Source organism: Crotalus tigris, unplaced genomic scaffold, assembly GCF_016545835.1.
Source record: "Crotalus tigris isolate CLP2741 ecotype Arizona unplaced genomic scaffold, ASM1654583v1 scf7180000018585.330925593:3314079, whole genome shotgun sequence".
In the NCBI taxonomy this organism is placed as follows: Eukaryota; Metazoa; Chordata; class Lepidosauria; order Squamata; family Viperidae; genus Crotalus; species Crotalus tigris.
The window spans coordinates 2,679,798-2,819,466 of record NW_024097088.1 but is presented as its reverse complement, the minus strand read 5'-3'; the positions used below and the strand labels follow the sequence as shown (position 1 = coordinate 2,819,466).

Here is a 139,669-nt window from a genome sequence, read left to right as displayed (position 1 = left end):
GCAACTGTTATACACACCCAGAGGACTAGAATGGCTTGGGAACATGGAGCACACTCAACCTTTTTCACTCAAGAGCGCCCAGGTTCATCCCATTCATTATGCAAATGTGCCAAGTGCGTGAAGAAAGCAGGGGACTGCCCCTGAGGTGGAAACCAAATCCACACACACACACTGGTATTGGCACGAAATCAAGTTTCAGCTGTTCTGCAGGATGAATAGAGTCGCGCTTGGGATGCAGTCACCCCTCTTCTCTAAACCAGTAGGCAGCTGCAAGACAAATGCTGGTTCCCCCAAATGCTTGGCTGTTTGAGGATCTCTGCCCATCACAATTAGTAACTGCTCTTTCCTTGCACAGACTGGTGCCTTGGACAGAAGTATTGGCTTGTGATTGTGGCACATGCCCACGCTGGATTTGAGAAAAGTAGCGGGCTGAATTCTCACCCGATGCTGCTCTCTTGCAGGAGCCTTCCTGATCCCCTACACCATCATGCTGGCCCTGGCCGGCCTTCCTCTCTTCTTCATGGAGTGCTCCCTGGGACAGTTTGCCAGCTTGGGACCCGTGTCAGTTTGGAGAATTCTCCCTCTACTTCAAGGTCAGTTCTATTCTTTATCCTGGTATTTTTCTGGACAGACTCCTGGGAAAGTCTCTTTCTGTAGCACTTAAGTTTGAATCTCAACTGTGGGGTCCTCGGTGCTCTCTGAGCTTGGTGGGTTTTTTTGTTTTTTTTTTGCAGACGTTTCATTATCCAAACTAGGTAACATCATCAGTGCTGGAAGGGAGGGGGGGGTTGCTCTCAGCTGAAGTTCTAGTGGCTGGCCCTGCCGAGGTGTTCAAGGGTTGGGCTGTTTACTGTTTGGCATTCCTTGATTCCTTTTCAAAAGTGGGGAGACGTCTCAGACAGGCCAAGAGAGGAACGGTTTGGGTCCCTCTGAAGACAAAGGTTCCTCCCACCAAGCCAGGCCAACGTGCTGTGGGGGGGGGGCAGGTGCATGTTTCCCGAGGCGTGGGGGCAGGGCTGGGCAGTTCTGCTCCAACCAGGGGTTTTGTGCAGATTCTCTTGAACCGATCTTTATCTTTGTTCCTTTTTTTGCCCACTTCTTCTTTGAAGAATTGCACCGCATCTCCCACGCTGCTTTCTGGGCTTTGCTATGGATCTCAGGTGAAACAAGGAAACAGCCTGCAGATCTCCTAAGCATACAGTACCTGCAATCTGAACCCTATTGTGTTTTCCTCCTTGAAGATAACGCACAGGATTCTCGTATCAGTTTGATGTTCTGTATGAAAAAGTAATGCTGAGAAACATCTCATACGGACATTCAGGACAATACATTTGTTTTGGCTACAACACAGGCTGCCCGCAATCGTGTTATCCTCAGGGGAAAACAAACAAAGCGGACCCCACCTTTGTGCATTCATCAAAGCTTGCAGGTCTTTGAGCTAACCAGGTGGCTTGCCTCAGTCTTTACAATGCTTTCCTTCCATAGCAGCAGGTTGGCTCCTAGGAGCTCAGAAACACAACACGTCTCCTGATGGTCTGGCCTTTTTTCTCTTTCTGACCAGGCGTGGGAATCACCATGGTGATTATCTCCACCTTTGTGACCATCTATTACAACGTCATCATTGCCTACAGCCTCTACTACTTGTTTGCCTCCTTCCAAAGGGTCCTGCCGTGGGCCGAATGCAACCCGGAGTGGGCAGACCAGAAATGCAGCAAGACAATCCGTAAGTCTCAGGGAAAGCCAAGAATTCCTCGGCCCGGCCAAACCCATTGGTTTCAATCCTTCCATGTGCAAAGCCAGGTTTAGCTGCAGGTGCCCCATGCAGAGCAGAGATTAGAGCTGCTTTCCTTTCCTTTCATAATAAAGCCACATGGCTGATTTCTAATCTGAGCTGGAGGCAGCACCCGGGGTGGTGATATGCAAATGAGGAGGTGGGGTTATGCAAATGAGCACAGATTTAATCATCACCAACTATGGATCCTCAAAGAGCTAGACAGAAATGCATATTTTGCACCTGTTTTAGTTCCTCGTATTATTTCCCATCTTTTCTTACTATCCTGTGTTATTGCCCATCTTCAAATGAAAGCGGTTTTCATTCCTTTCATTTGCAGTTTGACTAACAAGCCCGTGTCAAGGGGTAAAATCCTATTCAAAGGGAATTGTAAGAATTGGTCCCATCAGGCCAAAGGGGGTCTTCAGACTTCTTTGCTTTGCCGAAATTGGGAGGGGGTGGTCACATGTTTCAACAGTTCATAACAGTAACATGGAGAATTAAAAAGCAGAAAAAGTAAAACCTGAAGCAAAAGCCTTGTGCTACAGACTTATAAACCTGGAACTTTACTAGCAAATAAATTAAAGCAAAACTGCCAGAAATTATAAACCCCCACTGGGAAGCCATTTCTCTACACCTTGTGACTGCCTCTTCTTCCTCTCCTTTCAGTGTTACTGTGCAACGTCACGATGGGGAACACAAGCATCCAGATGAATTACACAGAAGTGCAGAGGCAGAACCTTACCTGCATCAACAACACTCTGGTGCATGCAGATACACAGGTTCCCAGCGAGCAGTATTGGAAGTAAGTGTTCATTGGGGGCAACCTGCCAGGCAACTTGCATTGACCTTCCCTGCCCAACTTTGCTTGCTAGAAATCCTGACATCTCCAGGAAAGGCTGTGAAAGACACTCCCTCAAACCTTGTTTCGGATTGTTGTGCGGTGCCCAGAGTCGCCTTCGCCTCGGGTTAGTTGGGGGGCCGTATAAATGTGATAAACAAGCAAACCTTGGGAGCCTCTCTACCCACTGCTCTACATCAGGGCTGTCCACACTTGGCAAATTTAAGTCTTGTGGACTTCAGCTCCCAGAATTTCCCAGCCAGCCATGGTCCACGAGTCTTAAAGTTGCCAAGTTTGGAGAGTTCTGCTCTAGAGTAGCCTTTTCCAGCCCTGGCAATTTCCAGATGTGTGGACTTCTGGGCAAGTTGGGGAATGGTGGGAATTTAATCAACCTTTCTCAAGGTTGTCTAATTATGGACACTCTACAGTAGATAGAACTGAACAATCAGGCAGGCTGGGTCCTTCATGAGAACATGATGGTTGCAGTCAGATTCAAATAGGAGCTGGAGGGGAAGAGAGAAACAGGCCTATCACTAATTATCTGCCTCAAATAGTGGGGATGGTGGAGGGGGAGCCTTTCCTGAGTGAGCGAGGACCATGGGATTCAGCTCGGGGCACATTCTGGCTTCTCTGGAGATATTCTAGCCCAGGAGTGCGCATCTACACCAGCTTCCCCAGAGCGAGTCTTTCCTGCGTGAACACCGGAAACACGATGCTTTTTGCAGAGGTGTTAGTTGAACCATGACTGGTGTGGCCCGTCATATATTTCTCTGATGATGTCTGAACGATACAGAGCCATGAAAGCAGAGGGACAGTATGAGACACTGCAAAGGTCTGTGTGGGCAGATGTGCAAGTTGGAGAGAGGCTTCTCTGCCTCCAGAAACATGCCCTGCCTTGCAGCCACTTAAAGGCAGGAGAAGGGAGGCTGTAATCAATTCTACAAAACCCAGAAGGCCATGTGGGGAAGACCGAGACAAGCTGAGGAGGACTGCAACCCAAAGTGAAACTAGGATTTGTGCTAAGATCAAGTGTCTTAGGTCAGCATGGGAAACCACAGTTCCCAGGAGTCCCAACCAACACAGCCAGAGCTGAGGAATGCTGGGGATTGTGGTTGGGCAGTATCTGGAATGCCACCCTCCTCCAGCTTTTCTCCCCAACTCAACCACACCCCAAGCTGATTCTGGCTCAACCACAGAACAAGCCGAGTTTCACTCATCCTAGTTAAGGCTGCACCCCCTTGCTCATCCGTCTCTCCTTTTCTTCCGGCAGCAACAAAGTCCTCCAGCGGTCGGAGAGCTTAAGCGACACTGGGGTGATCGTGTGGTACCTGGCCCTTTGCCTCCTCCTTTCCTGGCTGATCGTGGCTGTTAGCTTGTTCAAAGGGATCAAGTCCTCTGGGAAGGTAATTTCAGGGCAGCCACATGGCCCTTGGATGGTCGACTGCTGCCTGTGCCGTGGGATTCTCATTTCACCAGCAGCAGCCTTGGAATATGGGGCTATTTCAGGCCCCTTTCCTCAACCTCAACCTTGGGGTGAAGAGGATCCTCGGAGAGCATGTGCCAGAGTAGCTGAGGTGCCCATGAGCTAAAGTGGAGGGTGGCGGAAGGCCCAGGCGCTTGGCACGTGGCTGCAGTAGAGCAGCTGAGGCTCTGGTTTCAGAGCAAAGAACTGGTTTCATGGCATTCCAAGGGCATGAAGGATTTTCCAAAGTGCCAGGAGAGATGCCAACTCCCTTCCTGTTCTGGCCACCTTGGAGGCGCTGTTGGGCGGGCCCACTAAGGAAAGAGCCTGGAAGTAGTCAAGTCTAGGGCAATTTGATGTGACTTTCGGGTCCTCCCTGCAAAGAATTTGGCAGGTAATTCTGTGGGTGCAGGTGAACAATTTGATGATCGCTTGATCTACAGGCTTTTCCTGGAAGAGATTCCAAGCTCACTAAAAGGACTTAGTTTTCTGTAGAATATTACCTCTAGGAGTGTCTGCAGAATAAGAAGGGAGAAATGGATGGCACATGCTGGGGTTGTCACAGTCACAACACAAAACAGAAATTCATGCTTGAGACATCTGCATTGCAGCTACAGCTCAGAGGCAGGTCATCTGTCTTGCTTGGAGATATCTCAGGTGGCATCCCTTGAATCCTTAGTAAGAAAGGATCAAACAGCAGGCAGGATGTCTCCTGAGAGGAAGCTTCAATTTGCAAGACGGCAAGACCTTCATTGCAATTAAAGCCCCACTCAGCATCTTGCCGATTTTGATCCACGCTCTGCAGGTACCCCATCAGGAGGGCATGAGTGGAAAGGCCAGGGATGCCACAGCATCCAGTGACGATCAGATTCCCTACCATTGCCTGTATCTGAAGTTGGGAATTCATGTTGTTGTTGCTTTAAAAAAAAAATAAAAAAATATTCCCTTGGTCTTCCCAAACTTCTGTCTGACCTCTTTCTGAATCAGTGTTGTTTCGCCTTGCAGGTTGTCTACTTCACAGCCATCTTCCCTTACGTTGTCCTGATTATACTCCTGGTGCGAGGTGCCACCTTGGAAGGTGCCCGCGAGGGGATTGAATACTACATCGGGACCCAGTCTAATATTACCAAACTTGGCGAGGCAGAGGTTGGTACCCCCCCACCCCATGGAGGGCAGCTGGAATGGAACATGTGTGTGTGTGTGTGTGTGTTAGTCCTATAAAAGACAGACAAACAAAATTCTTTAACCTTCATCTTAGGTTCTAATTTTACACAAACAGAGTTACCTTGCCAGGAGGCATCATTTAGTTAATCTCAGACAAGCTAAGCAGGTTTGGGCTGGAGTAATACTTGAATGGGAGACAAAAGAAAAGCTCAGTTGGGAAACTGAGAAACAAAACAAAAGAAAATAATGGAAGAAAACTTTCATGCTTTGGCCAAGAAACCCCCATGGATATCTGCTTGCCATCACCAATAATCTACCAGCTGAGCACCTTATTGTAAGAATTAACACCTTAATGGGGTAGGTTGAGTTTTATGGCCAAATAGGAAAAGAACTCCATCAAAATAAACTAATATTCATATTCTTAATAGCAATAGCACTTAGACTTATATACCGCTTCACAGTGCTTTACAGCCCTCTCTAAGCGGTTTATAAAGTCAGCATATATGGCCCCCAACAATCTGGGACCTCGGAAGGACAGAAGACTGAGTCAACCTTGAGCTGGTGAGAATTGAATTGCTGGCAGTGGGCACAATTAGCCTGCAATACTGCATTCTAACCAGTGTGCTGCCACAGCTAATAATAATTGTAATATTTATAATGGCTTATGTAGCACGCACCATCCATGGTTAAATAGGTGGGATTGCTAGAGTGACTCCCTACGTTTCTTCCTCTTCTTTCTTCAAGGTGTGGAAAGATGCAGCCACGCAGATCTTCTTCTCGCTCTCTGTCGCCTGGGGTGGGTTGGTCGCCCTCTCCTCCTACAACAAATTCCACAACAATTGCTACGCAGATGCCATTTTCGTCTGTGTGACCAATTGCTGCACCAGCGTCTTTGCCGGCTTCGCGATCTTCTCCATCTTGGGGCACATGGCCTTCAGGGCCAACAAGCACGTCTCCAATGTTGTCAGTTCAGGTGAGCTCAGCCCGTTGGGCCTCTGCGTCTGAGGTGAGCTTCTGGCCTCTTTCAGAACTTCAGATGGGTTTTTTAAAAAAGTGCTTTGTTTTGGATTCTGTGTGCAAACAATAGAAAGACACTTTTCAAATCTCCAAATGGAGTCCAGACTTTTCCAAAGAATGTCTGGACTGCATTTGAAATTGAAAATCTGGAAGCTTCTGGTTAGTTTTGACCCCTCAGGCTGTAGCTGAAATTATACTCAGAAATCCGTATCTTGTCCAGACAATCAGACTGAATATTTGTACTGGAGTCAATAGCCAGCATGGGATTTGCTGTCAGACTCTGGATTTCTGGTCACGTGGGAAACCAGAGCTGGATTCAGATGTGATCCGGAATGACTCTTTTTACCCTTCAGATTTGATGTAACACTTAGATCATTTCACTAAATGTGATCTTCTCCACCCAGCTGTCTCCCATTTCTGCCAGACTGCTGGAGGGTGAGAGCTGAACCCAAACACACCTGGTGGACACCTCCATCATCGCAGAAAGCTGCCCTAATTGGCCTCGGTTGACTGCTGGCTGTTCACACAGATCTCTGTTTCCACGAGAAAGAACGTTTTCTGATTTTGCTTCCTGGCAGGATTTGACCTAGCCTTCGTGGCCTACCCCGAAGCCCTGTCCCAGCTCCCGGTGGCCCCTCTCTGGTCCTTCTTGTTCTTCTTCATGCTTCTCCTTCTGGGTCTCGATTCCCAGTTTGCCACCATAGGTGAGTATCAATTAAGGCTCCACCTCACGATGTGATGATGCTTTGTCTTGGTCAAAAGGACCCTCACGACAGAGCGTCACATACCCTGCCGGCCTGCTTCAGTAGGGCTTGCAATACTTAATAAGTTGAGCTCTTGCATTTATGCTTTTCATAACATTTACATGAACAGAAGGAAGCCAGTGGTTCGGAGCCAGTACTATCTCCTTCCGCAAGATTCATGAAGTATTAGTACCGCTTTATAAAACCTTAGTAAGGCCACACCTGGAATACTGAATCCAGTTTTGGTCACCACATTTCAAAAAAGATGTTGAGACTTTAGAAAAAGTGCAGAGAAAAGCAACTAAGGGCCTAGGGACTAAAAGGTATGAAGAATGGTTGCAAGAACTGGGTACGGCTAGTCTAGAGAAAAGAAGGGGACATGATAGCAACATTCCAGTATTTGAGGGGCTGCCACAAAGAAGAGGAGGCATCAAATTATTCTGCAAAGAAACAATGGATGGAAACTAATCAAGGAGAAGCAACCTGGAATTAAGGAGAAACTTCCCAAGAGTGAGAACAATTAGCCAGTGGAACAGTTGTAGGTGCTTCATCACTGGGGTTTTTTAAGAAGAGACTGGACAGCCACCTGTCTGGAATGGTATAGGTTCTCCTGCTTGAGCAGGGGGCTGGACTAGAAGACCTCCAAGGTCCCTTCCCGCTCTATTCTGATTGAATTTGGTCTGGATGGCATGCTAGGGAATGGAAAGCTGAAAAAGCAAGCTGAAAAACCAGTGAAAAGGCATTCTGAAGTAACAATCGTCTAGACGCGGTTCAGGGAGGCGAAGCTGGCTGGAGCTGGCCTAAGAGCAGCAATGGCAGGACAGCCCTCTTCCTTTCTCCTCTCCCACTGCGGACACTAATTGTGCTCGCTCTTCGTTCTGCAGAAACCATCACCACCACCATCCAAGACATCTACCCCGCAGTGATGAAGAAAATGAGAGTGGTGGTGACGATGGGGTTGTGTCTGCTGCTCTTTCTGCTTGGGCTCGTCTGTGTGACCCAGGTAGGACTCAAGGAGGGCTTTCCGCTGTGGCTGGTCCCCATCCTCCCTTACGCTGAGATGCCAGAAGCTCCGTGGGGGAAGTTGGAGAGCCTCTTCCTGGGGAGAAAGGCAACCTCTCTCCTCTTCCTCCTCTCTCCCGCAGGCAGGAATCTACTGGGTCAACCTGGTGGACCATTTCTGTGCGGGCTGGGGGATCCTCTTTGCAGCTATCCTGGAACTGCTGGGAATTTGCTGGATTTATGGTAAATATTTGCTGGGATCTCCTCCAACAGTTCTCCCCAAACTCCAAAAGCCACCAGCGAATTGGACTCTCAGCAGCCTTTCAGCCCCATCCAAGCTCTCCTTGATGAGCAGGACAAAGGTCGGCCTCAAGTGCAAAGCCTTGGAGATGCTTCCATCCAGGGCCAGCCGTCCTTGTAGGAGGCATTTGGTAAAGCAGCTGCTTGGGGGAACCTCCAAAGTTTACATGAGGCAGCAAGTGAAATGGAAGGTCCTTTTCCTTTCTGAGACTCAATTCCAAGCTTTTCCATTGGGGGGGTCCTGCAGATTTGGAGACTGACCCTTAGCACAATTGGAGATGTCCAATGTGGGAAAGATTATCTGAAGGAAATGGGTTTTGCCAAGTCCGCATAGGGTATATTTGAGCCCAGATCCCACTGTTAAAAGAGACACAACTCATTTTTGGCCAGGTGTCAGACAAAATGAGCTAATCCGTGCAGGGTATAACTCTGGGGAGTCGCCCCGTTGCCAAAACTCAGCACTAACTCCCCCACCCATGTGGCTGTTCTGTCCAGGGGGGAACCGGTTCATTGAAGACATCGAGATGATGATTGGGAAGAAAAGCTTCCTCTTCTGGCTGTGGTGGAGAGCCTGCTGGTTTTTCATCACCCCTTGCCTCTTGCTGGTAAGTAGCCCAGAGACTTCAAGGGCTTGGAGGGAGAAAGCCTTGGGGAGCCCAAAGAACACCCCATGGAGACGCGTCTTGGTTGGGAGGCCCATTATTTGCCTAAAATTACACGCCTTCCAAAAACAGCAGCTCCTGTTCCTCCTAAGTACATCATTCTATGAATGCCAATCATTTTCTAAGCAAAACAAAACCAGCCACGACCAGCAAGCTTGGAAGAAAACCAAAGTTTGCAAGATGGAAGGAACAGAGGCTGGGAGCAAACCGTCTCTGCCCATTGTTATCAATCCTTCTGTGAAGTTCCTTCCCCTAAAAGGGTGGAGCTGTCTTGGAACCTGGCTTGATCTCACACACACACACACACACACACACACACACAATGTTTTGTCTTTGACACTCGGCAAACTTTGGTCGAGAACAAAAAGTCAATGGGCCAAATTCTGCATGCCACAGGTAGGCTGCCTCTTTGCTGGGGGTGTTTGCTCTTTGAACAGCAGAATCCTGGACTTGGTGAGGTTCAGCAAATACACCAATAATTGCTGGCCAAGTTTGGAGAAAAATAAGCTACCCACTGAAGAAGGGAGGGAGGGAGGGAGGAAGGAAGGTGTTAAAATCTGAATTTTGGCAGGATTTGTGTTAAGGCTCTGATAAACTGGATTGTCATCTGCTCCTTCCACATCCCGGTGGCCCAGAAATTAATTGTGGTTCCTTTAGGCTCAGTTTTTGACCATCAGAATCTGAATATCTTGTGTAAGAGATGCTGGCTGTGCATGATGGTGATTGAAGTCCAGTACATCTGGAAGAGAGGCTTGCTTTGCTTGAAGTTGCATGTTCAACCTCTCATCTCTCTCTCTCTCTCTCTCTCTCTCCTCTCAGAGCATCCTGATTTGGTCCCTGATCACTTTTTCGCCCCCCAAGTATGGCCAGAAGGAGTACCCAGAGTGGGGATCTGCCGTCGGCTGGTGCATGATCGTTTTCTGCCTCATCTGGATCCCGATAGTGGCCATTTACAAGATCTCCAGATCCAAAGGCAACCTGTGGCAGGTGAGTGCTGCTGGGGGGTGAGAAGGCGAGGCTGGTGGTGGGTGGCAGAAGGACCCCAGAGCCCCCAGGAGACAAGCAAAGCCCCTGAATTCCACCTCCTCCTCCCAGCGCATCGTCTCCTGCTGCAAGCCCAAACCTACCTGGGGGCCGTCCCTGGAGTGTCACCGGGGAGAGCGGTACAAAGACATGGCGGATCCAGTCAAGAAAGAGGACGTCGAGATCCCCACCGTGGACAGCTACATCCACAAGCTGGAGTAAAGGGGGGCTGCTGCAGGCTGAGGGTCCCCACTGAACCCCCAGCAAAATCCATGCAGCCGAAGGGACTCCGTGCAATGGACACCAAAGACCTGGACCATCTGCCAGGGAGCCACACCTGAGAGGCTCTGTGGATAAGGCAGGCCAGGCCGTGGTGGGGGGCAGCCTTCTAGCTGAGGACCACCCTCTAGAGGTGGGGGTTGGGCCCCCCACCCCACCAGGCCCCATCACCCCCAAAACACAAAACCTCAAACTCTCCTCTGGCAAGGCAGAGTGCCCTCCCTCGCAGGGGTGTGGTGATGAAGAACACACTTCAGCGATCCTGTAAGCGTCTTCGGAGCCATCAAAGTGTCTGGGACTGGGATCCTTTGCACACTTCGTTGGATGTGAAGCCTATCCTAATTCAGGGAGACTTTCTGTGTGTCAATGGGGCAAGCACTGCCACACAACACTCTGGATGTGTATGCACACGTATCTCTGTGTGTGAGAGACAGATGCTGCACCTGGCATTTTATTTGCATAATTTATTCCTGGGATTTTATTTGGGATGTAATTTATTATTTTTTTGCTACCTTGGAGGGAAATTTCTGAAAATCTCCCTCCCCACACAGAGCTGGCCACCCTAAGGAGCCATCCGGAATTAGAGCAGACATTTCTCATTCGTTTTCAAGTGTATTTCCACAGCCACAAGGACTAGAAACTTGATTTAGAAGCGGAACTCGCATCTGGCATGCCACACTGGGCCGGTAGCCCTGCTTGTACTGGGTGCAGAGAGCTGGCTGGCCAGCTAATAAACAAATCTGTTCAGATTTTGGTTTCCATTTCAGCCGTTTCATTTTTTCTTCATCTTCTCAAGTGGGATCTTTTCTGTCTGTCCCCATCGCCCGTCTCCTTCTCCCGGGGTGCCCAATACCTTCGTCTCTTTTCCATGAGAATGAGCAAAAAAGCTGAAACACCTGGGGGCTTTCTCCCCCCCCCCCCAGTCTTTAAAAAATCACCCTGAGAGGCCAGCCCCTCGGCCTCCCTCAAGGCAGATCCCGGGAGACCTTTGACCTCGCCTGCCTCTCAGCCTTTCTTGGAGCAGATGGGGATTCCTAAATTTCTCCAGCAGATCCCAAAGTTGGGATGGAAGGAAGGGAGGATGACTAAAGGCCCAGGAGGCCTCTGCCGTGGTGGCCCATCCTGTGGCCGTGGGGGTGCTTTTTGTCCAGGGGGGGGGAGCTTTTTATACTGCAAGTTTTTTTCTTCTTGTTTTTTGACATTGATATGTTGCTGCCATAAATCAATAAAATGCAAGTTTGTATTTATTCAGTTGAGCCTCTTTCATGGGATCCTTTTCCATCTAGCAAGATGGAATTTCCAAGGCTTCTTTTATGGGAGGGGGCAGCAATTAGGCTCCAGAGCTGTGGCTAATACCAGCAGGGAGGAAGAGCAAATACCTTTGTAGGGAAGCATTCACAAGCTTTTAATTTTCAAGGAAGTGATTAAAATGCTAACGTTCGCATTTAACACCGGGAGGCAGCGAGCATTTAAGTGAAAGCTAGACAGCCACCTGCACTGGCAGGGTCTATACCCCCCCTCCAAATATGCCATTTCACTAATATTCTACTCCCTTGGAATAAAAACCCAGCTTTCAGGAAGCATTTAGCTCAGTAAAAGCTCAGGCCGCCTCATTTAATGCCATTCCAGCCCTCAAAATCTCCAGCCAAGCTCACCTAACAGGTTCAGAGCAGGCTTTGGCTGAGGCCGCTTGGGTGGCTGAGAACATGCAAGAATTCAGGACAGGGAGAGGCTGGGACTTGTTCCCAATGACAGAGAGTTTGGACAGCTCTTGGTGGGCTGTTTTGGTCCCTAGAGGGCACCCTCAACCTGTAGCATTCTCATGGGAGCTTCTCTTGGGGTCAGGCCAGGTCAATGAAACTTCCTGCATTTCCCCCCAAAGCCTTTTGCATTCAGTGGGATGGAGCGCCCTTGGTTTGAGACCTTCAAAAAGAATCTTGGAGACATTTGCACAGAGGGAAGGCAGCTTCTTTGCACTTCCTTAGTCAGGAGCTGGTACAAGGGTGGGTTCTGCACCTCTCACCCCTCCGTCAGCCCCGGAGGAAGACCCCAAGAGGCTTGTCAGCTGTGTTGTGCTTGTCACTACTAAGGGAGAAGCGGCCTTTGTGAGCAACAGAAATGACGCAAGACGTCATGAATGGAAATCAAGACATGGTGTGGTTAGAAGGTCCCCATCAGCCCACCTAGGGGCCTGGCCTACGATGCTGTGTCCTTCAGGAGACAGAACAAAACCAGAGGAAACCCTGGAGGAAAGGCTGGGAGCCCCGCAAGGGCCAGGGACTCAGGGGCGCCTTCTTCAAGGCAAAACCTGGGGTGCTGCTGCCCTCTGTCGGCTGGTTCTTGGGAGTGAGCCATCCCCAAATTACACCACGGCTGGTCCTCAACCTACAAAGATGCTTTCCGGTATTCATTTCTTTCTCTTCCTGTCACTCTGTTGCCTTCCCACAGCGCACTGCATTTACACCATCCGTTTAAGGGAGCTTTAGACACGCAACAGCTTCACAATTTTCTCTACTGATGTGTTAGTTCTTACCTATTTGGCTTCTTGCCCCAAGATACTTCAGAAGTTTTAAAAGTTTGTGGACTCTCCCGAAGTAGAACATGGTATTGTGAAATGAGCACTTCACTGAGCGACTGTAGCCCACCCTGAGGATTTCTCAGGAGTTTTGCTTCTCTGCGGCTGGAATCTGAGATACGGAGCAGAGCTGACCTGAGACCCCAACCCCCTTTGAGTCAGGCCAGCCTGGACTCGGATTAAAATGCAGACTAGCAGGTGTCTAAAAAGCTAACCTTTCCCTTCCGAGTGTTCAGTTAGTTTGATTCCAAACTAGTAAGCAGTTTGCATTAATTAGAAATGGAATTTCGTTAAGCTAGAAAGCCAAGGCAACTATTGTTAGCCTCTTCCAAAGAGGGCAGGCGTGTGTGAGGTGTGTGTGTGTGCGAGCAGCTCCTTTGTTGAGCAAGGCTGTTCTCAGCTCTTGTGGGGTGCTTAGTTAGAGGTCCCTCTGGACCAATTAAAGGATTGTGAAAGATTAGATCAATTTCTACCCATTAAAAGCAGCAAATGAATTTTATGAACTCATTTCTTAAGACTTAACCTACTTACAGGCAGAAGGAGAACCAACTAATCTTTCATAGATCACCTTTGTAAAAAGGGAGGGGCAAATCTCTCTAGGCTTCCTTTTGCAGACTCTGCCAAAAAAAAAAAAAAAAAAAAAACCCCACACAGAAAAAGTTGCCCCCTTCCAAATGTGGGGAGTTTTGCATGCCTGCCTCATACCAAACGTTTCTCTAACATTATAAACCTTATTAGGTGTTCTGCATGATGTTTTTTAACCTTAGTGAAGAATTAGGAAATATATACAGTTTACCATGCATGTTTCTAAAAATGAGAGTAAGTTCCTAAAAATTCAGACTGGGGGAGGGGCATATTATACATGCCAGTGGCCCAAGTGCCTGAATTTTGTTCACGTGACCCCTAGTCGTAAGTGCAAGGACCAGTCATAAGTCACTTTTATCAGCACTTCAACAGTCATTAACTGAGGATTACTTGCATTGCATTTTATCAAAATTTGCCAAGGGGGCAACAGTCTGTCTGCTTCAGCACACACCTGGCTCGCCCCAAAGGATATTCCAAGAATACTGAAGGTGGATGGCCTCTGACCACTAGGCCCTCCTACCATTCCTGCCACTTCCGTTTTCATTGATTAACCCTTTCCATTTTCACCAGTTTTGTTCCTACAAAGATTACCTAGTTTTGGGTCTTTTTTGGGGGGGGGCATTTTACTGACCAAGGGATCTTAGACTAGTTGGGAAGTATTTTGATTCTGGCAGGTGGACTTTATATTCCTAAAAATGAAGGGCTTTTAAATGCCGCCTTCTTCCCTCTTCCCAACCGGTTTGGATAGAGCTGAAATTCCCTCTAACAATATTCTGATTCTGCCCTCCTTTATTTGGTGGTCTTTTCCTCCTCAATCGAGGGACATCCATGTTTTCCCTCCCCACTCCTGCCTCTTTGACAATCTTGCCCTTGAACTGAACTGGTGAATAGCTCTTGGCAATGCCAACGAATTCCAAGTACTGTCCTGAAATCCTTGGGCCTTCTCCAGTTATTGCCACCCCGGCTTTTCTCAAGCCAACAGCTTCAATCGTTCAAAGAAAATGGTCTCATTTTCTCCGCTTCCGGAAGATCCCTCTTCCCTGTCCAATTTACAGTCTGCTTCTGCTGTTTTTAAGGACTCAGTGCAGGCAGACTGGTGATAAAACCTACAGAATTTTGAGGGGGGGGGGAAATCTCAATTCTTCCCAGCTGCTTCTGATGCTCTCCAAAGCAGGAAGCAACACTCCTTCTTTGTGGTGCAGGGTTCCCTTGGGTGTTGATGGAGGAGACTTGTGTGACTTGTTAATGGATTGCTTTACACCTCTTGGAATTCTCTTTGCAGCTTTCCAAGCTGATTAAATATTTGTGGTTAAACATAGAAGCGATCAGACCCACAGGACTGGTAGATAAATGCTAAAATATTTGCTCTGAGCTACATTTTTTCTGATGTCTATTCAAAAATCAATGAAAACAAGGATTTCCAAATACTACTTTCTTATCATCAATTGCAAGAGATTTCACAGAAAAAGGTCTCTGGGGGGTAAATTGCAACTCAGAATCTTTTTCCCCCTCTCCCCGGCATAGTTTTAATACAAGATGATGGGAAATTACACAAAGACTTTTGCAAACAGCAGGACCCTCGCTCAAATGGAGGGGGCTCCTAGAAGAAGCCCACAGTGGACTTATTTGCCCAGCAAATAAGATACAAGCCACCCAGCAGCTTTTTATTTGTTTCCTTCATGTCTGCTTGCTGGTCTCAAAGTAAAGCTCTTGATATCTTCCGGAGTAAATATCTAGTCTGATGCAGGAATCCAGAAATCCCAGCCTAACCGAGTAGCAAGGCCAGAGTTGCAGTTGGCCCAGCTACCCCCCCCCCCTTGAGTAGAGGGCCTTTGTCCCTTGGCTGAGATGCAGCCCCCTCCCCCATATTTTCTTCCAAAGAAGATGAAGGCAATCTCACTCAAAAAAGCTTCCAAGGGTGGGCACCCAGATGCTTTAAATCCAGGAGCTTATGAAGTGGAGAACCAATTGTAGCTTTGCGCTGAAGGCCCCTCCCTCGGTGGAAACTCACCAGTTCCAAGAGAGTTCTCAGAAGAAGAACTCTTGGGTATAAATTGCAAATCTGAGTGTTTTTTTCCCCTCCCCAGCATAGTTTTAATATAAGATGATGGGAAATTAAAGAGGACTTTTGTGACGTAGAAGCAGCACCTCTAGAATACTGGAACAGTTGGTGCTCAATTGCGTCAGCTGCTCCAGCATTTTACTTATTTTTATTTTATTTATTGTGAAATTTATTTGCTATCCATCTTATGTCCAATACTTTGGGTGGCTTACAACATACTTTTATTTTTTTGGGGGGGGGGGATGATGGCACAATACCCTGGGAAGCCTATCAGCAGAGAAGTAGAGCAATTGCTCTTGCTGGTCCATGGAGTCCAGCATCTTCTCTGCAGCAGCTCAGCAATGGCAGGTCGAAGATGGCTCGGCTCCTTCTGATCCTGAGCATCCTGCCTTGGGATTGGAATCCAAAAAGCTGTTCTGAGAAATAGGAGGAGGACTCGGGCTGGTGGGACGATATTTAAAGGGGCATTGCAGATCCTTTAAAAAGGGAGTAAGTTTAATCTGAAGAAGATGAGGCACAGGGGCCTTCACAGCCAAGAAGACACCGCAGAAGAGTAAGAGCTGAGAAGGCACTGCCACATTTATCACCAGGTGCCTCTTGCCAGACACACCCCTCTGCAAAGGGGGGCATCTGTGGGGAAACAGAGATGATCTGCCTAGCGACACTGAGTGAATTTCACCCTGTTTCCTCAACTGAGGCCAAGCGTTGTGGAAAGACGAGGAGGTTATGACAGGAGTAAAGTGGGCGTGACATTCCGTTTTCCGTCTTTGGTTCGCAAAGTTGTGTGTCTAAGTGAGAATATTATGCAGGGGTGATAATCGGTGTTCACTCATTAGCCAGGCTATTTAATTTAATGTTGCTCTATAAATGAATTGTTTATTTGCATGCATATTTTGGTGGGAGGGAGATTAACCACACAGACTCCCTCTCTCTCAGACACACAAACTAGAATTCCTAGCAACAACATAATGATGTTGTGATGACACTAAGTGAGAGCCAAAATTGCAGCTGTCATTCAACACTTAATTGCTTGTTCATTAAAAAAAAATAATGGTTCATAACCAGTAAAGATTTTTAAAATGTACAGAATATCTTTTGCTATCATTGTTGAACTCAAACAAGAAAGCAGGAAGAACAAACCCTCCCAATTAAACTGGGGTAGGGGTGTACTTGTGCAGGAGTCACTAGCACAAAGATTACCTGTGCGCAGTTTACTCCTTTGTCTTTATTCTTATATCCTTTTATTGTTACCTTGTTCTGCGTTTTTCGCTTTGCAAACCAACTATCTGCCAGGCTTGCTGTCAGTCAGGCAATGTACAGTTTATTATGGTTCATCAGATAGTTAGGTATTCAGATTAGATTTGGCATTTTTGTCCAAATGAGAAGTGAAATGTCTTCAAGGAAAAAAAAACCAAGAAAGTCCAGTTGCCTTTTGAAAAAGCACCTTTGGGACAGCTGGGACCCAGATGGCCGAGAATCTCCACAGATAATTTTGCCCACCCATCGGCTTCTTCCCAAGGACTTGGGATAGGCAGGTGCTTCTGTTCGATGGTGTATATCGTCAGAGGACATCAGCTGTTCCAAGTAAAGGTGCCTTTTGCAATTGACTGGTGGTGATTTTGTCAATGCCCATGATATTCAAGTGGTGCTCCAGATGTTTTGGGAGTGCACCCAAGGCGCCTATTGCTGTTGCTGCTACCTTTGCTTTCTTTTGCCACAGTTGTTCTACTTCTATTTGCAGGTCTTTGTATTTTGTGATCTTTTCTAGTTCTTTCTCTTCTTTTCTGCTGTCTCCAGGTCCTGCCACTATATTAGAAGAGGCCTAGGGAGCAAGGTGTGTTGTGCAGAGACCCACTGCTTACAAAGAGAGGCTGCCGTTGCAGCAGAGATCTTTTGCAGATCCAATTTAGCAGAAGAAGCCTCTGCTAATCCCTCCCCCTCCAGCGGTCCTGCTGCAGCATCTTGCTCCGTCTGTGGGCAGAAAGTGGTGCCACCAATTTCAACACTGACAGTTCTGGTTGCAGATGAGTTGCTTTAAAGGGGCCTCTGAGAAACCGCACTGGGCTTGGGAGAAATGGCTGCTTTTCAGAATGAGGAAAAAACTTTAATGGGAGGCAGCGAACTGCAGAGGCACAAGCCGAGCATCAAGAAGTAGCTGCTAAAAAATGAAGATGAAGGAAAAGTGGATTGGAGAGGAGGAGGGGAAACTGGCTTTAAGTAGCCAGCTCTACTTGAGTGTCTCTGTCCCCTTGGAAGAATAAAAGGTGTGGAAATCGGTGCACGTCGTGAGCTACTAACAAGAAGAAGGGATCCACCTCTTCTCCAAAGCACCTGAAGGCAGGAGAAGAAGCTACGGATGGAAACTCATCAAGGAGAGAAGCAACCTGGAATTAAGGAGAAACTTCCTAATGGTAAGAGCAATCAACCAATGGAACAGCTTGCCTTCAGAAGTTGTGGGTGTTCCATTACTGGAGGCTTTCAAAGAGAGACTGGACAACCATTTGACTGAACTGGTAGAGGGGTTCCTGCTTGAGCAGGAGGTTGGGCTAGAAGACCTCTAAGGTCGTATCCAACTCTGTTATTCTGTTACATGGCATTGCAGATCCAGCCAATGGCGGGTCTTCCATCCAGCCACCTGTCCGTCCAGTTAAAAGCAAAGTATCTCAAAGGGTCACTGTGGGACATTCTTGAGATGGAGAAAGTGGGAGCCTGGGAATTCTGGAAGTTGAAGTCTACAGGTCTTAAAGTAGGCAAGGTTGGACACCCTTGCCCCAGAGTAATATTTCTCAAGCTCACTCACCTTAAGGCGAGTGAACTTCAACTCCCAGAATTCCCAAGCAGCTTGCCTGGGATTCTGGGACTTGTAGTCTCAATGCCAGTTGAAGACAGCAGGTGTCAGGTGAGAAAATACAGACCAAAATGGACCAGAAGATGAGCAGAAAATGTTGAAGATAGTAGATCTTCCCGCCTCTTCCCCAATTAATCATTACTGGCGAATCTCTAAAAATTTAATGGGGTTCTCCATGTAAATGGTGCTCCTGGCAATGGAAATTGACTTGCATTAAAACTTCAGCTTGATTGTTTTAACAGTCCTGTGATCGTTTCAATTAGCAGCTTTCTGCCACTCTTAAGTACTTCCCCACACCAGCATCTGACTTTTCCCCCTGGCAAGACTCAGGCAGTGGAGAATGGAACGAAAGGGAGGAGGAGGAGGAATCAGACCCCTTTGCTAATTGGGGTGGAGGGGCCAAGCACCCCTTCGGAGGGAGCCACCTTTCCTAAGCTTTATGCAGACAGCATCTCCTGATCAGCATTCAAAACAAACTGCCTGTCCATGCCCAGGTTGCCTTTTGAAGGTGCCCGTGGATGTCCTAGGAGAAAGATGGGAACAAGGATGCTGTGCTCTCTTGTCTAGAATGGGAATCCAGCTTGTTTCATTGGCACAAGAAGCAGGGGCTATTTATGCATCCTCCCTCCTTGTGTGCAGATATGTGTTTCTGGGCATCTTTCCCCTTCCCGTCCCTTCCTTTTTTTCTTTCTTTCTTTTTTCTAATTAATGCCCTGTCTTTCATTCAGAACCCACATTTGTATGCAAGTATTGTTGTTTTTTACACTGGCATATACTCAAAAGAATTTCCAGGAACAAAACATTTTTTAAAAAATGAAACAGAAATAGGATTGTTAGTAGAGCCATCATGAGCAAGAAGCTTTTGCAGCCAAATCCTCTCTGTGCAAGCCGGGCCATGAATTCTTTGCATTTTTCGTTCTCCTCAGAAAAAAGAGCCTGGGATAAAACCTTCACAAGGCAACCTGAGCAACTTAAGACTTATATACCGCTTCACCGTGCTTTACAACCCTCTCTAAGCGGTTTGCAGAGTCAGCCTGTGGCCCTCAACAATCTGGATCCTCATTTTACCAACCTCAGAAGGACAGAAGGCTGAGTCAAACTTGAGCCGGTCAGGATCGAACTGCTGGCAGCCATCAGTCAGCAGAAGTAGCCTGCAATATTGCGTTCTAACCACTATGCCATCACGGCTCAATATCTAGGGATTTCTTCAGCGCTCTACCCCCTAATCTCCTCTTGATAAGACAGTGAATTAGCAGCCCTTAGCTTCAATTACCAGATCTGGTATAATGTCAGAAAGCATTAAATGGGAGAGCGATAAATTCATAATGGGATGCAACGGATAGAACTGTGTCTTGGTTTTCAGCACAGTGGAACCAGGCCGCTTCAGAACCAGTTTCTCTATTGAATTTGGGGCAGGAAGACTGGAGACTTGCCACCCCAAATAACATTTTTCTCTGTACATTTGTTCCCCATCAAATATACATCCCGGTTCCCCCAAGGTTTGTGTTCTGGAAAAATAATCAGGAAAAAACAGCAGACTTCAAGAAACAAAACATCCCATCTTCGTTGCTGCTAGCCAAATTCTCTTGGGACTAGAAAAAAATTGGCCACTGCTGTTCTGAGAAATTGGAGGTGACAAAGAGGGGTGTAATTTTAGCTGGCTGGCTGCCTGCCTGTCCCCTTGCAATTTAAATTAGAGCTTTCTTACTGCTAAGGCTGATCAGGTCACTGGCTTCCAGCTTTTCTCCTTCTTCATGGTAGGAGAAGGGAGTTGCAGATCAAAAGTGTCTCCACACCAGGGAGGATTTTCCCTGTATCCCCCTGGCCAAGAGTTGGGGATAAAGCTGAGTCGACTCTGATGTTGAAAAGGACATAATGTTCCATCATCCCCAGCAAGCATGGGTAAAGCCAGTTTCTCCTGTGCTACCTCTGAACTCACTCAGCCTCGGGAAGGAGAACCCAAAGGTTGATCTGTAATGAAAAAAGGGCCAGGCCGCAGCTTAAGCAGGTACAGTGACAAAGTAATCTCCTTAAGCTGCTTCCTGATGAGAAAGGCAGCCAAGCACAGCTAACTGAACTGCTCCTCCAAGTTGTACAGCATTACCCCTGGTGCTATCCTGTCCTAATTCTATCAGTCATTTCACCCTTTCCGCATTGCCAAGACCACTTAGAATCGCACACATATAATGCATAGGCTTAGAAGTGCGACCATCGGCAGATGGAAGCCCTGAATTGACCAGCTGGACCCGGCCATGCAAGCAAGGCTTAATTCAGTGGGACTAAGGGAGAAGAAGGTTTGGGGGGGCTTAAAGAGAGAAGACACATTGCGGGAAACATCCGTGGTTAATTATGCTAACCTAGCAGAATGGCTAAGTTGGAAATGGGGGACCAGCTATTCTCCAGATGTGATGGGACTCCCTCTGCCATTGGAAAGGGTAGAAAGGGAAGAGCTGACCTTGACACAGGGAGGAGAAATCCATTAACAGAACAACAAGATGCTAAATGGGTCTAAAACAAGAAAGAATGCATAGACTTCTCAGATAGAAGCCCCTAATTTGCAGGAGTATATGAAAGCGGGGACAGGCAAAGCATAATCAAACTTGCAATACTCCAGCTTAATAAATGTAGTTGTAGACTAGTGTGTTTCTTGTTCTGGTTTACACTGTTGTAAACAGAATGGTTAGTAGGGAGCTGACAGAATGGTTAGTAAGGAGCTGTAAGGATGAAAAGCCCACACTGGGCTAAATCTGAAGATCCACAAACTCGCCATTGTCTGGATAGAGAGAAGATAGAGAAATTTGGCGACGATGAATACCAAGTTCAAGTAACAAATGTCTTGGTAGACCTCATGAGAGCTTCTGCCTGGGCATTAGCAGGAACTCGAGACAGGATAAGATGGTGCCTCAGATCAATATGAAGTGACAGAGCATCATGGAAAGGCATTCAGTTGATTTGAAATAGCAGAACGAAGAATTATGCTGCTGCATTACTAGGACTGGGGGATTTAGAAAGGGCCCAGGACTGAGCCCCTCCTCAGCTCCCTGTATTGATTTCTCCTCTTGCTTTCATAGGTCGCATCAAAACCCTCCACAGAAGAGATGTCTCAATTCAAACATCCAGAGCAGTTGACATCTCAAGGTCCTTTTTCTATTCTAGCCACAATTTTTCAATGAGTTGAGCTTGGCTCAGTCCAAAACCCACTTGATGTGCAGCCATTTCATTCTGTTCCCATCACATCAACCACCCCGCTGATTCCTCGGGCATTATCCTTTGCTCTCTGATGTCAGTCTTGCAACAGAGTCTCCCTGGAATTGTCTCCAAGAGAAATCTCTTTTTCAGCATCTCCAAGAGTCCAAGGAGTCCAGCTCTCCATTTAGAATCCAGCAAGTCATCAGCTTTCTAGCCAGAAATGCCATCCAACTTTTAATGTGAGCAGAAGAACAATCTCACCCAGGGTTTGTATTCAGCGATGGGGTGAGATGCGAAGGAGTGTTGTTCTTCTCCTAGGAGAGCAACTTAGGTCTTCATGCTGGAAAGAGGTGACTGGTCAGCTGAATGTTGCACAACAGGGCAGAGGAATTCCACTTGGCTTCTAGAGATGGTCAAGAAACCTGCAACGTTGTAATCCTAGAAATGAGAGACAAAAGCACAATTTTGGCAGCCTTCCCTGCCCACCATCATGGAGGAATGGATGGTGAAGATGATGGAATTTGCTGAGATGACCAAATTGACATCTTTGATCTAAGTCATTATCTGAGTTTATTGCTGCCTGGGAAACTCTTATGGACTCTTTGAGTAAAACATAAAAAATGAACTTGTATGGTTTTGGTGATTAGAAAAAAATAGATTATTAAAAAATGAAAGTTATGCTGTAACCTTAGAGTAAGAGGTAAATTTATAACTGCTGTAAAGAAAATTGGAAGCTATTTCTTTGTATTTTCTTTTTTTTAATGTGCTTTTGCCTTTACCTTTTTTTTCTTTATTCTCAGTATTATTTTATGTTAGTTTTTATCTTTCTTGATTAAAATCTTAATAAAGTTATATGGAAAAAAGGAACTTAATGACATAGATGAGTTTATATACCCGTCTCCCTATTTCTGTGCTCTTGGTGGAAACCAGTTTGTATCCTAAGTAACCAATTAGAGGACTGCAAAGAGAAGCAGGCTTCTGCTTCTAATTTCCCCTGTTTAGTTGGATTTAAATTTTTAATCTCTATGCTTTCAATGGAATTAATTATTAAAGCCCATTTCCTTGCACACTGTTGCGGGCTTACAACTCCTGGGTCCTTCAAAAGATGAAACGTCCCCGTTGGACTCTGTTCCGTTCCTCTGTGAGCTTCATTCTTTCTCGGTGGCTCTGAGCTGGGAAGGAGGGAAAAACAATGCAAAAATAACAGAAACGCCACCCAATGCTGAGAAAAGGCTGGATTCATCGCACCTCACGGATGTAAAACCCGAAATACGATTTTCCGGAGGGCTTCACTTGCAGTGATGCTACCGGTCTCTTGCTGGAGCAGGAGGTCAGACTAGAGGAGCTCCAAGGCCCCTTCCATCTCAGTTATTCTGTTATTCTGGCTTTGCCCATGTGCATAGCTAATCTGTCCACTACACCACCCCTACCTGGCCTTCAGGAGTTCTGGCCCTTCCTCAAAAGGTCAGGGTGACAGCAATTACAACATCTCCCAACTTCCTTTTCCTGGTGCTTTATTTATAAGCCGGAAGATCAAAGTATAATTAATTGCTGCTCAGTACCAGGTTTCTGAAAAGGTTTGCAATTCCCCGTGTGCATTGATGGACTCCATATGATGCCCCTTTCTCCAGGTCCCAAATTTCTCCTGAAGTTCAGGCTCTGCTCCATATTAGAATGGGGGGGGGGGCAGAGAAAGCAGTGCAGCCCTTTGGCCCTTTGTGGCTGAGTTTCCAGCTGTGGGAGTTTATTAGTGTTACCATCCGTTGTAATGAGTTCATTTCCATTCCCATCTCTAAAGTAATTTCAGGGTCTAAGAAAATGCATTTTTTTTTCAGCTGAATTTGGAGCCAATTGACTGGACTTATTTGTTTCTCCATCTCTCGCTCCCTTGTGGGCTCCAGTCAAGGGATTTGGGGGCTCTCCCCAGTCAGACCCAGCCAGCACCACCACAGCATCAGATGCCCAGCTGGGGGTGGAGATCTACAACTTCGCATCATTGCATCCTGACAGTGCTGCTGTACCCCTGGTCCTTGGACGACCTTCCCCACAGTTGAGAAGCTCTCCAGCCTAATCCAAATCAGCTCAGCCATGACTTGACTTTTTTTTTTTTCAGAATTGAGACAATTACAATTTTTTTTCCCCTTGACTTGCTAGGCTTCTAACCAGGAGGACATGTTTTGATGAAAAGAGCCTTCAATCCTGCACAGCCCAAGTTTTTCTGGCTTAGAGGTGACTTCCATTTGGGAAATGCAGTGAGGGCACAATGAAGAATTTCCAAGGAGAAAGTCTCCATAGTAGAGAGGGGAAGAGTCTTGTTTTTGATGGTAGCATGGACAGGCTGGTTGCCCTGTCCAGCAAGGAGAGAGTTGGGGAAGGAGTAGTAGAGCAACATCAGTGGAGATATATTTAAGATGGACAGTATTTAATATTTATTTGCTACGTACATGTAGGGATATGGGCCTATACATATGTTGTTCACAGTATGTTTAAGTGTGCGTCATGTGTGTGTTTCACTTTGAGAGCGGGCAAGTAAATTTCATTTTTGATGTGTGCCGTTGTGCCCACAGTACAAAAATGACAATAAAGATTATCTTATCTTATCTTATTATGGTTGTCCCAAAGGTGCTTTTTTTCCAAAAGGCAACTGCACTTTCTTATTTCTTTTTCTTTTTTTAATGTCACTTCTCATTCAAGAATTCAGTTCTTCAGAACTGAAGAAGCTTCTTGGATGAGAAACAAAGGATTTTCAAAGAGAAAACCCCAAGAAAGTCCAGTTGCCTTTTGGAAAAACCACCTTTGGTAGAAAAAGAACTTGGAGAGTCTGAGCTCCTAGTTGCCACTCCAGTCTGTGCTGAACACCCCCTCCTCACTTCCCGTGGCTCAGCCTTCCCTGCTGGAAAGGGCCATTGGCTTCGAGGTAATTGGTAGTACGTTAATGCGCAGCCCATCCCAAGTGAAAGAAAATGGATTTATTTGCATGCAGCACGGCCTGGTTGGAGAGGCCTCTCTCCTGCGTTGTTGGGGTTCATTTCCAGTTCAGTCCCCTCTTGGCTCTGCTTCCTCACCCCTGAAGCTCCTTCAAATGGGGATTAACTGGTAAAAGGGACCCCCTGCGAGATCTCTGGGCAGCCGCCAGCAATGGGGGCAGCACAGCGGCATTAAGGGGTGATGTCTGCCACAATGTCTTGTGATCTTCTGCATCAAAGCAAGGGAGAGGAGAAGAAGAGGGACGGCATCCATGAAAGAGCAGCAGATATTAAATGGCTTGTTGTGTTTTCAAGCTTGCATTTTGAAAGAGTCAGGGTTTTTTTAACCATTCCTGCTATGCGCTAGCACCCTGCTTTGCTCAGGAGAATTTCTTCGAAACTCTGTTCTTTGAATGCATTTCAGAAGTAGGAGGAAAGGGAAGGGGAAGGGGAAGGGGAAGAGGAAGGGGAAAGGAAAGGTTCAGTTTTCAACTTCTCTGAAATATTTCTTGCTTATGTTTCCTTTCTCTACTCCATTCTGATCTATCTTCATTTTCCAAAGCCCGCTATTTAACAGCATATCGGATCATCTATAAATTGTTCACCAAAGTGTAAAAATACAAACTCCCACATCCTTTAAAATAAAAGAAAACAAAAGCAGGAGCATTTGTCAAGGCTCAGATTTCAACGTCTTGGCAAAGCATTAAGGCAACACGCACCACTTACTCTATTAACTAGGGCACCGACACCCAAAGCCGCGGGCCAGCCTTCACCTGACCCACGGAGGGACTCTCGCATCCAGTGACCAGCAGAGAAAATGCTTCATCTCTATCCAGAGGCGTTCCAGACCTTTGCAGCCTAAATTTGAAACCTTGTGAATGGTTTTAATCAGAAAACATTTTTTAAAAAAAGATTCCCCTCACATTTTGGGGACTTTTCTTCATGGCTAAGTTTTCCCCTGTCGCCCTTTAGGACAGGATAGAAGCATTTTATATAACTGTCAGTCGATAAGCATCAACACCCGTTCGCTTTTCTCTTCCTTTCATTCCACATTTTGCACTCTTGGCCTCAAATCAAAAGCTGAAGTCACAGATTTTGATAAAGGATAAGGTTGCCATGACAATAGAGTATCCACAATGAACCCAAAATGGGCCTTTGTCCTTTTAAGGCTGTTTTGGGATGGGATGCAAGATGGCTCAACCTGTATCGATCACTCTGGCTTTCCCTGCTGATAATTAAGGAGTCTTGTGTGTGTGTGTGTGTGTGTGTGTGTGTGTGTGTGTGTGTGTGTGTGAATTTCTCTTGTGATCCCAAGCAAGACCACGGAGGACGTTTGCAGAAGACAGTCTTTCTCACACACGGGGGCAGACATGTTGTTGTTGGGCTCTCTTTCATTCTTTGCTTTTTCTTTCACAAAAGGAGCATGATTTCATCTAGCAGGCTTAAGACTGCAGGGGCAAAACCATGGTAACCAGTCCTGCTTTCCTTCCTTTTAATGCCTTGTCACCCAAATAAGTTCTTGCTTGCTGTCAGCTCCTGGGGAGAAGGAAATGCATTTTTCATAAGCATCTGACAGAAATTAGCATCATGAGAATTAGCGTTCTTAATTACTGGCAGAGAACAGTGGGAACTGCACTGGGAATATGAAGCCAGCCATATTTACAAGGCTTCTCCATTATGGAACAAGGATGATCTCACTGGAGAGGTCCAACAAAGGGGGGGGGGAGGACCCCAAAACTCAAGGTGTGGTTGCGACTTCACCATCACAGTGGCCCTGCTCACTTTTTTTGGCGTGTGTCAAAGAATACAGAGAAGAGCAACCAAGATGATCAAGGGTCTGGAGGCTAAACCATATGATGAACGGTTAAGGGAACTAGGTATGTCCAGTCTGTCAAAGAGAAGGATTAGGGGAGAGCTGATAACTGTCTTCCAGTACTTGATGAGCTGTCACAGAAAAGAGGGTTGACTTATTCTCCATAGCACCTGAGGACAGGACAAGAAGCAATGGGTGGAAGTTCATTAAAGAGGGATCCAACTTGGAACTAAGGAGGAATTTCCTGACAATGAGAACAATTCATCAGTAGAATAGTTTGCCTCCTGAAGGTTGTGGGTGCTCCATCACTGGAGGTTTTCAAGAAGAGATTGGGCAGCCATTTATCTGGGATGGCACAAGGACTCCTCCATGGTCCCTTCCAGCCCCAGGATTCTCTGCTCCTGAGTCTTGACATTTGACATCTGAGCTAGGTGGACATTTTCTTTAGCTACAAAGCATTTTACCAGCTCCGTGGAAAATTTCCCTTGGATAACTTCTCTCTGTTGGAAGAAGGGATGAATTAAAAGTCAGTACCAATTGTATTCCTTCTTATTAAACTGCACATAACAGTCAGCTATAAAACAACTGTTTTCCTAATTTAGAGAGGCTCCCTCAGGATCGCTGCTGATGCTGCGATGCCGTTCTTCCCAGCAAAGTCTCAGGACTCCAAAATGGTTCGGTTGTTAGAGGCCTGTGGCTTTAATGGAAGAAGAACACACAGAACCAGCAGGCTGGCCGGCTGCGCTGTGCAGATGACAACTGACAACAGTGGATAACTAAATGGGTAATTGGGACTGTGCTAATTGATATCCGGGATGTATCATCGCCCCATTAGGGCTGTTAACAGAGAATGTGACACAGCATGACCTCGCCATGCCCTCGGTCTTTGCAAGGTTTGGCAGGGACCAGTCGCAGCCCAATTAATTATTAGTGTTATAAGTAAATGAGTTATTAACATTCATGAATTCCAGAGCATGCAACTGGGCACCGAGTTTGGAGAATCTGTTTTTACGGTTTCTTAGACTGTAACCATAGGAACTAAATGGTTGGCAACCTAAACCTTTGTAATTAACCAAGGCGAGTTCTCACCCTCTCAAATGTCAGGAAAGACACCAAAAGCATCTTTTGGGGTGGGGAGACCCAGGAGAGGAGAGGAAGAGACAGCCCCAGGGTGGTGGTGATGGTGGCTGCCACTGTAGCTAAGTTCTCCACTGTATGGGACCAGGAACAGACCAACATCTCAACCCCAGCCGACCTTCTGCTTCCTTTCTTCCCAGTTTCCATCCTGCAGACCCACAAAGGAGCACCACAGCCCCAGGCTCACCACTTATGGAAGGGGAGCCAGGGAGGGAACCCCAATTGGTTCTTGGAGGAGGCGAGAGCTTTGGTTTTGGGCTGAAAGGGGTGCACCAAAAGGGGCTGTGCACCTGCTCTATTCTGCTGGATAATCTGGTTGGTGTTTAATCCGGTTCTTAATTTTAATGTTATAAGAACTCCAAAGTTTAGAATTTAATCATAGGGTAAGCCACCCAGAATTGCTTTGGGTTCATGTCAGTGACTTAACCAGGTACGTAAAATTTCTGATATGGAACTCACCGGATATGCGAAAGCCGGCCATTTTTCACCTGGGTTGTGCATCTTGTTGCTTTAGCACCCGAGATCTGAGCCCACCTGAACTGTTCATACTTTCAGCATTGGGGAAATGCAGGAAACGGGTTCATTCAGTAACCCGGTTAGATGAATTTTGTAAAGCCAACCATTGTTTCAGTATCCCAGTGAGAGTGCAGCTTGGCAGCGGGTTTGCTTAAGATCCTCACAGCTCTTCCAGCCTCCTTGCTGGCACACTCTTTATTTTGCATTGATCAAGTAAAAGTAGCAGAGCTTGGAGAGGGAGACGGGGTCCCTTTATTGATTGATTTGTTCATTTGTTTATTTATCATTCCTCTTCCGTGATCTAAAAATATTCCTCTTTGTTCTAGGGAGCAAAAGCAGCTCCGATTTGGAACACCTGCAATGAAGATCAGCTGCCTGTCCAAAGCTCCACTCTGATCCTCCTCATTGCTAGTCAGATCTCCTAATGAGGTCCTTGGATACTTGGCTGTTGCTGCCTTCAAATGCCCTTAACTTTTCAAAATGCCAGGCATGGTGCACAACTATGCCCAGGGCACGTTCTCCATGTAAAACATGTTGCAGGACATAGCCTAAACCAGCACAAAGTTTTCCAGTGAGCACAGATGAACCGTGCAAAAGGAAGGCTTTCTCGCTCTGCTTGCACACCGTTTTAGACATGGGGTGTTTTGTCCTTTGAAAGCTTCCCAAGTGACTGCACTGAGCAGCAGTTGATTTGTTCCTCCAGAGTTACAATTTAGCTTTTATCCCCAGCTCCTCTCGCTTCACAGGATATGGTCCCAAATTTGAGCCAATGCAATGTGCAATGCCCTCCCTGTGTGGCCCGTCTGCTATTGATGCCACCCATCCCACGATCCAGAATCAGCTGAGCTACAAAAGGAGCCATTGGGTCTTTCAGTGCACGTACCACTCCATAATCACACCGCTGGGAGGCTGGGTGATTTCCAAGTGCAAAGAAACCTGAGGGAGAATATAGGGAGCTTGCTGAAACAGCTCAGGATGAGAGCAATGATGTTTTGCTGAACAAAAAAGACAGAAAAGCTACAGCTTTGTCTTAAAAGTCGATAAGCAAAAGTCAGAACATTTTTGCAAAAGGAGAATCAGATTGTTCCCTGCCAGATCATTCCGTTGTGGTTCTATGGTGGGAGAATTCTTTATTTAAAACATTCCAAATTAACTTTATCCATTTGTACTGATCTCATGAATCAAACGCCTAATGGCCAAACAAATACAATAATACCCTAACTCCTGTCCTCCCAAAAATGTTGTTGGCATTTCATTCAGATTGGTCCTAAGATGATTAAAATAAAACATGTGGAGTGAGTGATGCATTGTTCAGAGCAGTCTTAAAGGTGAAAGCTTTGCAAATGTTAGGGGGAAAAGAAATCAATAAAACTGCTCTCCTTCAAATCACCTTGAAGGCAAGAACAAAAGAGTGATTTATTTATGTGACAACAGAAGCTGGCAACCGCTTATTAAAAGCATTAAGTGGTCTCTGTGCCCAGCCCCAACTTTTGCCTTTTAAAAAGAAGTTGGCTTTCACGAAGGAACAGAAATACAACTGCAGGGTAGACGTAGAGAAATCAGGCTAGCAAGGAGAAGGTTTGGCTTCCTAAAATCCAGCTCTTCCTAGTGAAGGGGTGGTTAAGGACAATACTTGATCAAACCAATAACTGCTCTCTTGTAATATATTCCAACTGACAAGCGATCAAGAAGCTTCAGGCCACATCAGAACCTCAAAATAATGGCCTGCTTTAGCAACGTTTGCAGAAATAACAGTGCTTTGCTTCAACGTGTTTACATTGCAACCTTGTTATTTACATCGCAAGCTCAGCCAAATGTTGACTTATCTTTTTCAAGTCCAAAGAATTTGCACTGCTTGCGTGCAGAATGGACCACAAAGAAAATACAATGGTATTTTCTAGTACACCGTAGAATACCAGCAAAGCCCTTCGCTCTTTCGGTAATTGCATTTTGATTCTGGTTTTGTTTGGTTTGGTTTGAATCCAGTCTTGTTCTGTTCAGATCTCTGACTGGACAATAGTTCTTACCCCACAACAGGAACTGGGTCAGCACACCTGGAAAATCAACACACACCTAACGCTGCAGCATCCGAAAATGCAAAAGGTCAAAAATATCTCAACAGTTCAATCAATGATGTCTGAGATCAGTGGATCTCAACCTGTGGGTCGGGACCCCATTTGGGGTCAAACGACCATTTCACGGGGGTCGCCAAACAAGGCTGTCCACCATTTTTCCCTTTTCTTTGACCACGCCTCTGGCACCCAGTGATGTATAAGTGGTTGGGGGTCACCACAACATGGGGAACTGTATTATGGGGTCGCGGCATTAGAAAGGTTGAGAACCACTGTCTTAGATCAAAATGTGACAAGCTGAAAAATTCAAACTGCTTGCAAATCCACAAAGGCACTGAAGGAAGATACCAAAAGGAAATCATTTGTGGCACTCTGAGACATCACCAGTGGGGACCTTGGACTAAGTCAGAATTTGTTCAGCCCCTGTGCTCTCTTTTGAAGTTGGATTTCACCTCCTGTTTTTCCTTCTTTCAGCTGCGCATCAAGACTGACTATCCTTGCCCTGGACAGTTGCTCCTTGCTCTGATTCTGGAAAACAGGCCATTCACACATGACAGGTAACAAACCCAGATTTGTAGAGATGTGTGTCAGAATAGAGCTGGAAGGGACCTTGGAGGAATTCTAGTCCAACCCTCTGCTCAAGCAGGAGACCCTCTTCTTTATGGCAGCCCCATTCCTGCCTGGTTTCCTACCTAGACTGTAAAGGTGAGCCAGGGAGAGATGTACTTTCAGACTTGCAAGATTCAGTTCATAAACTTTACAACAGTGTTAGTACTTTGGGGTGTGTTTCTTATCTGGACTACCTCATTGTGTGGCTTCAGTTAGTTTGTCTATTTAGCTATTGTTTTCATGATTGCAAGATGGGTGGCTGTACAAATCAATTAAATGAATAACTAAATCAATATATTTTATTTTACCGAGTTTATCTTGGCCCCAAAATAGGTATGATATTTGGATGGCCTTGGTGACTTCCACATAGGGAAGGGGAGGGAGAGAGAGAGAGATTGAGGGGGGGGGGAGGTCACAGCGGTTACAATGGGGTGGGGTGGAGATAAATGATTGGTGCCTTGGAGAGAAAAACTGTAGGAAAGGCTCATGCAAATGACCCTTTAAAGACCAATCAAGGGGACCATCATTCACAGCATAGGGCAGTGGGTCACTGCACCAGCTGTTTTCCACACCCTGCCCCCTTCCAAGCCAACAAGTTTCATGTCTTTCAGTCATTTTTGGCACAATGGACTCCAAAAAATGAAGGCATTGATACTACGAACAGTCAGGATTATTTTCCTCATCAATACATCTTCCTTGATAGAGTAGTTAGAGCAAGGATCTCCAAACTTAGCAACTTGAAGACTTATGGACTTCAACTCCCAGAATTCCCCAGCCACCTGGCTGGAGAATTCTGGGAGTTGAAGTTTACAAGTCTTAAAGTTGCTAAGTTTGGAGAATCCTGATTTACAGCATAAAATAGAAACTAAAGCATCAAGTGAGCAGGCTCAGGGAGTTTGGAATGCTGGCTGGGGAATTCTGGGAATTGAAGTCCTCCCTTCTTAAATTTGCTGAGGTTGAGAAAACCTGGTTTAGAGGCTTTCACTTATCTTCATCTTTCCCATTTTTATAAAACCACACAGCTTGTTCAAGTCCCAATTGGTTGGCTCTCACCCTTCTTAAAATATAAACACTGCTCTATTCCTAACAATAGAAAATAAATCATTTAATAATGCCGGGTTTGCAAACATCCACTTTACCACAGCCTGTATATTAGTGTGTGCTTCCATTCCCCATAATCTGATGAACACAGCCTGACAAATTCAATTTGCACTGCTGGCCTTGGTGGGAAAGGGCTACTGCAATCTGTGTGGAAGGCAAATGGAACAAAAATGCAGAAATGGTCACCGGTTGATAGGACACACACACACACACACACACACACACACACACACACACCATGTAGCTTTATGCTTTTAATGCCTGCGCCAAAGTGAATCAGAGCCTTTCCTAAGTGAGAAAATGACGGCGACTTCAATGTCCCACAAAGAAGTTAGGGCCAACCCAGCAAATTAAATTTTAGCTGCCAGCCCACTGAGTTGAAATTAAAGTTGAGATTGCAAAGGAGATAAGAAAGATGCTCAGGACAGATACAACATATTTGTGTTCTAATACCGTGGGATAAAGTTGTTTGTCTTTCCTGGCTTCTTAATGGGCAAAGTTATGAACATTAAGTAACTTTCTTTTACCAAAAACTACCATCATCCTCAATTAGATTGGCTTTTTCCCTTAATTGAGACAGGGTACCCACTTCTCCATAACTGCAGTCCATGCCTTTCCTCCCGGGCAGATCCTTGCAGACATATCAGGGCAGAGCTGGGGGGTCAGAGAAGTAAAGCTGGTGGTTGTGACCATGTAATCAACACTCTGTGCCTTTTCATGTGTGTTGCAAACCAACTTGATTTTTGTGAGACTCTCCTGTCTCTCCAAATCCCCCACCTTTAATTGCAGAATATCTTTCCTAGCGACCTTTGAACATTGAGCGGACAGAATCTGGTGGGCTTCTGTGCCAACTGCCCTTCTGTCCATTTCTCCCATGTAGCATCTGGGTATCACAGGTGCCTCTACTGCAGGAGACACCTGGGGATGTGGCCACGCAAAACTCGGGCAATTAGCAAGCTCATTTTGTTCATTACCAGGTTTCTGATTTGTGCTGGGTTCGTCCTTATGATGCATGAAATGTCTCTGTTAACCAATTTGGGCACAGATCAAAAACTGTACAGCCCAAGGGAAGAATGAAAGATGAGCTCCTTTGAACGTATGACAGAAAACGTCTTTCTGGCTTTCAGTCTGCCACAGTTCAGTGGAGACGTTGATCTTTTGTACATGTTGGGAATCTGTACGGCTTGAAGAAAAACACAAGGTTGTCCGCCTGAATCCCAAGCCTTGGGACAAAACTGGAGACCCCCTTTTGGCTCTCAAGCAAGGGGAGCCCACCGGCCCACCAGCAAACAAACAGGGGTGAAGAGTCCAGAAGAACCTGGTCCAGCTCCGCAGCCAGTCACAAAACTCATGTGGAATGTTTTGGTGCATACCTGGCCAACATTTTCAACAGGTGAGTTAGCTTAGGCAAAGCCCCTGAACTCTTCTTAGCTAAAGGTAATCTCCTCCTGGAGACATTTAGTCCTCTGATCCAACCAAAGGTGGCAGGTGAACAGGGCCCCTCTCTTCATCTAACCGGCCTCATGGAGCTAGAGTGAGGTTGAAATTAGAGCTCAGACGTAAGATCCTTCCAAGAAGGAGAGATAGCATTAAAATCATGTCAGAATAACAGGAACTGGATTGGAAGTTGTAGAGAGGGTGCATCTGCTCCGTGTATCTTTTAAACATTGGTTTGGGTACCATTTCCCTGTCCCTTTCAACACACAAGGGTGCAGGCCTGCCTGGTGTCCTGTCAGCAAACCAAAGAGCCAGGTACCCAGGCCAATCTCGGCGGGTGAATCTGAACAGGGTTGAACATGTCACCAATTAATTCAGCAGTAAGGACTGGCCAATTCCTGAGCAGCCGTGCAGCCTCTGGCTTGCCCCTCCTCTCTCAGGAACTCTCCTGAGCATTGCAACCTTGACAATTGCCCACCCTCCCCAGTGCAGAAGCAGAGAGAGGGTGCGGCTCTGCTGGGACAGAGACAAAACATCTTAAGACGATTCGCAGGAGTGGAGAATGAGAACTTGACCCTTGTCCGAAAAATCTCATCTTCCTTAGTGCAGATTGTAATTAAAAATACCCTTCTCCCTGTCTTTCCAGTCCCCAGAAGATTTTGCCCACCACACACAGCAAGTGCATAATTAAACTTAATAGAAGCCACCCACATTCTTCAGCTGCTGTGGAAAAGTACTTCTAGTTAATAGCTGTCCTGGTCACTGCAGAGGGCTTATAGTTTTTGTTCTCCCTATGCCTCTATTTATCTCTCACTTCCTTGCAGCTTCTCATCTCTTGACTTGAGAAAAACAAGGCAGGGACGACACAGAGGAGGGCATGCTTTGTGGGATGCTTTGAGCATTCTGGGCAGTTTTGGGCAGACAAAGCACCAAGAGCCTCAGTTTTCTGTCTAGGGAATTAGGTGGATCATTGCACTCTAGTCTGCCTACAGGGACCTTCCTTCCTTCCTTCCTTCCTTCCTTCCTTCCTTCCTTCCTTCCTTCCTTCCTTCCTTCCTTCCTTCCATCTCCAGTCTCCTCTCAGCGTCTTTCCTTTCAGGAAGACTTTCTTTGCCTTAGCTTAGTGGATGAAGGAAACAGAAGCAAATCCAACCTCTGTAGGTCAGTAACATCTTCAGTGGGAATAAAGAAGCAGCAGGCAGGCTCCCAACTCTTTACCAGGAGAAGTGTGATAAAACAGGAGAGCAAAAGAGAAGCAAGAAAGTCTTAAAAAATGGCCAGGCTAGTGTGCAGTTCAAAGTCAGCCTCAAGAGGGAGATGGGAGATCAAATGTGGTTGCAAATCTCACAGGTACACCATCACCCTAATTTTTGGACGGTTTTTATTATCAACTGATTCATCCAGAAGACTCATCTTCTCTGTTTAACAGGAGCCTCCAGGACTGGTAGGTTCATCCCTTGTCTCAACTGTCAAGTGACACTTCAGTTTTTGGCACAACACCTTGAGTTTCATCTGTGGCATTTGTAGAACTTAGAAGAGGCCACTATGGCTTGGGTAATGTCTGTGGCTTACTCTAATTTTCATTGGCGCCCGAAGATGATCAAAATCTGAGATTCATCCTTGGCTCATTTCCATTTTCCTCCAAGGCTCCTCTGCTTCTACTTCTCCACACCAGAAATGATGCCTCCTCTGAGAGTAGAGCCAGAGTGTGTCCCGATTGCATAGTTCCTCTTTTCCCGCTGACGAGAACCAGCGTCTCATTGTTTCTCTCAGGCATTTCATAATAAGGCAGGCACAGTGTTCCAGCAGCAAAAAGAAAGAATTAAGAATCCATTCACTCAACATTTGCTCCCATCAGGGGGTCTCCAGTGGGCGGATTTGCCCCCAGGGCAGAGCTCACCCTTTCCCACTGAGCATCTTTCCTCCCCCATCCATGAGCTTTGTGCTCCTGCCACAATGAAGCTAATCCTAGATGGGTTTATGCCAAGCCAGGAGATAGATGTGCAAATTCATCATTGCCCATGCATAATTTAGGCCTTATTTGCATAAAGTAAACAGGCCATCATTCCCATGAAATGTCAGGCAGGTGGTGTCGCTAATGAAAGAAAGGAAGAGGCAGGGATGGAGGTACATCTTGAAATCTTGTGTGCTTTGTTGGTCTTTAATAAGCAAGAAGCTCCATAGAGGAAAGGCAAACTCTTGTTCCCTTCACGTGAAATGAGACCCCCAAAGAGCAAGAGCTCCTGAAAAGTAGTTGGAATTCACATCTTGGGATGGTGGGGCCACACTGATGGTCCTGTAGGTCAGGAACATCCTGGGATGGTGGGACTATGGATGACCCAGTTGGGCCATCAGGTTGCAGAGAAGCTGAACTCACCTGCATGCCCCATCGGAAGGTGCAACACATTAAGGGCTTCTCAAGTTCAGCCCTACACGATAAGCAGGCAATGGTGGCCTAAACCTCGAGAAAGTCTCCTTTGATCCAAGCTGCCAAAAGCCCTTTTAAGTCCAAGTGTCGGCTTGAGATTCTGTGCCTTATCTCCACAATTAACCTTGAGGAAAGTTTCACGCCCAAAAGTGTTTTCACACTGCAGTTATATAACAGAGTTTGTCACAATCCTGTTTTTCCCAAGGCTGCCAGCCGCTCTTGGTTCTGACTGAGTAACTCTCGCCGTCTTCACAGAACTGCTGGCTTGGAAAAGTCGGTGAGTTTGCTCCGAGTTGCTTCCAAAAGTGGCCTTTGGCTGACCCTGCATAGACTAAAGGGTGATGAAGACATCATGAAATACATGTTGAATTTTATCCCATCCTGCTGATGTAAGTCTCTAATCATATGATAAATGCCAATGCCGAAGTAAATGTCAGATCTTGCTAGCTCAAGTACCGTTCAAAAGGAAAATTGAGCTGAAAATCGGAACATCTTAAATATCAAGCAGCTGCCCAGACAACACAACAGGCAAAGGGAGACATGAAACCTCTTTCCCACCCTCTTCCAGCCCTACAGCACACACCTCAAAACATACAGCCGACATTTATATAAAAGCGTGCCCAGATCCTGTTCCTTTAATATGACGCATCCTTCAGTACATCCTCACCTTTGACCAAACTGGGACAGCATTGCACAGGAGGAGGAGGCAGCAAGGGGACATTTGCCTCCTTCCAATGTGCAAACACTGCCCGAAGCCAGGCCAGTCGCCACACCACAAGCCGGCTGCCTGGTTAGCAAACCATCTGCCAAGACCGCCTTCATCTCACGGAGATGCTGGAGTAACGTGGGGGGCTAATTTTCATGTCGCCGTCACATGAAATCTATGTCAATAGTGCACGGAGGGCGTGCGTGAGGGAGCAAGCATGATTTTCAATAGTTAACTGGCACGCACACTGAACAATGGTGCGTTTGCTTTTCGTGCCACAATGTTTTGATGCAACGGGCAGCAGCTTCACACTTTTAATGAGACAATGTGGCCTCCGGTTCCAGGCACCCTTCCAGAGCGAGAACACGGAGGAGGCGGAGGAGGCAGAGGGAGAGAGAGGCAGAGAGAGAGCGCTACACACTCATACCCACAAGCACACAGCCTCTCCCCTCTGCCCAACAAAGCCCTGGGTGTCTTCTGATCTCCCAATGGGTTTTTCATTCATGATGCAAACCCACGTCAGCAAAGGCCAGCCAAGCCATTCATGGAAAGGTTGCCCCTTTTCCACTCCTTGCCGGAGGGCCAGGAGTCACCCCCAAACTCCCCTTCCCTTTCTCCTTCCTCTCTGTTGGCCTCTGCTGACAAGCAGCCCCTGAGCCACAAAAGCTGACATTTGAAACTGGTGGAGAATGACGTCAGGATCAGTGATCCTATTAACCTGTGACCCAGAAGGGCTGGTGAGCTGGATCTGCCGGAAAGACAGTGGGTGCTGCTTTTTTTCCACTGAATCTCAGAGCAGGGGGGGAGGGGAGGAAGGGGGGAATAGATGGAGCAGAGCCAAGCTGAGCCGAGGCAAAGACAAAATCTTCTGTTTCATTGTGGTGGTCAACTTGCAGGCTCTGCATTGTGGACTCGCCTCGGACTCCAGCACTTAATTTTGGCAATAGGCTTTGCCATTTTTGCCTCTGCCTTCTTCCAGCAGGGACTTCTGTCTTCTCCAGCTCTCCTAAAATCCTGGGGTTTCCTAGTGGTGTCCCTTCCGCTTGTTAACCAGATCTGGCACTGCTTAGCTCTGGGCTCAATCAAGTCAGCTAAATGCTGCCACCTACTACAGCGTCTGGCATAAGACAAGCTGGTAAGGCCTCTCTCCACCTCTCCCTGCAATCTACAGTAGGTAGGAGAGTTACAAAAAACAGAGAAACTCATCTCCGGTTGCCTTTTCAAAGACAGCCCCCAGCCCCATCTAGCCCAAAATACCCTAATGGGCCCTGAAGGCTTTTGATACAAGCTGGAAGTGGTGGAGGTCCAGGAAAGGCACAGGACAGGGCACCAAAACTATCCATGCCCATAGGTTCCCCCCCCCCTTTATTGTTGTTAGGCCATTTAGTGTACAATTTTTATTTATCCCACGGAATAGAGATGGAAAGAAATTGAATTGCAACTGATGCTTCTTTCCAGCAATGGAAGCCCAACTGTCCCTTGTCATCCCTTTCCACGCCCCCCCCCTTACCTGGGCTAATCCACACGGAGCTCAGCTCGGCTTCCCCAAATATTCTGCAAGAATTTAATCTCTGAAGTCGTTTGCGGGCGGAGCTCACAGCATCTAAGCAGCCCCTTCCCGAAATCTTGTTTTAGTTTGCATTTTTTGGTGGCAATGAAGCCCCATTAAGTGTATTAAATCATCCCAGCATCAGGGCCAACTTCAATCTCGAGCTGCTCCAGCCTTTTAATAATAAACTGGCATTAAGGACTATGCAAATACCTGCAGAGCATCGTTTGGAATACATTTTAACAGAGTGTTGTCGCCTTCTAGACCTCTGGGGTATAAATAAAGGCTACAGGAAATAAAGATGATTAATTGAATGGCTGGTTTTTCTTCGGAAGCCCAAGCTCAGATGTTGGCATTAGCCCCAAGCAGGAAGAACTGACGAGGAACGAAGGCTTGTTCGGGAATCAGCCACATGAATCAGCTCTGACTCCTAATGGCCTTTTTGGGCAGTCGAGTTAGCCAGTCACAGCCAAAAAATATAGGAAGGCAGGCCGTGCTGTGCTGGCTTGGGCCCCAGTTCCTCTAGCCCAGCAGTTGGTCTCCCAGTGGCCACCAGCTGCATGAGGAGGAAGCCCACCAGTCTCCCAGCAGATGGTCCCTTGAGGCTATAGAGTCCTGGACCTTCATCCCCATAGAAGACAGGCTCTTCTGGAACACAATGATCAGCTTACGTTGGAACATCACTGATCTTCCCTTTGAAGGTCATCCAGCCCTTCCAGGAGTCCAACTAATCCTATACGATGGATCCCAATTCCTGGAAATGCAGATGCTCCCACAAAGAATGTGGTCCTTCTTCAAATGCTTTAGGAATTCTTAGATGCTTTAGGACTGGATCAGAGGAGAAAGAAGAACAACTGAGGAGGAGGACTGGAAGGGCTATTAGCACAGAGAAGAGAGAGAAGCCCAGGAAGATCTAACAAGGGTTGGAACGGTGAAGGCAAACTCATCATAAGGGGGTTCAGCGGTGGAAGGCAGAGCCCCCTTGGGGGCCCTTCCAAGACCTGTAACCTGAAATAAAACTTGATACAGTCTGTTCAGGATGAAAAATTGTCTTGCGCAAAAACATCTCGGCAGCTGGATGAGAAGCTAGGCAGGGTTGGAGGAAAATACCAGCCATTTCCACGAATCGCTATGCAGCTTATTTGACTCAGCAAAGTGATGGCTGGAGATTCGTGGGTTGGACTCAGCCCAGCTCCTGTGGGTCTCACTTGGATTTATTGTTCTGCTGTGTCCCATTTTCTGTCCATCTTTTGAGAGAGAATTTAAAAGTCCTGCCTAGGTTACCGAATGCAACTTTCTCTCATAAATCTAGTTTTAACTCCTAAACTTGGTGGCCGTTGAATGCCAGTTCTTTCTCTTTCTGAAATACCGACTGGCCAACTAGGGAATCGGTTCCCCTTTTTGCTGTATTAAGTGTTTGAAATGACCCGTCACTTTCTTGTGGCTGCAAAGTTCCCAGACGATGCCCTCTGGAGGATGCCCGCTGCCCCTGCTCTGGAGCTGGGCAGCCTTGTCTTCCCAGCAAAACTCAACAGTCCAAATTATGGGGAGACAACCCCCCCCAAACCATTTGCTGCTTTTCCTGTGAGGGGAGGAGTGGTGTGGTTGGTAGAAAGCGTTTTTTCATGAGCTGACTCCTTGCTTCCACAAAGCAGAAAATTCGACTGACATTTAAAAGAAATGAGTGCTTGTTCCCAGATCCTTTCTCCTCTTCCACCAGCGTTGTTTCCTCCACACACACACACCCTACAGACTTGTGTTCAGATTAGATCCCAACTCTCTCTGCCTTGATGACTTTGTGCAACATTTCTGGCTCCTGTCACAGAGGGATTGCAGAATTCCCTCTTGGCATCCGGCTGTTTTTGGCTCCCGACTGACAGAACCGAGAATCGGAGGAGGGAGTGGGGAGATGGTGGGCACCAGAGTCAACACCAGGCCAGGAAACCAAGTTGCTCAAAGCTCAGGAGCATCAAGCAAAGGGTTCAGGGGGGATTTTTTGGGAGAACAAAACTCTGGTAAGCCCAATTTGCGAAGTCAATAAAACCTTGGCCCAGGAACGCTTGAATGTACCGAATCAGACCAAACCCCAAGGGAGGCTCAGAAATCCTCCCTGCCAGTTCCTGCAGAGCTCCAAGAGATCAGGTGTCGACAGCTGGACCAGCAGCTTCCTGCAGCTGCGCTTAGTCCCCCCCCCCCCCAGTGAAACAGCCACCCCTGGGAGGGCTTAAATATATAAGGAGTGCAGAAGCCGCTTCCCCAACACGAGATCCTCCCAGAGCAGCTGAGTATGCCAGGAATGAATGGAGGAGAAAGAGAAGGCAGAGCAACTTTGAAAGAGAAAGGAAGATTACCCCAAGCAGGCACTGGGTCTAAGCCAGGGATGTGCAGCCATGGCAGCCTGGTCTTAAAGTTGCCAGGGTTGGACCTTCCTGGTCTACACATCTGCAAAGATGACCAGACAAATGGCTGTCATTAATTCCACAGGTCAGAAATGATTCCTAATGTTGACAAGTTACAATTAGAGGCATCCTTCACGAATGGCCAGGCTGGTCAGAGCTGCTGAGGATCGTATTTTACCTCTAGAGAACCAGCGTTCTCCTGGCTTTGGCCATCATTGTTCTAGACAGCAAGTGCAAAATTGCACACCTGACTCTGCTTTTGAACTGGATGACCAGGCTCAGCACCCAAGAGCTGACTCAGCAGTTAAATCTGCCAGGCTAGACCCCTTTGGACCAGAAAGACGGCCGACACAGTTCTGCATTGCACAAAGCAAAACCTGAATAAAGCCAGCCTTAAAAAAAGCTTCCGTGTTTTCCGTGTTTAGAGAAGGAAGGCTGGGTCTGAAAGGAACTAGCAAGAGTGGGATAACGGTAATGTTTATTTATTTACTGATTAAATGGGTTTGTCGCCCATCACACCATGAGTAGAGCTTTCGACAGAGTGTTCTGGGTGATCCTGGGGCACCAGTCCTCTGAAAGAACCCCCCCTTCTTTCCCCACACAGCCCTGCAATACAGGCCAGCCACAGACGGCCAGCAAAGCCCCCCTGTGGGCGGTGCCTGTCCCACGCAAAGACTGGATCCCCCACAGGTTCTGCTCGGGTGTGCCAGGAGTTTGGGGAAAAGTAGGCCGAGCCTCCCCTTCGGAAGCTCCTGCAGAGCCAGAGCCCAGCCGGCTGTGCTTCCCACACAGCACACAACATACACATAAGTGTTACCTGGCAACGGGAGGCGAGAGTGCCAGAAGAAGAGAAAGGAGTCCTTTCTTTCAAGAACAAACTCCCAAGTAATTGCAGTTAAAGATTTTATTGAACAAAAGAAACAGGGTAGCCTGAATTCTCTGAGCAAAAGCAGCTCTGTCCAAGCTGTGTTTGTGCTAAACTGTCTGAACTGAGATTTTATACGGAGGGCTCAGAGGCAGAGGGACCGGGGGGGGGAAGGGGGGGGCAAGATGGACAGATGCATTTTCATCCGGAGGGAACTGCCTGGTCAAAAGTGGAGCAGCTTCGCCAGTGAGAGTTCTAGCCCTTGTCTCTTTTGAAATCCAGTGCAGAGATCTAACTGGGTCCCCAAATCACTGAAGGAGAGGGAGAGGGGGAGGGAAGGCAGAGAGAAAAAGAACAAAAACCCTCAGTTAATGCTTCATGTTTTTAATGTGGGGAGGGCAGGAGAGGGTAAGCCCCCCCCCAGATGTACAGACCCAAGCTCTCTGCAGGTGCCCTCCTTCACTGCTTCCAAACTCCCGCAAGGCCATTTCGTGCTGAGCCACGGTCCAGAAGTCTAAAACGCTCCATTCAGAAGGGGGGCAGCTGGGGCCCTTCTCCCCACCCATGACCCTCCAGGCTTAGCCAAGGGGCCCTGCACTTGCCATTTGCTCCATCTTCTTCTTCCCCTCTCCTGCAAGTTACGCTGCCCCAAGAGTGATGCGCAAGGTGCCTGAAGCGTTTTGAAAACCGAAGAGTTTTTTCCTCATTCGTTAAGCATTTGGCTCCCGGAGACACGGAGTTCAGCTCTTTCCAGGCCTACTGCGAGAAACACCTTGGACCAAACAACAGGGGAAGCTTCACGGCTCTCCTTGGAGCCCCCCAACCCACCCCACCCATTATTTGCCAACAGCTTCAGGGTGAGCCACACAGAAACTGCCGAAGAAGACGAGGAGAGGACCCATGGTGCAGCGGGAGCAGAGGGAGAGGAAGGGCCCAGCAAGCCCCCGGACCGCTCTCAAGGCGCCGAAAGAGGCGACTCCCGCGAAGGCGAAGCTAGATTGTCCTCAGGGGGGAAAACTGTCAGCGTGCAGGCCCGGATGCCCCCCAGGGACTCTGGGAGGTCAAAGACCTTGTGCCACTCGTCCTTCTCCGGGTCGTACTTCTGAACGATTTCCACCATGCAGCGGTTGTTCCATGAATAGCCTCCGACCACGTAGATCTTGTTCTCAAAAACGGCCACCCCAACGTCACTCTGGCCCCGGAGCATGGCCGCAATCGGAGTCCACTGGTCCAGCGTCGGGGAGTAATATTCGCAGCTGAGCACATCATCGTAGTCACTGGTGCCCCGGAAGTGGTTGCCCCCGATGACATAGAGCTTGTCGCCCACCGTGCACATGCAGTGGAGGCCCCGCACGGTAGTCATGGGGGCCTTCTGAGTCCATTTGTCCGTGTCGGGATCGAAGCACATGAGCTCCTTCTGGAAAGTGTCGTGGGTGATGCCACCTGGGGGGAGGGGAAAGCCAGACACTCCGTGAGCAGTGAAGGGGGAGGCCCCAGGAACAGGAGCCCAAAGGCCGACAAGAGCCTTTCTTAGTAGCTGAGTTGATTTATTTATTAAGTGTACACATAGTTCTCGACTTACAACAATTGAACCCAGCATTTCTATTGTTAAATGAGACATTTGTTAAGTGACTTTGCTCCATTTTACAACCTTTCTTGCCACAGTTGTGGCAAGTTGTGGCTTCTCCAAATAGGGACATTTATAAGATTAGTCCCCCGAGCTGGTTGACCTACAAGCTCCCTTCCAACTCTTTTATTCTAAGCCTAAATCTAATCAGGAACGTGCATCCTAAACAAACAACTGGACTTCCCTCCTAACGGACCCCCTTTAAAAGGTGCTTATCCCAGAAGGCAGCCTGCTGGCTGAAATAGCCTGGGGAGGAATCGAGAGGAGTGACAGAGAATTCCGGCCTATTTGAGGATGGGAGAACTCCTGGCCCGGGGGGTTTGCAGGGGCAGTTTGGGAGGCATTGGCAGACTGGCTCACCTGAAATGTACATCAGCCCCCCGTACACCGTCCCTGCGTGTCCATAATGGGGCTCATTCATCTTCGCCACGTAGCTCCACTCGTTCATTCTGGGATTGTAACACTCCACCGTAGCTGTTCAAAAAAACCAGCAAGAAGCAATGTGAGACAACCCATTGTACAGGCGGTCCTCGACTTACAATGGTTCATTTAGTGACCGTTCAAAGTTACAATGGCACCGAAAAAAGGGATTTCGGACCATTTTTCACAGTTACGAAAAATCGCCAGGGTCATGTGATCAAAATTGAGATGCCTGGTAACTGGTTCGTACTTACGACCACTGCCGTGTCCTGAGGTCAGGCGATCCCCTTTAGCGACCTTCTGGCAAGCAAAGTCAGTGGGGAGGCCAGGTTCACTTAACAAGCGGGTGACTAACTTATCATCTGCAGTGATTCACTTAACAACTGTGAAAGCTCTCTCACCGGCCATCGCTTCAGAAAGGGCAGTGAACGTGATTCTCCGCTGTCATAGATTTATTTCCTCAACCTAATGAACAAAACTGTTTTGCAGATGATTTGGCCATCAGCATCGGAACAGACTCTCTCTCTGCTGGTTTCATGTTTCTGACCGGGTGCCCATTCTATTTTCAGCCTGCTGATGCAAAGAGAGACCCGGAGCCTCTTTTTAAAGAAAGCCCCTGTGTGCGGACCGGCCATAGGATCAGGGCACCTGTGGGGTGGCTGTAGAGGTCAAAAAAGTCATCACGGCAGCTGTGACCGAGTGGTCAAACCTCCACCCCTTTTTAAACGTAAGCTTTTTGTTTGTTTGTTTTATTTTGTTTTTTACACACACACATCTCTGCAAATGATCTTCCTTGCTTGTTTTCTGAGAAACACCCATTCGATAGCCAGCAAGAATTAAGCTTTCCAAGAACGGGCAGCGGTATTAACCTTTGCACACCCCACAGATGAAGCAAGGATTTTCAAGTGCCGAGCAGAAAAACACCAAGTCTCTAACACACAAAACATTCACTGGCATTAAAATAAATCCTACGTGTAAAAAAAAAAAAGGACTTTAAAAAGATTCCAAATGAGCCCTTAGCCTGCAGCTGTTCTAACACAAAGCTTTTCTGGGAGAGGAAGGAGGAATTCAAGAATCCCTTCCATTTGCTGCTCGGAGTGACCTGGCCACTAGAGGTGGAGCAGGTCACGATCTGAATGTACAAGCAGGCTCTCTACTCCCTGAAGCAGAGGCAGCTTCTCCATCCCAAAGTATTCCCCAAACTACTCAGGGCAGCCATGATGGTTGGAAACCCTCCTTTGCCCCCCCCCCTTTCAATCCGTTCCTGCTCCAGCACAGCACCCCACTAGAACCAGAGCTGGCCCGAGGCCTCTGCTGCAGTCAGACGCCCGTGACTTCACACCTTCCAAGCGTCTAAAAATAAACGTATGAACTTATACACACACAACACTCAAAGATCTCCATCGAGCTTGGAAACAGAAAAGAGCCTCCACTGTAAATGTTCTGACTGGACTGAGGAGACAAAGGAAGGCCTCAGTTTCCCCATTCAGGCTCTGATACAGGTCATACTCCAAGGCTACCAAAAGGCACCTCCGTCTGATATCCTATCCAAAACTCTGACTGAGAGAGGTCCACATAATCAGGACATCAAACTGGGTCTGGGGATGTAAGGCTCTCTGTTTCTGACCATCCTTCTCAGCAGAGGCAAAACTGGCCAGCTGGATGGATTTCTCCATGGCCGGAACAAAGTTCTTTTCACTGCTCCAGACTAAGACTTTGGTGAGAGCATCAGAGCTGACACCAGCCAGAGCTTAGAGACCACAGGAAAGCTTAAAGGAGGAGTGCAAGATCGGAAGATGTGGAGAGACTCGGCCCGTAGAAGCACCAAGAGTCGGACATGCCTGAATGGATGACATCACCATCATCATCACCAAGACTTCTGACCCATTCTGAAATCTCCCCCTTTGCCCCTTAGTTGACCACTCCCTCACTTTATTGCTGTCAGGTCCCTAGTAAGCCAAGAGATCCCTACTTCATTTAGGAACGATCACATTAATTAGGGCTTAAGCATTTGAGAAGATCTCGGCCATCATCAACTGCAATCCTTAGCACAACAAACTTTAGAAAGAATGTCTCTATATTCCATAGGTCGGGCAGTCTTTAGAGTTACAAGGCTGGTTATTATAGTATTTTTTATACCATTTTTTTATGGGGCTGTGATTTTTCCTTGTTAAAACAAGATCCACTGGGCAACAGCAGATTTTTTGGGGGGACAATAGCAAACTTCTACATTTCATTTCTGCTTCTTCTCTTCCTACGCTGAGTTTTTAGTAGCCTTAATCATTCTCGCCTTTGGGGATTATTTCCAAGCATCAACTTTTGTAGAATTGTCTGTTGGATTTTGAGCTGCCACATCCGTGTTTCTTATTATTTCAATTTTAAGCAAATAATACTTGCATGTCAGCTGTGGTAAACGTCGTGCTTGCCCACAGCCACCGAAAATGCTGCTCGCCAAATGCTCAGTGTGGCAGTCTGGCAGGGCCAGAGAGCCACATGAGTGTTTGTTTGGTATGTTTTTGCATCAAGAGCGCTACATCCAATTTCCTGCAATCTAAACATTATTAATTATGAATAAACATTATTTATCTTTCTTTCTTGCTAGCCTTTCACAATGAAGAGAATAAGGAAAAGTTACAAGGATTCTTCTCCTTTTTGCTGCAAAGAAAAAAAGCCTCGAAAGCTGCAAAGGGTAAAAATGACTCGCAATGCAGCTAATGAAAAGGGAGAGAGAAGACTCAGAATCAACAGGACCGCCAGCCAGGCACGGGCTTTCACATAAATGGATCAAGCTCATTATGGAAATCAATGCAACTGTTTAACAGCCCACAGATGGTTCAAGGTAAGACACTGAAGACGACAAGTACTAAGAAGCGACAGATCATATCAAGCGGGGAGAAATTACAGGAGAATTGTCAGGTAGCAACGGAGGTGCTCACCTACAGAGTTTCAACGCAAATATGGCTGCCTGCATTTGGTATTTATTATAGAGGAAGGTGTTAAATTATCAGAAGGAGGACTCTTAAAAGCTGCCCTGAAGATGGTCCTATCCCTCCGTGAGCTGAGTGGAAAATGCACAGGGGATGTTATTCACACTCACGTTGTTCACTGTCTGATTCACAAGGGGGGCCAGGAGGTGAGCCCGTGTGCTCAGACCAGACTAAGAGAACTGGCCACCAGCCCTTAATTCTTCAGACGTCAGACAAAAGAAGTTTAAAATAAATTCAGATCAGTGCTACCTGCATAAAATCAATGCAGAATTCATTTGTTCAGAAGAAAACAGCACCATTCATTAGTCCTCTTGACATGTGGGAAGATAGACAATTAAACTCTGCATTACCATAATAATGTACAGCGGCACCATTATTATTTCAAAACACTCCTTTTAAAAATATGATATAGGTTAGGATACAATGCCCTTGTTACTAAATCCCTGCAGAGCAAGGGATAGCCCGACTAAGCTTCGCTCCTTTTCTGAAGAGGTCCAGCGCCTTCGTAGATTGGGGAAACGTTCTGGCATAATATATCTTGATGCCAGAAAACCGTTCCACAATGAATCAAGATGTTCTGATTAGCCGGCTATTAAGCTTCCCTGCTGCGTGAGATGGAACTTACCTAATTCCCCAGCTGCATTTCGACCACCAACTGCATACAAATGTCCTTTGAGGGCACTTAGGTGGAAGAAGGTCCGCTTTTCATTTAAAGAAGCCACTTGCATCCACTTATTGTAGCGAGGATCAAACCTGAAAACCGTGTCGACAGCCGTCTTCCCTTTTGTGTCATAATTGCTCTGCCCACCAACCACATAGAGGAAGTTCCCAATCACAGCGATGCCGTGCTGGTACCGGGGGGCGTCCATGGGGGCCAGGGACTTCCACTCGTGTGCTTTCTCATCGTACATCCGCAGTTCCTTACTCACAACCAGTTGCTGCCGGAGGACCCCTCCCAAGGTCACCAGGTGGGTGCTGTCCGACCGGATGGCCGTCCTCTCCGACTGCATCACCGGCTGCATGTAGGGCATCATTTGATAGTTACTGGCTTCCAAGAGCAAATTGACACAAGTATTATCAGTCCTCATGAAATCCACCGTCTGGACATAGTTGATTAGATCCTGGGGCGTCATCAGAGGGAAACGGATGTTTTTCATGAGCTTTGCAGCGCATTCCATGCGTGGCTCCTCATACCGCAGCCACCGGCAGGCGGCTTTGAAAAGTTCCAGCTCGGTACAGTGCTTAAGGCTATTACTTGAGAGGACAAAGGCAAGGCGCTCAAAAGGGAGTTTCACAAACTCTCCCGTACTTAGCAGGGCTGGAAAGTTTTTGAGGATGAAATTGTTCACATATTTATCCACTTCAGTGAGGTTGTATGTGTTGGCAATTCGCCCCACCTCAACGCAGTTCTCTAAGGACACCTGTGAAGGTAAGAGAGGACATATTATCAAGGAGGAGCTTAACTGCAGGGTCATTTAACACTCCCACCCCCAACAAGTCTTTAGTCCAATGAACGCAAGAGCAAAACGCAACGAACTAGGGCTTACATGATAGCAGTGTTCCAATATCTAAAGGGATGCCACAAAGAAGAGGGAGTCAACCTATTCTCCAAGGCACTGAAGGCAGGAGAAGCAGTAACGGATGGAAAGTATCCAAGAAGAGAAGCAATCTAGAACTAAGCAGGAATTTTCTGACAATGAGAACAATTTATCGGTGGAACAGAAGTAGCCATCAGTGGAGGTTTTTAAGAAGAGATTGGACAGCCATTTGTCTGAAATGGTATAGGGTTTCTTGCCTGAGGAGGGGGTTGGACTAAAAGACCTCCAAGGTCCCTTCCAACTCTGTTATTCTGTATTCTATTCTGTAAATTTTTAGGACAGGCTTCTAAGTGAGGCTTCCTTGGAGAGGAAACAATACGCCAGCTGGTGCACTTCAGATGCCCTTGTTTTTGGCTTCCCTCTTCTTCTCTTCTCCTAAGGCAGAGCCCTGAAGCTGGGCTTGATTTTCAGTCCTTCCACTGCCCTGTAGCTTTTGTGGCCTTGCACAGATCAGAAAGGACTAATCACCACTGGCTCATCACTTCTCTGCTACTAGAATTCCCCTTCCTCAGCCAGCTTTCTCAAGCTCTTGGGACCGCAGCTCCAGGGAGCCAGGAGAAGCTCAAATGATGGTCCCGGAGCAGGTCAGGGACCTTCACCTAATCCTTGCCTGATAATGAAAAAGGAATCCTTCTCAAAACCTTGCAATTTGTCTCAGTGTCCTCTGAGTGATTCAACTCCAGTCTCAGAAGCCTTCTAAGTGATTTATCTCAAAAACATGAATTTGTTCCTTACGCTCCATTTTGTTGGATAGACCAACTGAAGGGAGCCCTGCAGAGCATGCAATAGCATGGAGAATTATTTTAGGCCGTGCTGCTGCGTTAGAGCACAACATCAGCCTTCTTGTTCCAATCGTGGCACTCGGAAAAGAAACAGCAAAGCAGACAAAATGTCACCGAATGTTTGGCCCTGCTAGAGGAGCAATCCAAGGCAGGTCCAGAGCATCTATTTGGGGCGTCTGGTTGAAACATTGCCTATGTTATAAACAGGCTGGTTGCATGGCTTTAGGATCTGATATGCTGTCAAACTGGGACATATCTTGCTCATTATGACATGTGGGAGTGGCTATAAAGCCTGTGGAGACAGGGAACACCGTAAAGGAAGAGCGGGAAGAAGAAGGGGACAACAGGGATGGGGATGACCAGCAATGAGTGCTACACGCAGCACCTCAGCGGGAGGCAGGAGGGCGTTGGCTGGAGAGAAAGACAGGAAGATGGTTGAGGAAGATGAATTGAGCCTACTTTTTCTATAGGACAGTCTTCTGAATCACTGCTCAGTTACAGCTGTAGCACTTCTCCATCTCTGTGTCACAGAATTTATGGGATTATTTAATTATCAGATTACATTTAATAACAAGGTATAATCTTGATAGGCGGATTGTGGTCTTCCAAAAGCAACCAAAAACATTAACGGTATTTTTTTTTTAAAAAAAAAAATACCAAGAAACACGCTTTCACTGCAGAAAAGTCAATAAAATCCTTTGCAAAAAAATAACTGCATTTATAACCATTGCCGTGTCCCAAGGTCATGTGATCATCTTTGGCAACCTTTGGACAAGCAAAGTCAGTGGGGAAGCCTGAGTCACTTAACAATTGTGTTACTAACTTATCAACTGCAGTGATTCACTTAACAACTGTGGCAAGAAAAGTCGTAAAACTGAGCAAAACTCAAAAAATGTCTCACTTAACAATGGAAATTTTGGGCTACTCTGCGGAGCCACACATTTGGGATGGATTAGACCAAGATAGCAGACTCTTTTAAGATTGTCACTTTTAATACTGAAATTGCAGGAGGAAAATAAAAGATAAGAAAAATCTAAATAGGGTTTCCTTGAAAGGAGGTTGAAACTTCTCAGTGGCAAAATTTAGAAAAGCGGTGAAGGGGCGGCAGGAAGCGTCAGATGCAGCTAAAATTGAAAAGCAAGAGGTGGAAGCAACTGAAGATGACATCAACTGCAAATACCACAGCCGAAGACAGGAAACTAAAACAGCAGCAGCAGAAATGAGAAAGGAGATGATTTACAAGGCACCAGCAGTTAATAGGTTTGCCAGCAGGACCGCTGATCCTGCAAGCCCTGTTGCTAAATCCAGGGACAAAAGATACGGATCCTCCTCTGCTTTAGTCTTCACCGGACATCCACGTCCAGATGCCCATAATTTAGACATCCTAGATTACTTTGGGGATCTGAATTTTCTTACTCTATACCAGGGATTCTCAACCTTGGCAGCTTTAAGATGTGTGGACTTCAACTCCCAGACTCCTCCAGTCAGCATGCTAGATGTTTTAAAGCTGTTAAGGTTGAGAAAGACAACTCTGTATAATCACAACTAGTATTTCACCAGAACTTAACAGAAATTCTAGGATAGCATATCTGAGAAAGGAAATGGACGTGTTTATTAGAAGAGGTATGGGGAACGTCTTCTCCTCTAAGTTAATGGCTTGGTCCCATCTTCCCCAGCTCTTGGCCACAGTAGCTAAAACCGTTGGATCTTGAAAATCCAACACTCTCCTTTTCCCCTCTCCCGTTGGTAAAAATGGTTGGTATTTTCATTATTTGTAACTTGGATGGAACCATGTTTTAAAACCCACCAGTTTCTGAAAAGCTGCACATTAGATGTCCCGTTATTTTTTAAAAATCTATTTACATGCAGGTTGCCAAATACCTCAGCCATTTCTGTCTTTTCAATCACCACTTTAATCCTTGAGCATCCATCAAAATACACACCCCTATTTCCATCTTACAGTCACCCAAACCACACTGCAAATGAGGCCTGCACAGCACCTTCTCCAGAAGAACCCAGCTGTTATACACAAAACTGAACATAGCTCTCCTTTGCAGTCAAAAGCAATTTACAATGTGCACCTTCTGCTCTCTCACAGCTGAGTACCTCCCACTTGGCAGAGCAGATTTATTTATTTTAATAAATTGTTTTGCCTCCGGGAGTCCCATTTGCAGAACTATTCCAAAACAGTTTATAGACTGCATTCACCATTTTTCCTATTCAACACATTGACATAAAGGTTAACTTAATTGTGTGATATGGCACACAGACAGATCGAGGACTAGTTTTGTGGGGAGCTGCCTTGCAGAACTACTCCTGTTCTAATTAAAGCAACGTGGACCAGCTCTTTTGGTCAATCCCTTGCAGGTTAGCTGAGGAGATGAGTCTCTAAGCTACAACCTACGTTTCTCTTACCCCAGATATAAGAAACACTTTACAGAAGTCCAGCACAGGCAAGATCTGCAAAAAGCTGGCCGCTTCTAGAGTATCCTGCAGGTTGTCCATGTTGAGGGAAAGTTTCGCCGTATAAATAAAATCAATGATCTTCTTTAAACCTATTTTGTTCACGCCGTGGAGCTTAATGCACATTAAGTCTTGTTCTTTCATCCCACCTGGAACAAAATTTAGAGACAATGTGGTTACAACTAGTCACAGCCTCCTTAGAAAGCTTCCTCCAAACCAGAGAGAATGGCACGTCATCCCTAACGTTAACTGAACCCCTGAAAGAAAACCCGAGAGGGGTGTCTACTGGCCTCTGCATGGCGGGTGATCCACCACCCTACCTGTGAACATGGCCTTGAAGTAATCACTAGCGGACGCCATCATCGCCCTGTGCACAGGGAACACTTCATCTCCATCGCCTGGCACTAACGTCACATCACAAAGCAAGCCTTCCAGGCGGAGCTGGTCAAAACCCTGCAAGAGAGAACCAGCGACGTCAGCTTCGCTTTCCCCCGGAAGGAGGAGGTGCTGCCCCACGGGAAGCCCCACACAATCGGAGCTCCTGTTCCTGGGACCGCAACAGCAGTCCAGGCTCAGTGTAGCTACTCCAATGCTGGGAAACCTGGGGGTGGGGGGGAGGTGGAGCTGCTCTGCTCCAACAAGCCAGAGGAGGAGGAGGAGGAGGATTAGGTTACTCCACTGAACAAAAGGCTTCTGATGTTCCCAGAATACAGGCACGGTCCTGGGGCAGCAGCTCTGCCTGGCCATCCACTTTGCAAAGCTTTCGGGCTGGTTTTTACACCGGCTGCAGTTCTTCCCCAGGCCTGCCCACCCGGCATTTTCCCACTCTTTAAAAACATTCCGGGAAGACAGCCTTGTTAGCCTAGTTTGCCACCTCCTCGGTGGCAGCAAACAATGCCAGGCACAGGGTTTGGCCTCCTTTCACAGCCACTGCAAACACAAAGCATCAGCAAGAGGGGCAAGGAAGGTGCTTTCTAGAGCCAAAGTCAGAGAAGGGGCCTGGAGTTCTGCACAGCATGCTGCTAGATGATGAAACCGAATTTCCACGCTCCGGGCCAATGGAAGCAAAAAAGATAAGAAGAGCATCCACACGGAAAGGCAGTTTCACCTAACAAAGGCTTTCAGACATAATTCGCAGGCCAACACTCCCCCCCCCTGGTTTGGGCAATGTCAAGCTTGGATTCCCTTCAATCACAGGGAAAAGCAGCCCCACTCTTTCTCTTTGGCAGTGTGGCCACAATGTCTACTTGGCAAGGGAGAGGAAGTCCTCAGAAGCCAAGAAGGGGACCCCGTTCTGCGCTTCCTTTCCACTAGCTTGGTGAGGTGGGCTGCAACGATACCGCCAAACAAACCCGTCTTTGGAGGAAACTCTCCCCCGTGAAACGAAGAAGGGGTGTCCAAAGAAGATTTGGCGGGTGGCTCTGTCCAGGGGCTTCACTCACCTGAAGGACCACAGAACTGTGAGTGTTGCTGGTAAAGAATCTGGTGGTTCCTGCCTTCGATGCCTGCAGGTGAGCAGACAAGCCCATATCGCTGCTCCCCAGAGTCACTTTCATTTGAGGGTCTTCCTCTTCAACCAAAGATCTAGGAAAAAGAAAGGAAGAGAAGAGATGACTTTGGCCTTCAGTCAGAGCTTGGTTCTACTACCTGAGTCGCCACCACCAATGCAGGAACATGCAGGAATCTGTAAGGCAATCTCAAAGGAAACCTAATCCAATTTTTATTGCTATTATGTTATTAAATGTTAAAAAGTGACGGGGCAATTTCTCGTTCTGAATTCAGGCTTTGTTGCAACAACTTTCTTCCATTTTTTCTCATAACTGAGACGATTTGCAATTTTTGATCCCGTTTTCAAGATTTGGGGGTTCAAAAGCCTTCCACCTTTTAGAAATTTAAAAACCTTCATTGCGGCTCAGAGGAAACTGAGGGGGGGGGGGAGTTTACAAGCAGTTCTGTCTGTCCAGATCTCAAGTGCTCTATGCATGACCTGTGCCCATAAAAAGCTCAGGGATATCGCATTACACACAGTAGTTTGTGAGCCTTCCGTGCAGGTGCTGACATTAAGGTATCCGCTCCTCTTCGTAATGTTTAAATATAACTTCCAGCCTCTTTCTAAAAGATCTAATCTCTGAGCATGCAGGGAAAACATTGGCCTCAAAAGGAGTTTCAGAAATTACTTCAGCAGGATAACTAGTCCCCCAAATATGAGCAAACCAATTGTTTTGTGCCTACATTTTTTAAAAAATCCCAATTAAAAACAGAGTTGGCTTGGCTTAAAATAATTCTATCAGGTTATGCTTGCAGCTGCTATTTATTTGCACTGAGTAGGAAAACTAGGGTTATTTAAAGGAATTTCTGAAACTTGAACATTTGGGGGTGGTAGTGGTGTGGTAGCTGAAAGCACAAATTGTTTGGAGATCAGCCATAAAAATTGCTAAAAAAAATACCGTGGACTACAGAGAAACGGTGCTTTGATACACGGGTGTGAAATACATGGAACATGCAGGGTGGAAATGCAAACACATTTAGTAAGGTTCTATTTCAAATGTGACCAGGTGGTTTCTCACAAGGATTTGTAAAGATTAAAGCTTCTTTCTGAATATGCTGCTGTGCACTACAATTAGTAACCCATAAATAACCTGTAATATCTCATGTCACATACTGATTAATTACACAGCCTTAAACCTCAAATCTGTTTCTTTTGGTGCATTCAGGCCACTGGAGGTTGGAAAAAAATTAAACAAATCACAGATGGCAGATGTTGGTACAACAACTGAAGCTGAGGTTGTCCAGGATGGATGCCTGTTATTTTATTGCAGTGCTCAGACTTGCCTTTGATACCAGCAGCAACAACAAAGAATTTCCGATAGATTAAATCACATTTTGGTTAGAAATTGTACAAAACACTGTGGGATGTGTAGCGTAAAATCAGATTGCGTTCTTGTGCTTCAGGTTGGACAGAATCACCCGTGTTCTCATCTACAGGTTGAACCTGAGCTCCCCCGAAGGTTCAGTCCCATCGTCTTCGCACAATTACGGCAAAGACAAAATACGGAGAGAGGACCACAACATGATGTCTCTGAGTGCACTGCAAGGAAATGAGCTCCACACAAAATAAGTGTTTCCTCCAGAATCACTGCAAGATGTTACTACTGAAGACCAGTTTCATTAGGTCATAAAGATATATATTATTGGTCCACGGAATAGAATATTGGACTAGATCAGATCTGATAAACCAGGGCTGTCCAATCTCGGCAACTTTTGCAGGAGTCGAAGTCCACAAGTCTTAATGTTGCCAAGGTTGGACACACGTGCGATAAACAGTTTCAGACCACAAGGAGGGCTTGAAACTTTGAAGGCTTCTTTATCCAGTACAAAAAAAGTTAGCATTTCTGGAAAAGAAAATATCTAGCCTAGTCAACTTATCTAGTTTTTTCCCACCTTCTTCCATGTTGCTTTTCAATACCAGCAACTCACCCCTGATGAGCTGTGGAACCCAAAGACCCAAACTTCACAACAGGACATCTCCTCCAGTACCTGAGCCATCTCCTTACATCAACTATGCATCCAAAAAACCCCCAAAGTTTTAATGAAGGGATATTCAGTTTAGACGTATTTACCAAGGGTGTTTTATACACACTCATTAAAGCTAACACACCAACCCTTATAAATAATTAGTTAATAAGGAGAGTAAATATATTGATTAGGCTTTTCTGGTGATAATGCTGAATTGCTATTGCCTCCAAGAATTCCTCATAAAGTTAATTAAACTTTTAATTATTCCCCTAGCTATGACCAATAGAAGGCATTATATTAAAAAAGAAGAATAGTTGGACTTTTAAGCCACCAGGACTATCCTTTACAAAGAATCGGGGTGGGGGTGGGGGTGGGGTGGGGGAGAAAACAAACCAGCAAAGAAATGAGGATCCAGATAACTGCTTGGGCAGAGAGAGGGTGGAGAATCAGCATGCAGGCGTTTTCTTTTTTAAGATAACTCAGTGTCTCACTCACAAATATTTTGGGAATTCTCAAAAAAGCAATTCATCACAAATATTCAACTCCAAAGCTGCATAAAAGCTTGAGTATACATTTCTGACTCCTTGAAACTTTTTTTAGCAACTGCATGTCTCTTTATCTCGCCGATTCAATTTTTTATATATAAATAAAACCAGCGTTCAGTTTAGTGAACCTATATTTCACTGCTCTGTTTTTTCCCCTTTGTTTGAAATATGAAACGCTCGGGTTATTTTTGTACATCCCAATTTCAGGTGGATAATAAAAGATACCCGAGTCCTTTTTAGAAGCACTCTGTGTCAGCCAGCTCAAGCTACATGCTTAATCCGAAGCTAGCTTTTCACTATCAATGCAATTAAGAAGGTAGCTTCATTTGTTCCAATTGCAAAACCCCAGATAGGCATTTTAGTCATATCTTGAATTGACATCTATGTTTCTGTTGTTTTGCCTGGCTGAAAAAATGTTAACAGGCCACCTTGTAGCATCACCAGGTAATCCAAGTCCCACACATGACCCCCCCCCCGATAATTCATAAAGCTTTCAAGCGCCCGTAAAAGATTCAGGCCCCCACCCCAGCTAGCCCCCCCCCACTACTGTATGGGGGCAACCTAAGCTCCTCCTCCTCCTTCCTGAGCCTGCTGGATGGACCGGTTGGCTGCTATTTAGTCTGCCCATTTCATACTCAAAGTGCCACAAGCCTCTGTCGGCTTTATTTTCCAAAGCTACATAGCAGATGTTTGAATAATGACAAAACTATCTTCTTCTGATGGTTCAGGTACCCTCCAGGCTCTTCAGAAAGATGAGGCGGGTGAGGAGACCCTTGGCACTAACTATGAAAGAGGTCCGAGTTGCCCTTTGGGATGCTCTAGGAAGGCGGAGGAACAGATCCGGGCATCGTTCAGAGAGCCGGCCTCCAGGTGCTTATGGACCCATCAAAGGCGCTCTGGGTTTTCAGGGAGCAGTTGCCCCCCTCTCCAAAATAGTTGTCTGCTATGTTTTCAATTTCATTAATATTCAGAGTAGCTTTGACTACCATCTCTTTCTAAGAGTAGCCTCCAGATCTAGTAGCAATCTCCAAAACTGAGAGGCCGATGGAAACCAGGAAGAATTAGAATCAAGAGATGCACGAAAATGCCTTAACCCAGGAGGACAAAAGATGGCAGAAGAAGAACTACCACACCTGAAGAAAAAAGCCGTCTAGGATGGCATAAGGGGTCACTTCCTTGGGAACTCCACCGGGCTTCCCCCTATGTTCCCATCAACTGCCTCAGCCAAAGAAAGGAGTTAAGAGCAATCTTCCTTTTAATAATTTATTGTTTCTAGCCTATTTTTCAATCTGTAGATGCAACAAGCCACTTACAAATGAAAACATTATCCTTCCAAACAGTGAACAAAAAACATAAAACCATTTTAAGATCACAGATAGAAAAGCAACCTCTGCTTAACCTCTTTGGCACAGCTCAGGAAAGAGATGGTCTTTAGATAACCTGACATCCTAGAAAGAACCGAAGCTTCCTCTGATAGCCCCAAAACTTTGCTGCTCCTGAGCCTCTGAATTTCGATTGTAGGGCAGAGTCTACTTCGTTTTTCAACAAAAACAAACAAAAGTGAATGTGCAACTACATCCATCAAACTGCAGGGTGAGGATACAACTCAGTGTAGTCCCATGGCCTGGAACCCAATTCCAAAGGTTTGCAAAATCCAAGAGGTTCAGCTGGTATTTAGTGTCCAAAGGTAAACTAGTTGTAAAGGAAAAAAAGAAAAAAAAAAGAAAGCTTGTCAAGAATAAAAAAATATCTGCTAAACTGGAGTGAGAAAGAAAGTGGCACCTTTTTAGTTGAGGTTCTGCTATGGTCCTAAGCATGCTGACAAGCAGCCTTAGTCTTTAGGGACTCTGCTGTGCAATAAAAATCTAAAAAAAATAAAATAAATAAGAGCACATTATGCAAAACTCAGTTCCAAGATTTACCAAATCTTTTTGCTTACCTTAGCTTGAAGAGAAGAAATGATTACTTTGATAATGTGATTGGAACTATCTTTGACACGCTGCAACAAGAGTGCACTTGGAGGAGGAGAAGCAATGTTGACCCCCAAGAAACAGGCTGGACTGTGGAAAAGACCCCCCCTGCCTTGGTGGAACCCCAAAATAGCAGGGCTGCTCCTGCTGCCTTACTCCTACTGGGAGCACACCCAATTGACTCCTTGACTTGGTGCAAGACAAGAGAATCAAGCCTGGTGGATAGCATGGTTCTGGCCAAAATAGGAGTTATCTAAAAAAGTCTTGACCTTGTAGCAGATGCCCAGAAAGGGAACAGTCGTCTCTGTAGATAGAAAGTAGACAGGAGCCAGGCACTCTTCAGAGGAGGGAAGAGGTTTGCCTCCATGTGCACCTCACAGCTCTAGAATAAAACCTTAGAAGCAAATTCCCTTCACAGACTAGGCAGTCTGGTCACCCGCTCTGGCTCAAACTGCAGTGGACTCTTATGCTCGCTGTGGCCTAAATTACAGGTGAATTGCCCCAGATGACAATATTGTTGGGTGGAATATTGTTTTCCACTGCCATTAAGGCAGCCCTGATCTTTGCACACAGCAAAGGCCTGAATGCACAGTCTTCAACCCCACAGCTGAAGCCCGGACGCAATGACAGACAGGCAGTCCTCGACTTACAACAGTTCATTTAGCGACCGTTCAAAGTTACAACGGCACCGAAAAATGTGACTTATGAGTGTCACATCATCACATCACATACATCACGTGTCCCGGGGTCACGTGATCCCGTTGCAACCTTCCAACAAGCAAAGTCAATGGGGAAGCCAGATTCACTTAACAACCAGTGACTAATTTAACAACTGCAGTGATTCACTTAATAACTGTGGCAAGAACAATCCTAAAATGGGGCAAAATTGGGCTTAATTTTGGTCATAAGTCAAGGACCACCTGTAGTGACCGAGCTCCTTCGTTATGATGCTAGGTGCAAGGAGAAGACCTGAACCTTTTACCCCCCTTCCTCCAATCAACAACGCTTTCACATAGGAAATAACATCCAATCTGCATCTAATCACATCATACAAGCATGCAGATGTCTTGAATTACAGCTGGACCCTGCCTCTTCTCTATGCTACACTTTAATTCAGGGGGATCTCAAATCCCCTCCCCAATTTCCTACAAAATACATAATTTGCTGTGTGCAGAACAAGAATTTTATTCTGGATTTTAGTGAAATATGGGGCTTACTAAGAGCAATTCTCAATATTGGATATATTGAGGGCGGTCCATCTTTCAATTCGAGCCCTAGCCCCTATGCACACAAATCAATCATCAATGCTGGCCTTCCACCTATATGTGGGCACCGTACAACTGATCAACAAAACAGATGTGGGAAACTTTTTATTCTTAGTCAGAAAAATTACACATCTTGCAGGGATATTTACTCAAAATATATAACGTGAAAACAAGACTTCAGCTGGCTTATTTCTTGACTTCTAGATTTCAAGACACACAGAAGCATGTCTGGGAGAGGAATTCATCTGCTTGAGGCAAAGTGGGCAAAACGTGTGTGTGTGTGTGTGTGTGTGTGTGTGTGTATAGAGAAGGAGCAATAGAAAATAGGACCTGTAGCGCCTGGACAATGGCTCATAAAGCACCAGAATTTCATATTCATAAAGGCCAAAAATATTTCTGAGTCTTCTTAAGGATAAACCTATCATTATCAATATAGTTCTCTTCCTTAAGATTTTAAAGCCTTTCTGGTTTAAACATCAAGTACAACATATATTTTACTAAAGAAAACAAATGAACTTGATGAGTATGTTTTAGCTCTGCAATTACATAAATCACGATGAAATATATGTCCTGAACTGCACATGAAAGGGCTTTTTTAAAAATCAATTCACTCGTTTAGCTAAGATATTTTAAGACACTATTTCTGTACTACCTTGTTTCTAACACTCCTTCTAGTTCCTGGTCTAACACATCTTGAGTTAAATAAAATGTTCCATTCCTAACTCAGATGAATTGGACAATGCTTCTGTCCTTCCTGTTTCCACACGCTAGTGTAAAATGTCCTTTCAGATCTAGGAAAAATGTTCTTAACTGTTAAATGCTGAAAGTTTATGAGATGCTTTAAAAAAAATAAAAGCCATTCGCATCAAATAGATATTGTTGTCTCACAATATAAAATGTGAAATAAAAACAGAAAGAAACAGAGAGGTAGATGTCTCTACCAAAATCTTAGAGGAAGGGATGACTTGCCTATGAGCAAGCTAATATAAAATTCAAAACATTGAGATACCCCATTTCAAGGCTGTGAAATTATATTTTTCAGACATAAAAGCTATAAAAGGCATTCAGTTCTGTATTCGTGGAAATAATGAGCATCACCAAAATCAAGTTTACTTTCTTTCTTTTTTTCACTTTACTATACCATGTGGCTTGCTCAGCCTTAGCCAGAAACACATCCCTGGTCTAGGAAAAATGGACCCTGTTCTTTACAAATCTAAAATCTTGAGCTGCAGCTGGTAGCTCTCACAAAGCCAATGTTTAAATTTTGACTCTGAGAGACGAAAAGGAATCTAACCAGAGGAAAAATTACTTGGATTAAAAAAAAAATGAATTTTTGACAGTCAGTATTTCACCACGGAAAACACACCCATCCGGTACCAAAAAAGACACCTTGGTGGGTGTTTGGAGTGTATCTCATGATGAAAAGCAACTAGAAAAAGGAAGAGCCCAGAACTCTGTGGAGTTACTCCTCTAAGATCTGCATTGTAGACCAACGACCCACACAAACTTCAAACAGGGGTACATAAAAGGAACGGTGCAAATCTGCACCCTTCTCCCCTGCTTTGCCCAACAAAAGAACGACTGAAACACAACACCTATCACCAGGGTGGTGGAGGAGGAGAAACAGAACTGACAAGAGGGGGTAAAGCCAACGTTCCAGGGTAGGAGAGAGATGCAATGTTAACAATGTTAATTTTGAGACCAATGTCACATTAAGGAATACAACATCACAAATAAAGGACGGGTGGGGGGAAGAGAAGTGTTAAAACTGCACAGAGCCAAACCCTGCCAGGGGCCGGGAGGGGATCTTGCAAAGGCATGCCCACCTCAAGATGCCCTCCGTTCTCTCACTTACATGTACGCTGGAGAAAGTGGCGATGACCGGGAGGTTTTAAGCACAGGCACGGGGAACTTCCAGCTAGCAGGCGAGCTCGTTTTCCATTTCAATGGCATGTTGGTCACCGCAATACTACAATAACAGCAAACAGTGTTTCCATAACAGACGGCCGACTCGGGCTTCCATTCCAGACGCACGCACGCACTCTCCCAGGCAGGATGGTGGCTGCTGGTGCTGGTGCTGCTGCTCCGGCTGGGAAGCAGCCAAGCCAGCTTGCCAAGGATCTTAAACCGGTGTTTCCAAGCTGCCTAGGGGGCTGCCAGGCTTCTCCTCCTGACCCTGCCGTCCCTTAAAGCAGGCAGGCGGGCGATCCTCGGGCTGGCAGATCGTGCCACTGTCTCATTAGAGAAGGGCTGACTGCAGCGTACATTAAAAAAAGCGCGAGGGTGAGGGAGGAAGGGGGAGAGGCTGCACACCGCCAGGCACCACAATGCAGCCTGCCTTGGTCTATAAAAAGACCGCCTCGGTCTTCCCCACCCCGAGACCGAGCTGGCACTACTATTGTTCCACCTTCCCAGTCACACTGCAGCACCGAGCTACATTCAATACCTATTAACCTGATTTCTGGCCAATAGTAGCAGGACAAAAAACCCGAAACAATCGAGGAAAGAAAGGGGTGTGTGGAGGGGGCCGACGAGATGGATGCCACAAAGAAAACAAAGCCACGTACCGACTCAGAATACATTTGTCATCCTCGGAATATTCTTCGCCACTGGAGCTGCAACAGTACAAGCGGGCGAGAAACCTCAGCATAGCCTCAGGCCAGACGGCTTAGAAGGAGGGAGAGATCAGTGACCGAATGCAGCAGCAGCAGGAGCCTCTTCTCCTTCCGTGCAAATCAAACAAGGCAAGAAGGCCATTATGGCAAAAAGGCTACTTGCAAGCAAAAAAAGAAAAAAGGTTTTGAAAGAGAGAGGGGAATCCATAATCAGAGGGACCCAAGGAACACGGGAGGGCAGATTCCTGCGGATTCCTGCCTGTTTTTCCAGGCTGCTTGGGATTCAAGGCGCTCTCGGTTTTCCCTACCCTCAGCTTCCAGGACGTGGCGAGAAAAAAAGCCTCATGCATTTTACAACACGTTCTGCTAACACCAATATCACCAATATCGTCCTTCGCCTTCGGTTTGCAGCTGGGAATTGGAGAGCAACGTGCCGCTAATATCTGTCCTTGCCCAGGGATGCAATCAACACTCAGACAGAGCAGCCTCCCCCTCCCCAGCTCGTAAATTGCCTGAAATCTTGAGGAAGCAGCCGGCTTGCAGGTGTCACACAATTCTCTGGCCTATCTGGGGGTGACCAGAGGGGCAGGCGGCTCCGGAGATGTGCATGGGCACCCCTTTTGCAAAGCGCCCTTGAAGCAGCACGCGGCGGGCCAATTTATGGAAATGTTGTTCCGACAATTTAATCCCAAGCCAGGAGGCGCCTCGATCCGTGTGAAGGAGCACCAAGGCACAGCTGCCATGTGGCAGAACAAAGCTTCTCCTGCTGGAAAGGGAGGGAGGGAGGGAGGGAGGGAGGGTCATTGGAGGGTTTCCAGGGACTTCAACACAGCCCCTCCTTCCCTGTGGCTCTGGGCCCCCAGAATGACCACTTTTTATTGGAGCACTTTTTATTGAATTTTTACAGTTTCTTCTTCATTTGTAATTCAGGCAAGGAGGAACACCAGGAGAAACAGCAGCTTCTAAATTTTCTGCTTTCAAGTTCCCAGTTGTGCTGAAAAGTCTGTCTTAGAATAGGAAAATATTCAACCCTGAATATGAATATGCCTGGCCATTCACCTAATTATTGCCCAAAGTCCCTCCAGACTGAGGAGATAAGTCACACAAACAAAACCATCCTAACTTGGGGAGCACAGAGGGCTTTCTGCTCAGCATCCAAGAAGCTCCCTTCTGGCCACTGAGGGTGGGAGAACAATGGGTCGATGCCACAGGCAAGTTGACCCAGACTTAGCCATATATTCCATGCTAAGGGCTTGGCGGGGGGGGGGGGATAGGAAAACGAGAGCAGAAGCACCCAATATGGATGGCCCCAAATCACTTGTTTCTGGCCTTTAAGCGTGAAGAAGTAGACAAACCCGGGTGAAGACTGTAAGCTGGCTTCCTTGCCAAGGCCAGTTCTGCTTGACACCCCCAAGAAAGAGTCTTTGCGGAGAACTGGATTCCTCTCGCCCATTCACATGTGGGGCCAAGCCTACTTTGAAAGAGCTGGGCTGCTGACAAAGGATGGAGGCTGCCGCCTTCCAGGAGCCCCCTCAGGTCCTGGGGAAACGTGGGCTCAGCAACACCCCCCCATCCTGCTTTAGCCCCAGAACAATCAAAGCAAATGGGCGTCATTAATAGTCAATGGGTGCCTCTTCTCCCATAGCGCACACCACAGAGGCTGAAGGACAATGGGGTCATCAGCTGTTCAAGCTTAATGCACTGCCTGCCACTCACAGCAGACCCTGGACAGCCTGCTTAGGGGCAAAGAGAGCAAGCTAGTTCTAGCAAGGATCAGCTTGCAGGGAGAGGGAACAGAGGGTGCAAGGAGCAGCATTCAAGCCTCCACCCATGTTGGAGCCAACTTAGGTCAGTCAAAGCTCCCAACCGACTCTTTGCTACTAGAAACGGCTAGGAAAACCCAGATATTGGAGAGCATTGCCCAACCAAGCAGAGGGGGCTGTTGTTTATCAATTCTGAATCCTTGAAAGCATGGCTGAGTGTAGAGCCCTCAAAGCTGAGTTTCTTCTGGTCTCAAAAGCTCCTAAGCCCAACATCCAACCCCTTTTCTACATCTTGCCACAAACTGGCTTCGATGTGTCCATGTAGCCCACCAGGACCAAGGCATCGGGAGGCTGAAGACAATTTCTTGTGTTTGGACTATCAGAGATAATTTGGTAGGACACCTGGCTCGGTCCTCTGAGCCATTCAAATTATTTTGCCAGACAATTAGCCAAACGTTGTAACCAAAGAAACTCCGTAGATATTTGTCCCAGCTATCTAAAATGATTTATTAAAGTACCTTGGGCTTTCTTGTTTCGAGGAAGAGCCAACGCAAGCACATTACGGCGTGAGGTAGCGTGTTCTACCCCTGAAAAACAGCCATTCACAGGGTATGAAGGAAACATCACTGGGCCCTGTCTTCTGGAGGGGGGCAGTCTAGACAGCCTCCCCTTTCCTCTCCCTTTTCGACCCGCCTCAGTTCAGACAGCTGCTGCCTCATCTTTCTTTGGGAAGTGACTGCAACAGACAGACGGTGGGCTGCATTTCCTACATGGCACCACGTCCTCTTCTGACTGCTGGAGCGAAAGGAAGGAGGAGGACAAGCAGCAAGGAGGACGGACAGTTGCTTGGGGGCGATGAGTGCACCCTTGGGGGACCTGAAGGACCAGGTTAAGGCCAGATCATCCCAGACTCTCTCTAGGTGGTTGCTAAGAGTTGACAACAATTTGATAGTCCATTATCCATCTTTACTAACCCCAGAACTCCAGCTTTCCAAAAGAAAGGGGTGCCTTTTAGCCCAGCCCTCACTGAGCTAGCTACAACTTTTGCATTTTAAAAAACTAGGAAACGTTCCTGATGAGATCATAGGATTTAGTATACCAAATATAGAATAATAGAGGTGGAAGGGCCTTGGTCGGGTCTTCTAGTCCAACCCCTTGCTTGAGCAGGAAACCCTGGCCTATACCATTTCAGATAGATGGCTGCCCAGTCTCTTTTTGAAAGCCTCCAGTGAGGCAAACCGTTCCATTAGTAGATTGTTTTCAATCTTATGAAATTTCTCCTTAGTTCTAGGTTGCTTCTCTCCTTGATTAGTTTAGACACCCAATTCCTGGAACTGCTCTTCATATGTTTTAGCATCCAGCTCCCTAATCATTCTTTTTACTGTCTTCTTTCCAGTGTCTCAACAACTTTTTTATATTGTGATGACCAGAACTGGATGCAGTATTCCAAGTGTGGTCTTACAAAGGCTTTGTAAAGCGTACTAAAATTTCACTGTTTCTTGATTCTATCCCTCTATTAATGCAGCCTAGGATAGCACTGGCTTTTTTGGCTGCTGCTACTGCACACTGCTGGCTCATATTTAAGTGATTGTCCACAAGGACTCCAAGATCCCTCTCACAGTTACTGGCATTAAGTCAAGTTTCACCTAGCCCGTACTTATACAGTTGGTTTTTCCTGCCTAAGTGTAAAACCTTGCTTTTCTCCACATTAATTTTCATTTTGTTGGATAGGGCCCGTTGTTCAAGTCTGTCAAAATCCTTCTGGATCCTGAGCTTGTCTTCTGGGGTGTTGGCTATTCCTGCCAGCTTAGTATTGTCTGCAAATTTGATGAGCTCCCTCTCTATTCCCTCTAGATTTATGAAGATATTGAAGAGTACTGGGCCCAAGACAGAACCTTGGGGTACCCCACTGCTTACTTCCCCCCTGTAGATGTACTTCTGTTGAAGACTACACGTTGAGTACTAATTAATAACACTGCAACTTGAATTAAAACTCATCAATCTGGCTGCTCTCTGTATGTCAGCCAGGAACCCTGTAACACCCACGGGGGCAACGTTTATTACACAATGGAGTTTTTGAAAGACTTAAAAGTGAGGTAATGCTTATTCAGAATCAGTCATGCCACCTTCTGGCGATGATGTGAAGAGATTAACTGGAGGAACTTAAAACGGATGTTTCCCGGGCTCCCTTTTCACAGGCAGGCTGCAAGAGGCAGAGGCCTGGTACAGCAGGAGGGTAAAAGGAGCAAGACGTTCATCAGAAACAGGGGTGGGCACAGCTACCTCCTCTTCCCAATTATCTGAGGAAGCCTTCAGAACCTGTTTTCCTGGGCTTGGGGGCAGCAAAGCTGTTCAGCCAGCCCCCATGGAAGGGAGCAGCAGGTACTTTCAGTATTTTACTTAATTTAACAGAACCTTCTAAGCTGCTAACCATAAACTTAATTTCGACAGACTGGCATTTCCATATATTAAACACTAATGCAATAATCAAATGAGCTGGAAGTTATTACCCCACTAGATAATGCAAAGCAGTGAAAAACAAAGAAGGGGCAAGTCAAAAATGAAATATTTATCTGTGCTGTTCCCAGGGAAGTTTATATATATATATATATATATATATTATATATATATATATATATATATATATATATATATATATATATATATATATATAAAACATATATATCTACATACAATAAAACAGTGGAGAACACAGAAGAACTAACTTTGTAACTAAGCTCAAAGTACCCTTTTTATTATTATGAAAACAACTCAACATACTTCATTTGATACCTTTTATCAATGTAACACTGAGCATCAATTGCACAATACTAGTCACTAGTATGTCAGAAGTGTTCTGAAGAGTTCACACCTTGCCTTTAAAATCTTTAGGCTAAAACCAGCCAACCACCAATGAGCTTAAATCCCCCTGTTCAACAAAGCCCTCCTAGAAAGTTTCCAACATCCAGCGAGAGCCCCTTTCCAAGAGAGAACAACAATTCTCCCAAAGTAGTTCAATACTACTTCTTAAACTATGGTAAATAAAAATGTCAACAACTTTAAAATAAACCAACCACAGATGGCAGCAACGCCAGGAAGCAGCCTCACTCCGAGACAGAGATGGGTGGTACCCAAACTTGATAAATAAATAAGAAAGAAGAAAGGAAAAATTACATCTGGAAGCCTCCAGGGCAGCTACATTTATATGCACCCCCCTTTTCAGAGAGGGGGGAAGAGCACATGTTGTGAACTAGTTGTGACTAGTTCAACAAACCAGGGCAACGCAAACTCGAATTTAGCAAAATATCAACCCAGCCAGAGACCTTTCGACTACCAATCTAGACAAGATGGTCCGATCTTCTCCCCCCAGAGAGCCCGGGGAGGGGAGGGTTACCTGGCGGTTCAATTTGCAGCAAACTGGCTTGGGATTCGATCTATTTGCTGCACCTCAGATTGAATTTTGGCTGTTTAAACATTTGTCGCTCAAACATTTCTAAGAACTGTGCCCGGGGCGCATGCAGTGAGGTGATGGGATATAAATACTTTATGAAATCCACAGGGCAACAGAGAACAAGGCCGTCACCACAGCACATGTTCCTGTAAGAAAGAGGGTCTCCAAAGGAACAAAGGGAAAAGACCAAAGGCAAAGCGGTTTCGGTTGGCATTGCAAAAGAGCAACTTCCTTCCTCTGCCTTTTCCCATCTGCCCGGGGACAACGGCTTTAACCTTAATATTTGCATTCCTAACAGTGCAGGGTGATAAACTCCCTTTTTCCAAGCAGCTTGTGTTTTGTTGTGTTTTGCATGGATCTGTTCCTGCTTTTCATCTATTGCCTTATAATCTCCGGGTCTTAAGAGCTGTTGGTTTTCCAAACAAAGGAAAGCTTCCAATGTTTTCTCTTATTACACAGAAGATTAGGAACTATGCACCTCATCTGGAAATGTTATTTTCGACAGGATGAATTTGAAATTAACTTCTGGACTTGTGGGTTCAATGCAAAAACAAGACCATGGTTACATTTAATGTCTTATTTGCCAATTCACACTCAATTATTCTAGCCTAATGCTGAGTTTCTCAACGTTGGCAAGTTTATTACAGATGGACTCCCACAATTTCCCAGCCAGCCTGGGCAACTGGGGATTTCTGGGAGTTGAAGTCCACCCATCTTAAACTAGCCAAGGTCGAGAAATACTGGCCTAACAGAACAACCTGTAAAGAAGCATTGGACCATATAGCTTCTGCCTAGCCCAGTGACCAACCTTCACAACCTTCATCTTGGTTAATTTAAAGACTCAGAATTCAAGTCATCTACTAACCCTGAAAGCTGGCTAGGACACATGGCCCATTCTCTTCTTTACAGGACAAGATACTTCAATGGGAGGGAGAAAACTAAAGAAGGTAAAGCAAGGAGTGCTGCAAATTTAATAAGTAGGAGAAATAAATCCCAATTTCTTATTAAACTGTAACTGGGAAAATCTTAACCTGATTAGCTGCACAGATAACCACAGGGAAACCACAATTGTCTTACTTTGAAATCAAAGAAGGAAGAAGATCCAAGACATGGTTGGCTAGGGAATTCTGGGAGTTAACATCCACTCATCTTAAAGTGGCTAAGGCTGAGAAGCACTGGATTAGAGATTCATGGTAAAAACAGTATCCAAAGGTGCAACTGATCAGCTTATGTGACTCCTTTGTTAAGAAAACCTCTTTTAAAATTCTTACATTTTACACAGGAGCAACCTTATGGCCCTGTGGCTGGAGGCTCTGATTTTCTAGGCAGGGGCCAAAGAAAAGAGCAGAGAGTAAAGATAAGACACGTGGGTCTCTGCAGAGCATGATTAAAACAAATGAGGCCATTTAGAGGACTTTAACCATTTTATAATCAGGGGGCAGCTGCAATTCCAGTGACATTCTAAGTTGAAATAATTGCTGTATTTTCAACAAAGACAATCAAAATGCAATCAAGGGAGAAAGTGGAACCCTTCCCAACGAGGCTGCCAAAATTACTGATATTAAGTACTATGGCAACATGGACAAAAAATGGCCAAAAGGAATAGATGGGCAGCCTTCAGCCTCTACTGACCTATATAAATCACAGGCATGTGCCTTGGTTCTCACACTCATGAGCCCCTCGCAGGCTCACCGCACTTCACCTCCCCTTTCAAGATCAGGCTTTAACAAACATCACACCAACTATAATTGATTTGGAAAGAAAATCACAACAGATTAGGGATCAAACATGCCAGCGACTGACTCAGCGCTGGTTGGCACACAAAACACTACCCTGCATTTCTGCCCAAAGTGTCTTTTAGGTCTCTCCCTCTGCTAGAGGCTGGTAAACAAATGCCAGACTTTCTGAAATTACACCTTTAAGATCAATCAAACCCACGAACTGCTTTCTAGTTAGTCCAGTTGTGTTAAGGTCACATCAGACCTAAACCTCCGGATTTCAGGTATAGATAGCCTGATAAAGTTAGTGGCCAAATTCTTCTGCCACTTCTACTGTGGCTAAAGGGGAAATAACTCTACCGATCTGCTCTAGAAGGAAGGTCATTTGGCCCTGCAACAGGAGCAGGAAGGCTTGAAAAGCAATTGGGGGGGGGGGCAAACACATACCTGTCGTGAAGCACTGGAGGCCTCTCCCTTCTGAGAACAGAATGATTCATGCTGTCAATGTTACAACTCCTCTCTTAATCAAAGGAAGACTATAAAGTTCGCCCGTTTTTACACAAAATTAAGGAAGCCTGGTACCGGACAGCACCACCACATTTTAACCGATCACATAAGCAGAGCTGATTGGAAGAGGATAACAGTTCACCAGTGGGGCCAGTCACCCTCCTCTCTGTGATGGAAAAGGAGGCCTTTGTTTCTGGACAAGGCGGCGCAGGGCAGAAGGTGCCCTATTCACTAGGAGGATGCTGGGAAGCCACAACTGTATCTCCTTCTCTGCTCCTCCTCCTTCTGACATGCTCCCATGGGCTCTGGCCACTAAAAAGGCAAAGGGCTGCCTGCGTTATGGGACATGAACAGGCTTCCAAGAAGAGATATCCCTGCAGATGGGGTGGGGTGGGGGAGCCACTTAGGAAAAAACTGTCATCTCTGGGCAGCACCGAACATCCCCGTTTCAAAGCAATTAAGGAGCTTTGCTTAGGCTCCCTTTCTCCTGCGATGACCCCTGGGATGATTGTCGGCTTTGTTTTTAGACAATCCTTGTGAACAGAGCCCCTTCTAGCACCACGTTTGTTCTTGAGAATAGTTTCTATCCTGCCGGGACGCATCCCTTCTCAGACTGGTGCTGCATTCTGCCCCAAACCCAAGAACACCGCTTTTATCCACCAGCAATTTGGAGGCAGTCCAGGCAGAACCGAAGCTGCTTTTCATAGCTGGCTGCTAATCTGATTAGTGAGTGGATCTGAATTTCAAAGAGGAGGGAGACAAGGGTGTCACTGCCTCTCCATCTTCCCATTTCATTCGAAAAGAATAAACTGTTAATAGAAAAGGCTTTTGAGGGCCAGTACAGACTGCAGGAAAAGCACCAGAAATGCAGTTCCTTTGCTCCTGCTTTTGTGCTGCTTGTTTATAAAACAATGCCCTTCAAGGTCTGCCACCAACGCCCTTTCCAGGGCAACTCCACTAGCCGTGTGTGTAAAGTGTGTGCGTGAAGTAAGTGAAGGCTTCCCGCAACAGAGAACATTCAGAAGCTTTTAAGGAGAACAAAGAAGGAAGAGGAGAATGCTGCCCTCTCCTCCTCCCCCTCTTCTTCTCTCTCCTCCCCCTGGAACTTCTAATCTCAAAATTGCTCTTGACAAACCCAGCTGCTGCAGAGCAATTTGCATTTAGTCTGCCATAACATTTCCAGGGCTGAGCTAAAATAGGATTATTTCATTGCCTAAACACAAGAGATCTGCCCTCTTATGGGGACAGGCTCTTCCACGTGGCTCAGCCACAGACCTTACCAGGGCAGTTCACTGGCCAAAAACTTCGCTGATTCCATTGCCGAAAATTAGGAATGACATAACCAATCCCCCAAACAATCCATTTGATGTAAAGGAAGAGCAATTCAGCGAGGAACACACATAAAAGGAGAGAGAGCCATTTATTTAGTGAACAAACCAAGGCACAGCTCTTCAGAGGAAGTCCCACTGAGTTCAGTGGGATTTGCCTCTGGGCTGGCTGTGGTTGTACTTTGTGAAGTGCAAGCTGTGCTGGAATGATAAAAGTTAGATTTTCTAAGTGCAGTCATTCTCAAATTCCTTTATCTGGCTGCTGCTTTTCTTTCATCTTCAGAGCTACTGTTGGCTTCACTCAAGAGTTTAAAGAAAAGGGAGTATCTGTAGCTCAAAGCTGAACTGTGAAGTCCTCGCTGCCATCTGAGCTTCCTTGTTTGCTTGCAGATGTTTTATTGCATAAGCTGCGGTAGGGGAATCATGAGTGCTGGTGAATGTCGGGTTTGCTCTCTGTTTGAGACCAGAAGACATCCCCCCCAGCAACCAACACCCAGATAAGTAGGGATTAACACCAAACAATCAGACAGAAAATAATACCTTAATCAAGGAACCGCCAAGGAGAAAAATATACGCTCACAACACTGGCGGGGCAGGCAACTGTATGTAAACAGGGAGAAAACCCCACACTCTCACACTGATGATGTTCCTTAGTTGGGTAATAAAATGTCTGTGAGCAAACAACCAAGCTCAGAGAGCACTTAGGAGATTTTTTTACAGTTATTATGTTACATATTACTAAATTCCAATTATTGCTTTGTTACTAAAAATCACCCCAAACAGCTGTTACCAAAAAAGGATATTGTGGATTGTGAGAACAAACAATAAAAACACAAAACCATATTATGTGTCATTAAAAACAGCAAGGATACAACAAAACAAGCCAGGGGTCACTACCGCCGTGCTGAGCTTGTATCTTTGTTGAGAAAATTACCCTAAAGGAACACTTAATTGAATACCTTTAATGCTAAACTTGAAAATCTTCTGCTGACCTTCTACTCGAGGTCACCCAAAACTCTGCTGAAATGTTTTGTAACTGAAAGTATCTTACTAATGTGCTGATATGGAATGAAATGTATTGTTATTGCTCTGGGTATTTTGAACTGGGTTGAGCAGTTTGCTGCGTAGCATTATATAAAATGAATCTAATGTCAAAAGGTCCTATCTTCATCTTAAAATGAGTTACACTGGAATGAGACAGGCAGAACTAAAGCCCACTATTTTATATAATCAAATCCAGGCTCGCTCTGCCCTTAGCTTAAAGCTGCAGCACATAAATTTTGTAAATAAATAAAATCCATGCATGCAATTTCTTAGCAATGTAAGGATAAAACCAAGCACTTCAGTTTCACACAGTCACCATTTTATGTAATACTCAAATGGTTACTCACAGACTGTCTCTCCACATCATCTTTGACACAATACAATGCCTTCCCGGCTCTCTGAGCACCTGCAAGTTGAAAAAAAAACAAAAACCAAGAAATAGAAACTCTCATTAATGGCTTTCTTTGGAAAACCGCCTGGAGCCCTCTCTTGGCTTTTCTGAATCTGCCCTCCACCCGGAGTGTCCAATGTCAACTCCTGGGTGTCTCCAGCAGCAGAGGAATCAACATTTAACACTTTGGAGAGACATCTCTAGGGGGAGGCTGGGGTATTACCCCAGACTGGGGCCAGCAGGAATATAATGGGCATCAAGCAACCCAACTGGGAAGTTATAGGCAGTTCAGGCTCTTTGGAATCAGACTGCTCTGCTCAAGAACTGGCGCTAAGAAGCACTTCACCTCCCCAGCCCCTTTCCCTCACAGGGAGCTTTATCCCCTTGAGCAAAGATCGGCAAGCATGGAACCCCCTTCCTCATTTTCACCCAAATCCAAATCACTGGAGTCTGAACTAAAGGACCTTCCTTGTCAGGCTGATCTTTTCAAAGCTTCTTCTGGCTACACCATCCATTAAGAGATGAGATCAAAGGAAGCCAGTCCAGCACTACGGTCGAAGACAGCTGACTGGAAGTTGGGAGACCCTGAGTTCTAGTTCTGCCTTGTGTGGAAGTCACCTGGGTGACTAGTCACAGTCTCTTAAGCCTAGAAGAAGGCAACAGCAAGCCATTTTCCAAAAAGTTGCCAACAAATGGATTTGCCAAGAATCCAGATGGACTAGAAAGCACCCAAAACACAGAAGATCAAGAGATATTATCAACACTGGTAGAAACAGAGAGTTCACTAGGAGCCAAAATCAGTTTTTCCCACCTTAAAAACCCCTCTTGGTATCTTGGACCACACTAACTATAAGCACAGATACTGAACATGCTAGCTGAGTTGTGCGCACAGCTTCTTCTAAGCTGATCCTTCTGGGCAATTTAAAAGTTTCTTGCAAGTATTCCTTGAATATTTTCTAGCCAAAGAGCTGCCAGAGAACGAATCTGGATCTCTCTTTTAAGAGATCAATTGAGCCATTAACTATGGGATGAGTGGCACGTTTCACAAATGCGCCATCAATGTCGAATGCACAGAGAGCCACTCTTGCCAGCTTGGTGGGTTTCTCTACATGAAGAGCTTGCATGAAACTCCCCAAACAGCCCATCCGGGAGGACACCAACTGCATCATCTTACCACTGAAACAAACTCTTCCATGCACGGCAAGTTGTTACAGTCAAGTGGGAAGGCAAAAGAAAACAGGTCTGGACAGTTTTAGCTTGATAACTTAATCCCCAGCCAGCCATTTCAATTATTTCACAAGCACTTGTTCCTGAAACAAGTTAGCTGCAGGCACTTCGAAAAACAGTGTGTCACACTCTACAATCACATTGGATCTGCTAAAATACCCTCCATTTACCTAAGTGACTGTGTGCCTTTTAATACAGTTAATTTATACATAATGGGATACTAGAAACAAATATAGGAAAAAAGACTCTAGGGCAGCTTCAGATGATCCAATTTTGTGAAAGTTGGCTGCCCTTGTTTGCCAAAAGTGATCAAGTTCTGGGCTTCCAATGTTCACAAAAAGGGACATAACCTTGAAGATTTTTTTTGTCAATGAAGCAGAGGTGTTTCTCCCCATTACAGTATTTTCCTTTAAGAGATCTTTTCTACTACCCAGTCCAACCTACAGCCTTGGGATTTATCACAAACTGAAGTGTTCACCACCTCACCTTCTCAGCTGTTCAAGTTCAATCGAACTCAATACTCTGCTTTGGAATAACAGGCAATACTTTACCATTGCTAGACGCACAGCTTAATGCCAACCAACTGCCGGTTGTTCTTTAAAGAATACTCTACTCGGGTACAACACTAATACCCCCCCCTCCAACACTTATTGTTATTTGGATAGAGAGGAGATCCTCTCCTTGGCCCCAAGCAAACGTTTCCTGCTACAAACATTACTGTACCTTTTCCTTAACTGTTTACGAGCTGTGTTACAGGCCCAGCTCCCAAGCTGCCTCACAGCAGCAGAGGGCAGCCGGTGTGCCAATTAAAGGACCCCTTTAGTACTGGGAAGTGCTGCATACAGGAGAGGAAAACATCCAGAGAAATCCATTGCAGCTAAAAACGTAGCTGTTTCTCAAAAGTAACAGATTTTCCAGGTAATGCCCTTGAGGAATAGATTCTACCATAAAGGAGTTAAATAAACAATATTCTGCCATATACTTCCAAAATAAGGACTGAACAAGCTGGCTAGATATCCTGACACGCAGTCCCAAAATACTGCACAGCAATGTGCATTATGTATACGCTGGTTATGCTCCCCAGTCAAACAGTGAGATGACTTGACCTTACAGGGGTTCAGGAAGGAAAGAGAGGCAGAACTCATGGAATCCCAAAACGGTGCTTGAGCCCAATATTTCATCTCAGGCACATCGCCTTCTCGTTCCCAGTCCTGCCTCTTCCCCACACATGATGGCAATAAACACACCAAAAAACAACGGCCACCTGCCATATCAGCGCAGGAGATACGAGTCTCCACTGAGATCAACGGAAAACGCCAGCCTCTTATTTCAAGCCGTAACTCATTCCTCCAAGCCTGCTTAGGGCTTGTAAGGGGATGACGCCAATTGATTTACCATCCCTCATTTTAAAAGGAAGAGTGTACCTCAAAGGAGCTGCACGTAGCAAGCAGTGAAGGATGCCAGCAAGAGAGGAGTAAACTTGGAAAGGAATTCTCTGCCACCAGAGAATCAAGAGTCTCGGAGCGGAACCTTGGTGGCTGGAGCTCTCAGTGCAGGAAACCCCAGGAGGCAAGACCTTGCTGCACGATGCACAGAATCTCTCCTGGCATGTGCAGTGCACAATTATCCATGCAAGGATCTTGCAGCTGGATGTCCAAGTGGGCACTATGGTGGCCCAGCGCAGCACTGTACCGCCCAGACCAGACAACTCATTAAGGTTGTCACCTTATCAGCTATACTGGGCAGAGGGTGGAGTAGCTGCTCCCTTCCAACTATTACATTGTAGGATCACTTCACTCTAGCACAAGATACTCTAGCACTCTAGCAAGTGAAATTAGGCCTTTGTATCCACAACTTGCTGTGCTGACAAAATCACCTTCATACTGTGGCTCATCAAATTGCTCATTGGATCTTCAAAACAAATGTCTGTAGGGGTCTGTGCTGGAAGAGGAGGAAAAACAGGTGGGAGAAAAAAATATCCACTAATAAATGAAAGAAGGGAAGCGAGAGAAATTAAGGGTGATTTAAGAGGAGAAAATTGGGAACGCCAGCCAGAACATTTAAGCTCCGATTTCTGGCAGTGGAGATCTACCAGCCAGCTGCCATCAGCTCTAGTAGAACTGCTGTGTTGCTGGGATGTCAAAAAAGACCTGTATTCGAGAGTCTTCCTCCTGGGCCCCAAGTACCTGCCCCCACTCAGAAAGTGACATGTGCAATACCATCAGAAAAAACCAAAGTACCTCTTATAAAAGAGAAAGAGTCTTTTAACTGCACAAGTCTTCTGCTTTAGAAGGGGGAGGAGGAGGAGAAGGAGCTGGTGATTCTAAGAAATTACTGCATTATGGAATCTACCAAATATACTGAGCAATCATGAGACAATACAATCATCATCTGTAATTAACCACAAGCCAACTATTTCCTCTTAAATATATTAAAAGCCCACTTGTCCACTACCTCAATTGTGGCTATTGAGAAACTTCCTTTATACAATTCCCAGGCTATGGTGGTGTTTGCTAGGAGCTAACATTACTCTTTTATGAGGGTCATAGAAAAGCTTTTACTCTGACAAGGTTGGGGCCCTTCTGTAGCGGTGCCAGGAAGGAGATACTAAATTCCTCCCGTCATTCAGTACGATTGTGCCCTCCTGGAGATGGGGAGGTTTATAATCTACCATGTACTTCTGATTCACCAATATTATAACCAGGCATACAGCATTTATATCACACCCTTGCTAGTAGATTTCCCAGGTCACCCCATGCATTTCTACATGCTGCTTCTGGCAAGACACAACACACCACATGGCAACATTCTGTACGGAAGCATGTAAAATCAGAAACACAGCAAAATAGCTTCTTTTTGTTTGTTTTCATTTTGGTACAGTGCGTGCTTGTTCATTTCATTATCTCCCTTTGGCAACAACTTTTACACATGTATTTATTTACTTGCCTTATTTACTACTTTATTTATTTGTGGCTGCATATAGCATCCATCCGTGAGAAGGTGTGTGTGTGTGGGTGAACTCTGTAAGGAAGTAAATTTTGGCTAGCAGAGCAGTCTTCCCTGAAAGAATTCAACAGAGCCTATTTTGCAAGACTCCTGATTTTCTCTCATGAAAGAAAGTTCAAAATGCAGTTCTTTCCCCACCTCCCATAGGGATCAATGAATGCCAGGAAAGACTTACATTCCCCAGTACAGACTGAATGGGAAGGTTCTGTCTCCACCCTCAAAGGGGGAAGGAGGGGGGCAAAGAGAAAGTGAAGTTGCTGAGCAACTTTTTAGAACTTGGCAAAAGGGGCACAGCTCCATTTAATACTTTTCCAAGTGCTTGCTTAATTACTATGCACAATTCTGGTTTGCCCAGCTTCTTAATGGATTTCTATATTTTAAAGGAAGAAAACTTCCTCCGCACAGAGCAGTGGCTAGCTCGGTTTAACGGAATGAGCTTCCATTAACATGTTAAAGTTAGTTTGTTTTTACCTTAATTTATTGAAGAAGCCAGAATGGACTGCCTGATAACAGTTAAACCAACTAAAGTTTACAAACAAAACTGACTTTTGGTTATCCCAAGAAATCTCTTATCAAATATGCAATTCAGCCAGAGCCTGGCTTTTTGAAAATCATTCTCTCAGCCATAATCCCCTCACCCCAAATCCGGAATGTTGAGCATGGATTATAAAGACAATTAATCACAATTAATCACAGCAACAGTAACATTCTTTAATAATGGTAAAGCCCTTTTCTCCTTTCTCCAAAGCATCAAATAAATTTAACAAACAAACTTTGCAACAGGCTTTAGTCATACCCAGCAGCTGAGAGGTTTGCTTAAAATCACCATCCCTTTATTTACATTTGTTATCTTTATAGGAGGTTTTTAAATGTGGATAAAGGCTGGAACCACCACCTTCCCCACTGAATTTTTCATTTGCATTTTAACTTTATTTGGGGTGGGCTGGAAGAGGAAGGGACGGCACGTTTCATCCCATAATACAGGCGGTCCTTGACTTACAAGTTTACTTACTGACCGTTCAAAGTTACAATGGCACTAAAAAGGACCGTTTTTCACACTTGCAGCATCCCCATGGTCCAGCGATTTACATTCCGATGCTTGATAACTGACTCACATTTATGACGGTTGCAGTGTCCCAGGATCATTTTGCGACCTTCTGACACGCAAAGTCAATGGGGAAGCCAGATTCACTGAACAACCTTGTGACTAATTGAAGAACTGCAGGGATTCACTTCACAAATGTGGGGAGAAAAGGGGTAAAACGGGGCAAAACTCACTTAACAAATTTCTCACTTAAATTTTGTGGCTCAATTGAGGTCGTAAGTGGAGGACTGCGGGGTTTCTCCTCCTCCTCAGCTGGGAAACCTCATTTGAAACTGCAGCCTGTTTGGGGCGGGGGGGGCAAACTTCCCGTTCCTGCCTCTCAGCCACACTCAGACTCGGGCACAGCACTATGGTCCACCAAGTCCCTTGGAACCAGCCTCCCTCTTCCCCCTGCCCGTCCCAGGCCTCACGAAGACCCCCCCCCCCAATGAGGTATCGGCCATAACGGGCAAGCCGAGCAGCCCCCACCCCAATTAAGCCCAGCCCCCGGGGAATCCCTACCTGGGCCCCTATGTCAGTTGGGACAACATGTCCTAAACTGCCGAGCCTGCCTGGGCTGCGAGTGCTGGGCTTCGTAGTCGTCCCGGCGCCGAAGCTGAAGCGCGCGAGCACCCTCGCTCCACATCACCCCTGACACCGCCCAATGCTCCCGCGCCAGCCAATGGCGTTGCCGCCGCGCTCCCGGCAGCCAATCAGCGAGGCGCGCTCGTGCGCTCCTCCCTCCGCGCCAGCGATCCCGCCCCCAGGCGGTCACTGAGGGAGCACAAAGCCGCCGCCGCCCCCCCCCCATGGGCGCTCCCCCGCCGCCGTCCCGGGGCCTCTTCGGCCGCCCCTCACCTGCAGCCGCCGCGTCGGCGTGCCTGTCCGAGGCCCCCGGAGTGGCGCGACCCGAAGGCAGGACGCCCGCCAGCCGCTCTCGCGCTCAGCGGCGGCGGCTGCGGGAGCTTTTCAAAAGTCCTCCTGAGGCCGGAATTGGGAGCCCCGCCCCCTTCTCCAGATCCCCGCCCCCTTACGTCACCAAGATGGCGAGCTCGGATTCAGCACTGCGCCTGCGCGGTCCGGAGAAGGCAAGCAGGCAGACAGGCGAGCCAGTGCGGGGTGGCCGGCTGCAAGGCGATTGCGGGCTCCGCGTGAAGCGCCAAATCAGATGAAGGCGAATTCAGATGGAGCGCAACCCAAGAATTCAAATGCAGTCAAATCGCGGGATTCAAAGAAAATCACAGTTTCAGTCAGAGGTGAAGGAAAAGGACTCTCCGCGGATTTTGCCGACTCCAAGGGGCTCTACTCCTCTCCGTTTCAAGGCCGTTTCCGCGGTCACGTGGCTAGAGTGACGTCACGGAGCGCTGTAACAAGATAGTGGAGGGCAATTCAAGCGGACCGACCAGAATAGGGCTGGAAGGGACCTCGGAAGTCTTCTAGTCCAGCCCCATGCTCGAGCAGGAGACCCCGCTGTAACCATGTCGTGAAATGGAGTAAAAGCACGGGGGAACTCGAGCGCAATGAGCCGCGAGACTGGCTCTCGGCCAGTCAATTGGCTTTCCCTTCACTTGTAATGTTTTCAAATCGATTCAGCTTCGCGTCAGGCTGCCAATTTCTCCCCCCCCCCCATAGCTGCCTCCGGCCGAGTTCTCGCGAGGGCAAGAGGCAACGGCGGCCGGGCCCCACGGGCCAGGAGTTCCGGGACGCGCCCGCCGGAAGTGCGTGGGAGGGCGTTTCCGCTACCGCGCCTCTGTCTAGCCCAGCTGGTTCCGGCCACGCCTCCTCGCCGGCTCTCGCGAGACTTCCGCGCGGCCCAGCCCGCTCCGCCGTTGTCGCTTCCCCGACGGCGCCGCGATGGCGTCCGATTCGGATACCGAGGAGCTCTTCTACGACGCGTCCGAGGACGTGGCCCAGCACGGCGGGAGCCCGGCACCGTGAGTCGGCCGCCCGGGGGGGTCGGGAGCCGGGGGGCGCCGCTCGGTCCTCCTCGCGGGGGGTGGCGGGAGCGGGGCGCCCGGCACCAGCCGCCCCGTCGGCCCCGCGTCTCTAGGCTCCGGCAGGGAGGGCGGAACCCGGGCCTATCTGCCCAGCCCCGCGGGAGCCTCGGTTCGGATCGGCGCCGAGCGGAGCCGCTTTCCTTCCAGGGCTCCCCCCCCGCCCCCTGGCAGGAATTCCCCACCACAAGCCCCGGCCAGAGGGGGCGGGTGGGGCTTCCCCCATCCACTCCAGGAGGGTTCGGGCCGCGACTGCCCTGGGCCGCCTCTCCCATGTACCGTCTCCACCCCCACACCCCGCCGCCGCCGCCGCCGAGAAGTTCCCAGCACGAGTCCGAAGGCTGGGAAGACCAAAGCTCTGGTCCCCGGAACCGACCCCAGTTGAATCTTGCCGCCTTATCCCGGGAGGCGTAGATTGGCCCTGTTTCTCCCCCTCTCCCCCCAAGATCTCCACCTGGGCAGCAGTCCCCAGGACCCCCCCTCCACCAAAGGGGCCCGGCTGCACCCGCTCTGTGCCCCTGCAGCCTTGATCACCTCTTGGTCCCAACCCCACTATCGCCAGCTGGATGGCACCTTCGCCCCGGTGCAGAGGCCAATCGCCACCCCTGCAGCCCTCATTTGCCTTTAGGGGTCTGCCCTCCTGGCATCCGCTTTCCATCCTTCTTCCCTTTGTGGACTTCAGTTCCCAGAATTCCGGAGCAACAAGTTTGAAGAGACATGGACTTTGATTCCAGACCTAACATAATATAAGAAATTGGATTTTAACTCCCAGAATTCCCAAGCTAGCTGGGTAAATCTGGAATTTTATGTCCACACATCTTAAAGTTACTGAGATCTGATTGTTCCTTTGTCTTCACCAGGAGAGCTCCAGTCGCCCTTAGGTGTCCCCTCCCTCCTGTCCCTTCTGGCCTCCTTGTGGGAGGGCAGACACACCTTGAAGAGACTTCCCAGCACTTGCTTTTGCTCCACAAGCCCTCTTTTTCATTTCTTGCATTTTTGCTTCCCTTCTTCCTCTGCCTTTTTCTCTGCTTTTGCACGTTATACCTCTCTGGACACAAGCCCATCCCCAGAATCCCTCGGCCAGGCATCCATCACACCCTCCTTTTTTATCCTTTTCCTGGTTACACTCATGTTTTCTCCAACCCAGAGATTTTTCCCCAAGAAGGGAAATAAACAAAACCACCATACCCAGAGATCCACTGTGGGTAGATCTTGTTCTGTGTTAAGTCAGTCTCTTCTGGCAGGTGATTGGAAAACAGCCCGATACTTTTGATCAGCTGCTCAGAGCAAGATGTTGAGCTGTTCAGGATGAGTGAATTAGAGTCTTTCTCTGCTGCTGATGAGGATGTGGAGGGAATAGCTGTGGGTAGCTCAAAGAGGGGCCCTTGTCTACCACTAGACCAGGGGTCTGCAGCCTTGACAGTTTTAAGACTTGTGGACTTCAGCTCCCAGAATTCCTCAGCCAGCATAGCTGAAGTCCACAAGTCTTAAAGTTGTCACGGTTGCAGACCCTTGCACTATACTGTCTGATGGAAAGTCGCATAGTGCTGAATAAGCCTCTTCCACACACAATTGTTGCTTTCAGCTTCAAAAATTCCAGGGTGCAGGAGAGGAGGGGTGATTCATATTTGCTTTAATGAAGCAGATTTGAAATCAGCATTTTTTTTTTTCAAAGAGCTCTTAAACCAAATTAGAGCTGCAGCTAAATGCACTTTCTAAAAACTGAAAGCAAATCCTTTTCTGCAGCCAGCTGTTGCTCTGGCTGGTTCTTTCCTGAGCCTTATCTTAGACTTCAGGATCTGCAACCTGATTTGTTGCTCATTGTCTTCCTGCTAGAGGTAGCCCCACTCACTTCTGGCCACGTCTCTTTTTTGTGAAAACCAAGAGTGCAGAGAGAAAAAGGATAAGAGAAAGCATTTCTATGTTTTGTGTGGTCTTGAGAAGGAGTTTCTATATTGGTGCAAAAAAAAAAAAGGCTTGTGTTTTTTTTCTTGAAGGCACTGTTTTATAAAATGTTTGGGTGTGTTTATAGAATTGTGTATAACTTGTAACTTTAGTTTAACACTCTGTTTCGAACTTTTCAGCTTGTTTTTGTTAAAGCTGAATTTGTGTACGGTAATGTAGCCAGAAACTTTATGGGTCACTCCTGAAGAGATTTCAGTGTTTAATTTGAACAGATGGGATACAATTTGGAGGATGAACACATAAGGCCTGTGCATGACACCTGTTTCCATGCCTTTGTAGTTCTGGTCTTATAATCCTCTGTAGCAACGCTCACCCTGGGTACTCAGGAGAACTCCCCTCTCTTGGCTGTGCTCTCTGCCTCCTTGTGCACAAATAAGCCTGCAGGGTGGTTTATTGCTGCTCTATTACTGCTGCTTTAGCCAAAGAGGTTGAGGGAAATCTAATCTCTGAAATAGCTTTTTACGGTCAGAGGCTCCCATCCGTGCCAAGAGAACACCGCATTGTTCCACATCACCTCTTCCCAGAGGCTGGGATGGCTTTAGGCCTGGTCACTCTTGGTCCAGCAGCATTGGGCTGTCAGAAGTCAGTCTGGACTCTTGTGTCCTCCTAATGCAGTGCAGGGAAATTCCAGTATAGGAGGGGCTGCCAGAAAGTAGAAGGGGTCAGCTTATTTTCCAAAGCACCAGAAGGCAAGATGAGAAGCAATGGATGGAAAGTAATCAAGGAGAGAAGCAACCTGGAATTAAGGGGAAACTTCCTGACAGGGAGAACAATTAACCAGTGGAATGGCTTGCCTCCAGAAGTTGTAGTTTCTTCATCACTGGAGGCCTTTAAGAAGAGACTGGGCAACCACTGGTCTGAAATGGTATAGGGTCTCCTGCTTGAGCAGGGGGTTGGACTAGGAGACCTCCAAGGTCCCCTCCAGCTCTATTCTGATTGATTGAAAGGTAGACATGTTGCATTCAGAGGCCACACAGCTCTGTCCCCAACAGGGCAAGGAAGCAGTGGGGCTGGCTCTGTTTGTGAGCCTCGGAGGTGACAGCCAGCTGGGATGCACACAGCAAGGGACTTGGGAAAGGCACGGGCTTATGTTCACAAAATAAGTGAAAGCAAAATGAAAGCTAATAAAATTGCCACCTTCAGAACTGGCCCCTGCTTGGGACTCCCCAGTGGAAAACCTTCCCGAAAAAGATCCAGTGAATAAGGGGGGATGTTTGGGCTTGTGCTCACCACAGAGGGCATGTCATGGACTGGACACTGCAGTAATCTTCCACGGGGGCCGGCGTAGGCTGAACAAGCAAGAGCCACGAACAGAAGAAGGAGAGAAGGACTCTTGCAAGTTTAATTCTTAAAGGGCTGGTGGGGGTTTACTTCTCCTGGTCTTATCTAGTCCGTGTCTTTGTTTTTCTCCACTAGGTCGCCAACCAAAGTCACGGAGCCGTCAGTACTGAAGGTGTGTCTCTTTGTGTCAATATTTGTGCCATGCAGCAGCCACCTCTTGAGGGCAGCCAGTCCTCTCCGTTTGCAGACCCAGCTAGACAGGGCAGCAGGCAGAGAGGAAATCGCCTGTGCTTCCCTCTCTGAAAGCACATAATTCAACTTCCCCAACCTGATGTCCTCTAACCTGCTGACTGGCAGGGTGGGGTGAGAGGGGGTGGGGGGCTGTGATGTCTGTCTTTGGTTCAGCCCCTTCGATCTTGCCTTAGATCAGGGTTTCTCAACCTCAGCAACTTTAAGAGCAGTGGACTTCAACTCCCAGAACTCCTCAGCCAGCATGATGGCTGGGGAATTCCAGGAGTTAAAATCCACCCGACGCAAAGTTGCCAAGATTAAAAAACACTGGCATAGAGCCGCTGTTGTTATGGATCCCAGATGCCACTCTGCTTTTAACTTTCTAAGGGGATGCAGCCAGTGCCAAGGTATTTAATTGCTTTTAGGATATCCGCATTATCAACGTTAATTTTCTTCAGTTCGTCCCTCCATCTGGCTGGAGGCCGCAGTTCCCATCGTTTGTAGCAGCCCAGCCACTGGACTTCAGCTCTTCCAACTTCTTATGGTGAGGCCTGGTTACCTGTGATCCTGTTTTCCAGGAGCCGGGCGGAGGTTCTCTGGTGGATGACCATGAAGGAGGAAAAGACCTGGACATCAAGCAAGATGACCCCAAAGAGGTTTGTTCTGCAGGCCTAAAATTGCTGATGAGCAGATGTCAGAACGCTGTTGAGTAGCTTTTCTCAGCCACATATGGGACGGCTGTTTCACCGCCTCTTAATCCCAGACGTTGATATGGTTTAAATTTTGTTTTGCAGTACTTTTTTCAGGATAGACTTTAAGACTTGTGGACTTCAACTCCCAGAAATCCCCAACCAGCCGGCTTGGGAATTCTGGGAGTTAAAAGTCCACAAGTCTTAAAGTTGCCAAGTTTGGAAACCTCCTACTATAAACCAATACAGGCAGTCCTCAGTTTGCGGTCATTTTAGAGCCTGCTCGTTATCGTCATAAGTCATGACCGTCATAAAGTGGATCACTCATGTGACCGGCTTGATCATACGATCTTTTTTGCAGTGGTTATTAAGTGAACTCAGCAGTCTGATTGCAGTTGTGCCTTTATTTGCTCTCCAGATCATTGACAACATCATAGAAGAAAGCCAGAAAGCCCATCGGCTGGAGGATGACCCCTTGGCTCCTTCCCAAAAGGAACTGACCAGCCCCTCATCACAGGCAAACGCTTGGGTCTCCGGAGCAGACCTCTTCCACCACATTCCCGAACTCTTAATCGCGGAAGCCCCAACGCAAGGGCCCCACGAAGCCCCTGCAGGTCTGGCCAACGGGGTGGCGCCCCAGGAAGCCTCGGCCCCTCCCAGCCACGAGGGGGCAGATCACCCCGGAGGGGAAGAGGCTGTGGCCTCCGCAGGAAGCCCGAGTGAGGGCCGAGGGCGCAAAGCGGCCAGAGGAGACCCGCCAGAGGAGGAAGGCCCCCAGACCGCTGATGGATTGGACCAGGCGCCGTCCGCGGATCCCTCCCTCCCCCACGGCTTCTCGGCTGCCGATGAGCCGCCTCCGGCCAAACCCCCCCGACAGCTGACCATGGAGCCAGATATCGTGGCCAGCACAAAGAAATCTGGCCCAGCGCGGCCCCCGCCTCCCATGGGACTCCCACCCCCCAGGCCACCGCCCCCTGCCCGGCCCGCCCCCCCACCCAGGAAGAAAAAAAGCGACTCGGAAATCGAGACCAGCAAAATTCCTGGCCTGGAAGGCAAGTTTTCAATTCCTAGCCAAATCCTCCCGGAGGTCTCCCTGTCGGTCTAGTCCCCTTCAACTCCCGTGTTTTTTCTGCAGTTCCTCGGGAGCCTTTTCCCCTGGGGGGCCTCCTGACGCCCAACGCCTCCCTGGACTCCATCGCCAAAGACTCTCAGCCTTCCCTGGACTTGGCGAGCGCCACGAGCGGCGACAAAGTTGTTACTGCTCAGGTGAGCAAATGCCCCTAAGGGGAGAAAGTGGCGAGCAGGGCTTGGCCAGGGCGCACCGGCTGGCGTTCTGGGAAAAGGATGGGCTGCCTCGGAGAGAGAGCTGGGGGTCACCAAATGCCTGCGTTGCCCCTTAGAAGCGACTAGAAGCTCTTTGTGTGTGCAAAGCCAGCATTCCGGAGAGGAAGCTGGTCCCAGTACAGCTGAGGCCGTTGCTGTGCTCAGCCGGATCCAGGAGCATCTGTTTCTTTGGAGAAGGCTGCATGTTATTGGCCCTGAGCTGAGAATGCCAGCAGGCCCGCTCTCCTCCCCCCCCCCACAAAGTGTTGTAATCTAGAGTCATATCTTACGATCTTACAATCCTGTGCATGCTCTCTCAGGGTCAGAGGTCAGAGCTCCAATGGTTAGGGGCGCTCGCTCCCTGGCCTGGGGAGAATTGCAGCCCCTCTGCAATGGTAGCAACAATATCAATATCGCAGACCTTAATTGTCGCTCCCAGGAAATCCTTTTTCTAGTCTGGAATCTGGCTTGATCCTCTTCGCAGCACCCCAGGATAAGTGGGCTGGGGTCTCCCGCCTCTTTCGGTTTTGTATTTAAACACACACGCCCTGTCGTTGCAGGAGAATGGGAAATCGGCCGATGGCCAGGTGGTGTCAGGTGAACTGATTGGACCCCAGAGACCCCGGTCGAATTCGGGCAGAGAACTCACGGATGAGGTACCCCTTCTTGTCCCCTTGGAGGTGGCCAGCGCTGGGCTTTAGGCAGGCCCCTTCCCAGCCGGGCTTCCTGCAGAGCTGAGCTGTGGCTTTGTCCCCTCAGAGCAGCTGGGAGCCCCTCAAGGCGAAAGAGAGCAGCTCTTTCACAAGGTTGCCTCTCCAGTTTGCCCCTTTGCTGCATCTTGACCCGAATCCATCTCTAGCCCTCGACTGCAACCCTGGAAGGATCCAGAAAGATGACGCTCGCCATTGTCTCTCCTGCCCTTCCCTGCAGGAGATCTTGGCCAGCGTCATGATTAAGAACCTGGACACGGGCGAGGAGATACCCCTGAGCTTGGCGGAGGAAAAGCTGCCCACGGGCATCAATCCCCTGACGCTGCATATCATGCGGCGGACGAAGGAATACGTCAGGTATGGAGCCAGGCGGGTGGGGACCCCCTGCGTCGCTTCTGTGCCCTCCTGCCAATTTCTCTTTCTGCCCCTGAGCATGACTGGAGGCGCCTGAGCCACCGAGATGCTCTTCAGAGCTCCTGGTACCACTCACTGCAGCCAAGGGGCCGTGTCTGGGCCACTGGTGCCATCTGTGCCTCCAAAGGCAGAGCCTGGCACACCACGGACAGGGCGGTCTTCCTCTTTGATGCCCTGAAAGTTTGGGTCCTCAGTCCCTGACATTGAACCCTCCTGCTTGCCTTGCACAGTAATGACGGGGCCCAGTCGGACGATGAAGACAAAATGCAGCTGCAGCAGAGCGACACCGACGGAGGCCGCTTGAAGCAGAAAACGTGAGGCTGCTCTTTCCTCCTTTAGTGGGGCTTGGGGGGAAGTCAGGATGGATAGAAATGGCTTCAACAGGCAAACCAGGATACCCGTTTTTAGGGATCCGTTTTGCTCCTCCTGTCTTTGTCCTCTTTCTCGGAGATTTTGGAAGGTCCCCCATTATCTCAAGGATGCAAGGAGACCTGTCTAGCCTTCCAGCCAGAGCTCTCCCCAAACCCTGCAAGCCCTGCCCCCCACGTTCCCCAAAGCAGCCGAACAGGACAGGGCTTCAAAGCTGTCGTGGCCTCATCCCATTGCAGAGAAGGTGGACACCAAGGTTTTCAGTCCGAATCACCCCAAAGTTAGGCCTGTCCGCCAAGCGTTTGAACAGGCAGTGGTGGGGTGGGACATGTTGGAGAAGCGTCTCTGAAATGAGTGTAACTGTTGGAGATCTTTGCTGAGCAAAACAGTTTGCTGTTTCTTCTGAAGGACACAGCTGAAAAAATTCTTGGGCAAATCAGTCAAAAGGGCTCGGCATCTGGCCGAAGAGTACGGAGAACGTGCTGTCAACAAAGTGAAGAGCGTCCGAGACGAAGGTGGGTGAGGCAGAGGGCCAGGGGGGGGGGCTGATCCAAAAGGCTTGAATTTACGAGCTCTGCCGCCTTTGCTTCCTGTGATCCAGACCCCACCGCCTCCGGCTGCTGCACAGACAAAACCATCTTACCCAGTCTGTAGCAATGACTGAAATATTGCTAAAAGTGCCCGCCACTGGTTTTGCAAGCCACCCCCCCCCCAATGTTCACCCCTTGGCATTCCTGGGTCACAACGGGAGTCAAGACAGGGAAAAGCCCACCTCCTCGGCCCAGAACAGCTTCCATGCCCATCTCACCATATCTTTGCATCCTAAAGGGAATGGAATGGAATGGAATAGAATCTTCATTCTATTTTAATCAGCATATATTAAAATGAAATTTCCTTGCATTCGGCTCTCAAAAAAAGTGCTGTATAAAAGGCAGAGTTATGGGGAGGGAGGAGTGGAAGGTTTTCATTCTTGCTGGCCTTCTGGCTACCTCTGGAGGCTGTAATTGTGATCCTCGCCTGTTCTCCCTTCTCAGTCTTCCACACCGATCAAGACGATCCGTCGTCCAGCGACGATGAAGGCATGCCATATACGCGGCCGGTGAAGTTCAAAGCCGCTCACGGCTTCAAGGGGCCCTACGACTTTGAGCAAGTGAAAGTCGTGCAGGATCTCAGCGGAGAGCACATGGTGAGCTGCCACCCCGTGGCCTGGCTGGAGGGGCTGTGCATGCAGTCCTTTAGCGCAGGGCTCATTAACCAGGATTGCCATTCTGGACAGGGAGCTGTCTGGACCATGAAGTTTTCGCACTGCGGCCGGCTGCTGGCCTCTGCGGGTCAGGACAACCTTGTGCGGATCTGGGTGCTGAAGACGGCTTTTGATTATTTCAACAACATGCGGATGAAGTATAACTCAGAAGGTACCTCCAGCTTCTGGGCCTGCTGCAGGAAGTGGGCAGTTCTTCAGAGAAGCCCCCTTCAGCCGCTTTCCTCTCTTGCCTTGCAGGCCGCGTCTCCCCCTCCCCATCTCAGGAGAGTTTGAACTCGGCCAAGTCAGATAACGATACGGGGGTGAGTAAGGAGGCTGTGGCCACAACGTTGGGGCTCCCCCTGAAAGACCCTTATCTGTCCTTCACCTCTGAAATAGCTCTTTGCAGCCCCCCACAGTCGCCAGCAGGTTGCTCAGCTTTGCTCCGCTGGCTGGGGAATTCTGGGGTTGAAGCCCCTGCCTCTTAAAGTCGCCACGGCCTAGAAACACGGGGTTTCCGAGAGGAATGGCTTCAGTATGCACCACACTTCCCTCAGGGGCTCAAATCAGTTTTCCTTAGTGAGAATGGCCGGGAATGGGAGAGGGTCTGGATGTCCCCCACATCTGAAAACACCTGGGGGGGGGCTGGTTTCCCTGCCTGCATCCAGGAAGAGGTGGATGTCACCGGTTGGGACTGTCTGTCATTCTTTTACATCTGCTTTTCAGATTTGTAGTGGGACCGACGAGGACCTTGATGACAGGAGCACGCCATTTCGGCAGCGGCCGTTCTGCAAGTACAAAGGTCACACGGCCGACCTCCTGGATTTGTCCTGGTCTAAAGTAAGAGGCTCATTTCCTCCGGCTGTTTGTTTTAACCTAGTTACGATCCCCAGGTGCCAGGGAATTGCACTTGGGCATTGTGTGGTCTTTCCTGAAAATAACCAGCAAACACCTGACAAGGCACCCCCCCCTTTCGCCAGCCAAAGGGGGGAGAGATCAAAAATGTTCTGTTGTGGTTTACCTCCAACCCTGATTACTTTGGGGATTCCAAAACCAGGTTTGAATCCTCCCTTCTCAGTTATCGCCCTTTAGTGCACAAGAAGTGTCATTTCGCGCCTGTATTTCTTTGGCTGGGGCCACAAGCACTCAGGGTCCTGTCCTCCACTCAGACCTGTAAGGAGGCAGGTGGCTAAGAAGTTTGATCAGTACGTAATTAAGGCTCCTTCCGTAGTTTGGATACCACAGAAATCCCCCCCCTCCCTTTGGTTCGTGTTCCGCAGAATTACTTCCTGCTCTCCTCCTCCATGGATAAGACCGTCCGGCTCTGGCACATATCCCGGCGGGAATGCTTGTGCTGTTTCCAGCACATCGACTTTGTCACAGCGATCGCCTTCCATCCCAGGGTCAGTGCCGGTGGCCCCTTTCTTAACTCTGTGCTACATTTTCAACCCAGTTTGCATGGGAAGTGGGTTTGCATTCCCTGAGAGGGAAGGAGAGATCCAGCATCCCCAAACATGGCTAAGGACCTCTCGGGCGTCTCCTTGGAGCAGACGGGCCCAAGATTTCCTCCGGCAGGTGCCAAATGTGGCTGCCAAGATGCCTTTCCCAGTTCTGAGATAAAAGGACTCTTTCCCTCTGGCCCCTTTTAGGATGACAGATACTTCTTAAGCGGCTCGCTGGACGGCAAACTTCGGCTCTGGAACATTCCTGACAAAAAGGTGGCCCTCTGGAATGAGGTGGATGGGCAGACCAAGCTGATCACCGCTGCAAACTTTTGCCAGAATGGCAAATACGCCGTGATTGGTACCTACGACGGCCGGTGTATCTTCTACGACACTGAGGTGAGCCCCTGGAAGGACCCCCACCTTTCAGCCTCCAGAAGCCGGCCTCTTCCAGCTCCCCCTGCTGATCTCCGCAGGGCCCACCTCCGTGGCTGCTGTGGCCACCTTCTGTATCTCAGGGCGTCTTCTCCCGCATTTCTCCTTAGCATCTCAAGTATCATACTCAGATCCACGTGCGGTCAACCAGAGGACGGAATCGAGTGGGGAGGAAGATCACGGGGATCGAGCCCCTGCCGGGTGAAAACAAGGTAGCAGCAGGTCCGGCTGAGTCCCGGGGTGTGACCTCCTGGGGGTTGGGGGGCTTTACGTGCAGTAAATGCAGGCGATTTCAAGACATATGCTCAACGGAATTTGGGCCATGACAGCATTTAAAACCCAGGTCTGAAGAATCTGGGTCTTTTTTTGGAAGCTAATGTCATCCATCTCACTTGTTTAATTAGCAAAGAAAAGGCCCTGGTTCATTCCCCCCCCCCCCAGTATACTTTACTGAGAACAAAGTGGCTACGGATTAGAGCAGGCAGAGTCTGTCGGCTTGGCTCCAAAATGATGCAGTTAATTTCTCCTTTTCCCCTGGCCACCCCCCCACCCTCGTTATTAGTCAATGTCCAATTGAAAGTCCTTGGGTTGTTTTGGAAACGGACCACATTCCTTTTGCTGACCTTGTGCTTGATTGGTGCGCCTCACAGTCAGGGCCGGCTCCCCAGCCCCCCCATTCCAATCTCTCCCCCTTTCGCCTTTGCTGATGTCAAGCTGGCAAAGGATGCAGTACGGCGGGAGCAGCGGAATAACAGCTATGAGGGCTAATCCCAGGCGTCGCACAGGGGAGCATCTGCCAGTCTGGGTCAAAATACGAAGGAAAATGCCTCCTTGCCTTGCTAGATCCTCGTAACCTCCAACGACTCACGCATCAGGCTCTACGATCTGCGGGACCTGTCTCTTTCAATGAAGTACAAGGGCTACGTCAACAGCAGCAGCCAAATCAAAGCCAGCTTCAGGTGAGGAAGGGGGTCCGAGGCCCAGGAAAGTGAACCGGCGGGGGGCAACGGGGGGCTGGTTCAGAACTCCTGGTTGAAGGCCAGGAAGAAACATCTCCTGAATTCAGAACTTGCAACCTGCTCGCCTCGATGGGGCTTCCTGATGAGGTGGGGCAGGGGAAGCAAACGTGATCTTGAAGCGAAGGGGTCTCCTCTCTGCCCCTTCAGCCATGACTTCACCTACATCGTCAGTGGCTCCGAAGACAAGTATGTGTACATCTGGAGCACCTACCACGACCTGAGCAAATTCTCCTCTGTCAGGAGAGATCGCAATGATTTCTGGGAGGGGGTCAAAGGTAAAGCAGACTTGCACCCCCCCTTGGGCCCCTGAATTTGCTCTGGGGAGGGTGGGTGTTGGTGTAGGGTCGGGGGGAGGCAGCTAGCTAATCCCTGCCAGGGGCCTCAAGAAACAGGCTGCCACCATCAGCTTGTAAAAATCCAGCCGTGGAACCAGCTGGTGGCAGACGTATTTGGGAAGAAGGGAGCTGCAGCGTTTTTCCACGTGTAAATTTTCTGGAGAAGCTTAATAACCACCAAAAATACCTCTGAGTTGCCCTCAAGGTCAAAAAGCCTCCCTAAAGGATATACAGAATAAAATCCCCATACACAACAATAACGCAGCCAAAACCTCTCCCTCGTAATTGCTGCTGCCGATTCTCTGCCTTGGATCTGGTCCATAAACACACACAACTGCGCCACTCTCTTCTCCCACATCCCCTCAGAGAAGGCTCCTCACAGGCTTCCTTCTCTTTCTAGCACATAACGCTGTGGTTACCTCCGCCATCTTCGCCCCGAACCCCAGCCTGATGATCTCCTCCGAAACAGCCGAGAAGCCCCCTGGAGAAAGCAAAAGTGAAGATTCAGTGACAGCAGACCCCATTCCTTCTGGTAGGTGTCCCGGATGGCCTCCTTTGGCCCGGGGTCCTCTGCAGGGGTGAGGTTCCAGCTCCCCAAATTCTCAGCAAAGCCAGAAGAGCTTCCCCACAAGCATGATCTGGGCCCACAAGGCCACAGAGCCCCAATTTTCCAGCCCCTGCAACTTCTGATCTTCTGGAAATATTAAATAATAATAATGCTAGAATTGGATATGTCGAGTTTAATGAAAAGAAGGACTAGGGGTGACGTGATAACAATGTTCCAATATTTGAGGGCTTGCCACAAAGAAGAGGGGGTCAACCTATTCTCCAAAGCAGTGGTCTGCAACCTTGACCACTTTAAACTTGTGGACTTCAACTCCCAGAATTCAACAGCCAGCACAGTCTTTTGCAAGCCGCCCCTCTTCTCCCAACATTTCCTGGCCCTCTTTTCTAAAACTGCGGCTTCTGTCTTTTAAGGAGCCTTGAAGGCGGACCACACTGAGGTGCTTCTCTCTGCCGATTTCACCGGAGCCATCAAAGTCTTTATCAACAAAAAGAAAAACCTCTCTTGAAGAGTCGCCAGTAACTCAGTAGCCTCGCAATCATGGTACCCGGGTGTGAGTCTCGTGCTTGGTGACGCAGAGTATAATCTCACGCTGGAGGTCGGCTTACCGTTAAATTCCTTCCTTCAAGGCTGCTGTCCTGGAGCTCCCCAAAAAGCAGCACCTTTCCCACCCTCTTAAGCCCCCCCTTCCCCTCCACCGCTTTTTAGATTAGAAAGGGAGGACCGCCGGCAGCCTCACTCAAAACAAGAAAAATGAGCGTTGCAATTTCCGAATAATTCTGCTGTTGCATAATGCACCAGATGCAGAATAAGCCTGCACAAAAAATACAGTGAGATGCTCCTTTGGGGGTCACCCAGGAACAGTTTTGCACAGGTGAACAGTCAATTCGATTCAGTGGTGCCCAAGTAGGGGCTGTAATTCCTTGCAGTTGCACAAAGTTAAATGCCCTCTGCCCAGCGTCCCGTCCCCTGCAAAGCTGATCTATTTTTTAATTTCTCTTAACCGAGGTGCATTTTTGGCCAGACCCGTTACGTTCTGTGCGATCGTTCCTTCTCTGACTCCTAAGCCCCGCGGCCCGCAGATGGATTAGCGGCAACCTCGTTTCGGTGTTTGATAACGTGGACTTCTGTGGTCTTCTCACTGTTGTGCACTCTCGATTCTGTTCTGTTCCCTTTTTGCACACTGGAGCACAATATTTCTATGAAAGAGTTTCTCATTCCTTAATCCCAGGCACAGGGATACTACGCTCACTTTAAAGCAACTTAAGCTGCATTAGGAACAATTCTTATATTTTACAACGATGTAAAATAAAACTGTTTACATATTTTTTAAATATTGTAGTTTTAAGTTTTTTGTTTTATCCTTGTTTAGAGTTAAAACCAAATTAAAAAGGCTTTGTAAATATTTGTAAAATAATACCAATGACGCAACCGTTTTGCAGGGGCATAACCTGCAGAAAGACTGTTGAGGGTGGCAGCTGCTTAAGAAAACAAAGGATGTCTTATTAAAAATGGGTCACAGAGAAAAATGTTGGTGTTTGTGTTGTTATTATTTGTTCATCACACAACACACCGAGCGGCAGGCCCCAGTTGGTCCATTTTCTTCTGCCTTTTCCATCGCCCAACTTCGGAGGGCTGTTTTTTTCCAAAAGCATCAACTGGCCCAAGTCCGGATTTGGGGTCCTGGCTGCTTTCGGGAAAAGGGCCAACAGCCGCACCGGCCCTTCCAGCCTCTGCACAAACACCTGCCGGAGTTTGGGGGGGGGTCTCTCCCCACCTCCCCCTTCACAGCCTCGCGGGGAGTCCGGCTTTCGGGTGGGGAGGGCGTGCCGGCTTGCAGCCGCCCCCCTGGGAGAGCCAGCGCGCGCCCCTCGAGGGAGGGAGCGTGGGCCGGAGGCGGCTCTGCCTGCGAGGAGGCGTCGGGGCGCGGGATCCGGGCGGCCGGGCTCAGCGCAGCGCCGCCCCTCCTCGTCCCCGCCCCGCGGAGCCCGGCCGCCAAGCGGGGCGGGGTCGGGTCAGCGGCGGAGCTCTGTCCGGGCGGGCGGGCAGGCAGGCAGCAGGCAGGCAGGGGGCGCTCGGAGCCCTCCGTCCGCAGGAGCCGCGGCGCTTCCCGCCGCGCCCCGCCCGCCGCTGCCTTTGTCCCGCGGGCTTCCCGGCCATGGCCGCGGCGGAGGTGCGCAAGTTCACCAAGCGGCTGAGCAAGCCGGGCACGGCGGCCGAGCTGCGGCACAGCGTCTCCGAGGCGGTGCGCGGCTCCCCGGCGCAGGTGAGGCGGGACCGGGCGGGGAGGACACCCGGCGCTCTGGACGTGCCCAGAAGCCCCCTCGACCGCGGGAGGGAGGGAGGAAGTGCGCTGCCGGGCGCCCTGCCCGCCTCTCCCCGCCGAAGAAGGCGCCGCACCAGGGAGGGGGCAGCGCCGCGGATGCCCCGAGACCCCCCCCCCACGGACGCTGCGGGTGGGAAAGCTCAACCAGCCCAGCTCTCACGCCGCCTCCGTTGGAGGCTCTCGCCCCCGCCTCGCCTGCAGCGTTTCCTGGGAGCCCCCCTCACCCAAGCGCCTCCGCCCACCCGGCCCCGGATCCGAGCAGTGGGAGCCCTACCGGGGCCGTTGGAGGCGCTGAGCATCCCAGAGCCAGAGAGATGCGGGAAGACCCCCCCCTGCCCCCGCGCACTTCCTGGAAGCTGTTGCAATCTGCAGCAACCCTCCCTCGCCCCAGCCCCGCATCCTGGACTGGCAGTGGGCGGGGAGGTGGTCTCTCTCTCCTCATGCACCTGATAATCCCTCCCCCCCCCACACCGCCCCTTCACCCCTACCTGCAGCATGTGGTGCTGCTTGGGAGCCCTCCCGGCCTTCCTCTCCAGTGGGGAAAAGGGAGCTTGGCAGGCAGGCCAGCCAGGGAGGTGCTCAGGTGAGGCCGAGGACGCTCTGGAGCTTCCAAGGATGGCCAGCCTCCTCCGAGCCCCCCCGCCCCCTCCCCCACCACCCTGGGGTTGGACACCATCTCAGCCCCGGAGGAGCATCTGCTCCTCACTGACACGTGGCAGGTTTGGGGAGGGGAGGCAGCCCCCAACCCACAAATATCTAATGAAACCAAATGTCTGGAAGAGCCTGGAGAGCAGAGAGGACAAGGCTGCTGGGCTGGCAGGGGAGGCCCAGTCCTAGGGCTCCTGGCACCTCTGCCAGGCAGGAAATGAAACCTGTAGCCACAGCCGCCCCGGGTGGGTGGTTTTTGGTGGTGCTGGCATCACTGCGGCCATCTTTTGAAGCACGCGGGAAGGACGGCAGGTTCTTTTTTCCAAAGCATCCAGAAACGGGAATTCAGACCAGGAGCAGCAGGGAAATGTCTCTTGTAAGGATGCCAGGAGGTGGGTGGGGAAGTCTTTCTAGCCGTGGTGGCAGTTGTTGTCCTTTGCCAGCAGGACCAGGGAAGAGAAGCCTCTGCTCAGAGTGGGTGGGTGCAAGGACTGGGCACTCCTCCAGCCTTTCTGCTCTGAAAGAGCCAGCTTTTCTGATCCTGCAAAGTCAGGGCAAGAGAGCCTACGTCCATGTGCAGAGAGCATTTAGCATCTTAGTCAGGCAGAGTCAGGGCCCGACTCGGCTCTAAGGAGCAGAGAGGCAGATGGTAACATGCCCCTGGGGTGCCAAGCAGATGCTCTGAAAGAAACGCCTCTTGAGGGATGCTTATATAAATGTAGGCTTCGCTTAGTGGGATTTAAGCAAAGCTGAACTTAAGTTTCAACCCAGCTCTTGTCTTGATGGGGCAGCTGCTTGCAAACTTGACTTGGGGGCCAGATGGTGCTTCTTTGGCCTTGCACTCGGTCATCCCCCCCCCCCTTCTGATAAAATCACTTGAAAACAACAGATGGCTTGCCAAGAACTTAGCCAAGCTAGCAAGCAAGTTACCTTGCTTAAGATTAGTAATCAATAAGTCGGCCTGTGATGACTTTTCCAAACAGCATCAAGTATTTTTAGATAAACTGTCTAGCACAGTCCTAAAAGAGAAGACAGGTTCTGAAGAGAGATCCTACGGTATGTGGGGTGCAGTTTGTCTTGCTTTCCCATGACCGCTTATGAAACAGATGTGGCAGGGTTTGAAAGCAGATGCTTGCACTGTGTATCAGCCACCGTTAACATTAGGATGAGCTTACACACACAACACACGTAAACCTATATAGACAGAGTTTGGAGGATCTGAATGTGTAGTCAAGCTTATACAACAGTTGTGTGGAATGTAGATACTCAGCTGTGGGTTTTATTGCTAGCTTTTTTATATGGCTTTATGTGTTTTAAGATTTTTGGTCCTTTTTTGCAGTTTTTAACTCTTGTAACTGTAACTGTTGCAACCCACCAAGAGTCATTCCATTGAGGGAAGCAGCTATATAAATCAGAAATAATAAATTCATTTTCTGGCATTACCATATTTCTAGAACAGGAAGAAAACCCCACGTTTCCGTTCCATGACTCCCTTTCTCTGGCTCGGAGCCCTTCCTTAATATCCCTTTCCAACTTTCTCTTTTGACCTAGAATTGGCCTTTTGAATGAAAAGCTTTCCTCCCTTCACATCAGAGGATAAAAACTTTTCTGGTGTTTCCAACATAAAGAGCCTCTTTTTGTATTTTTTTTGGCCTGGGAAATTGAGGCCCCCCTTTTCCACCTCCAGGTTTAGAAGAAATACCTGGTCTGCCTGTTTTCTGAGCCCTCCAAGACTTTCTGTTTACAAAACTGCTCCCCATCCATCATACCTTGGCTGTGACCCATAACGCTTATTAAGAAGGGGAGGACCAGATTGCTGAGACTGTTATGGATGTCTGGTGGATCCCGGTTTCCTTTTTGCTCATCCCTGGTTCGAATATCCTTCCCCACCCCGTTTCTAGGGAGAAATCCATTGCTGCTAATTGCTTTCATTTCAGCCGGTCTCTGCTTTAATTAAAGTCTGGGCAGTGCTGTGTGGAGGAGGAAGTGGGGGCGGGGGTCTGTGTGCTGCATGGTGACTTTGGGGTAGAATTCCCTTTGAAGTTCTTTGAAGATAATTGTTCCGAACAGGGATGGCAAAGCAGGTGTTAATTTAGACTGAACTGAAACTGAGCAAATGGGAGGCAGTTGCTGGGACGACTGAATTGAAGAAGTGGCTTTTTTGGCCATGCCAGATATCACGGATTGGGGGGCTCTGGAGACCCACCCACCCAAGATTTGGGGGGAGGGCAGTGCCTGTTGCCTGGCTGCAGTTCTTTTGACCCACAGTGGGGGAGCCACTAGTGGGACCTATCATGGGGGGGCCAGCTAGGTTCGGTCTATAGTTGTCCTTGACTTACAGCCACAATTGAGCCCAAAATTGCTAAACGACACGGCTGTTAGGTGTGTTTTGCCCCATTTTACTACCTCTCTTGCCACCGTCGCACAGTGGTTAAGTGATTCCGGCTTCCCCAGCGACTTTGCTTGTCGCAAAAGGGGATCACATGACTCGGACGCTGCAACCGCCATAACTATGGGCCGGCTGCCAAGCATCTGAATTTTGATCACATGACCCTGGGGGTGCCGCAACGGTCATAATTGAAAAATGGTCCTAAGTTCTTTAGTGCTGTTGTAACTTTGGTCACTAAACAAGTGGTTGTAAGCTGAGGACTGCTTGTATTTGCGACGTCTGGAGATGGGAATTTAAGAGATGTCTATGAATGGATCATAAAGAAGTGGGATCCGTGCTCCTCTCCTCTAGATTGGCTCATACATTTCCTTCCTCCCTCAAGAACCAGCGTTGCATCCTTTTTGTGGGGAATAGTTGCTGCTAAAAGTGCCTCCCTATTTATTGATGTGTTTATTATTTCTGCATTGCATTTCTTCTGCATTTTTTTCCTCAGAGCTCAAGCAACTTTGCAGGATATGGAAGTGAGACTTTGCGATCCAACCTGCTTTATTTTTTTAAAACTTGCATGGCCTTAAAAGGCATCAAAAAGGAACCTTTTTCAGGTGCTGCAACTAAAGCACCACTTAAGAGTTTTGATGGATGCCTCCTTTGATGCAAGGGGAGAGGCGAGGTTGATTTCCATCATAGAACAAGGGCTAATTAAGGAGATTCAGGTCACCTTAATGACTGAGCTCATCTCCTTTCCTTAAAGCAAAAAAATGCAGGTATGGATCGGTAAAAGCATTCTTCTCCCAGAAGTCTGCAACTGGATCTGTCGGTTATGCCCCAGACAAGCTGCTGGAAAGCTTTTGGTGGAGAACTAAAAATACCTTTGGTGCCGATGCTCTCAGAAAGGCTGTTGTGATGAGGCAGAGGCAGGCCCAGGCCTTCAGAGGCAGGGAAAGCTGTAGCTGGAAAAACGAGCAGCTGCAGTTTTGAAATGCGTTCCTGGTGGCACAGAAGATGTTTAGTCATTGGCCACTTCCTGAAGCATTTCCGTTTTGAGCGTCACGAGCAAAAAAAAAAAAATGAAAAAGAAAAATGAAGATTAGAAAAATTGTGATTATTTCCATTTAGTGCAGCCTTGCCCACTTTAATTGGATTCTGGGAGCTGAAATCCACCCATCTGAAAGCTGCCGAGGTTGAAAAACACGGGTTTAGACCAACAACATCCTGTGAAGAGCCTGAAGGCTTCCAAAGAGCGGTGGGGAGAATGGAAAGAAGGCAACTCTGCACAGAGTTGATCCTGGCAGACCTGCTGCAGGCTGACAATTCCCCAGGGCGAGCCCCAAAGTCCTCTTGTGAAAGGTTCCAGGACCGACACTTGAGGGAGCCTTTTCAAAACATCGGTATAATCGTCATCTGCCAAGGATTATCCCTGCAATTCCCAGGGATCTGGTTGCTGTCATTTTTCTGAATATTCTAACTGGCAATGGTGGGACAAGATGTGGACTTCAACTCCCAGAATTGCTTGGTTGCTGGCTGGGAAATTCTGGGAGTTGAAGTCCACATCTCTTAAAGTCACCAAGGTTGAGAAATACCAGTCTAGACTTTCAAAAAGGGTGGTTTTGGGCAAATTATCTTCCACCCTTCTTGTTTATCTCTAGATTTCTCTTTGCTTCGTCCTGCTAATATACATCTAAGACGTTCTGGCTAAAAGAGCAGGTGTTTATCTCATGGTCAGCTCTGTTCTTTTGCCAGGAGTGGACAGCAGCCAGGGCATTGGCACCTGTCCAAAAACAGGGAAAGAGGATTAGCTCGCAGTTGGCACGGGATGGGCAAATCCACTTCTTTTTGGCAAATTTATTATCTTTAAGAAATGCAAGCATCAGGTTTCATCTAAGAAGGAGAAAGCAGAAGGGGCACCAGCCTGGTGGCAAAGGGGTGGCCTCTTCCTGCCTTGTGCCTGGCATCAAAATCCTCAGCCTGCTCCGCCAAGGAACTGGCTCCTCCTTCATGGGAGATTATTCTAATTGTCGGCATCAGGGCGTAGTATTCTTGCTGTGCACTTTGTTGGTTTAGCATGGCTTAATCAGAGTGCCGGGCATTTTGCAAAAACAAAAAAGTAGGGCATGATTCCCTGCCCCAAGGAGGACCCAGTTGTTGAAACCAGGGAGGGAAAGAAAGCAGATGGAGGAAGGGCAATTATAGACAGAATATGCATTTATTTATGGGCTTCATGGTATCAGATGAAAGAAAACATAGCCACCATTGTAGCCTCCTGGCCCAAGGTTTGGACTACAACTCCCATCTCCTACATCAGGTTAGGTGACTGGGGACCTGCTTCATCAGACCAAGATGGCATCTCTTGGTCCATGGTGGCATTTTGGAGCAGCCCATATTTCTCTCAGGAGCATAGTTTTGGGTCTGTTCCTCTCCTGCTTTCTCCTCTGCATGGGGGTTGGTGCCACCCACCCAGGGGCCTTTCCGGTGGGTCTGACAAGGCAGGTGGTCTTCTTCTTCCCTGTGTCCCATCAGGAAAAAACGAAGGTGAGCCAGCCCTTGGACTATGAGAATGTGATCAGCCAACGGAAAGCGCAGATCTACAGCGATCCCTTCCGGGATCTGCTCATGTTTCCCATGGAAGATGCCTCAGTGAGTTGCTCTCCATCCCTGTGGGGTGTCAGGCGGGTGCTCCCCCCCCCGTTCCTTTCTGGGAGGCCCTCTTAGGCTGCGATTTGTTCACATGGCCTCCTACACTAAGGAAATGTGCCAGGAGAAACATAGCTGTTCTGGAATCACGTTTGGTTCCATGTTTGGCCACAGAGATAGCTCAGAAGGATCCCACAGATAAACTTCAGGAGGCTCTTGGGGCAGGGATTTTTTCCAACAGCCTTCCTTCAGAAGGTGTTCCCATGCCCTGGGGCCACCCCCAAGGAGGTCCTGTCCAGTCAAAACATAAGACAAGTTCAGAAGCTGGATTTACTCTCCCTCCAAGCCTAATTAGATGCTTCTGAAAAATCCTGCTCAAGCAGGAAGGGAAGACCCCTCCCTAGCCTTCCTTCCACCCAGGGGGTCTTCAATCATTTTAGAACCAGCAACCAACTTTCCTTCCAGCTCTCCGTTATCAGTCGCCAGAGGAGAACTGTCCATTCCTCAGTGCCAGAAGATGCTTTGAAGAAAGCCCAGAGTCTCTTTGTCCAAGAGGTGAGACTCCCGACTCTCTTCTTGGGGGGGGGGGACCTAGATTGGACCATTGGTCATTAGAGAAGGCTGGTGGGAGTTGTAGTTAGTCTTTCTAGAGGAAGCACCAGCTTTGGCACGGCAGCTTCGACTCTTCAGCGTTTTCAAAAGAGGAAGCAAGTCACACATTTCATTTCTTTAAAAACTCCCTCCCTTGCATAACTCTCAGGGCAAAAACAAATCCAAATAATTCACAATTATTCTGCATGGCAGCATTTGCAACATTGTGTGCTGTCTTTCCTGTGCTACTTTTAAAGGCCTCTTGTCCTTTTTACTGTTTTAAGTGGGTCTGTGATCTGCCCCACTTAGGAGACCTTGAATATTTAAATTCCAGAGGAAATCCTGTCCATAAATAGCCATTCCTTGTACAGAGGGAGGGATCCGGAGCTTTGAATCATTTCTGCAAGTCCCAGGAGAGGACAGGGAGTCACCTGTAAGCCAGACCATCCCCTGGGCAAAGTCTGAAACCCCCATCTCAGTAGGGCTTCCCTTGCCGTGTGGGGACACAAGGCAGCTGCCTCCCCTTCCCCAGAGGTCCAGCCATTGTCTGCCAAGCAGCCACAACTGAACAAACAAGGGGGCAGGGGGGCTTTGAGCAGTGGAGAATGCCAACCCCCCCCCCCATCTTTATGCATCTAATTTCTTAGCTGCTCAGTGAATTTTCAGTCTGCAGTTCCACTCAGGCTGAGTTTTGCGGCTGCTGCTCTGATTCACACTAACGGATTTGAACAAGCTAGGTTTAATTTTCTTTTCAGTGCATTAAAGCATATAGCTCAGACTGGTATGTTGTGAACTACAAATATGACGAATATTCTGGTGATTTCCGAATGTTACCATGGTAAGCATTTCTTTCTCCAGGGGTTCTTGCATGCCCAGGCTTGTACGTCGGACGGGATCTTACAACACTGCATTTTGCAGGGCCAAACCAGGGTGTTTTCCTCGGCCTCCAAGAATCTTAGTGATTTAATTAAACAATTAAGGGTTTAGTATAATCCATGGACCACCCAACAACCGAGCTTGGGGTAGGAATCCTTGGGCAGGATTGCTTAAAGTTGTGGTGCCCTGTGGGTGAGTTGGCCCCCAAAATAGTCTTCAAGGACCCTTTTCATTTGTTAATTATTATATCGTGGTTTTTTTAAATTATGATGTAACTTGAGTAAAACTTGTTGTCTTCACTTAGCAAATCCTTCAGGCCAGAGAAGGTCCCAAGCCACGTCTTTGAAATTGATGAAGACTTTGATAAAGATGAGGTGAGAGGACGCGCTAGAGGTTCCCACCAAGTGCAACAGGAGCTCCCACTGGGTGCCACAGGAAATAAAGCGCAGCCTCCTTCACGCAGTTGCACAAAGTTCACTTAATTTGGGGATCTTCCTGCCTTCTTTCTAGAAATTTGTAGAGTAGAATAAATATTGGGCCTCGTTTAGAAGATGGAGCTCACATGCAGAGACAGTGAAAGAAGGCGAGACGGTTGGTCAAACCTGAAAATAGCACTGCTGTTTTGTCTTTATGGTTTTAGTTTTAACATTCCTGAGAAGAAGACTGGCTCTGGCCTGCCTCTTGCGGGTGTCTGCCCAGCGGCCTTTATAATCTAATTTTCAGCTTGAGCCACATGCTGGTTGCCAGCCCAGCCTTATGCAGGGTAGATGTGAAGGAGCAAAAGGCGCCCACCACACCCACACAATAGAAAATCGTCTTGCGGTGTTTGAAAGGGAGGCTGTTTCATCAGAAGGGTTCACACAGAAGAGAGGATCTGAAGCTACAGGATCACAAAGGGGCGGCTTTCTCATCCTTTGGAGCTTGGGAGTCTCGCCTTGTGTGACCAAGGGTTCATCTGTGTGGTCCACAAGCCCTTGGGCAAAGGAGCAGAGCCGGTTTGTGGGGAGGATCAGGATTATTAACACAAATAGCCCGTCTTTGCCACACCTGCCCGACTGAAATAGACATTTGTGGATGGAAACTTTCGTTGAGCTATCACTGGGTCCTCTTTCCTTGCGATGATTTTCTCTCTCCTCCCTGCCAGGACGCCTCCTCGCTGTGCTCCCAAAAGGGTGGTGTGATCAGGCAAGGCTGGTTGTACAAGGCCAACGTCAACAGTACCATCACTGTGACCATGAAAGTAAGAGTCTCCTCGGAGCCCTTTGGTGTCATTTTGCAGGGAGCAGAGAAAAACAAACTAGGTTTGTTTGGGTGGAAAAGATGCCTCAGTAATGTCTGCAAGAGCTTGCCTGCTTGAGCATGGATGAAGTTAGAGGCCCAGAACACAGATCGTTGATGGTCTGTGGACCACACTGAAAATCATTGCCACAGATGCTGTGTCCCAGCTATGGCTGCTTCGCTTCTGTGTACCCCCTGCATAGAAAATGCTACAATTGCTGGTTTTAGCCTACTTTCCTTTGCACGAAGTTCAAGATTTTGGAATTCTGTCTCAAGTAGAAATGAACGGAATGGAGCAGAATCCATACCGGAAGATCAACAATCTCTAACGGTGAGCTTTTTTTTCTTTTTTCTGAGTAGGTGTTCAAGAGAAGGTATTTCTACCTGACACAGCTTCCAGATGGCTCTTACATCCTCAATTCCTACAAAGATGAGAAGATTTCCAAGGAATCCAAAGGATGTATCTTCCTGGATTCTTGCATAGACGTTGTGCAGGTAAGGATTTGCAAAAGGTTTTGCTAGAGAATTTGTAAGCCCAGAGGCAGATTCATGCTGGAGAGGATCTAGTATGGATCTACTCTTTGTCTGTCTGTCTGTCTGTCTTCTGTCAGTCAATTTATTTCTCACTGGTTATTGGGAAATACTTTCAACCGAAGTTCTAGCAAAGGAAAGCAAGAACAACATACTGGCAACGCTCAGATGGTTTTATAAACCAGAATCATGTACATTCTCAGCTTCCCCGGCTGTTTCGCTTAGCAGCAGAACTGTTGGGCTCGGCTGTGGCTGGAAGTCAAAGGCCGCCTATAGACCGCAACGTAATGGCCACACTTTCTCCTCCCCGCCTCGTCGGTCCCACCCTGCCACCCGCTCGGTCTCGGAAGAGACTTTTGTCCCTGCTTGAGCACTTCAGGGAAAGGTGGGGGTCCAGGGCGCTGTCACCCCCAGCCTCAAAAGGTCCCCTGCCTTTCTCCCCCAAGTGCCCCAAGATGCGCCGAAATGCCTTTGAGCTCAAGATGATGGACAAGTACAGCCACTACCTGGCCGCGGAAACGGAGCCGGAGATGGGAGACTGGCTGGCCACTCTGCGGAAGGTCCTGCAGGCCAACATGGAGGGGCCAGAGAAGAAGGAGGAGTTCGTGCCTGGTGAGGAGCCGTGATGGAGACAGATCTTGATGCAACCACACACAGGCACACACACACACACACACGCACACATAATAGAGAGGAAGAAGAGGGTAAATGGATCTCTTGCTGCATCCAAGGCACCATTGCTGCTTCAGATCTGACACTGTTTGTACACACGTTCTATTTTCAATCCCCACCTCCAACGCTTGCTTAAGATAAGCTTTTCCCAAGATCCTTCCAGGTTTAGCAGAGTCCCCATGCCAAAAGCTGCACAGGTCCCTCTCCCTGGCTTAAAGTGGTTTGGTTCAGCATCAGTTCCCTCCCTCCCTCCCTCCTCGGCCTCTTCGGGGGTTGTGTTGCTGGGCTGCATCCAACGCAGTTCCCGGAAGAGAGGAGAGTAAAGCTGAAGGAAAAGGCCAGGTTGCCCCCTGGCATCGGTGAGCGGATGGATCGTGACCCTGCTGGCGGGACAGGAAATTCCCGCCAGCTTCCCGGCCCTTCGTCCCAATTTCCCAGGTCTTCCAGAGGAAGCCATTGTCTCTTCTGGCCAGGTACCTCTGCAACATCTGCTTTTTGTGATTTTGCAGATGATGACTCCAGCAGCCATGGAAAGTTGGAGAACATCTTGGAAAGCTTAGGAAGAAGCCTGCATCCAGAGCTGATGAAGGTAACCTTGGCTTCGACGTTTTCTGCCAGGAAGCAGGGAAATGGCTGGATTGGGCAAATTCTGGATCAGCCCACCTCACTCTTTGCAAAGCCCTTTTGGGAGATCTTGGCCTGCCCATATTTGAGCAATGAAAGCCAGATCTGAGGTCTGTTTTAGGCTCAAACTGCAAGGAGGGAGAATGGTTTCAGCATTCTTACTAGGTGGTTACCTGATGGGTTTGGCAGTCCTGCCACACAGAGGCCCCCACCCCTCCTTCCCAGCTTCTCTCTACCAACGTTTTCCCTTTTTTGCTTCCCCCAGTTCCCCCAATCCCAGCCTCACGCAGGCTCTGTTCTCTTTCAGTACGGCCGAGAAACGGAGCAGCTCAGCAAACTCAGCCGCAGTGAAGGCAGGCAAAACCTCTTCTCCTTTGATCCAGAAGTGCAGGTAACGCTTTTGGGGCTGGAGGTTCTTGGCTCAGTGAAAAAGCATGGCTGAGGGTAGGTAGGTAGGTAGGTAGGTAGATAGAAGAAAGAAAGAAAGAAAGAAAGAAAGAAAGAAAGAAAGAAAGAAAGAAAGAAAGAAAGAAAGAAAGAAAGAAAAGGAAGGAGGAAGCAGAAAGAAAGGAAAGGAAGGAAGGAAGGAAGGAAGGAAGGAAGGAAGGAAGGAAGGAAGGAAGGAAGGAAGGAGAAAAGGGAGGGAGGGAAGGAAGGAAGAAAGATATGTTTGAAATATGTGCCATTTGCCCCTCGTTTCCAAATAGGAGCATCTTCAACCTCTTTCCTCCTGATCCAGGTGGGAAAAGAATCCCCTTTGCCTTTTTCTCTCCTAGAGGCTGGATTTCTCCGGACTAGAGGTGGACATCCATCCCTTTGAGGAAAGGGGACAGCCACGCTTCCTGCTGAACTGCCACTCCCTGACCTTCAACCTCCTGGCCCAACTGAAGGACAGCTCCAAGGACCCCCCTTCAAATGTAGGCCCCCACCCATTGTATGTTTTTGTTGCCAGAGCCTTCCCCACATTTTTATTTACTCCCTCCCAAACGGCTTCCTGGTCCTTACAATGTGTCCTAAGAACATCAGCCAAGAGGCCTGCTGGATCAGGCCTCTGGCTCTCTAGTCCAGCAGATGTTCTCCTGGCGGCCAACCAACAGCACGTGGAAGCCCACCGGTTCCCCAGAAGATGCCTCCACCCAAGGCAGTCCCACTTTGGCACCTCGATTGACTATATGCCAACAAGTCATTGTTGACTCTTTTAACAACCAGATAGATAGATTTTCACCCGGATGATCTGTCCCCAACTTGGTCCTTCCGATAGCACTCATCACTGTTGCAACTCAGTCCCTCCATCTTGCTGCTAGTCATCCTTTTCTTCTCTTTCCTTCCACCTTTCCCAGCCTAACAGCCTTCTCCACCGAACTGGGTCTTCATATCATGTGTCCAAAGTAGGATAATTTGGTCATTTGTGCCTCAAGTGAGAACCCTGCTTTTTCCAGTGCCCAAGTTCGAAGTAACCCTTTCTTCTTCAAAATCCAGCCTTCCCTTCTGTAGAATGTCAAGTCAATGTCAACCTAAGGATCTTCTTTTGTGCTCCCAGGTAGAACCGTTCTTCCTCAGCCTGGCTCTCTTTGATCTGAAAAGCGGTTGCAAGATCTCAGCAGATTTCCACGTGGACTTAAATCATGGCCCTGTGCGGGAGATGCTGCCTGACTCTTCTGACGAAGAACCTGGAAACAGCCCCGTCAACAGCCGTTCCCTCCACGGCATGGCGGAGTCCAGCTTGCGCTACATAAAGCAGGTGAGGGCCTCTGTGGATTCCACCAGATCTCAGATTTAACAGGAACGAAGCCTCCAAAGGAAATAGGAGCTAAATTAAACCTAACGTGCAGCAATTTACTATTCAGTTCTCAGTAATCAACTGCGTGCTGGAGGAAAGTCCTCCAGCAGAACACAGATTTATTCCTGCTTCCCAACAACTGGTCTGTGTTTTGGGGTGGTGGATCCAAATGCGGAGCTTCTTACGAAAATGGCATCCTAGTGCAAAGCCAGGGCAGGAATGTTTGTTACAGTGGATACTCCTACACCTGATTGGCCAGCAGGCATCAGATTTTGAGTTACATCCTGGAAATACAGATAATGTCAGTCAGAGATGAGCAACTATTTTACAGCCCACCCATTTTGTAGGTGAGTGCACCCGCCTGCTAGGAGCCTTCCATCCTTGCTTAGGAGAGAGTTGGTTGAAGTTGGGACTCATCTTAAGTAAGGACAGACCCACAGGGCCTAAAATATTTTGCACTTCTCCTTTTTGTGTAGGCCTGAGCGTCTAGCTGGGACTCTCTCAAATGATGGCCTTCACGTTGTCTTGTCCATCTTTAGGGGCTTTGTAAGTTCTGATGCTCTGCTTCTCTTTTCACAAAGGGGGTCTTCTCTGTGACCAACCCCCACCCAGAAATTTTTCTTGTTGCCCGGGTGGAGAAGGTGCTTCAAGGAAGCATTGCCCACAGTGTGGAGCCGTACATCAAGAATTCAGATCCTGCAAAGGTACAGCTGATCCCACGGGATGGACTTGCTGAGCTTTGGGATGGGAAAGAAGGCAATGAGATGTCTTAAGGCATGACCTCCCATCCCACAAAGCTCCTTCAGTTTGTGTTACACCATGAAAGGCAGGAAACATCCTGTTGAGATAACAATGGTGGTTGAGCACATAAGAGGCATTAATGGCCGACTGAACTGTGATTTATAAATCAGAGAGATTGAACCCAAATCAAATGAGCCATATCTTAGCTCAATGTGTGAAGGTATTTTATGAATGTTCCACCTAAATAATGGGACTCCTAGATCGAGTGATTGAGAGTTGAACATGGACAAGACATGCAGCATCTCTTGGATTGGGGATAGAGATGGGGGGGGGCAGAATTTATTTACTGAGCTGCATATGCCCCCTTTTGCCCACTTGTACTCTTCCTGGGTAGGGAAAGGAGCAAAGTGATGCTGAGCAACAATTGGTGATGTTTCAGATGTTCTCGGTGCTCACCTAGAACATTTATGGGCCTATCATGGGAGAATGTCACTTCCCCGGTTCTAGGAACCTGCCTTAGCTGACTTATCAGAGATTGATGCTCCGCCTGCCTGCCTGTCACCACTCCTGGATGACTTTCATCTTCCAACTTCAACCAGCTATCCACATCTGATCTGTTTTCCTTCCTTCACAGACAGCGCAGAAGGTCCACAAGCTGGCAAAGATGTTGTGCAGCCGTCTTGGACGGTACCGGATGCCCTTTGCTTGGGCGGTCAGGTGAGGCTACTTCTATGTGCAGATGCCAATGCCAACATGTTGCTCATCATATGAGTGGAAGATGCCAGGAGGAAAAAGTTCCTAACAGTGGGGACAATTAACCAGTGGAACAGAAGTTGCCTTCAGAAATCATGGGTGCTCCTTCAGTGGAGGTTTTTAAGAGGAGACTGGACAGTCACTTGTCTGAAATGGTTTAGGTTCTCCTGCTTGAGCAGGGAGCTGGACTAGAAGACCTCCAAGACCCTTTCCAGTTCTATTCTATTCTAAAGTCTTTTGCCCACAGCTACCAGGTCAAACTGCCATTTGAAGGTGGCATTTGAAGGTTTTCCAAAGGAGAAGACCTATTTTGACCTTGCTCTTCTAGGAACCTGGTGCTTCTACTCTTCCTCAGAAAGAGATTTCCTGGTTGAAATCTCCATTCCTGGAAATTTGCTGGCCTTTCAGAGTGCTTCCTTTGCCATCCAAACACATCTCCAGATGCCAGATAGCCCTGAACAATGCTGGAGAAATATTTTCTCTGTGACTGGTATTTGATAAACCAACTTTCTTTGGTCAGCACATGTAAAGAAATACCAGCAACTTCCCTAGGAAACGTGTCTCCTTTTTTAGCTTACGTTCTCCAGAAGATTGAATGCACGTTGACGTTGACATTATCTCAGACTTTGATTCATTTTGTCAGGGCAGTTGTATGAAAAATGCCATTCCTTGGCCTACATGTCCTCCAAACTTGGTTTGATCTCTTGGCTTGAACTGTTAAAATGAAAAAATCTGGCTAAGAAGGGTGGAAGATGACTTATATGTGAAGAGCATCAAGCCACTTTGTACCAACCAACTCTTTGCATTCTGTTTCCTGGTTGTGTTTCAGTACCTGCTTCCTGGCCTAAACTCCTGGAGCTCCATAAATTCCATGTTTGGGTATTTACCTGGGAGGCTGTGAGGTTTCCATGAGCAGGTGGGAACGTTGCCCAAATGTATACCCTTTTCTCTCTCCAGGTCTGTCTTCAAAGACACCCAAGGCACCTTGGACCTGGATGGGAAGTTCTCTCCCCTCTATAAGCAGGAGAGCAGCAAACTCTCCACGGAGGACCTGCTGAAATTCTTGGCAGAGTATAAGAAGTAAGGCTGCTGGGACAGGAGTGTCCTTCTGCACAATGGGGTCAGAAGAGGGGCCTTCGGATGCCAAGAATGGAGAGAAAATAAATGCCCCAGTTTTTTCATCCCAGTGTGTTGAGTTGGACTGCGTGGTTTGGTCTTCTGAGTTGTTCTTTGTTTCCTGTGCAGACCGGAGAAGACAAAGCTGCAAGTGATCCCTGGCCAACTGAATGTGACGCTGGAGTGTGTCCCCCTGGAGCTCCCAAGTAAGGGCAGAGCACAAAGATGGAGGAACACAAGACTGTCGTTTTTTCTAGCACTCATCGGCTTGAATTCCCCTTGTGTAACCTTGTTTCTAAGCCACAAAATGATGGATCGGTTGATTGATTAGTTGCTTCCAGAGAGAGAGGGAGAGGGGGAGAGAGACAGACAGATAGACAGACAGACAGACAGACAGACAGACTTGTTCAGGGACTCTGACCTCCCCCGTTGGCTTGTCCAAAGAGGGAGCGCCGTCCCCATGGGTGCCTTTGGCTCTCTTCCTCTGCCAGACTGCTTCACGGCGGCCTTCATCCCTGTCAAACCCTTTGAGGGCCGGGAGCGGTGTGACGGCCTGGCTATCGAGGTTGATGAATTTGTCCCTGAGGTGGCCAAGTACTGCTGTCCATTCACCGCCTACAGAAACCAGCTCTACATCTACCCTTTGCATCTGAAGTACGACAGCCAGAAGACATTTGCCAAGGTGAGCAGGGAGGCCTCTCCTGTCAGAGACACACGGGAGGGTGAGGAGAGCTTCCTTGTGGCAAAAATGGGGGCCTCAACATTCCCTTGTCCCCACCGTGGGTCGCTCTTCCAGGCAAGAAACATCGCCATCCGGGTGGAATTCAAGGACTCTGATGAAGGAGACGCCAAAGCCTTAAAGGTACTCCAGAGCCGGGCCCAAGAAAGAGGGTCATCTCGCAAGAAGGTGGTCCTGCTCCTCTGGCCTCTTGTGGCCCCTGGCACTGAGGCGGCTGGTGGCCTCCTGGGGCCCCAGGTCAAGTTTCTGGGATATCCTTCTCCTTATGCTGCCGTTCCATCTCCAAAACCTCCCTGTCCTTTATGTTCCAACCTCTGGGCCAGATGAACGATCTTCTTCCTCTTGGAAGGTCCTGTCCACCTGCCAGCTGATCTCCAGGCATGGTGATTGGTGGGCTTCCTGCGTTCTGCAAGCGCTTGGCACAGAGGGCTGGCTTAGATCGGGGTCAAGAGGCCCAATTGGGCCTCCGTTCCATATGAACGAAGACAGAAGGTCCATCAGCTTGTCCAGAATTCCCACTAGAGGGAGCCAATTGACCAGGTTGGAACCCTTCAGTCTTGGGCTCCTAAACCTGGCCAGACGGGAATCTGGAGATCTGTTCCACCCTCATCTGAATGAGGCTGAATTGAGCAGGGTTGCAGGGGAAGTGACGGAAGGACCTTTGATGGTCCAAGGAGATAATCGCGCCTTCTTAGAGTCTTCTCCTCTCAACCTCACTGAGATCTTGTTCATTCTGCAGTGCTTCTACGGCAAATCCGGAGGGCCACTCTTCACCTCGCACGCCTATGCCTGTGTCTTGCACCACAATCAGAGCCCCGAGTTTTACGATGAGGTGAGGAAAAAAAATAACCAGCCTCCCCATTAAAGAGCAGATAGATTATTTTCTATTTATGGAACTCAAGTTTGCTTAGGATCTTCCTTTTAATGTTTTCAAACTTGGCCACTTTAAGACGGGTGGATTTCTATTCCCAGAATTCCCCAGCCAGACAAAACAAAATACTGATCATCTTTTTTAAAAACAAAATCGTGCGAGAATTCAGCCTCCCTTCTCCTGTTGCATAGATCAAAATCCAGCTTCCAATCCACCTCCATCAGAAGCATCACTTGTTGTTCACCTTCTACCACATCAGCTGTGAAATTAACACAAAGGGGACAGTGAAGAAACAGGACGCCGTGGAGACCACGGGTATCCCAACCCTCTCCTTCCCCAGGGTTCTGGACTTGCCCGACTGCCCGGGTTCCTAAATGAACAGCACAGGCTGGGAATTATCCTCTGGGATCCCGGCTGAAGCTCCTTGCAGAGCCAGAGTCTGCACTGCAGGATCTGACCCGCAGGTGCCACTTAAACCTTCTGCAGCCCTGCAGACCAGCGGCACCCGGGCCGTGGCTGATGCGCAGTGTCTCTTCCGTTCCCACAGTCGGCTTTGCCTGGCTTCCTTTGCTGAAAGATGGGCTGGTTATCACCTCTGAGCAGCAGCTCCCAGTCTCAGCCAACCTGCCAGCTGGCTACCTGGGCGCCAGAGATACCGAGGCACGAAAGGTAAGGCTGCTGTGAGATGGAGTCATCAAAAGGAGGACAACCCGTGTGTGGTTTTGGATACACCATTTTTCACCCTTCAAACCAAGCAAATTCATAGAGGTTACACCCAGCCAGGCAGGTATCCCTGGTTTCTTAGACAATTCCAAGCCCCTGGCACATTGGCACATTGCCAAGGAGTACAACTTATCCCCTCTGTTGCAAATGCCCAGGCTGCCATGCCTTTGTCCCAGTTCCTGGAAAACTGTGTTCGTGTAAACAAGATATGCTCTCGAAAACCCACAAAGAACTGGACAGCTTTGTTTGTGTTGTTCTGATGGCTTCTTGGCTGCAGAATTGGAGGAACTGGGATTTTTTTATACTTAGAAATACTTTTTTTTCCACATAAGACAGAAACATTTTCTCTCTTGCGTGGGCCGATTTCTGGGTTCAACTTAAATTACTCTCTTCATCCCCAGTTGGGCCAAACTGCCTGGTCAGGTACCCCAGACTAGTTTGGGCAAACCCCAAGCTTCAAAGATGTCTCTTTCTTTTGGATCTCCAGCCAAATACCGATCTCAAGTGGGTGGATGGAGCCAAGGCCCTCTTCAAGCTGAGGCTACACTTGGAGTCCACCATATATACCCAGGTATGTTAAGGAGGTCCAACCTGGTGGGACCAAGAAGAAGGGCCTTCTCCGTGGCGGCTCCCTCCCTGTGGAACATCATCCCCGGGGAGATAAGACTGACCCCCCCCCCACTTCAACACTCTTTCAAAAGGCCCTGAGGATCTGGTTCTGCCAACAGGCCTGGAGACCTCAGAGCGGGATGGAGACTATCAAGTGGCTCATTTGATTGTTGTCAGTGTGTGTGTGTGTGTGTGTGTGTGTGTGTGTGTGTGTGTGTGTGTGAGATTGCTTTTCTATGCATTGGGCTTTTATCCTTGTAAGTCGCCTGGAGTCATTGAGAATAATTTGGCGACATTTTCTTAAATAAATAAACATGGAAGGAAGACCGGCCTTCACAGGGGCCCTTTCGCAACCCCATAGAAATAAGTCTTTAAAACAGGGCAGCCGTGACCGTCCCCACCCCACTCCCAACCTGTTGGAGATTCCTCAGGAAAACAAAACATCCCCCCCGGTGAGGAGGGAGGTGTGTTGCCCGGGCCTTGAGGAGAAGACACCCCCAAGCTAAGGATCTACCAGATTGCAGAAAGCACAGGTGAGGCACGAGTGGAAACGGCTCACTCTGTTCCTACGGTTTGGTTGTTGTGTCTCGCCAGGATCGTCACCTGCATAAATTCTTCCAGTATTGCCAGACGATTCAGGAGGGTGCCAAAGAAGTGCCAGGAGAACTTGTGAAGTATCTGAAGGTGAGCTGAGACTGGACGGCAGGGGGAGGGGAGTGCAAATGTGGTCACCTTTATGGAAGGACCAAGCTCAAAGATCCCAAGACCTTCTTCTTTGCCCCGTCTTGAAGTAACCACGTATCTTGGTTTCAGTGTTTGCACGCCATGGAGATCCAGGTCATGATACAGTTTCTCCCCGTGATTCTTACGCAACTCTTTCGAGTCCTCACCAGCCACCCAGGAGAGGAAGAGGTGGCCGTCAACAGCACCATGTGAGTTTGGGCCACAGACAAGGGGCCTGTTTCAGGTGGACTTCCTTTCTGCCTTGGGAATGTTCTCAGCACGCAGGCGGCCCAATGCAGCCCAGTGGCTTGACCGGGTCTGTTACAGAAGGCCACCCATCTGGTGAGCTCAGAAGAGCAGAATAACGGTCTTGGAAGGAACCTTGCAGGTCTTCTAGTCCACCCCCCTGCTCAAGCAGGAGAAATTTTCAGATGGAAATTTATCCCGGGGCTCTTCCAAAAGAGTTGCTCCCTGGGAAAAACCAAACACTGCTATTCCTCGCCGTATCACCTCGGTTGGGACCAGAACCTCCATCACTAAGTAAGGCTGTGGTCAGTAAGTCATCATGTGACTATGCCTGAGTTTACAGCCTTTTTTGCCATTAAGCAAATCCAGCTTCCCTCCCTGAGTTTGCTTGCTGGACATCAAGGTCACAAATGCTGACCGACTGACCAAGGGATGCTGCAACTGTCACAAATACGGGCTGGTTGCCAAGCACTTGACCACGGGGATGCTGCCTTGGTCCTGAGAGCAAGAGTCATCGGCCACTTTTTTCAACAGTCATAACTTTGTGTGAGTCTGTCCTGACCAGGCCAAAGGGCTACCCTGGAGTAAACAACTCAAGATGGGCAGGAGGAAACAGATGACAGTCCCAACCGAGCATCGTTCTACGTCCGCCGAGCCAGCCGGGCCCTGATAGGAAAGCGAGTTGCGATCATGGAAATGGGGTTACTCTTCCGTGTAACAGTGAGAGGTGCTCTCCTCTGACCTTCTTTTCCACCCCTTCCTGCAGGGTTCTTCTCTACATCGTATCCAGATGCCACGAGGGGAGTCTTGACCACTATTTGCGGACATTCGTCAAGGTGAGTTGGAGAAAGGACTCCCTTCTAGGTCATAGGCTCTGTCCAGGGCGTCCAACGTCTCTTCTTCCCCACAGTACTGCTTTCAGCCCGAGAAGCCCAGCCGGCCCCAGGCTAAAATGACGCACGAAATCTTGGCAGCAGCCATATCAACAATTCTCAAGCAGTCTGCAGACTTCTTGGCCATCAATAAGATGCTGAAGGTGAGACCAAAGACGGAAAGGGAAGCTCTTCAAGGCCACCTCTCCCCCTTGCAAAGGGCCAAGGGTATGGAAGAAGGCTACACGCTGCTCATTTGGTGGCCTCACGCACACCGTGGCTTCTCCTGCACTGTGGGAACAGGTGGGGACCTGACCTGGCTGGACTACCTCTCTTTTGTCTTCCTCTTGCTTCCAGTATTCGTGGTTTTTCTTTGAAATTCTGGTGAAGTCGATGGCTCTTTATCTTCTGGATGAGAACAAGATTAAGGTAAGGGCAAAAGCACACCCCGGGCAGCTTTCATGGGCAATCCACGTGGGTCTTGTGTGAATGCAAGGAGCTTGGGCCGGACTTCACACCTTGCCCCTTCAGCTTCCCAGGCCACAGCGGTTCCCGGAGTCCTACGGCCACGCGCTGCATTCTTTGCTGCTCTCCATTATTCCACATGTGAACATTCGTTACAGCGAAATCCCAGAGGAGTCAAGAAATGTCAACTTCTCCTTGGCCAACTTCTTGAAGGTGGTGTAGTCTTCCTCTCCTTCCTTCCCCGTCTTTAGTTTAAAAGCAAAAGAGAGGGCCAACTGTTTCTTCCCGTTGGGCTGACTCAGCCTGCCGACATTGAGAACCGCTTCTAGGATTGAAACTCTGTCGATGGGAGCCCCCAATACCCAAAGGTTACCCCAGCAATAGCGTTCACGCCCACTAAATGCACCTTCAGTCAATGCGAAGCAGGAGGGTCACCTTTTATCCCCTTCCACAGCGATGTTTGACCTTCATGGACCGAGGATTTATCTTCAACTTGATCAACGATTACATTTCTGGGTTCAGCCCCAAAGACCCAAAGGTAAAATATTCCGCTTCCCAGAGCCATTGCAGAGGACAGAAAGCAGAGGCCGTCTGTTATAATCCTATTTTTTTTTCTCTTCTCTACATCCAGCTCTTGGTGGAATATAAGTTTGAGTTTCTGCAGACCATCTGTAGCCATGAGCACTACATTCCGCTGAATTTACCAATGAATTTTGCCAAGCCAAAGTTTCATCGAACGCAAGGTCTGTGAAATGCTGTGTGATTCACACCCCCAGTGGGCCATGGCTAACAACAGATTATTTCTCTGCCTGTTTCTTAAGCCAATAATTGGCCTGGGAGCTCAGACAGGGAATCGCCATTTTGAAACTTCCTGAGAAATTCAGCAAAGCCTGCAGATCGAATTTGCAGGATTAAGTAACAGCAAGTATTTTGATAATTAAGCATTGGCTTCGCTAAAAACGGAACTGGCACCATTGTGGTGAAAAATCAGTTAACCTGGGAGATAATACCTATTTTAAAAAGCACTTTTAAAAATGTCTTTCCTGTTTGCCCCCCAGCTTTTTTTTAACTGTTGAAACAGTCAGAGCAAAGGGATAAAATATACACACCCGCACAGTGGAGCATATTCACTGCCATGGACACAAGCACAAAGTTTTGGCTATGAAGATAAAATGAGAAAAATCTGGGCCTCTTCCAATATTTATAAATGTGCCTCTTCTGTTGCCCATCAGTTGTTTCCATTACTTGTGCCCTCCTAACTTAATCCAATTAATTTAATTCTATTCTTTTCTGTTTCCCATTTTCTGGGCCCCTTCATCTCTGCAAGGTTTGCAGATGGAAGGTAGAAATAAAGTCTGGAAAATGTTTTCTGCCAGATCAAATGCTCTTAAAATAAGCAAGGATTTGGGCTTCTTGTAAGAGCTTCCTTATTTGCTCCCTCGCATTCAGCACCCAGGGTCCCGATCTGGATTTGCTTCTGAAACCAGCAGAGGTTAGCAATTGTTTCATCGGAAAAGGCAAACAGACAGAGTTGGAACAGCCATCCGAGACAGCTGCAAACCTTCAGTTTGTAAAAATGTCTGCATTGACATTGAAAGATCTCAATCTGTTTATGCAGCTACAGTTTAGCATTTCCAGAAGCAGAAGTTTAGTCTCAGCAATAAATTTTAGTTGACCATCTTGAATGGTTGCTATAAATAATCCGGGCTATGGCCGCTAGGATGTCTGTTTTATTTCAGTATCTTCAGATTCCTCCCCCCTCTCTGCACATCTCCCCCCAGCTCTTCCCCATTGTTTTCATTTCCCTGGACCCCCAACCTCCAACTCCAGCTTAGCAGGACCAAACAGCTCAGCCAGTGGGGTGGGCCAGTTCTTCGGCATCCTCTTCTCTGGAGTGATCCTGGGGGAGACTCCGAGATTTCATCACCGGATGTCACTGTGGTAAGATCAGAATAGTCCTTCCCAACCTTTTCCCCACAGATGTCAACCTTGAGTACAGTCTAACTGATGAGTATTGCCGCCACCACTTCTTGGTGGGAGTGCTCCTGCGAGAGACCTCTGCCGCGCTGAAGGACAACTCTGACGTCCGATACGTGGCCATCAGCATCTTGAAAAGCCTTCTCATCAAGCACGCCTTTGATAACAGATACCAGCATAAGGTAGAAGGGCTTGAGGCAACATTGGCTTGGTTCATAGATTGCATGACTGCTTTGGGTTTGCTTGTTGGATAGCTCACATCACACACTGAGACAAAACTAAACAAGACCGCATGGTGGTTTAGCTCAGCTGAACCCAATTGCCGTGGCCACAGATGTGGGTTTGGCTCAAAATGACGTGATGGTTGTGCAACCTGCCTCTCAACCAATTGTCAGAAGTATAGGATGTACATTGATTGACTTTGCTCAGTCGGGAATGGTTAATGCCATGGAATTGCTGACTGTGGCTGAGAAGGACAAAATAACTGAGGGCTTGCATGCTCTGGACCTTCTTTCTGCTGGCTGGTTGCTTAGCCAACATCTGGCTTCCTCTTGGTCAGCTGGAGCATCCTCTTCATTTGATTCTTTAACGTGTTCTGGGATCCCTTTTCCTGACCACCAGAGTTGGCAGCCAGCCAAAACAAAGTGGCTGCTGGCCAGGCCGCCTCCCTTGAGGCTCCGCTGGTGTTTCTGCAATTCTGCACGTATCCAACTCATCATTCAGCATTGGAGCTGAACTTCTGGGAACTTCCCTCCTCCCCCTGCCTGGCTCTCCCCTGCTTGGCGTTAAAGGGGTTCCTGGTGAAGTTCCACTGGCCGAGAGCTGGGGAGGTGCCAAGCAGGGTTGGAGCTTTGAAAACTGGCTCAATCTTCTCTCTTTTAAGGTGTGCTCTTCTGTACTGTGCACTTTTTTCCTTGGTGCTATTTTTGCAGTTATTTGCTGTGCCAACCAGAAGAGGTTTGATGCCTTAAGTAAATAATAAAGGAGGTTACTCTGAAGCTCTGCCCTCAGCTGCAAAGAGACAGCTGGGGAGGGCTCTCTCTGTCTCTCTCCTCCCACCTCCCCTGAGCTAGCAAGTTAGGGCTCTTGTGAGGACAGAGGCAACTCCGCTTGGAGTTTGCAAGTAACCCTGATCTCCTGGAAAGACTCGCTTGATTGCAGCATAAATTTCTAAAAATATTAAAAGGGAAGACAATGACATCTCCTGGCTTTCAATTTCAGTTTTCAACAGACTATACAAGCAATAGCTACCATTCCTGGTTTAAAAATGGTGACAGGATACATCTTTGCATCTGGCTACTGCAATGTTAGAGCTGCAGTGAAGGGGTGGGGGGCTGAGAGGCCCAGGACCCAGTCCAGTCCCAGCCTGGGAAGTCCACCTTCCCAAGGGGGGGGGGATCCTTGACTCCTGCAGGAAAGACGAGCTAGGAATCTAACAAATAACAATAATAAGAACAACTGTGTGCAGATTTGCGTAGAGGGCTGGAGATAAAGGGATGTGGCAGGATCCAATCTGGGTGGGTTACCGAGACTACAGCTTTTGTCTTCCAAGCTTTTGGACTCTGCTGGAGCCCCCATCCTCGGGAAGCTTCTTTCTAGCAGAGCATGTGCTGCTCTGTGTGTAGTATTTATGTGGTGCCTGGTTGCTGATTGGGGTGTTGATGGCTGTCTATTAAACCATTGGCCCTCACCTCCTAAGTACTTGATAGGCTGGGGGTAAATCAGCACTCCGGTTGATTGTATCCTTCCAGTGGCCAGAGTGAAAAATAACCCCCAAAGCTGATGCTTCTTCTGGCAGAAGAAAAGGTCAGACCTCTCCCTCTTTGCTTTCGGTGTGACCCCACAGATTCAAAGCTTTCTTTTCGTCTTGCCACCTCTTATCTGGGGGTTCATTCACCCCTCCTTTCTTGCAGAACCTGCAAGCCAAAATAGCCCAGCTGTATTTACCGCTTGCCGGAATCCTTTTGGAAAACGTCCAGAGGTTGGCCAGCCCGGGCATCTTGTACTCGTGCACACCCATGTCCACCTCTGTGAGTAATTTCGAAGCAGGAAGTTGCATCGTTCCAGATGTGGGACAGGCTCCCCGGTTCACACACACAGAGCCTGCTGGGAGGGAGAACTTTAGAAAAATGGTGAGCCTCGAAACATAAAGTTGGAAGGCGCCTGTGATGATATGTGGGGAAGAGCCTGGGACACGGAGTCCAGAGGCGCAGCCAAGGGAATGGTCTCATGAGAGAGGACAGAGACCACAGATGTCTACTAAGCGGGGCAAGGGGCTCGGAAGGAACCATCTCTCTCGGACGCTAAGGAGACAAGGAGTCCTTCTGTGCTTTCAGACTTGCAAGATTCTGTCAAGGTAGCCTCACAATAAAACAGAATTGGCTGATCAAGTTGTGATTCCTACCTGGTTTACCCAGGAGGCCAGCAGGACCAGAAAAGTCATCTAATCTAGTCCAGGGCTCTCCAAACTTGTCAACTTTGAGACTTGTGGACTTCCAACTCCCAGAATTCTGAAGTCCACAAATCTTAATGTTGCCAGGCTTAGAGATCCCTAGTTCTAGTCCAATATTTCCCAAGCTTAGGAACTTTAACCTGGGTGGATTTTAACTCTTCCCAGCATCCAGAGGCAAACTATTGCAAGATGTCCAGCTCATCTCGTCTTCTAGTTATTCTCATGAACTTGACTTTGAGCCAAGTTGCCCCCTTCCCTGAACCCTTTCCTTTGTCTTCTGAGCAGGCCTCACGGGATGAGTTCCTGAGCAGCTTCACCTCCCCTTCCAACAGGTCAAGCCTCATTGTTGATAAAGACTCACGTAAGGAATGCTGGGTGTGAACTCTTCCCCCACTCCCTAATCTTGGCCAGGGGCTAGGGGTGAATAACAGAAGGACAGAGTTGGAAGGGACCTTGGAGGTCTTCTAGTTAGTGGAAGAGTTTTGAGTCTGGAAGGAGACCTTGCTGGGATTCAGAGTTGGGGGTCTCAAGGCCAACCCCACTGACTAGCAGGGAGTCCCATGGACGGCCCTATTGGGACGGTCCTCGTTCTGGGTCAAGCTGTGGCCAGGGACCCCCATTCTGATGCAACTGGTTGCAAGCCTTCGGCTCTTTTCTTGCAGTTTTTGGTGCCGGCTTCCAGAATGGCCTTTTTTTGAAAAGGGAAGACTCGCGGGGGTCCCTCACATCTGAAGGAACTGCCGGCTCCCCCGATCAGCCTTCCTCCACTGAAAATGTAAAGTTGCTCTTTCAGATTTCCAGAGAGGTTGGGGAACAGACAGCATGGCTCTATAAGCTCTTGAGAGTCCCGTCATTCACTATGGGGCGCGTTTTGCCAAAAACGGCAGCAAATGCTGGTTTTCTGCAAAGATATGATAAAACAGGGTTATACAACTACAGGATGCCATACATGGCCAGCTGCTGAGCACCCAACATGTGATCCTTTGACCGCAGGGAGGGGGCAGCCATCAGAACTTCGGAATTGGGTCATAGGTATCTTTGGAGGGGGGGGTCTGTCAGAATTTTGAACAGTCTCTAAGTGATCAGTCATAATTCAAGGACTGCTAGACTGGGGGAAGAACCAGCTGGCCATATTTAAAGATTAAGCTAATACCCTTATTTTCCTGGACTCCTCCCCTCCTCACCCTTCCCACCTCTTTTTTTTTTTTTTTTTGGCTCCTCTCAGTCAACACAGATGCGGAAAAGTTCCACGCGCAGCAGCCTCTCCCATTATGGGCGGCTGGACCAGTACGAGATCCGCAGCCTCCTTGTCTGCTACCTTTACATTGTCAAGATGCTGTCGGAAGGTCAGCCTTCTCCCTTCCCGTTTCCTGGGCTGGGGGAGCTGGAGGGATGACGAGAGACATCTTAAGCAGATTTCTTTCAATTGCAGACACCTTGTTGTCCTACTGGAACAAAATATCTCCCCAGGAGCTGATGAATGTCTTGGTTCTGCTAGAGTAAGTTTACGTCTACCCTTTTTTAAGAGATTCAAGGGAGGAAAAAGGATCACCTGTTGAAACTTCTAGGAAGAAGAATTCACGATGGCCACATTTTGCCTGTGGACAAGGCTTTCGGCAGTTCATGGGATGGTCACAGCCCAAAGGTTCTGAAAGAAGTTCCAGATCTCAATGTTTTTCAACCTTGACAACTTGAAGATGAGTGGACTTCAGCTCACAGAATTCCATAGCATAGCTGGCTGAGGAATTCTGGGAATTGAAGTCTACCCATTTTCAAGTTGCCAAGGTCGAGAAACACTGGTCTGGATGTTTTTCTAATACTGAAAAGCAAGTTCCCTGCAGGCAGGCGATTAGCAAGTGTCCCAATCTGCATTTTTCTTTGCTGGAGAATGTGTGCCGGTCCCCCTGTAGATGTAAAATAGCTTACAGAACACAGTTTTCAAAAAGGGGGAAAATGAAAACAGCTATGTTTTCCCGCACTGTTAAATGCACATTTTTCCAGAGCTGCTTTTGAGCTTCTTTATAAAAGAAGTCTCTTAAAAGTAGTTTCCTTTGTGTTTTCTAATTTGGCACCTCTCAACATCTTTTGGCCTTTCATGGAAAGCCGGCTGCAGCTTCACAGCCATTGAGGTCACAATCCCAAAATATGACCCAGGGTGTCAGAGGAATCAGTGTGAGTGGTGCCAGCAAGCCATAGAAGCCACATTGGATCCTAACCTTGATTAATTACTTTCTCTCTCCCGCTGCAGAGTCTGTCTATTCCACTTCCGATATGCGGGGAAAAGGAACATTGCCAGGTATTGTGGGGAATGGGGGGTGGGGGTGGAAGGGCTGTTTATTCAGAGGATATACCAGCTGGGTCCTGTGGACAGTGCAAGCCTCTTTATCAAATTTATTTACTGCCCATCTGATGGTTCAGGCAACTCTTAACAGCTTATCTCAAGGTAAAACAAACATTCAACAATTATAAACATAAAAACATAAAACTACAAAAAGCAGAACAAATGAACAAAAACCCAGGGTTTGAAGGAGAAAGGTGAGGTGCCATCTCTGTTAGGGTACCAACCCCGTCCGGCCACAGCTCCTCCTTCAGGGCCCCAGGCCAGACGATCAGGGAGAGAGGCTGTCCTGCCTGCCACCAAGTTGCAGACCACGGCGGGTCCTGTAGTTGCCCCCAGTGTGGTTTGGGGTGCATTTGGACCCCTGCCTGGAGGGCTGAGCTGCAAATCTCTCCGCTGCAGGGTCCAGGACGGGTGGCTGTCCAAACATGCGAGCATTGACCGGAAATCCCAGACGATGCCCGCCCTCCGCAGCCGGGCAAGCACCATGCAGGCCCGGCTTCAGCACCTGAGCAGCCTGGACAGCTCCTTCACCCTGAACCACAGTAGGTGGCCCGCAGAAGGCCGGTGGCCCTCAGAAGGCTGGTGGCCCTCAGGGATCTCCTCGGTTGGTCGTCTTCTGCTCTTGCAGACACCGGAGCTCAAGGCTGACCGAGCAGGGATGGCCTGCGGCTTTGCGGCCCCCGAACAAGCTCTGCCCGGCCGCTTCTTCCTTGACAGGTGAGGATGAGAGAGGTCAGTCTTTGCTTTCTAATCTCAGGTGCCGGCACGTCAGAGGCAGACATTGTCCACCAGGCCCTGCTGGAAGGCAACCTGGCCACAGAAGTGACCTTGACGGTGCTGGACACCATCACCTTCTTCACCCAGTGCTTCAAGGTCCGTCTCGGCCCCTCGTCTTTCTGTTGAAGGTCCTCCTTGTAAGAGCTGGACTCGGACACTTCTGGGCTCTGGGTTGATTGAGCCTTCAGCTTTGAATTTTTCTTGGACCAACTTTTGTGATCCTCATTGAATTTGCCCTCTTACTCTTGAGGTCTTAGTTCTCATTTAGCAACTGCCTCATTTAACAACCATTTGCAGCTACTTTTGGTGATAAAAAAAATAACTTTGCGACCAATCCTTGCTTTTGCAATATTTCTTGGTCTGTAATGCAAAGAAGAGCTGAAGTCAGACCATAAGCCCTGTCGGGGTTTCACTGAGGGACTGTCTCACTTAACAATCAAGTTGCCAGTCCCAGTTGTGGTCACTAAACGAGGACTGCCTATCCCAAACATTCTGCAGTTGTTTGAGGCTGCTTTGATGGGGCCATTCCAGCTTGGCGATTTGCCCGGCATTTTAAAAAAAAACCCAGCAAATTCTCTGTACCTTGAGCCCCTTTGGGGATTTTCCACCCAAAGTCACCTGGATCCACTTCTCCCTAGAATCAGCTTTCGAACAATGATGGGCACAACCCGCTGATGAAAAAGGTGTTTGATGTCCATCTGGCCTTCCTCAAAAACGGGCAGTCGGAGGGAGCCCTGAAGCACGTCTTTGCCTCTCTGAGGGCTTTTATCAACAAGGTGAGCGAATTAGAGATGGAGTCCTTCATGGCTGCCCCATTCATCTTTCTGGTCTCTCGCTTCCCTCGCTGCTCGTATCAAAATAGATAACTTCCCCAATTCTAGGCAGTGAACCAAGAGGCATCTGTTTCCTCTTTATGGTCAGGTTTATTTATTTATTTTTTTTAAAAAAATGTCCTGGATTTTTACCAAGCATGTCGGAGGGTAGGAAAAAGGGGCAGGAAGTCTCCAAGCACCCCCACAAAGACACTTTGTCCTGCTCTATTTACAGCGGTGGTAAAATACCTGTTTTGGGCATGGCCTCATAATATACTATTCTGTGTTCTGTGCAAAATACTAATTTCAACCAAGCTGATTTTGTCTTATCTCTCCGTCCCTCCTTTCGGTGCTTTCACTGGGGGGGGGGGGTGAGGTGTCCTTATTCACAACTTCTGCCTTTTGTATGTCAATTTAGTGAAGCCTGAAGCTCGTGAACAAAGGCCGATCTACGGGTCCCAGGATAACATTGCAGGATCCAATCTGGGTCGGTCACTTTCGGACTGGTGCCCACCCTGAGGGAACCTCTCTCCAGCAGAGTCTACTAGAGGGAGAGAAGTTCTCCCTGGGAATGGGCTCCAGCATGAATCCGAAAGCTGGGGAGACCAAACCTCTGGTCCAGTGACCGACCCAGATGGATCCTGCAAGCCTGAAGCGTCTCAGGGTCTGCCAACCCCGAGCCTCCTTCTACATGATAGCAAGAAGGTGGCACTGGTGCAGGTTTGAAGGAGAGGCCCTTACAAGGTGGCCCAGGGCCTCCCCTTCCCCAGGTGGCACTCCCTTCTCCTCCTCCTCTCGCCTCTCCAGTTCCCCGCAGCCTTCTTCAAGGGGAGGGTGAACATGTGCTCTGCCTTCTGCTATGAGGTCCTGAAGTGCTGCACGTCCAAGCTCAGCTCCACGCGGAGCGAGGCCTCTGCCCTCCTCTATCTCCTCATGAGGAACAACTTTGAGTTCACCAAGCGGAAGACCTTCTTAAGGACTCACCTCCAGGTCAGTAAAAGAGGAAGAAAACAAGTTGGCCTTGCACAATCATGAGACCTTTTCTGGCTCTCTTGACAGTTGTTTCTTCACAATCTCCTTCCTCACTCTGAGAGGGTGAGGAAAGGGGTGCGTAGAAGTATTTCTCCCTTTTTGTCCCTAAGCCTTTACCTTAAAGATTTAATAAGTATCACATCAGACCAGCTTGATGGATAGCAGGCTATTTCAAGATGTGTTCCCTCCAGCTTCCTGGGAAATATGCATCTCGATGTAATGTGAGGAAGGTTGAAGTAGTGAGGAGGAAGAAAAGCAGAAGGACTCACTTGTTTCTTGATCTCTGTATTGTCTGTACTTCACTTCGATCCCCTGCTTGACCCCAGAAGCTGTAGGTCAGCCTTACCTGGTGGACCAGACAGGAAACTTGACCAGATGAGCTAATTCTACCTTCTTATACGGCTAAGTAACAGAATCTTGGCAGTCTGAAAGAACATGACCTCCTCCTGTCTGCTATACAGCCTGAGAAACTAGGGAGGGTCCCTTCTGGGTCTCTTCCCCACCTGTTGTGCAGCCGTGGGCCAGGCTGTCTCTCTTACCTGACCATTCTCTAGGCAGCATCTCCCAAGGTCATTCTCACATGCCATTTCAATGCAGGACAAGACTCCAGGGCTGAAGTTGGTCCTCTGAACCCAGTTTGCAGCCTTTTTGAAAGCTGTAAAGCAGGCCCATGGTCTTCCCCCCCACACACACACTTTTGATGGGAAAACACACCAGAATGCATTCTACCTTTTGAAATAAGCAAGAGGGGAAATTGGACAATCTTGTCTATGGTGTCAATGATCTCACCAAAATTGCATCCTCTTGAGAAACGTGGCTCCTTTTTTAAAAACATCTTCCATGATGTCCTAGATCTGAGAATTCATCCTGCTGTTTCTCCAGAGTTGAGTGCTGTGTTAGTTGCCATGTTTTGTGCCTTCCTTGGTTGACACATTTGTGATTTGTGGGCAAGAAAACTGGTGGCTTGGATCACCAAGGAAATATCATGGGTCCATGGGAATTTCCACCTCTTGTCTGGGACCGAATTTTACTGTCTGTGTTTGCGGGGTGCTTACTAAATGCAAGTTCAGCCCAGAACAGCGACTCACGCAGAGATATTCACAAGTAAGTGAGACTCCTTTGAGATAAAGAATGATTCTTCCCTGTGGAATCAAAACCCAATCAGATCATCTGATTTCCATGGGAGGCTGTTTGTAGGGTGATGCAATTAGCAGACAAGTTGTAGTGGACAAATATTTAGGTTCCCAGGAGGCTTGACATCCGAAGTCGTTACTGTATGGGTCAACTGGGATTCTCTGGCGTTCCAGAACACAGCTTGTCACTTCCCTAACTTTGAAAAATGTCTCTGTTTCTCTGCTAGATCATTATTGCGGTGAGCCAGCAGGTAGCCGATGTGGCGCTCAGTGGCAGCTCACGCTTCCAGGAATCGCTCTCAATTATCAATAACTTTGCCAACAGCGACCGGCCAGTGAAGGTGGGCTTGGTTTAGTAGAGGAAGATTTCACATGGGGGAAGGAGAGAAGCCCACCCAGCCAGGGCTCACAGGGAAGAGTCCCTGGGCCTCCTCTTTACCGAGTGGTCCCTCCTCTGCGGTTCAGTTGCTGGAGGAACCGCCCGGAGAAGGGAGATGGGAGAAAGGATCCCTTTCAGAGCGGTGTCCTCTTCTGTGGCAGGCGACCACGTTCCCTTCCGAAGTCAAAGATCTGACCAAGAGGATCCGCACGGTGCTAATGGCCACTGCACAGATGAAAGAACATGAGAAGGACCCCGAAATGCTGGTTGACCTGCACTTCAGCTTGGCCAAGTCTTACGCCAGCACTCCGGAGCTGCGAAAGACTTGGCTGGACAGCATGGCCAAGATCCACATCAAAAATGGGGACTTCTCGGAGGTAATGAGCTTGGCCAACGCCAGGCGCTTTGACCACGTCCGGGAAGTGCCAAGGGCCTGGCGCTCACCTTTGCTCTCGTCTCACAGGCAGCCATGTGCTACGTTCACGTTGCAGCTTTGGTGGCAGAGTTCCTTCACAGAAAAAGTGAGTGTTTGATGTGGGGAAGGCCTGGGGGGGTGGGGGGGCAGAGAACTCATTATGAAAGTCTTCCTTCCTGTTCTGCAAAGCTGCTCTGATGGGAAATGTCTCGTTTTCGCTCCTGAAAGCAGAGATGGTGCCTTGGCGGTCTGGTGCGACAATCCTTCAGGGCTCTGGGTAGCTGGCCAAAAAAGTCAGTCCGTTTCTGTGCTTCTGGCGCTCTTGGCAGCCCCGAGCAGGGGCACAGTTGGTCCTTGGCTCACAACTGCTACTGAGGCCAAAATTGCAACCAGATGGTCGTTAAGCGAGTTGGTGGTTAAGTACATGCCAAGCATCCAAATTTTGATCACATGACCATGGGATGCTGCTGTGTGTGTGTGTGTGAAACACATTCATAAGTCACTTTTTTCAGTGCTGTTGTAACGTTGAAGGACCCCTAAAGAAATGGTGGTAAGTTTGAAGACAACCTTTATATGAAAAAGCTGGTAAAAGCTCAACCTCAACAACAAAAGCCGAGTCAAAGCTCTCCTAAAACAGCCTCCCGCCCAGCAGGGCTCCCAGGAACTTTCTCCCCAGATGAAGCAGGAAGAAGACGCTGGGCAAGTCCCTTCCCGGACTCTCTCGCTCTCAGCCTGGGAAGAATGGCTGACGCTCGCATTGTCGGAGATTCTGCTGGTTGTGTGTTGAGTTGATATGTATTCCTCTGCAGGGGGTTTCCCCCCCAAATAAACGTGTTGGGTGACCTGGAAGCAGCAACTTAGGCAGAGTGTTTAGGAAATAATATAACTGCATCAATTAATTTATCTGCAGAGAGCAGCATGAAAGCAGAAGAAAACCAGCAGTCTTTTCTTGGCAAAAGGTCTTCAGAAGTTCCTCAACAACCAGAATTCCCAGTACATGTGGTCGCTGGCTGAATGGGAATACTGGGAGTTACAATTCTGATACATTTGTGGGGGGGGGTGTCTCAGGTTAAGCCTTATGGACAGAAGGAGCAAGAGAAACCGGTGAAATGTGAATGCGCTACAAGATTTATTAGGCTATTCCAGTTGCTTGCTTGGGGCTTCTGTTTTGGGAGTGTTGTTTATATCTTTTGCATCTTTTATTTTTTAAAACCAAGAAGTGGAATTTGTTGGTATCAGCTGACCTGGCCAAACTTGTCATAGATTTGAACTAAAAAAAGGAACTAAGTCCTGCTGTGGTTTGTGGCTGGTTGCTGTCCTGCATTCAGATGGACTTCCAAGGGTAGTTTAATCTGACAGCAGATTTTTGATGGTGGATAAAAATGCTTCAACCAACTTCTTAGAAAGTCAGAGCCTGGCTTCGTTTCAACAGAGCTTAATTTTGTTCAGAGAAACCCAGATTTTCACCCTCCGATCATCCTTCATTTTTTATGCATTTATTTTCCTGCCTTCCTACAAGCTTTCCGAGAAGCTGAACTCTGATTGCATCAAATCATTGGGTTGTATCCGGTCATTAGCCTGGGATTCTTGAACATCAAGGTTCTTTCTCAGGAAGCGGGGGTCCTGAACTGGGGTGTCAACCTGAGGCAAGACTGGCTGCTTATCAGCTGGAGACAATCTCCGTGGAAGTTCAGCAGACAGAGATGAATTTTACACTCAGGTTGATCTCCTCCTTCCTTCTCCTTTCCACATTTTCTGCTTCTGCAGACATTCGTCCAAGCCTCAGGCTGTCCTCTTTTCCACCTCAAAAATATAAGCATGCTACAGTTCCCGCAAAAGGGGAACCTACTTGCTGAAATTCAAAAGGCAGAGTTGCTCAGCCAAAGCTTAGCCCACCCCTCAGTTGAGGTACCGCCTGCCCATGGTGTTAGAATCTGGTCTCCAAAACCTTAGGCTGATGCCTACTTCTTGTTTTAGGTCCTGTTTTCCATTTTAATAAGGGCTAGAACTCAGTTTTGGAATGTAAAATCCTTGCTGTGGATTCTGTCCCAAGGAATAAGGTGACGGACATGAAGGGGTCCAACTTGTCAGGAATGAAAAATGAAAGCAAGTGGCCGTTTCAACCTCCCACTGATCTCCAAGGCCTTCTCTCTTTCTTGCCTCCCGTCTGTAGAGTTATTCCCTACCGGATGCTCATCTTTCAGGAAAATTACACCCAACATTGACGAAGAAGGTGCAATGAAGGAAGATGCCGGGATGATGGATGTCCATTACACTGAGGTAAGGGAAGCTCCTGAAGGGCCAGATGGAGAGTGGAAGTCTACCAAACCATGTCAGGGCTCCGAAAATGGAAAGCTATTTCTTGATTTCCTTTGAGACAGGAAATATCAAGCGTTTTTTTTAATTGGCTTTTGCTTGAGGCCTTCTGCATCTCTCCAGACTCATTATTCAAGCCAAGGCCTGACTTCCTCCAGTGCTTTCCCATTGTGATAAGCTGCATTGAGAAGCTGGGAAAGCCCTGCACCAGGACCTTAGTAGGTAAACAAAAATGGTGAAAGGGCTCAACTGGCCTAACCGGTTTTTCTTTTGCAAGCTAATGGATTGCCCAGCCAGGGCAGCCCAGCCCAGCTGCTTGGTGGGTCCCAAGGCTGTTCAGGTGGTCCAAAGAGGAGATAAAAGGGCCAAGAGTCACTTTTGCAGATCCTGAAGAGGTGGGCTCTCCACTACCCTTCCTGCCTTCCTTCCTTCCTTCCTCCTTCCTTCCTTCCTTCCTTCCTTCCTTCATCTTTTTCCTTCCTTCCCTCCTTATCTTTTTCCTTCCTTCCTTCCTTCCTTCCTTCCTTCCTTCCTTCCTTCCTTCCTTCCTTCCTCCCTCCCTTCCTTCCTTCCCAACACCTGCAACTGCTTCTCACATGTGCTCCTTCTCTGTTTCAGGCAGCCTTCTGCCCCTTTGGCATCCATGATTGGGACTCCAGCCCTCAGAATTCCCAGCTAGCATAGCCAAAGGAGGGTGGGAATGCTGGGAGCTGTAGTCAGAGTGGCTCAGGGCAAGGTGTCAGATGGAGAAAGTTGGATTCTCTAAACCTTTGCAGCTTTGATCTCAGTTGCTGTAAAGGAAAGTAGATCAGATTTTGCAGGAGGCATGAATATGACCTTAAGGGTAGACTTGAAGATGAAGTTGGAGACAGAGGGGAGTGTGGGAAAGAAACTCCACACAACCACACCTCTATTTTGTTTGGTGTAACACTGGACAGAGAGAAACGGGGACAGACTTTCAAGAGTCTTTTATTCTCTGTCACTGCAACAAGGAACTTTCTGGACTGCCTGCCACGTCTCGTTCTTGTCCTGTCCCAGAAGTTACTCAACGACTCAGATCATCAAAACATGTTGTGCTTGCAACCCACTTCAGCAGGATCATCTGGGCTTAGAGTCTTCCGCTCTCTAGCTGGGTGCCTCGACCGCAAGACCCAACTGGCTCTCTGGTGATCCACTGTTTTCTTGTGCAACTCACAGGAGGTGCTGGTGGAGTTGCTGGAGCAGTGTGTCGAAGGCTTGTGGAAAGCCGAGAGATACGAGGTCATCGCCGAGGTCGCCAAGATGATCATCCCCATCTACGAGAAGCGGCGCGAGTTTGAGGTAGCCAATTGAAAGCTGGCGCAAGCATTTCTGCCGCATCCTGCAGGGAGAAAGAGAAAAACCCAATTAGCCAGCAGGAGAAAAATTGTTGACCCAGAGACTGAAGCGCACAGCCCAGGGGTTGGGGACAGCAGGGGAGGGTCTCCTGGATTGGCCTCCAGCTCCCCCAAAGCATTCTGGCCTTCTTTATATTTTCAGAAACTGTCAGCCTCACGGTCAGCCTTTTAAGGTAGACCAGGCTAGAAAACCCAAGTCATGCATGCTAATCCTACTTTTATAAGATTATAAAAATAGAATTTTGCAGCCTGAATCTGCTTTCCCCCCCCCCCCCGTCTTTATCGTCACAAGAATTAGGGCCGGTCTCAATAAAAGCAAATATTTTTAGTTCAGGATCGAAATGAGGGGTCCTGGGGGCGCTCTGAGCTTGCTTGTTTTCTTGCAGACTAGGTATTTGCCTTACCTAGTTTGCATTGCCCAAACTAGGTAACAACATCAGTGCTAGGGCAGGTCTGCTCCAAGACGCTTCCTTGGATTACAGTTCTGCTCCGGACTCAATTTTCTTTTATCTGATTGTTGCCTTGCTCGCTGCTCTTCCTCCTGTTCCTCAAGGTTACTCCCTCTGCCCATTACAGAAACTGACCCAGGTGTACCGAACACTCCATAGGGCGTACAGTAAAATCCTGGAGGTGATGCAGAGCAAAAGGAGGCTCCTGGGCACCTACTTCCGAGTCGCGTTCTATGGACAGGTGAGCCCATGGATGGCTTGGATGATGGACACAGAGAGTCAATCCATCCTGGGGGTTTTGACCTTAAAGTAGCCTTTTTGTGTATCCTGGTTTCTTCTTCGATTCCCTTCAGTTGGCATCCACTTCCTTGCCACCCTTACAAAGATACTGCTTTGTCTGTTCCTCCTCCAAGGGTGTCTTTGGCATCTCCAGTTTCTCCTTCCTCCCTCCCTCCCCTCTCCCCCCCCCCCAGTGCTTTCTAGAATCCTCCTTTCTCTGGAGCAGTTGTCTCCAATGTGTGGCTCAATCAGTTCCATTTTCTTGATTGGAGGGACTGTCTAAGGCAATCTTTTTCAGACATGGCAAGTCTAAGACGTGTGGACTTCAATGCCCAGAATTCCTGCTGGCTGGAGAATTGTGGGAGCTGTAGTCCACAGGTCTTAAAGTTGTCAATCCTGAAAAACACGGACATAAGGTTTTTCTTTTGACTATCTCTAGGAGAGGCTGTCCCAGACTTTCGAGAAGTTATCAAGTTCTGATCTTTTGTGGCCCCAAAGGACTCTCCAGATTCACCTCAAAACTCCACATTTCAATTATTCTCAGCCTCCTTGGATATTATTCACATTTCATAATTAGAAATGACATATGTAATTCTTAGCATTAAATCCATTTCGCTTGAGGTTAGGACATTCCAGTTCTTCAGTTTCCTGGCAATTTCTGTGTGTCTCTTACTTCCCCAGCTGTTCCCCGTCTTCTGAGACTGAGCACGCAAGACGGACAAAATTTGTGATTTTCTTGAGAGGCATCATTGATCAATGTTTTATTTTGAAAAGCCCTTTTCCCTTGAGAGTGTTTTGTGTTTTGTTGGTCTTAAAATATGGCCTGCATTTACTGTTATTACTATTTTTATTTTACTTCCCTTTATATTTTCTTTACTTTATCCTTCCTTTCCGTTCCTTCTTCTCCTTCTCCCTTCTTCCTTCTCTTTCCTTTTCCTGGAAGTTTTTAAGAAGAGATTGGGCAACCACTTGTCTAAAATGGTACAGGGTTTCCTGCCTGAGCAGGGGGGTGGGTTATACGACCTCCTTCTATATTCTATATTTGACTTTATTTGTGTAACTAGTGATTCATTTTTTACTGTTTCCTTTCTTTATGCCGGCCTTCCTCCTGAAGGAGTCCAACACAGGGCATGAAAGCCACATAAAACAATCTCCCATAAAATAAACAACTCGCCCATTCTCTAAAGAAGGCAGTGAAAGCAGAAGGAAGCTGAGCACCAAGTTCATTCGAGAGGCGTTGTGGGGCCAGCTGTGCGGAGAGCCCAGCAGAGCCAGAGCAGCCCCAGGGGGGAGCCTGGTGGGTGGGAAGGGATGGCCTTGCACCAGGCGCCCATAGCAGAATCAGGCAACCGGACTGTGGAAGGGAAGCCAAAGGCCGACACTTGGCTGTTTCACCTTTATTATAGTAGCACTGGGACTTAGACTTATGCAGGCAGTCCTCGACTTACAACAGTTTATTTAGTGACCATTCAAAGTTACAAGGGCATTGGAAAAAGTGACTTGTGGCTGTTTTTCACACTTAATGTCCATTGCAGCGTCTCCTATGGACATGTGATCAGAATTGAGACACTTGGCAGCTGGTTCGTACTTATGAGCCGGTCAGGATTGAACTCTTGGCAGTGGGCAGAGTTAGCCTGCAATACCGCATTCTAACCACTGTGCCACCACGACTCTTCCAATTACCAAATAGAACTCGGGTCTATATCTGTTTTTCACTATTCTGTTTCATGTTGCTGTCTGTCTGTCGTGTCTCCCTTCCTCATCCAGTACACTTCTTATTCCATGGCTAGCTCAGGAATTCTGGGAGTTGAAGTCCACAAGTCATAAAGGGGCCATCGTTTGCCATCTCTGACTTACTCAGTTCTTGCTCTGATTTCTGCAAATTCAGTCTCTTTGGAGGCACACCGTTTTGAGTCTATGAGGACTATCAACTTGAACAAAAGAAAAGCCAAATCCCTTGAACTGGGTTCCTTGTTCGTCCCTTCTGATGTGTCCTTGTGGAAGTGAGTGGTTCTCGTCCCCCTCCCCAAATCCTTTCTAAAAATCAGCTGCTTGAATCATTGCAGGCTTTCTTTGAAGAAGAGGATGGGAAAGAGTACATCTACAAGGAGCCCAAATTAACCGGCCTCTCGGAGATATCCTTCCGGCTGCTGAAACTCTACGGAGAGAAATTTGGAGCTGAAAGTGTCAAAATTATCCAGGATTCCAACAAGGTAATCTGAAAGGAGAGCTCGGATTCTGGCAGAGTAGAGCCGCATTACCAAGAGCCTTCCTGGACTTTCTTTTGCTGCATGTATTCAAAGAGAATCTGGACAGTCATTCTCCTGGGAGGCTTTAATTAGGCTTCCTACCCCAGGCAAGGTGCTGGGCTAGATGGCCTCAGGCGGCATTTCCAACTCTGGGCTTCTGAGTTTTGACTTATTCAGGTGAATGGCCAATTTGGGTGAGTCTCACCTAAGCGTTTGCTGGGTGAACTGGGTGACTTAGAGCAGTTTTGTCAAGGAAGACCTGATTTGCTGTGATCCATAAAAGGTCCCCTTTGCTCAAAGGATGCTGCTGAACCTTGGGCTGGCTTTAGGGTGCCTGCCCCAGTGTTGAGTCAAAGAGACAAGTGGGGGAACTTTGGGATGCCCCATACACCCCTCCTTGCTGCAGGGTCATGGTGGGGAACTTCCTTCCAGTTGTCATCATCTCAAGAAGTTCCCGAATGGCTGTCCTGGGCTTGGGATCCGGAAAAGTTGGTCTCTTGGCCAGAGATCCCTGAATATCCAACTGGGTTGTCTGAACTTTCCATTTTCTTACTGCAGGTGAACCCTAAAGATCTAGATGCCAAGTACGCTCACATTCAGGTGACTTACCTGAAGCCATTTTTTGATGAGAAGGAGCTTTCAGAGAGGAAGACGGAGTTTGAAAGGAACCACAACATCAACCAGTTTGTCTTTGAGACCCCGTACACCTTGTCTGGGAAGAAGCATGGAAACGTGGAGGAGCAGTGCAAGAGGCGGACCATCCTCACCAGTGAGTGTGTGTTGGTGCATAGGTGTATATGGGTTTTTTATGTTAAGCAATTCAGAGACTGATTGCACATCTCCCTAATTCTTTTGGTTGAAAAATAAAGACTCCATCTAGTTATATAAATATGAAAACAGGCTTTGCAACTGCTGAAGCTCACAACAAAGACCACCTACCATTGTTGAAATGGAGGCCAATAAATACATTATTTATCTCAAGAGCAAACCACTCAGAACTAGGAGAAGACAATCTCTTCTTCAGAGGAGGTGGTCCTTATTTCATCTCAATGTCCCCAAAGCCAGAAATCCAGTAACTGATTATAGCCCATCAAGTTGTTACCTGACTACTAAGGTGGTACTACAGAGGTTTTCTCCAGGAACATCTGTCTCTAATCTGGTCCTTCAGGTCTTCCAACGATGTATCCATTGGCACTGCAGTCTTCATCTCCTGATCATCCTCTTTCCTTCTACCTTTTCCAGCATTGGAGCCTGTCCCACAGAGCTGGGCCTTCCTATAATGTCCAAAGGAGGACAATTATAGCCTGGTCATTTCTGCTCAAATGAGAACACTGTCTTGATTTGCCCCCAAGTATTCTGACTCCATGTGGGAAGAGGCATGTAAGAAGAACTAACAGTTCTTCTTACAGACCTTTTGAACCATGACTGAGGTCAAGTCACAAACCTTTTGTGAGTGCCCAGCAAGCCCTCACACAGTTTCTCAAGGCTTCCATCATCTTGAACACTGGAGAGTGAGATGCCCCAAAATTAGGAGATTTAGCAATCTTGCACAATCAGAGGGAGTCATCACTCAAAAAGTTGCCTAATCTTGACCTCTGGGCATTTTATTCACTCTATAGAAAAGTTTGCATAGACTTTGAATTTCCTTGTCTGCATTGTTGTAATATTTCTGGTCTGTTGAGACAGCTTTTCTTTCTTTGCCTGAAGACAAATGAGATTCAATTAGAGCAAACAGGCCCAATTAGGGAGTCTTCTTGGGTCTTCCTGTGCTTCCTTTCTCAGAAGCAGAGATTTATTTTTGAGCTAGAGCTTGTAGGTGGGGAACTTTTAATTCTCTTGATCAGCGCTTCTGTGGCTTGCGTCTTTCTCCTAGCTTGCAACTCTTTCCCGTATGTTAAGAAGAGAATCTCCGTCAGCAGCGAGCAGCAGGTCAACCTGAAGCCGATTGATGTGGCCACGGATGAAATCAAAGAAAAGACCTCCGAATTGCAGCAGCTTTGTGCTTCACCTGAGGTGGACATGATCCAGCTGCAGTTGAAACTGCAGGGGGCGGTTTCAGTGCAAGTAAGCAGCTGGGCACATCTGCCCTGGAAGTCAATATTTTCCTGAGTGGAAATGGGGAGGGGAAATTGACAGCTTTTAGCTGGAGAGCTCCTTCTAGGTCTGCCCTCGGTGTCTTTCCACTGTAAACTACCAATAGTTTAAACATTGTTTGCTGAATAAGCCACAAAAGATTCACATATGGATAGATAAGCCATAAATCATGGGTTACAACCACTTCCTTTCCGGTTTATGGGCAAGAAGCCCACCCTATAATTTTCACTCCTCCAAAAGGTCGAGCATCCCTCCCCAGCTGTTCCACGAACCATAGCAGATCTGTTGGGGTGTCGCTGTTTGCCCTATGTGTATGTGTTCATGGATTTAATGCAAGGGGGGTAGCTGAAGACCCCAAATCTCCTTTGGATGGACAGGAAGCTCCTAGAATTCCTTGGCTGCTTAAAATCAGGGATACCGATTCCTGCCATTTCAGGGTCGGGCCTAAAAAAGGCTAGATGTAGCCTTTGAAAGCTAAGCATTCTGCTTCCAGTCGCTTATCTTTAAGCCCTGGTGCTCCTCCAGTTCCTGGGAGTACAAAGAGGAATCTTTGCTCCCTGCCCTTGAGGGCTGCTGGGTAAAGATACTGAGGGACACGGTTGCTTTGAAGATCACTGAGGCAGTTCCTTGAAGCATCACCAGCACTGCAGAGTACCTGGGTTTTTGTGCTGTGATCCAGCTTCCAGCTTCTTCATTTTTCTCTTTCTCTTTGCCTGATCTCTTTGTCACTGTACCTCTGTTGTGGGGGACATGGCATTAGGTCAATGCTGGCCCCCTGGCCTACGCCCGGGCATTCTTGGATGACAAGCTTCCCAGCAAATATACCATGAAGAAGGTGACTGAACTCAAGGACATGTTCAGGTTGGTATTGTGGGCTTTGGTACCTTTCTTGTGTGATGGAACTCCAGGTGGTCTCCCACCCAAAAGCAGACCAGCTGCACCGGAGACCCCTGAATTTCTGGGTACCATTCAAAATGCTGGACTCCTTCATGGATTTAATGCAAGGGGTTACCTCAGGAACCATCAGCTCCAGTTGGAAGTCATCTGTCCTGCAGCTACATTTGGGAAGGCTGCTTCTGAGCCCCGCCCCAAGAAGCAGCCCCAGGTAATAATGGCCGCTTCTCACTTCCTGTTAACAGCCACTGAAAGTTGGCAAAACATTCCTTATCATCGCTTGGTCTGAGGTTTATTGACTGTCTTCCTTTCAGGTCTTTTAACAGTGGGCTGCAGTTGATTATTTATATAAGCCAGTTAGAATTTTATGATTGTTCCAGAACTATCTGTGATAAGGAAACTAACATAACTTTGCTACAGGAGCTGAAAGGAGTTTACATTTTTCTCAAGTTCAGTATTGCTTCAAGTGTATCTCAGGACCTCTGGCGCTCTCCCCAAGACCCTCTCACAGGGTCTACAAAATCAAAATTATTTGACAGATTTTGAAGAAATTTGCCATATTTTAAAACCCTGTCAGTCTTCTCATTATTTTTTATTTGTTAAAAATACAGGGTTTTTTTTTCAAAAAACATACTTTATTTATGTTAATATCTAATGGCATCCATATGATTATTTTAACAACCAATTTAAATTTTTAATATGGTAAATATTGATAGATAAAACCCGTACAAATACAATCTCTTTTGGGGCCCTCCATAATTTTTAAAAATGGGAAGGGAAAATTAAAAGTAGGAAACTTAAGAAGGGCCACTCAACGTCCGGCTGAGCAAACCCATTCTCCTTTCCTTTTTATTAGCCCAGCTGAATTGGTGTCTGTTTGCATTTTGTTCAAGCAAAGTAGGCAAATACGGAGCCGCGTTCTTCCCAGAACTGTGTTTGTCAAAGGGAAACAGCATGTGGAAAGGCAGGACGCCAGGTGCACACACCCAAGTATGAAGAAACCTGCGAGTAACCTCCCCAAGACCCTTGGACTGCCATCCTCTCACTAGACCAGTGTTTCTCACCTCTGGCAGCTTGGAGATGGGTGGACTTGAACTCCCAGAATTCTCTGGTATTCATGCATTCCTTTTGATGTTGCATGCCTGCTTATTCTTTTCTAATCCCTTCTTCTGCAATCTCTCCACTCCAGAGAGAGAGAAAGGACATGGCTAGCTGGGGAATTCTGGGAGTTGAAGTCCACCCATTTTCAAGTTCCCAAGGTTGAAAAATACTGCACTAGACCAGCTAGGGCCTGGAATGTCACTGGTAACCAAAAAGATGCGAATTCTTTCTAAATTAGAGGACCAGTAAGAAGGAAGTGGTTGAACTAGGAGTTGGGACAGCTGGGATTTCAACCCCAGAGGCTTTGGGGAGCAGTTCATCCTGAATCAGAGATGGGAATTCATCTCTTCTCTCCAAGCCCTGCTCTGTCTGCTCCAAGGAACAGAGGGATGGTCAAGAAACAGCCGTCAATTTCAGGAAGTCCTACCACCTTTAGGAGTGCCCTTCCTGGCAGAGTGGTGCTCTTCCTCCTTTCCCCCAAAACTGGCAGTTTTGTAACTGTTTTAACTGTCTGCAGGAACAGAGAAGGATCTGGCCAGCTACAATGTCCTGCTTGCCTTTCCAAATCTGCCCTTCAGCCCTGAATTTAAAAGCTTGGCTTTTCAACTTCACTTCCATTCTCCCCCCCAATCCACTTCCCCCAGGAAGTTTATCCAGGCCTGTGGAATCGCCCTGGAATTCAATGAACGGCTGATAAAGGAGGACCAAGCAGAATATCACGAGGAGCTGAAGTCCAACTTCAGGGAGATGGTGAAAGAGCTCTCGGAAATCCTGCACGAACAGGTGAGACCCAGGTGGGGCAGCCCTGAGAGCTGTTTAAAGTCGCTAAATACATTTATTTATTTGTTTATAAAATTTATTAATCACCTGTCTTACCACACGGTAACTCTGAGCAGCTTACAATGTTATACACCCGGTTGTAAGTTAGGGGTTCCCTGTATGCAGCTGCTTACGAAACTAGAATTCAGAGCTTAGGTGTCAAGTGCAGACAACTTTCAGGTTTGAGGTCATTGGAAACAGGATCAAAACAAGGACAGCTTATCTCTCTGTTGCAATGGGGGGGGGAACTGCCAAACCCTTCCCATTTATATGCCCTCCCCCCCTGCCAGCTGAGTCCTTGTGGCTGGATTTGCATAGAAGGGGCAAAGGCCCTCTGCAACAGCTCCGTATTCAAATGGGAAAGATCTGGTCTGGTTGAGAGTTTTTCAGTTCCGCTCTTCTTCCTCATGCGCTTTTTTCTCTGGGGGGGGGGGAACTGGACTGGCTCAGCAGGGCATCTCCAGGGGTGACCAAGCCCCAAATGGCCAGAATTGCTTCCTTTGATTTGTCCACTTTTAGAAGACTTTTGGTAGTCTGAGTCAGAAACCGTGGGATGAAGTCACGGGAGGGGGCACAGGGAGGCGGACACGGTTGCCTGGGCATCCCATAATGTTTATTTATTTAAGAAAATTTATATGGCTGCCCATTCACTCTCAGTGACTCTCCGCGGCTTAGAAAAATAAGTTATACACAAATATGTTTATGATGGAATTCCCCAGAGAATGTTTCTGACGTCAGGCAACTTTAAGATGGTTAGATTTCAACTCCCAGAATTTTGGGAGTCGAAGTCCACCGGTTTTAAGTTTTAGAAATACGGCTATAGGATGGAGCCTCTTCAAGGCCCTTTAAGTCATTTATTTATTTATTTATTTATTTATTTATTTATTTATAGCTCCACTGATTGTCAGTCCCTTACAATCCTACCCCACACCAACTAGATTTAAAGAGCCAAAAAATGGAATCACCTGCCTCCAGCAGGTGTGAATGCTCCAATACTGGACGTTTTTAAGAAGAGACTGGACAGCCATTTGTCTGAAATGGTATAGGGTCTCCTGCCTTAGCAGGGGATTGGTCTAGATGACCTCCAAGTTCCCTTCAACATTATTATTATTATTACTATTATTATTAAATAGCCAAAACATTCAGCAGTATTCCTCAATAAAAGCCTCATTCCTCCCCCCCCCCCCTTACATAGCAGGAATCTCTCTTGGACTGTGAAAATCTGCAAGATTAATGCTAGGGCTGAAATCCAGAGAAAATCTGGCAGAGAGAATCTGCTTTTTGACTGGGGATGAGTGCAGGAGAAATCCTACCACACAGAGTTTTTATTTTCAAACCCTTCTAAAGTCAACAAGAATTCCTAGCTCTGAAAAAGCTGCTCAGAAACGGGTGGGCCTTATCTGCTTTGCAGGCAGCCTCCCAATGTTCTCCTAGCCCTCCCCCCACTTTGCCATCTGCAGCCATTTAGGAGAGAGGGTGGAGTTCACCTCTTAAAATCTCAGTTGTAAAATTAGAAGGGATCTGCCGTCCCTCGGAGCGAACAGAGGCAGTGGAACCTTATTAAAAGCAAAAACAGAACGAGAGTAAAACCGCACAGGGGATTACCCGCTACAGAAATCAGCAATGATTTTGACCCTCCAGCAAGTTAGCATTTTTTGGCCTTTGTGAAACTATCTTTTTTTAAAAAAAAAAGAAGAAAAGAAATAAACCCTTGTTCTGCAGGAGCTCTTGTTTTTCACAAGTGAACCCCAGAGTATGGCAGTCTGCCAGGGAACCAAGCCCCACAATCCTTGGAAAAAGCCAGTTGGTGCCAAATGGGACAGGGTTAGACTGACTGCTGTCCTGTGCAGATGTTTCGGTGAGGGGCCTTTAGAGCAGGCACCCCCTCCCATAATTCCCCATCAGGCATTGCTCTGCACACCACCCTCACGTGTCTCTGGAGGAGGGATGGAGTGGAAACAGGATGGCCGGGCTAATAACTAGCAGAGCAGCAGCCCAGAGAAGGCTCGGATGATATTCTGAAGGAGGTTCAGGGTGCATCTTGAACAAGGACCCACCTGTGGAACGAGACAGAAAAGGTGGTTGACGATCAATTGTGCCAGGAGCAGACACCCAGGAGACAGCGCCAAGGAAGTGGGTTGCAGATCATGGCCTTAGTGAGAATCTGATGAAGGGCTGGGAAGCTGCCAATTTGGGTGTCCAACCTTGGCCACTTTGTGGACTTCAGCGCGTAGCTGGCTGGAGAATTCGGGGGTTGAAGTCCACAGGTCTTAAAGTGGCCAAGATTGGACACCTGTGCTGTAACCCTCCAGATTTCTTCTCCTGGCCTTGCAAAATCTCCACCCCGTGAGGAACAACGAAGCAGTAGGAAAGCCAACACAAAGTCTCCAAGTAGCAAACAATTTCCATGTGTGTGTTTATGTGTGTGCATCTGCACGATGAATCAGAGAGCAGACTGTGTTCAGCCCCACATCTTGCATAAATGTGTTTTCAAGCCACGTCCTCCAGAAGGAGCCAACCAGCCTTGGAGAAGCTGCTTCTTCCTAGCCGAAACGCAGCTGTTCCTTCTGGGTTGCTCCTCAGGGAGACGCCTCCGTTTGGCTGCTTTCCTTCCTTTTGATCCCAAAGCGACCTGAGCAGAAACTTTTCTCTTTTCTTCTCCTGGACTTTGAAAGCCACCTGCCAGGCCTGGAAGAGTCCGTCTCATGCCTTCAATAACTTCACTTCCCTTCTCTTTCTTTCCTTCTCCATGCTGCCCTTGCCATAACAGCTCTGAAGACCAGGTGGGGTAACACCATGCTGTTTTCATTTCGGTTAAGCAAATGTTTTTCTCCTTTTCGGAGATGCAGAGGCCTGTGCTAACTCAGCTTCCCTTTTCAGATCTATCAAGAAGACCCCGGGCATCCATCCTGGTTGCCAAACACCCTACATGTCTTCTGTGCCATTAGCGGGACTTCCGGAGAAAGATACGGCTCCTTCTGAACCTGCCTGGAGCTTCCGGAGGGGACCAGGAGAACTCCTCGACACTTGCCAGACCTTTCTCAGGAATATTCTGAATGCTGCCTGAAACCGGGGAACCTCCAGCGCCTAACCGGGGGTCTCTCCATCCCTCTTCCTCACAGGGTACTTATTTGAACCGGGAAAGTGCCTCCTGTTTCTCTTTTCTATCGGCCTTCGTTGCGTTGTGCTAAACATGCCTCGAAAGCATTGATCAGACCCTGTTCCACTCAACGCAGGACTCCAGATCCTGCCCTGTAAAGCTGTACAATGGAATATAATAAAGTGGGAAGCTGTTTTTGTAATCAGCTCTCGAGGTTGGAAGCCTCCACTTCTCCCGTAGAAAGCAGAAGCCGTGACGGTCCCCAAATGTAGAGAGGATCTCACAGAACGTGGCCCTGAATAGGTTTCTCACCGTTTCCTGCGTTTGCTCAACCTGCCTACTCTGGTTGCTTAAAGGGGGGGGGGGAGATGTTGGAACATAACTGTCTGTTTGTGAGGTTAAACAGTAATTTTTTTTGTGGTTGTGCTTGAGAACAAAGTATGGCCTGGAGCTAGGCAGGTTTGGGGTTTATTTAGCAAGACCCAGTTTTAAAACAACTGCAAATGCACCTATGGCCACCCACGTTCCTCGTGGCTTGCCCTGAATTGCTTAGGCCCCATTCCCTGCTCCGCCTCCCTGATGTTAAGGAGGAAGAGAAAAAAAATTAAGGAGAAATGAAAGTAACTTTTGCTGGCATGCTTGCTGCTCCGTAGGTAGCTCAGCTTTGGAGAGACTTTAATCCACTCAGCAAAATTTCTGGATATTTGCAGGACTGGATGCAGCAGGCAAGGGATTCTCCTCTCAACATACATGCCTGGTTATGAAAAGTGTGTTTTTTAATCTCGGGGTGAGGGAGAGACGTCAGCAAGGGGAATTCTGCTGTTCTGTTTACCCCCAAGCAACATCTGGCCCCAGATGTCAAGCCAGGCAGCCTGACTGTTTTTCTCCTCTTTCTTGGATGATTCCTTTAGATGATTCCTGGGGGAGGAAACGGGCTCTGACTTGAGTGTTGTGCAGCCACAGAATCAAACCCACACAGCCAGGAATGCTGAAGCCGCCAATTGGTTTCCAGCCAAACAGAGTGGTA

The 139,669-nt window shown here is 47.9% G+C and overlaps 4 protein-coding genes across 13 annotated transcripts in view; 3 read left to right on the top strand and 1 right to left on the bottom strand.

The window, feature by feature from the left end:
• SLC6A14 (solute carrier family 6 member 14) overlaps window positions 1–11,018 on the top strand; it is a 12,870-nt gene extending 1,852 nt beyond the window's left edge. Inside the window, exons 3-14 of the mRNA XM_039354808.1 lie at window positions 462–593; window positions 1,562–1,723; window positions 2,441–2,576; window positions 3,883–4,015; window positions 5,080–5,220; window positions 5,983–6,211; window positions 6,834–6,959; window positions 7,883–8,001; window positions 8,144–8,243; window positions 8,796–8,905; window positions 9,782–9,949; window positions 10,058–11,018. Coding sequence (XP_039210742.1) covers window positions 462–593; window positions 1,562–1,723; window positions 2,441–2,576; window positions 3,883–4,015; window positions 5,080–5,220; window positions 5,983–6,211; window positions 6,834–6,959; window positions 7,883–8,001; window positions 8,144–8,243; window positions 8,796–8,905; window positions 9,782–9,949; window positions 10,058–10,207 — 1,706 coding nt within the window. The 3' untranslated portion in view covers window positions 10,208–11,018. The remainder of the gene's footprint in view (window positions 1–461; window positions 594–1,561; window positions 1,724–2,440; window positions 2,577–3,882; window positions 4,016–5,079; window positions 5,221–5,982; window positions 6,212–6,833; window positions 6,960–7,882; window positions 8,002–8,143; window positions 8,244–8,795; window positions 8,906–9,781; window positions 9,950–10,057) is intronic.
• Window positions 11,019–41,142: 30,124 nt separating this feature from the next.
• KLHL13 (kelch like family member 13) lies at window positions 41,143–77,437 on the bottom strand. 8 transcript variants are annotated; one of them, XM_039354804.1, is made up of 8 exons: window positions 77,287–77,424; window positions 71,068–71,126; window positions 52,441–52,582; window positions 51,319–51,451; window positions 50,951–51,147; window positions 46,781–47,576; window positions 43,109–43,222; window positions 41,143–42,564 (listed from the first exon to the last, which is right to left on the bottom strand). In XM_039354804.1, the coding sequence occupies exons 2-8, from the start codon at window positions 71,085–71,087 to the stop codon at window positions 42,077–42,079; spliced, it is 1,890 nt and encodes a 629-aa protein (XP_039210738.1). In that variant the 5' UTR covers window positions 71,088–71,126; window positions 77,287–77,424; the 3' UTR covers window positions 41,143–42,076. The 8 variants fall into 8 exon arrangements, with proteins under 8 accessions (XP_039210738.1, XP_039210737.1, XP_039210733.1 ...); XM_039354803.1 differs by lacking the exon at window positions 77,287–77,424 and adding an exon at window positions 76,951–77,074; XM_039354799.1 differs by lacking the exons at window positions 71,068–71,126; window positions 77,287–77,424 and adding exons at window positions 60,150–60,263; window positions 60,862–61,208.
• Window positions 77,438–78,204: 767 nt separating this feature from the next.
• On the top strand, window positions 78,205–91,972 carry WDR44 (WD repeat domain 44). 2 transcript variants are annotated; one of them, XM_039354798.1, is made up of 21 exons: window positions 78,205–78,362; window positions 81,804–81,840; window positions 82,478–82,555; window positions 83,007–83,640; window positions 83,724–83,854; window positions 84,472–84,567; window positions 84,842–84,978; window positions 85,266–85,349; window positions 85,813–85,919; window positions 86,439–86,590; window positions 86,681–86,819; window positions 86,906–86,970; window positions 87,374–87,487; window positions 87,928–88,050; window positions 88,297–88,488; window positions 88,635–88,736; window positions 89,368–89,483; window positions 89,691–89,818; window positions 90,279–90,410; window positions 90,857–90,986; window positions 91,452–91,972. In XM_039354798.1, exons 1-20 carry the CDS (start codon window positions 78,283–78,285, stop codon window positions 90,949–90,951), a joined length of 2,742 nt encoding a protein of 913 aa, XP_039210732.1. In that variant the 5' UTR covers window positions 78,205–78,282; the 3' UTR covers window positions 90,952–90,986; window positions 91,452–91,972. The 2 variants fall into 2 exon arrangements, with proteins under 2 accessions (XP_039210732.1, XP_039210731.1); XM_039354797.1 differs by having other exon boundaries at window positions 78,206–78,362; window positions 90,857–91,972.
• A 448-nt stretch (window positions 91,973–92,420) lies between these two features.
• Window positions 92,421–138,849, top strand: DOCK11 (dedicator of cytokinesis 11). 2 transcript variants are annotated; one of them, XM_039354794.1, is made up of 54 exons: window positions 92,421–92,709; window positions 98,324–98,440; window positions 98,903–98,992; window positions 99,784–99,866; window positions 100,209–100,278; window positions 101,049–101,144; window positions 101,543–101,677; window positions 102,160–102,325; window positions 102,895–102,974; window positions 103,317–103,400; window positions 103,786–103,926; window positions 104,550–104,750; window positions 105,371–105,493; window positions 106,165–106,247; window positions 107,241–107,363; window positions 107,529–107,605; window positions 107,891–108,081; window positions 108,196–108,261; window positions 108,878–108,970; window positions 109,201–109,324; window positions 109,557–109,678; window positions 110,220–110,303; window positions 110,936–111,025; window positions 111,155–111,273; window positions 112,077–112,146; window positions 112,221–112,346; window positions 112,540–112,611; window positions 112,714–112,860; window positions 113,102–113,185; window positions 113,279–113,390; window positions 114,628–114,806; window positions 116,538–116,654; window positions 117,362–117,437; window positions 117,739–117,851; window positions 118,302–118,422; window positions 118,509–118,575; window positions 119,325–119,372; window positions 119,817–119,959; window positions 120,175–120,290; window positions 120,833–120,970; window positions 121,814–121,996; window positions 123,399–123,512; window positions 123,712–123,927; window positions 124,014–124,071; window positions 126,139–126,245; window positions 127,479–127,601; window positions 128,234–128,347; window positions 130,452–130,598; window positions 131,193–131,403; window positions 132,508–132,698; window positions 133,489–133,589; window positions 135,368–135,506; window positions 138,313–138,325; window positions 138,423–138,849. In XM_039354794.1, the coding sequence occupies exons 1-53, from the start codon at window positions 92,602–92,604 to the stop codon at window positions 138,316–138,318; spliced, it is 6,105 nt and encodes a 2,034-aa protein (XP_039210728.1). In that variant the 5' UTR covers window positions 92,421–92,601; the 3' UTR covers window positions 138,319–138,325; window positions 138,423–138,849. The 2 variants fall into 2 exon arrangements, with proteins under 2 accessions (XP_039210728.1, XP_039210727.1); XM_039354793.1 differs by lacking the exon at window positions 138,313–138,325 and having other exon boundaries at window positions 92,427–92,709.
• Window positions 138,850–139,669: the final 820 nt, after the last annotated feature.

What these genes read in the sequence shown, in the direction of transcription:
- KLHL13 (XM_039354799.1), bottom strand. Translation starts at nt 60,944, where the DNA reads ATGCTGAGGTTTCTCGCCCGCTTGTACTGTTGCAGCTCCAGTGGCGAA. An exon ending in GACAAATGTATTCTGAGTCG is followed by an intron (nt 60,264 to 60,861) that starts GTACGTGGCTTT and finishes CTGTTATTGTAG; the next exon opens with TATTGCGGTGACCAACATGC. An exon ending in CCACTTTCTCCAGCGTACAT is followed by an intron (nt 52,583 to 60,149) that starts GTAAGTGAGAGA and finishes TCTTTTTCCTAG; the next exon opens with ATCTTTGGTTGAAGAGGAAG.
- WDR44 (XM_039354798.1), top strand. Translation starts at nt 78,283, where the DNA reads ATGGCGTCCGATTCGGATACCGAGGAGCTCTTCTACGACGCGTCCGAG. An exon ending in ACAAAGTTGTTACTGCTCAG is followed by an intron (nt 83,855 to 84,471) that starts GTGAGCAAATGC and finishes CTGTCGTTGCAG; the next exon opens with GAGAATGGGAAATCGGCCGA. An exon ending in GGCCGCTTGAAGCAGAAAAC is followed by an intron (nt 85,350 to 85,812) that starts GTGAGGCTGCTC and finishes TTTCTTCTGAAG; the next exon opens with GACACAGCTGAAAAAATTCT.
- DOCK11 (XM_039354793.1), top strand. Translation starts at nt 92,602, where the DNA reads ATGGCCGCGGCGGAGGTGCGCAAGTTCACCAAGCGGCTGAGCAAGCCG. An exon ending in AGAGTCTCTTTGTCCAAGAG is followed by an intron (nt 98,993 to 99,783) that starts GTGAGACTCCCG and finishes TTTTCTTTTCAG; the next exon opens with TGCATTAAAGCATATAGCTC. An exon ending in CCAAGGACCCCCCTTCAAAT is followed by an intron (nt 103,927 to 104,549) that starts GTAGGCCCCCAC and finishes TTGTGCTCCCAG; the next exon opens with GTAGAACCGTTCTTCCTCAG.